At 43.6% G+C, this 144,179-nt stretch overlaps 1 protein-coding gene across 1 annotated transcript; it reads right to left on the minus strand.

Annotated features, from left to right (window-relative positions):
• Positions 1-23,904: 23,904 nt before the first annotated feature.
• LOC142433784 (RNA helicase Mov10l1-like) lies at positions 23,905-102,699 on the minus strand. The gene is made up of 21 exons (XM_075538475.1): positions 102,606-102,699; positions 89,164-89,348; positions 85,161-85,296; positions 83,769-83,881; positions 82,833-83,017; positions 78,185-78,325; positions 75,370-75,564; positions 72,609-72,723; positions 71,151-71,328; positions 70,803-70,873; positions 58,982-59,039; positions 57,928-58,079; positions 56,737-56,883; positions 56,028-56,149; positions 54,501-54,600; positions 39,874-40,038; positions 37,873-38,046; positions 35,670-35,819; positions 31,934-32,041; positions 24,590-24,727; positions 23,905-23,994 (listed from the first exon to the last, which is right to left on the minus strand). Exons 1-21 carry the CDS (start codon positions 102,697-102,699, stop codon positions 23,905-23,907), a joined length of 2,817 nt encoding a protein of 938 aa, XP_075394590.1.
• Positions 102,700-144,179: the final 41,480 nt, after the last annotated feature.

A 144,179-nucleotide genomic window follows, 5' to 3' on the forward strand; every position in this document is an offset into this window, starting at 1 on the left:
CTCAAGAAAAAGAGAGAAAGCTGCACAAATCTGATAATGATCAGAATTTAGAATGTGAGAAATCTGAATCGTGGAAAATTGGAGGTTGTGTAAAATGAAATGGATATCCTGGGCATTAGTGAGCTGAAATGGACTGGTGTGGGCCATTTTGAATCAGAAAATCATATGATTTACTATTACTATTCTGGAAATAGCACAGTCAAGAGGAATGGCATTGCATATATTATAAAAAAGAATATTTAAAAATAAACCTTGAAGTAGAATGCTATCTGTGACAGACTTACAGTTACCCATGTAATGAAAATCTAATCAATACACATACTATTCAAATTTATGCAATGACCAGTATAGCTAGTGATGAAGAAATCGAAGAATTTTATCAACGTTTTTATAGTGAAATTGATCAAACGTCCATTCAAGATGCATGGATAATTATTAGTGATTTGAATGCAAAAAGTTAATGGCACGGTGATACCACCTCTTGAAGTTCATCTTAGTAAAAAACCTCTCCTGCAAACAATTATACAGAAGAATTCTATTTGCTCCCTCTAGGAAGAATAAAGAAAATATTCAACAACTGCATTATGTTTCTTTCTCTTCTATGGTAGTCTTGGGTTGCCATTTATTGGGCACCCTTCAAAGCAAGAATTTGGAACCCAAGTCCAAAGATTTTCTAGGCCATAACCTTGGGGTAGGAGTCTCCTGCTTCTCACACTGGGACGTTGCAGACATAAGTCCAAGGGAGTATTTCACTTCTTTTAATCTACTACCCGAATGTTTAAGTTAAAGTCCAATTTGCTTAATGGGGTTTCCATATCAGATCTTTCTGGTGTGACCTATAAGGGATGTTGTGAACCTCAGAAGGATTTCAGTCTAACTTCCCTGTTGTTTATAGCATTCAGCCTGGGTCACCAAGGACTCCATAGAAACTAGGCCAAACGTACCCATTGGAAACATAATACAGGGTATATATTACTTGGGGGTCTACTTTAATAATATGAAGTATATTTTGCGTTAGTAAGTAACCCCACCTGGTTTAACCGCCTACAGAAGTGAATCCCCTTCTCTGAGACAGACATTTCTTCCCTTCCCCTACCTCTGACATTCAGTTTCCATTAAGAGTCACAGAGCACTATTGTAGAAGTGCTTGTTGATTTGGGGTGATGTTAGGATGATGCTACACACCACGATCTCACACTCTCCATAACATGAGCAACTGACCTCAGCTGAGGTGCGTCCACCCTTGTGCATGTGCTCTTTCAGATGTTCCAATAAAGGGGTGATACCAGGATCAGGAGCATTAAGCAGGCACACCACCTCCTAGCTTGAGAGTCTGCATTAGAGATTACATGACCTGAGAGCAAAAGCCTTTGTTCCTAGGTTGTTCTTCATGACGGGGGCAGACTGCCTCATCTTCCTCCTGCGGAGAGGCTGCTGGGTAAAGCACACCACGCACCTTACAGTCAGCAGCCCGGCTCCTAAGCCACTCACACACCCCGGCTCCTAGGATGGGACTGTACATATAAGAAAGCAAATATGCCCAAGTGTGGGTTTCCCTGAATGCTGAACAAGTCTAACCAAACTCCCTGACTGCGAGTCGATGCAGACTCCTGATAACTGTACCGGGAATGTAGAAAGGAGGGTTTGGTCCTCCTCATCTTGCATTTCCCCAGGGGTCTTCGGTCTGGATTACAGGCAGTCATATCTGAGCCCCAGGCCCACCCTCTGACCAGAGGCCCCAAGGCGAAGGACTCCTGGATGCACCACAACAGAGAAGGAAGCCTGACTCAGAATGGAAGAAGCACAATTTTATTTTGTGCTGGAACAGAGTCACAACCTCACCCTTCCTCCACCAGCGTCAGAGGGACAGACAGCGGGGGACAGCATGCAGAGGCTTAGCCGTCCTTGCTGGACCACAGGTCCCTGAGAAAGCGGGGCGAGTTACTACATGACCCGTACCAGCAGGTAGAGTAGCCTGACCATGGTGACGATGACAATCTGCAGCAGGCTGGAGACAGCAGCAGTCAGGTGACTAGAGGAGGTGCAGGCATGGGTCAGTGCATGGCCTCACTGCTTGCCACCCTGACCCAGTGTGCCTAGCCCCCAGCAAACCCACACAGTCATGTCACTGCCGTTCACAGTGATCTCCTTGTGGACCACCCGAACTAGGCGCTCCACCACTGGGAGGAGGGTCCTGCACGCGAAGTCGGCCTTCAGGCAGGACTGGAAAGGCACGGTCAAGGAGCTGGCTTGCTGTTACGGAGCCACGAGGTTAGCTGGGACTAGTCCCAGGCCCCTCTTCCTGCCCCGCATCCCCCCAGGACCCGGAGTCCAGTAAAAGGATATAACTCAACCTTTTGGCCTCTCAAGGGTGCAGTGAGTTAGGTCACCACTGGGGACCAGGGCCAGCGGGGGACCCTGGGTCTGAGCCACTGCACCATTGGCCACATCCTAGCTCACGGGATCATGGGAAGCACCCCGGCCATCATTCACCGAGCCCTTTTTGCTGCCACCGCTAGTGCCACCTCCATGGCCCTCGCCCTCGGAATCCATGTGCCCTGTTAGTTGTTTCTGCTGCCGCTGCGGCTGCTGCTGCTGCGCAAGGAATGGAGCGACACACCAGGCTCCGCCTCCCAGTGCGCCTGCGCAAACCCACCCCAGGAGCTGTAGAGTATTGAGACTGTTTCCTGCAGCCTAGTCCACCAGGAAGTTGGTGGCTCAGACAGTGGTACTCAAAAGGTAATAGTAGCACCCGTGGGAGAACTTGACCCCGACTTTAGCAAGCTCCGAGTCCGTCCCAGTCCCTCACCCACGGAGTCCTGGAGGAGCTTGGTGTTTGGGCCCAGGGGAGCAGTCTGCAGAAGACACCTACCAGCTGGCGGAGGCTGGGGAAGAGAGGGGGGCTCATGAGGAAACAGATGTAGGTAGACAAGGCTACTTGTGATTGGACTTGCCAGTGTAGTTGAGAGACCTACGGGACCCTAGATGGTGTGATGGGCTGTGTAAGGTCATTTTGGTGCCAGAAAGGAAGAAAAAGGGCAAAGACAGAAAATAGTTTGAGAGTTTTATTTCAGAGTTCCCAGGCGCGGTTCACAGGTCCCTAGTTGGGGCACTAGAAGTCACGCTGTCTGGGCAAGAGGTGGAGAGTTTTATAGCCCGGGTCTTGGGGAGAGAGTAGCTGGGAAATTTTCCATTGCGATTTGGCTATTTGCAAAGCTGGACGAAGCAACAATGTTCATTGCTATCTGCAACCGTTAGCCTCCTGCATCTAGGTTTGGAAGGTCACCCAAAGGAGGGGGAGGCAGAGGCGAAGGGGGAGGCTTGGCCTTTCGCAACCTCCTTGGAGTGTTTTTCACTTGCCCAGGGTATTTTTCCACTTGCTTGCCCCACCAACTCCCGTTTCTACCTAACAGACTGTCCCTTCCCAGAGTGAGGCAGCTGCTGTGGGTAAGCCGCTTGGAGCAAGATAGCTTACTGGCCTAGGATGCTTGCTCACAGCGCAAAGTCGCTGATTGGTCTCTTTAGAAGCCATAGGCAGTTATCAATAGAGCTAAGGGCGCTTGCTGGCCTCTACAGCATGCGACTATAGTGGTCTTGCTGACTCAGAAAAGATGCTGAGCTCTTTGAGCCTGGAAGCCCTGCTAGGACGGTTGAATATATTGAACACTTGTCTCCTTGGTAGGCGTGTTGGTACCCGGAGGAGATTACTGAAGTGCTCCATGTAGGAGGCTTGCTGCCAGAAGGAAGGGCCTCCAGTTCCCTATCGGCAAAACTTGAGTTTCTCCTCGCCATGGGCTCGGGCCTTACCATTGTGATGATGATTGAGCTGCTAAATTGTATGATATGCGAAAAGTAGGTCAAACACATTTTTAAAAAAAGTTTGTGGAGCGGATGGATTAAAAGTAGCATTATAAAAACAAATAATCCAATTCAAATGTAGGTAAAAGGCATGAACACACGGCTCACCAAAAATGACATTCAGGTGGCCAGGAAGCACGGGCAAAAATGAGATAAATCGTGTGACACTCACAAAGATAGCCCAATTACAAACACTCAGACAGACAAATGCCTGGGAGTCTGTGGAGAGACTGAAACTCTTACCCACTGCTGGTAGGCTTGTACGCATGCGTAACTGTTGTGGAAAGTGATATGGCACTGCTGAAAACAACTAAGAATGGAAATCAGAAACCGCCCAGCAATATCTCCACTGGGTATAGACCCCAAAGGAATGAGAGAAACACCACCAACCGGCAGATGTATGCTCTCCCATGTGCATTGCAGCACAGTTCACAATAGCAAGAAGTTGGAAATGGCCTAAATGTCCATCAGTAGACGAATGGATAAAGAAACTCTGGTACAGACACATAATGAGATCCTATGCATCTCTAGAAAACAGCAATGACATCCTGACACACCTCATGACATGGAAACCATTATGCCAAGTGCAGGTAGTTATTCTCTAAAGCCAAATGCTGCAGCGGTCCACTCTTATGAAGATAAAAACCAAGACAAGACAGACTCCTGCTCTCAGGTCGTGTAATATCTCATCCAGACTCCCAAGCAAGGAGGTGCTGTGCCTGTTTAATGCTTACAACCCGTATATCAGCCCCTTGTTGTTAGCTGCGATCCAGTTGGCTCCAACCCATAGTAACCTCAGTACAACAGAGGGAAACTCTGCACTCCTGGGTCATCCTTGTAATTGTTCTTATGCTGGGACCATTGATAACAGCCACGGTGTCACTCCAAATCTTCGAGGGCCTTCCTCCTCCTCACCACCACTGCACTTTACCAAGTATGATGTCCTTCTCCAGGCATTCTTCTCCCCTGACAACATGTTCCATGTATGTGAGACCAAGTCTTGCCTCTAAGGAGCACTCTAGCCTTATACTTTGTCCAAGACAAATCTGTGGGTCCTTTGAGTAGTTCAGGGTACTTCCAATATTCTTCTCCAGCACCACAATAAAAAAAAAAGCATCGATTCTTCTTTGGTCTTTGTTACTCATTGTTCAAGTTTCACATGCATATGATGCAATGGAGATTACCATGGCTTGGGTGAGGCTCACTGTAGTCCTCAAAGTAACATCCTTGCTCTTCAATACTGTAAAGAAGTCTTGTGCAGCAGATTTCCCCTATGCAATACATCTTTTGATCTCTTGACTGCTGCTCCCCTGTGTGGGGGGAGGTCAGATGCTCGCAGGCATCTTCCCTGAAGGCAGTCCCTGCTGGACTGCTGTCTCCCCACACCACAGGGGTGGGGGCCTGCGACCATTAGCTTGGTTCCTGTAGGTGGAGTTCACACCCCACTGATAATGGTCTCTATCAGTTGAGCCAGGGAACAGGCCAAACCGGATCTGTGACATCTAAGGTTAAGCTGCCATCCCAAATCTAGGATCTGCCCATCTTGTCACATGTATACCCCCAATCCCTCCTCTTCCTATTGTGTATATGTCCCTAGACCACTCCCTCTCATTACTTTATTCCCTATAGCACAGCCCCTTCCTGCGTAGTATGTCCTCACCTGTAATTGGGGGACGTGCATGTCCCCAGAGAATATAAAAAGCCTGGGCTAGCATTAATGTTGCTCTCTCCCTCCACACGGACCACCAAGTGGGACTGAGTTAAGCATGCTGCTATGAATCGTGTCTGACTCCACTTATTTCTATATTTCCCTTCTATCTCTCATGCTCTCTATAACTTTACTATAATCTTTACTTATTATCGCTGTACAGTTGCACCTACCGGACCCGTAATGATGTGCTAGGGGCTGGCTTCCCCTGACACCCATGAGCATTGATTGTGGAGGCAACTAAGGCAAGGTGTTTGACAGCTTCAACCTTTTCTCCATTTGTCATGATGCTCCCTATTTTACAAGTGGGAGGATTTGGGTCTTCTGTACATTGAGTCATAATCCATTCTGAAGGCTACAATCCTTGATCTTCATTAGCAAAGGTTTCAATTGCTCTTCACTTTCAGCAACCAAGGTTGTATCATCTTCAAACTGCAGGTTGTTGATAAGCCTTCCTCCAATCCTGGTGCCACTCTTCTTCATATAATTCAGCTTCTCTGATGCTTTGCTCAGCCTATAGATTGAAAAAGTATAATGAGAGGATATAAACATGACACAAAATTTTTCTGAATTTCAACCATGCATTATTCCTTTATTCTGTTTGCACAAGTACCTCTTTCTCCGTGTACAAATTTTTCATGAGCACAACGAACTGTTCTGTAAATCCTGTTCTTTTCAAGGTTATCCACAGTTTATTATGGTCCATTCAATCAAATGCCTTTGCATAGTCAATGAAGCACAAGTAAACATCATTCTGGCATTCTCTACTTGGAGGCAAGATCCATCTGAACTCAGCAATGACTTTGTTCCACTTCCTCTTCTGAACCTGGACTGAACTTCTGGCCATTCCGTGTCAAAGTGCTGCTGCAACTATTGCTGGATGATCATTAGCAACATTTTATTTGCGTGCGATTTCAATGATACCATTCTATAGTTTGAGCATTCGGTTGCTCACTTTTCTTTGGAATGGACATACATAGTGAACCTTTCCAGTCAGTTGGCCTGGTAGCTGTCTTCCAAATTTCTTGGCATAGGCGAGGGAGTGCTTTCAGTGAGTCGACAGCTTTTTGAAACATTTCTGTGGGTATTCCGTGTGTTCCTGTAGCCTTATTTTTGGCTACTGCATGCAGTGAAGTTTTAACTTCGTCCTTCAGCACCATTTGTTCTTTCACATATACTGCCTCCTGACATGGTGGGCTGTCTACTAGTTCTTTCCGGTACAGTGACTGCGTATTCTTTCTGTCTTTCTTGATGCTTCCTGTATCATTCAATATTTTTGCCTGTAGAATATTTCAGATTTTCAATTTGAGGCTTGAATTTTTTTAGTGAGTTCTTTCAGGTTAAGATGTGCTGATCATGTTCTTCCTTGTCGTTTTTTCAATTCTAGGTCCTTGAACACTGCATTCTAATATTTGCCTTTGTCTTCTCAAGATACCCTTTGAAAATTGCTACTCAGCTCCTTGACTTCATCCTATCTTCCATTTGCTTTAGCTACTCTATGATTAATAGCAAGTTTCAGAGTCGCTTCTGACATACCCTTTGATCTTTTCTTTCTGTCTGTCTTTTTAATGTCCTTATGATTTCTTCATTAAGGATAGTCGTGATATCCTCCTACAGGTTATCAGGTCCTCTGTCTTCTGTCATCACATCTGTTCGTGAGATGTTCTCAAAATTCTCGTGCAATAGACTCAAGTTGCATTTTTGCATCTGTGGACTTGGTACATCTTAAAGAACACTTTGACAGGGGATGCCTCACCTCAGCTGGGGTTAGTTTCTCATATTGAGGGGAATGGGAGAAGACCTATCAGTTCCTGCCATGTAACATTGTAACATAATGGTCCTTAGTGAACCTTAATGAAAATTGAAGTTTAGCAGTCGGGGGACAGGGGGAACACATCTTTCACAGAAAAAGGTGATTTCACTTCTGTAGGCAGTTAAACCATAGAGTTCAATGAACCCTTGGTCCGGAAAATGCTTATTATTTGGGCACCCACAGGGAGACTATAACCCGTATTATGTTCCCAATGGATTACCTTTGGCCTAGAATCTATCCAGCCCTTGGTGACCCAGGCTGAATGCAATAGACAACAGGGACTGTGGATTCGGTCATTTTTTGTTTGGTTTTAAACCATTTTTTGGGGGGGGGCGCTTTTACAGCTCTTATAGCATTCCATACATCAGTTGTACCATGCATATTTGTACATATATTGCCATCTTCATTTCCAAAACATTTTTTACTTGAGCCCTCGGTATAAGCTCCTCTTTCCCCCTTCACTCCCCCATGCTCCCACCCTCATGTATCCTTGATGAATTATATATTGTTATTGCTATTTTGTATCTTACACTGTCCATTGTTTCCCTTCACCAACATTTCTGGTATTTTTCCCCTTCTGGGGGGGGGGGGGCTATATGTCCAATCTTGTGATGGGTTACCCCTTTCTCCCCCTTCCCCCTCCATGACTATCCCCCTGCCCTCATGATATTGCTGCTCCAATTACTGTTCCTCAGGGGTTTATCTTTCCTGAATTCCATGTGTTGAGAGCTTTTATCTGTGCCAATGTGTGTTCTCCAGTCTAACCAGATTTGTAAGTTAGAACTGAGTCATGGTAATGGTGGGAAGGAAGCATTCAGGAACTAGAGGGATGATGTGGGAATTTTTGGTGATATATTACACCTTGGTTGAATCATCCCTTCCTTATAACCCCTCTTTTGGGGGGTATTTAACTGTCTACAGATGGCCTTTGGGTCTCCAGTCCAACCACCATCTGTCACATCAATATAGTTGTTTGTTTTGGATATTTTGATACATGATGCCTGATCCCGTCAACCCTTCATGATAGCACAAGCTGGTTTGTTTCTTCCATTTGGGCTTATTTACTTCCCTGCTAGATGGCCACTTGTTTGACTTCAAACCTTTAAGACCCCAGATGCTATATCTTTTGATAGACAGGCACCATCCACTCTCTTCACCACATTTGCTTATGCACCCATTTTGTCTTCAGTGATCGTATAGGCAAGGTGTGGACTCATTCCCTTTAAAGTACACAACATCCCTCCTAGGCCAACACTGAAAGATCAGACATGGAAAGCCCTCCAAGGAAATTGGACATAGGTAGCAGATTGAGGGAACTTTAATACTCCCTTGGGCTTAAGGCTGAAACGCCTTAGTGTGAAAAAGAAGCAGCAGATAACTATGCCAAATTATAGATTTGGAAATCTTTTGGCTCTGATTCAAAAGTCTTATTTTGCAGGTGCCCAGTAAATGGCACCTGAAGACCTACCATAAAGGTAGAAGAGGAAGAAGAAGAACACTAGGAAGAGATAGCGGTGGCAGTACCATGATGCCCTTGCTGAACATTTAAGTTGCTCCCATTTTCTTTTATCCTACTAGAGGGAGGAAATGAGATTCTTGTGCCTAACTGTTTACTCGAGAGGCTATTTAGTAAGATAAACTTCAATAGGCAGGACCACTGAATTAAATAATCACTGTTGCACTTATATTTTTTGCATTTGCATCATCAATAATTATCAATGCATCTAGATTGCAGGTTTGGTCATTTTCAGGCTGAAGACGGTAAATTTCTTCAATATATCTAACACTAGCTGTGCTGGTAGTTGCATAACTTTGAATAATGGCTGTGTTGATAGGATTTCTGTTAGGTGGGTAGATATGATCCTATCGCAGACAGCATTGTATTTCAAGATTAATTTTGAAATTTCCTTTTTAGACAATGAATTCACTAACATTCTTCTTCACTGAGTCACAATGGCCAATACCAGTCCATTTTAGTTCACTAAAGCCTAGAGTATCGGCCTTTAGGTTTCCCTTGTCATTTCCGAGGATTTCCAATATTCCTGTTTTCAGACTTGGCACATTCCAAGTTCAGATCACTAGCAGATGCATGCAGCTCTTTCTCTTTACATTGAGTCATGCCTCATCAGCAAAGGAAGATCCAGGAGGCCTGACTCCCACAAGCTTTACTTCACTTAAGTGACCATGGTTGACTCCACTATGACAAAGCAGTTTCTTCACAGTCACATTTGGAGTGCCCTCCCACCTGAGAGGCCCATCCTATGGTGCCATCTCTGATAAGGTGCTGCTTCCATTCGTTAGGCTGCAGTCCCTGACAACGTTTCGAAGCTTTGTCTCAGTTTTTCAGCAGCCACTTCCTCCATAGTGGAAGTAGCGACCCCTTCTTAGTCTTTGGTTGTTAGTCTGTAAGCTCTGCTGAATCTAGTTCAGCTTGGATGTCCCTGCTGGCCTTTGAAATACCCATGACATAGTTTCTCTCGTCACTACAACACACACGTTACCACAGTACAACAAAATGACAGACAAGTGAATGATTTGGGAAGCATCAAAAGGTGGTTAAAAGAACACGCAGCGTCTCTAGTGCAAAAAGATCTAGTCGACATGCTGCCATTTCAGGAGGCAGCATGTGAGCAATGTCCAATGGCAATGAAGCAAGGAGTTCTAGTGCACTGAGAGCATTAGCAAAAAACAGGCCCCAAGGATGGATGGGGTGCCAATTGAGATGTTTCAACAAGCGATAAAGCCTGGGAAGCACATACTAATCTCTGCCAGGTAATCTGGAAGGCAGGCACTTGACCAGCTGACTGGAAGGGGTCTATGGTTGTACCCGTTCCAAAGAAGGCCTTGTTATCAGATTGTAAAGTCCATTGTGGCAGATGGAGTTAGTTTAGCGTGCAATACCTTATCATTTGATCACCCCATTGACACATCTTACTGATTTATTTTCCTTCCTGGAGGACTGAGATAAGTACTGCTTAACTTCAAGAAGTGCGAATGTAGCCTCTTGGGTTCCAGAGCAGAGAAAAAGTGTTTTCTAGGGCCTGGTGGGAGAGGCCACTGACTCTCTGTCCCCAGAGGCAGATTTATTACCTCCAGGAATCCAGAGGGCAAATTCAGGCGTTTCTGCTCTCCAAAGGATAGGGCCACCTTAGGCCGATTGGATTCCAGGGGACCAGGTTATTGCCTGGCCTGAGAACCATGGCCTGGCCAATCCCCCGTGATTTCCAAAACTTGGGACGCCGACTTTTGCATTCCAAAGGACCGCTGAACACCTGCCATACCACGGTATATTAAGATCAAGCCCTTCTGATTTCAAAGAGACCAGGACGTGGCCTGTTAGGCTCTAAAATCAGGGGCACCCTGCCAGGTCCCAGGTTCTTTGTTATATGCTTAGTGCCTCAATAGGAACATGCCACAGGCTATGAGAGGTCCAGCTGGCTAGTTATGAGAGACAAGAGGGACAGTGGGCGGGGATATTAAGACCAGATGAACCCCTTGACGCGGAAAAGCAGGCTTCTCAGTTTGAGATGGTGGAGCCAACACTTTCCAGAGGTAAGCCTTTCTGATATCTAGTCTGTGGAGAAATATGTCTTGGGGTTCAGAGGGCACAGCCACCAGTTTTCTGAGTAACAGAAGGTCAGATTTCCAGGTGGTACAAACCTGGCCTCCTCAACTCCTGGAGTGTCAGATGGCTTGAGAACCACCTCTTAGGTTCCAGAGAAGGACTCTGATCTCCTGCCTCGTGAATGGCAGAGCCAGGCACTCCCTGGGCACCAGAGAGCACGACCTAACCCCGCTGAGATGCAGAACTTCAGAGCATACCCTAAAGGGTTACAAATGCTCACCTGAATACCAAACAATGGGCTCAAGACCTTGAAATTACCACAGGCTCCATAGTGCCAGAGAGTGGGGTTATCAATTTCCTGAGCAATCTGTTTACTGATCAAATCATCAGAGAAGCTCGATTACATAAAGGAGAATGCAGCATAGGGATTGGAGGAAGACATATTGGCAACCTGTGATATGCAGATCCACCACTTTGCTTACTGAAATTGAGGACTTACTGATGAAGATGAAAGATTGCACCCTTCAGTGTGCCTGAGGACTCAATATCAAGACGACTCAAATCTCAGCACCAGACCAATAGACAACATCATGAGAAATGGAGAAAGGGTTGAAGGTGCGAAGGGTTTTTTCTTGCTTGGATCCAGAATCAATGCTCATGAAAGCAGCTACAAGATCAAATGGTGCATTGCATTAGGTAAGTTTTGTCCTTTGTGTGCGGGCTATTGATGGGGTCTGTTTTCTTATGGTTTGCTTCTCAGTCTCTTGGTGGGTACATGAAATCCATTTACATTAAATGCAGTCTTCTATAGGTAATGAATTTAACTTTGCAGCTTATTTTATTGTTTGCAGTCCTGTAGGTTACATTGGTTCAAATTATTTTCTACGCTGAATTCATTTTGTTTCTGGTATTGCTTTCATCATTTTCCTCGTGGCTGCTTTTTAGTGGTCTTTATGATTTTTCTCTTTTGTATTTTGAGGAGACACTTTTTTGTTAGCCTGTAATTTATGAATTCATCCCCATATTTAAAATAGTCTGTTCTCTCTTGAATTCTACTTGATTCCTGTCCATGCCAAAGTTCCCTAACTACCTTATATACTCCCTCTTTGTACTTTGTAACTGTCTTGTTTATAAATAGATAGACCTGTTTCCTTATTTTCTATCTTGTATGTTTGTTTGTACTGAGTTGCTAACCGCAAGATCAACAATATGACTCCTCTAGTCATTCAGTGGGAGAATTAGCCACTCTGCCTTGGTTCTGTATGTGAACTGAGATTGTCTTATTGTCCATGAGAAATGTTGGTGCTGTATTTAATTGATGGTTGTACAGGTTTCTTTTTTAGCTCTTCTCACCCATTTACTGGTGGTGTGATAGAGAAAATGTTTTGGCAGTTTTCTTTTTATGTATCACAGTTGGTGGCAACTTGGCTAATTTTGGAGGTTGTCTACTAATCAGCTGGTACAGGAGCGGGCAGTTGCCACCCCCTAGTGTTTGGGACTTCAGGAGGCACCTATTTGACTGGGCCATGTGGCACTGTTGCTGTCTCCTATCAAGTGTGACAAGAGAAGGGCAATAAAGAACAAAATAACAGCAAAATGATCCTATAAAATTCAGGCAGGAAAAACAGGGGGCGGGGTGAGGATTTAGGAGGAGGAAACAGTGAGAGTAAAGAAATTAATAGCTAAAAAGAAAGAAAAGGAAGGGAAAATCAGAACAAAAGAGGAAAGAAGATGAGAACAAAATAAGAAACATGTGGTGTGGGAAAGAGACAAGCTAATACTGGTGCACAAGCTCAGTGGAAAGAAAAAACAGAAGGAAGGGGGCAAATCTCAGACATGAGAAGAAAAAGGCATAGAAAATGGAAAAGATGATTAAAATAAAAAATGGAAGTGGTTCAGAACAAGGTCTGGAGGGGAGAAAAGTATGGGGAGCGGGGCACCGTGTGAGTTGGTACCCTGTACCAGGCAAGAAGCTCATGGGGTAGGAGGTAGCGCACGGGATGCTCAGTCATAGACAGGGTTCCTGCTGGCCTTGGCCGCTGTCTGTGACCGGTCCACCTGATCCAGAAGTAGTCCATGTTGGCTCAGGGTCTGGTTGAGGGAAGCCACTTGTTCCTGGAAGGAACTCATGCCCTGAGAGCAGCTAGGAGCCAGGGTGTTCGGCTATGTAGGAGGCCTAGTTTGCACAGGACTAGCTGGCGATCCAGCACTGGCATTCTGCTGGTTTGCTGCGACAGACTTTATGTACCTCCAGATGCAGGTGCATGAGGAGCCAAATCCGTCAGGGCAGAGTAGGGCCTGTGGAGCCCTGACTCCCACTGTACAGATTCACCAGCCACGGGGAGGCAGAAGGTGGAAGCGGCCCATGCTTGCAGTCACCAAGAAGGTGTGGGGAGCAAAGGAAGAGCACACCTTTCTTGCAGCCACCCACCTACCAGTAGCCTCTGTGCTAAGAGGCTGCTGTTCCAGGCAAATGCTGCTGGCAAAACTTCCAAGTGGATGAGCTGTATTAGGCCGGCCAATCATCCACCCCTCCCTAAGTTCCCTGTCTCTACTGCTCAGCGGCATCTCTCCATCAGGATTCAATCCACCTCTCTAGGCTTTCCTCGGAAGCGCAGGGTTCCAGGGCTATGACCCATATCTGTTTCCTTAGGTTTCTCGTGTCTTTGCTGTCGAGAGTCTGGATAAGTGTGTCTGCCTAGTCAGCCATCTTGCTGGAAACCTTCCGCTGTTGCCCTTTAAATGCAGTCTCTTGATTCTGAAATCTTAGTGTTACTTTTCTCAATTTCCATTTGCAGCTTATGGATGGTGTCTCATGTTTCACCTATTTGGTCACTTTGTTCTTGCAGTGTTCTCATGTTGCCTGTGTTTTTCTGGATTTCCCTGCAGCTGTCTCAATCTTTATGCCAGGCTCCTGAAGATTCCCTCAGCATTCTTTTGCATCTTCCTCTGGTGGTTTCACTGCTATCTCTTCCTCAGACATTTTCTGTCTGTGTACTTGGTCACTTGTCTGAGCCACACGGTCTTGATTCTGCGTGTGCCGCCTGTGTCTGTTAGCTCTGAGACGTGGCGGTGGTGGGGTATTTGTATTCAATTGGCAATTGTAGGTGGCTGTGTTCTCAGATACTCACCACTTCTCTCCTTGTGCTTTTAGAATGGAGTGAAATGGTGTGCACAATTCTGTGTGCTGCTGTGTAATGCAGCTGAGGCTGGGCTGGGATGGTGTTGGTTGCCGCATTGTTGATCAGCTTGCACAAGACCAGGTGGTGGGCTTTGCCTAGGTGTGAAGTTACATGAAGAGTAGTTGTGACGGGGCCATATGGGCATGGTTGCTGCCTGCCACCTTGTGGGACAAGAGGGAAAACAGGGAAAAGGAGAGGGGTGGCAAAAAAGAAAAAGAAACAACAGCAGGAACCTAATAAAGAGAAGCAAAAACAAATAGGGAGGAACAAGCAAAGAAGGTAAAAGAAATTGATAACTGAACACAGAAAAGGAAAAGGGAAAAGAAATAATAGCAAAGGCAATAAAGAAAGAAAAGGACAGCAATACAAACTGGAGAGGTGAAAAAGAAGAAAAAGGATCGCAAAGAAGCAGAAGGGAAAGTAAAGAGAGAAGCAGGTTAAAAGAAAATAGGAGAGAAGAAATGTAAGACGGGAGGGAAAGAGAAACAAAAAGAAAGGAGAAAATACACATGGGCAGGGCACCAAGGGAGAAAAGAGTGCGCAGCAGGGCACTCGGTTCAAGGAAATGTCCTTGGTCAGCCAGGGAGGTCACAGACACGAGGCAGGACAACTCAGACTTTCAGACTGATCTGGACTGGGCTAGGATGCTTTCTCGAGATACACTTGCACTTTTATCTAGAGCTCTTTCTTATCCACACACCTGAGTGTCGGTGGATGTTTTTCTCTAGTCCACCTGGACTTAACACCCAGCCTGCTGGTCTGTCTTGTCACCAGGTGTGTCCAGCTTCTCTCCTAGTCCGTATTCAAGTCCTCTGTCCTGTCCTCAGAAGCTCAGGGTCCCAGGAATGTCATCTACATCTATGTCTTCAGCTCTCTCATGGCTCTCAAGTAGATGGTCTGTGGAGAGTTTCCACTGTAGTGGTCTTGGACCACTGCTACTCCTGGTCCTTCCTGAGCCAAGGTTGGCATGGTTCTCAGTCACCTTTTCCCCAGCCTCTTCTCGCCGCCCCACAGGCTTGTTCTGATAAGGTCTCTGCTGCCACTTGGAGGGGGCATCCTGCCCTTCTCCAGGGCCGCCTCTCTCTGCAGCACTTGATCCTCTGCACTCTGGCTGTGAGGACCACACTTTAGTCTGACTCTCCCTCCTTCTCATGCAAAGCCCATAGGCAGTCTGTAGCCATGGCGCCCCAAATGGGCCTCTCACGGTCTTGACCAACACATTTAAAATCTCATCTCACCCACCCGATACTACATTGCCCACCACTCTTCCCCAGGATCTCCACAGCTCCTGGAACCGTGCCTGCCTGGTGCAGGAAAACATTGGACACCCTCAAGACACAAACCCACCAGGGTCTCTCTCCAGGCTGGTCAAATGCCGGCCGCCCTCTTGGCCTGGGTGCTCCCAGCCTGCCATGCCTGAGCCACCTGGCATGCCCATGTGTGCCCTTCCTGAACAGGGGTGGGGATAAGAGGTAGGCAAGCACATCATAACGGAGGAGACTGTACATGGAGTACATTTGGGTCACGAGCTGAGACCTGGCACAGGATGGAGTCTCTGGGGTTTAAGGAGTGTAGGTGCCCTTGAACAGAGTGGCAACACTTGCCTTACAACTTACCAGGAACGCTCTGCCTCCGGCAATGAGAATGGCCTGCAGGGGGTGAGAGAGAACGTGGGTGCACTTGGAGGGAAATGCATTCACAGATGGAAACGGCGTGGAGGAGTCCCATGAAAATAATGAGTGAATGGGAGCACAGAAAAGATACCGAGTGGGGCTGTGGCTCAAGCGCTCCAAGCAAGGTGTGACCCTCGCCAAACACAAAATCACGGGACCTCTAAAAATGAACACTGTCAAAATGTGAGGCTATTGTTTCTTGATGTCCTCCCTGTACGTCTGTGCACAGACGCCACTGCTTCCCACTCTCTAACTCTCCCCGGAAGAAATCTGCACACTCAACTTTGACCATTCATCAGAATGATAGTTCTGGCATCCTCCCAGGAGGCAAAGGGGTCTAGAATGGGCGGGATCAGGTAGCCCAACAAGAGTCTACACTCCAAGAGTGAGCAGGTGCGTTGTCGTGGTGGAAAACAATTCCTTGACACTATTTTCCTAGCTTTTTTTCCTCACCTGTGCAGTTTTGGATTTGCTTAAAAATTCTTCCCGATAAGTTCTGCGTCCGCCACGGAAAGCTATCAAAATAACTTCTTTGAAATCTTAATAACGTGTCTGAGCTGTCATCTCCGCCTTGAGTTGAACTGGTCCAGCAGAGCCCCTTGGAAGCCACTGTGTGCATGGCGCCTGTGTATCATGCACCCCATGAGTCAGAACAGACCGCAGGGTAGTGAGAGAGAACCACATTCAAGCAAGTATATTGCTGAGAGAATTTGTCTCTAGCCATCCACTCATTGCAGAGACATGCTTAAACGTGTGTGATGTGGAAGAGCCCCACCCAGGTCTGAACTGTGCATGAGGTTTTCCGTGGTTACCTCCTCCAATGTGGGCCATTGTTTCCTTCTTGGTTGTCTCTTCTTAGTCCGGAAGCTCTGCTGAAACGTGCCCATGGATCAAGAGGCAGCTGTGCGAGCAGAACAAGGGAGTACTACATGGCTTTACATCAGGAGATGTGTGCGCCAGGGAGGAATCCTCTCAGCATGCAGACTGCGTGCTGAGAAAATCTTCAGGGAAGCTGGATTCTATGAAGACGAATGTGGCATCAGGACTGGAGGAAGGCTTATGGACCACCTGTGATATGCAGATGGCGCTTGCATGCTGACAGTGAGGAGGCCTAGAAGTACTTGCTGATGAAGATCAAGGACTGCAGCCTTCAATATGCATTACAACTCGTTGTAAATGTAAACGAGACCAGAAGCCTTACAACTAGACCAGCAGTTCTCAAGCTGTGGGTCGTGATCCCTTTAGGGGTCCAATGACCCTTTCACAGGGGTTACCCGGTTCACAGCCGTAGCAAAATTACAGTTATGAAGTAGTAATGAAAATAAGTTTATAGTTATGGGGTCACCAGAACATGAGGAATTGTATGAAAGGGTTGAGAACCTTAATTAGGAAGGTTGAGAACCACTGAACTAGACCAATAGGTAACATCAAGATAAATGGAGAAACGGTTGACGTCGTCAAGGATTTGGGCTTGCTTGGCTCCACTATCGATGCTCATGGAAGCAGTGGTCAAAAGATCAAGAGGCGTGTCATATTAGGTAAATCTGCTGCATGAGGCCTCTTTGAATCATTGAAAAGCAAGGATGTTACTTTGAGGAATAAAGTGCACCTGACCCAAGCCATGGCATTTAAAAGAAGCACATCGAATAAAGAAGACCAAAGAAGAACTGGTGTACTTCAATTGTGCTGGAGAAGAATATTCATAGTATCATGGACTGGTAAAAGAAGAAACCCATCTGTCTTGAAGAAGTATGGCCAGAGGGCTCCTTAGAGGCAAGATGGGCAAGACTTATTCTTATACACAACGGACATATTGTCAGAGGAGACTACTCCCTGGAGAAGGACATCATCTTTGGTAGATGGGCAGGGAGGCCACGAATGAGATCGATTGACACAGTGGCTCCAAAATGGGCTCCTCCATAGGAGCAATTGAGGCAGAGAACGAGGCAGTGTTCTGTTCTGTTGGGCGTTGGGTCACTATGCTTCAGAACCAACTTGATAGCACCTAACAACAGCAATGTAGGAACTGCAATTGTACTAACAATCCTTTTTCCCTCCAGACATTGAGGATTTTATTCTTACTGAAAGGATGCCATCTATGGAAAAAAGGGTCCCCATTTCTTTCTTTTTCTTTTCTGTTTTATTGGCACATGATCCACATCATACAATTCAATCGTTCAATCATGGCAAGAAGCATTGTACAATCATCACCACAACCAATTTCAGAACATGTTCTTCCTTTTTCCCCCATGACGAACTCACCTTCAAAATGAGCTGCACAGTCACATTCAGCTCTAGTGTCCCCCCTGCCACATTCACTGTTTACTCTTGAAATCCCCTTGCCCTCCCCATCTCCCTACCCCACCCCACACCCTCCCCACCCTACATTCCCTCCAAATCCTTGCACCCGTTATTATCTCTATGCATCCATTCTTTTTGCGCTTCCTAACATGGTAAACTCAATAGACACAATAAAGAACAAAATGAAATAAAGTGGTAAGGATAAAACAATAGTAATATAAAGATAAAAAAAGACCACAATGAGTAGGAAAGAAAAGACCTCTATCAGTACTTTTAAAAGTCAGGAACAAGCAAGAGATCCTTGTACCTAGAACAAATTCATGTTGGGTCTAGAGCAGTGGGAAGCAGAGGTTTTAAAGTTGTCATCCTGCCCAACCTGGTCCCTATCTTCAAAGACTGGCTCACTGTGGACCTGCCAGTCAGGCCCCAACTCCTGTAGGGCCCCACCCCTCTACCTTCTCAATGCCGCTCTCCTCCTTTCCACCCCACCTTCCATGCCGCACAAACCCCAAACACTCACACCCACACTCACATACTCACTCTGTTGTCCTACCTTGTTGGTTTTATCCTAATTGTGTAGTCATTACCGTTGATGTGACCTCTCGGGTGGATGATTTGGTCTCTGTGTAGTTGACCATTTCTCCAAAGCCTCCTCTGGACACACAGCGGACAGTCGTACATCTCTGGGCAATATAGGCCCAGGGCATTACTTGGAGAGGTGCAGAGCTTCAGGCTCTCTCATTACTGATCTGCCTTGTTTTCAGTCTCCCCTTTGCTTCCTGGGGGAAGACTAATTTTTTTTTTGGGGGGGGTGTTGATTTTTGCAGCTCTCTCGACCTCCGTTGAAGGGCTTAGTTTTACCCTTCTTTACTTGGTATGTGTGATAGTTAAGGTTTATTGTGCCAACATGGCTGATAAATACACGTGGGATTCACTGAAGAACAATTTAATTGACGTGTGGAGGGATAAATGGCTCAGTGAGCCTCGCCCTTCTAGTTCTCTTGTCTCTTGCTCCCTGATGGTCGGACAAAAATGTGGCTACCTTAGATAATTCTCTGCCTCAGTTGGCCAGGCTCACTTCCTGCAAGACATCCCTGAGGAGAAGCCTCATGGACTTGCTCTGATGCAGCCCTGGGTACTGGGAGCCACATGGAGACCTCTGTCAGCGCTGAGATGCTTACACATTCACTGATTCAGCTTTCCTCTGTCATTCAGTGCTATTGTGTGTGCTTTGTGAATTTGAGGAGGGCTTTGTAGATCGGTGTCAGACATATGGGCTAAGGTTCGACTTATGGGCCTGGACTGGACTGGGTTGGAATGCTTTCTTAATGTACACTTACCCTTTATATAAAACTCTCTTAAATACATAGGAGTTTCTGTGGATTTGTGTCTCTAGTCTACCCAGACTAACACAGTATGGCTACAGAAGAGAATGCATTTGGGTGGGATGCACAGGAACTGGATAGGAAAGGGGGCCTCATAAGAAGGGGTGCAGGTTGAGGAAGGGTTTGGTACCAGGAAAGAGAGGAAGGACTGGGGGGAAGTGGGTGGCATTTGGGGGAGAGGTGGAAGACAATGATTAAGGTAGTGCACTGGCCCTAGGTTTACAGCAGGTCTTTGGCTTCCTCTCTTTGTGGCTGGGTTACCGTGATTGGTTTGGTGTGTGTTTGGAATCCCCACCTCTGTGCTGAGCTCCTGTACTTTCTGGCCAGTGGTTGAATTGACCCTTGGGCTGTGTCAGAGCGTGCCGTGTGTGTGTTCCTATAACTCTGAGGATCGGGGTCCCATTTCTGGCAAGAGGCCGATCTCACCAGGCAGAGAAACCTCCTCTAGGGTCATACTGAGCCCTCTGTTTAAGAGCGTGGCCCTGGCACGCCATGCGTTCTAACTGTTCTCCCTCCGCACGGGCCACCATCCAGTGGGCGTGGGTATTGAAGAGGTCCTCAGCTGTTCCCTTGAGCACTTTACAATAGTACGGCCTGGTTAAGATGCACAACCAATGCTCATGGGGCAAGGGTCATTCAGGTCCAGTTCCATTCACTGCTTGTACAGGGACTGAGAGACACGACCCATGGGAGGCTCATCCAGGCTGACACCGGCGACCCAGGACCCCTTTGTATGGGATCTCACACTTCTTTCCCTAAATGCCAGTGTTTGAGACTTAAGAGGTCAATTCAATCGCTCACAGAGCAATGTAATCATGTCCCCGGGAAGGGAAACCTACCATCCCCAACTCCTGGGGATCTCAGAGGGGTCGAGGGCCTGTCCCAGAGGCACCTGACTTCCGTTCCAGGCCGGACTGTCCTGTACACTGTCTTTCAGGGGCACGAGGTCAGAATGTGCACTCTTCCTCAGGATGGTGTCTGCGCAGGCGCCCTGGGGTCCCGGGAATCCTCAGGGGCGGGGCCTCTGAAACCTACTCAAAGCCCGGGTCTTTATGTAGCTGGGCTGGGGGCTGGGCGAGGAAAACAATCACGTGTTCTGGATCTCACGTGGTTTGTATGGATTGGTTTGCGCAGACGCACGGTGGGGTCCACTGGCCGTTGGCTGGCTGAGTTTGCCCACGCACACAGTCGCTTGGCAACAGCAGTGGAGAGGAAGAGAAGGTCCTATGGATTCCCAGGACGAAGGTGGTGACGTTATGGAGGGCAGCGGTAGCGGAAAGGGCCCGGTAGACGGTGGACCGGATGCTCTTGAGGCTGCACCGTTGAGAGACCAACTGCTTAAATTGTATCCTTTTTCTGGGCTGGGTGGCCTGGGGGACATCCGAGGGGTGCGGGGCTGGTCCCAGCCAGCCTTTCGGACCTTAACAGCCCGCCAGCTCCCTTATCGTGCCTTTCCAGTCCTTCGAGCAGGCCGACCTCGTCTGCAGCACCATGATCCTCATGCCTGAGCGCCACAGAAAGGCGGTCCACAAGGACATCAGGGTGAACGGCAGTAACTTGAATATGTGAGTTCATGGGCACAGGGGGGTGGGCGGGCATGGGTGGGGGGAAGCGAGACCCATATCTGTCTCCCGTCCTCTGCCATATAGTTGCGTGACTGCAAAGGATTACAGCCTGATGCAGAGTACCATCAACACCTTGCTCAGCCAGCTCTCTGTGGTGGTTCGCAACTTGCAACGCTACTGGCCCCGTGAGACCAGCCACCGGAAGTCCAACAAAGGCGGCTGAGCCTCTGCATGCGGTCCCGCCACTGTTCTGTCCCACTGAGGTTGGAGAAGGAAGGGTGGGGTTGTAATGGTCTGTCCAGCACAAAATAAAATGGAGATTCTTCTATTCCGAGTCAGGTTCACTTCTCTGTTGCGGTGTATCCAGGGGTTCTCCGAGGTGCGTGGTGTGGTTTTGTGGGGTCCAGGTTTACAACTGCCAGCACCAGCACCATGACAGGCCATATAAAGCCACAGTCTGGGAGAGGCTTAAGCTCTAATTTCAGATTCCTGGACACTGTGGTAATTCTGTCCAAGAAGGCATCACCTGTCCCAGACTGATCAGTAGGGAGCAGCGACCACCACCCCCAATTGACCAGTCAAGAGAATACGCGCGGAACTACTTGCCAACCACCACTGGACAACGCTGATGCCAGAAGGTTTCTCCAATAAGTTTAAAGAACAGCAACATTGGACTGCCCCCCGTCCCTGGACTGCCCCATAAAAGCCCAGGGAACAAAGAACTCGGGGCTGATTCCCTTCTGGATGATACGTCCCGGTGTGCTGGGCAGCGGAGGGAAGGAGGCCCTAGCTCGAGCTAGTCCAATATTAAAACTCCTTTTGCTGCGTTTGCATCTCAACTGGTCGTAATTCTTCCGTGCACCCAAGGTGAGCTCGCCTTCCCTTCTCCAATCTAACATTTGGGGGCTTGTCCGGGATGTGGGAGTGAGAGCACGGGCTCTGCCACGGACGCACGGACCGACCTTGAGGTAGGAGATTTTCAAAAATTCAGTCCAGTTTTATGGGTGGCGCCGTAAATTGGGACCAGAATACTTATGGCCGAGGCGGACGCGCCGGAGAGGTCACTGGTCGGGTTCAGAGTGGGAGACGTCCTCCTGTTCCCCTGGTAAGTTCTGGTTAGAGTCCGGACGGAAACTCCGACAGACTGGGTCTGGTCGGACAGGGAGGCGCTAGGCGCCTCGGGGAGTCTGCAGACACGTGGCCATCTTCTGTGTTCAGTCTGTACTGTTAACTGTTTGTCTGTCCCGCTTTTGTGTCGCTTGTCCTGTCTTTAATCATTTATTTTTCTACAGCTATGGGAAATTCCTCCAGCACCCCATCATCCTTATTAATGGATGATTTCAAGGCAGTAAAATTTCAAGGGCATATAACCTTTCAGTTGAAATTAGAAAAGAGAAACTAATTGTTTTCTGTCATTCAGAGTGGCGGACGTTTGGAGTGGGATGGCCGAGCGAGGAAACCTTTTGTCTACAGATCACCCAGGAAGTGCAAATGTCGTCTTCCAACCCGGACCAGAAGGCCATCCTGACAAAATACCCTATGTCCTGGGGTGGCAAAATTTGGCGTGTAATCCCCCTAAATGAATAAAAATTCAGATCCAGGTCTTGGTCACTAACAAGGTACACCCAAAAGGTTTGCAGGCCGAGACAGAGTCACTGCTTGAAAATGCAGAAAAAAACCTGGCAGACACCTGCCCCTCCCCTGCGCTCCCACTTTCCCTGTCTCCCCTTCCCTCAGACCTCCTCCTCCCAGTTCTCTCCCTCCTCCCCTTCAAATTCCTGTGGGGCCTGCCCCTAGTTCCCAGCAGAGATTTAAACCCCTCCATTTTCAGCCCAGGACCTCATTCCAACCCAGAGCCTCACTCTGCCCAGGCTCTGCTGTTGAGGGCAGTTGGCCTGGTGGTGGGAGATGACGGGGAGGAAGGTCTCCAATATTGGCCTTTCTCTACCTGGGATCAGTATAACTGAAAGTCTCAAAATGCTAGGTTTTCTGAGAACCCTCAGGATCTTATTAACCTCTTAGATTCTGTTCTCTTCACACATCAGCCCACCTGCCATGTAGGGCGAGCACGAGAAACAAAATATGAGCACATGCCACAGGGTCATTTGCCTTGCACGTTTATTGTTCCACAAGGAAGGGGAAACAAGGCAGTGTTCCAAGAACTGAACGCGACAAGCCATAACCTTCCGGCAGTGCCAACGTTTTCGGGTGCTGAAGCACAAAGTTGCTCTTCTCAGGCCCGATGTACACCACGGCCACATCAGGGAGGGGTGGGCTGAGCCACCTCAGCTAGTCACAGCTGTTGGAGGGAAAAGCCAAACAAAGGGCTGAGCTTTGGGGTCACTGAAAGCAGAGCCAGCCTGCTAGCCGATTGTTAAGAGGAACACATTCTGGAGAGGTGACTGGCATTTCTGTTCCTTGAATCCTTCTCTAAATACAGTCCTGTGTTTTAGGGGGGCAACGAAAAGCTGATGGCAGACTCTAGAAGATGTTTTAGGACAGAACTGCTGGAACTGGTCTGAAAGAGAGGATTGATGCCTAGGGATTAGGAAACAGCAGGTCATTGAGAAGGGGGTGGGGGTGGAGAGCTGTAGCTTCCTGAGGCTTCCCTGCCTCCTTGTGCTGGGGCCTGGGCCTGCTTCTCTAGAGCAGGTCAGAGGTGTACACAGAGGAGATGGGGAGGCTGCCACACATCCGGTCTGTGCAAGTGCATGCAAATTGGGGCACACAAATGCTCTGTACAATCACCCTTCCCTTTTCACACATCTCATCAGGAGGTAGAAGTCTGTGAAAAGTCTCTTTCGGGTCTGCTGGTCACAATTCCTGCCTGGCCTTCCTTCAGCAGCACCCACCTTTACAAGCACTGTAGTTCCGGAGGTAAATCGCATCCGATGTAAGCCCCATTTCGAAGACAATATTCCAGTAAAGCATAAAAGCAGGGCTCCTTTTGGCAAATAAAAAGAGAAGAGAAGAGTCAGATGAGGGCTGGTCAAAATCACACAAAAGCACTTGGGTTTGACGCAGAGGTTCCAAATGGATTTGCCCCCCTTTGCAGAAAAAATCTAAATGACTCAGCCCACTCTCCTCCGCTCCACGACAATGAAAACCTTTTATGCTAATAGCTCATCATCCTGGAAAAAGTGTGGGCATCTTCTCTGGCACCCTTCCCCACCCCACTTCTGCCCATCTTTCCTGAGTCCCCAGGGGCTGGAATCCCCTAGTTTGAGAAACATAGGCTTAATGTATGAAAAGATTCTGCATGTGGGCCAATCAGGGAGCAATGAAGGGAGACAGGGACTGTGGGTAGGGCTCAAGCTGTACCCAGGTGGCTGGTGGCCCAGGCAGTTTCCCCAGGAGGGACTTGCTCCTTGTAAACTTTCAATGGGCAAAGGTGACCCACGTCTCAGAAGTCAGGGAAAGCTGACCAGAGTGGGCTTCCCCAGCAGTCCTGACAGGTCACATGATGCTTTTCCCTGGAAACCCTCCCTTTCCCGAGAAAACACAAAGGTACCACTTTTCCACACCCCGGGAAAACTCACTTTGACCAGGATATAAGGGTTTCCGATTACAATCAATAAAGCTTTGCTTCTGGTGATTGCAACATTGAATCTTTTGGAGTTGGCCAAGAACCCCAAAGAAAACGTTGTGTCTTGAGCACAGGCTTCATTTGATCGTACCTAAAAATATAGAGGGTCAATACAGCTGCTTGCCATCAGGGAAAGGGAGTCAGGACACATGGACCTGTTTGGAAATGACACTAATTGCCGTGTCACTTTTGAACAAACCACAGCAGAGACAAAACAATTATCATTATTGCCAATCATGTGTGTATGCACGCAGAGCAAAATGTTCAGAAAGAAATATCATCCAATGTACTAAAAGTGGTTAACTTTTTACTTTACCAGTGCTTAACACTTGATGGTACAGTTATGTATGGGAATTTTTACACTGGTCTGCACTGAGCCTGTGCTGTGAGCTGAATCGAGAGAATGTGAATGCCCTTGGGTGCTTCTATTTTACTTTCTGCCCTTTTAATTTCCACCTGCTTCATAGTGCAGTGACTCCCTTTTTCCTTCGACATTGTGTCCTGTAGAGAGTCACTGAGTTTCCCCTGCGGTGTCCTGGAGAATCTCTGGGGTGCTTGGGAGACACTGTGTCCTTATGATGTTTTCCCATATTTTGAGATGGCCTGTGTACACAGCGAACACAGCGGCCTTTGTTAAGATGAATCCCCAGGAATTGTTTGTGCTTAGCACAATTTTATCACGATGTCATTGTTACACTAGACATGCTATGCACCCTTGCCTCATTTATATATGAAGCTGTATTTTGGGGGAAAATTTGCCTTTGGATCATGAGTCAATTGGCCCCTATTTTCCGTCAGGTTGTCACCAACTGCAGGTCTGCACTGCTGTATGGTAACATATGGCACTGGGACAGGGACCTGATGGGGCTATCAGTCGCCTGGAATTGAAGTAGGGAGTGATGGCTTCCCTAAGGTGAGGGGTTGTGGAGCAGTGACTCCATGGGGAATTCCCAAGGAAAGTTGGGGGCATTTCCCGGACTTATCTACCACATGTTTAAAAAAACACATGAGGATTCTGTTTCTAGAAATAGGATTACTGATTGTTTGGAAGTAATTGGAAAGTTTAATGCCTGGTTTCCAGATGAAGGCACCCTTGATGGGGAGACTTGGGTTAGAACTAAAGAACATTTTGCACAAGGCTTGTGCTTCTCTACATGAATTTGAAATTGATGACGCAAACTTGACAAAGGAAGGACATTCGATTTTGAGTGATTATTTCCTCTGCACCTTTACCACCTATCCCTGGTAGTCATTGATTTTTTGTTTGTTTCCCAGTAATGTTTTTAAGTAATAATCCTTTTGCTTTAAATACTATATCTGATTCTCTGTATGTTGTTAATGCTGTACTTCACCTTAGTACCACTGTAGTGAAAAGGTCCCCAGAGAAGCCTATTTTCCGTTTATTATTATCTTCAATGCTTCCTGCCCCAGCAGCACTGTACTGTTTATCACCCATATGTGAGCCCATTCAGGCCTCCCAAGACCTTTCGCCGCAGGCAAAGCTGCATGTAGCAGATGCTACAACTAAGCTTTTTATAAGCTTCAACATGGCAGAAGAAGAGCATGAAGCTATTCATAATAATGTTGGGAGTCAACATGTGCCCTGGAAGATTCCGTGAAAAGCAGCTAAAGAGATTCTGAGGCACCTGTGCCTTGTAAGTCTGTACAGTTTTTGTGTTTTAGTGTCTGTCTGTCTTGTAACCATCACTTTTCCTCCTACAGGCATGGGATTGACTCAAGGAAAACATCAGCGGGCACCCCTGATCTCCTGCTGGCCCACGGGGCTCTGAAAAAAGGGGGCCGCCTCTTGGGAAGAAAAAGTTAATCGTAGTACCCTGTTACAATTGGCCACTCTGACGGGGGATGGCACTCTGAAGGAACTTTTAGTCTCTCTCTGTTACCTGGTCTGAGTTTTCATTTTAGGTCAGATAAGCCTAACATTCAAACCATCTCATCTACATCACCCTATGATTTGATATTGTGGAGTCAAATACACCAGCCAAGGTGGGACGATGGTCAGCAACTACTCTAGACTTTCCTTACAGCCGAGGAACATGAGCACATTTGCAGCGAGAGCCAGAAAAATGTCTTCAGGAGCAGACTGGAAACCTGAGACTGGCCCCCAGGAGTTGGAATCTGCTGTCCTCTTGCGCCATCCTGAAGGGGCCCCAAACCACCCTCGATGTAGGGAGCACTTCCTTGCCTACCACCGGGCTATCATGAGTGGTCTCTGGGAGGCAGCACGCACCACCATTAATTTTTCCAAAGTAATTAATATAATATAGGGAAAGGATGAGAGATCAGCAATTTATTAAGAGAGGTTGTTTGATGCCTAACGGCTATATCCCAATAGACTCAGAGCTACCAGATAATTGCAAAGTCATTGATGTAGCTTTTGGGTCCCAAGCAGCACTAGCCAGTAAGAAAAGGTTACAGAAACTAGAAGGGTGTGCAGGGGGAAATATTAGAGAATTCTTAGAAATAGCAGAAAAGACTTCTTGGAAAATAGAAACCCCCCAGAAGAGAAGCAAGCCAAAGCAATGGCCTGATTCCTTGCTATGACCACAGGGAGACCAGAACCTCGTCCGGAGCCAACCAGGCACAACGGACAGAATAGGTATAAACGACTAGGCAAGAATCAATGTGCTTATTGCAAACAAGAGGGACACTGGAAGGCCAACTGCCACAAATGACCTCAGCATAGAAATCAGCCCCGTCAGTCAGAGAACTCATTTCAGTCTTAGAATAAAGAGGTCGGAGCACCGCTGGACCCCCAAAGCCCATGATAACCCTGAAAGTTGGGGATGGGCCTGTCACATTACTTGTAGACACGGGGGCAACCCACTCAGCCCACAAGGAAGCAGCAGGCCCCATCAGCAGAAAGAAGACTCCCATTCAAGGGGCAACAGGCAAATTAGAAACTGTCTCTTGGACTATGCTCAAGGGGGTGATCAGCTTTCAATTAGAGCATAACTAACTAGTTGGGTGGGCCAGAAGAAGAAGCCCCCTGGCAGATCTCTCTGACTCATCTCTTGACAGTCACTGAGCCTTCCTCTCATGCCTATGAGGGAAGACTATTGACTGAAGGCCCGGGCATTTCGAGAAGATAACCCTCCTGGGCTTGCAGCTCACAGGTCTCCAGTTGTGGTTCAGCTAAAATCCAGAACAAGCCCAGTGGCAACCTGTCAGTACCCTGTCTCCTTTAAAGAAAAAGAAAGGAATGTACTGACCTCAGAAGGGACTGAAATGAAAAATTAGGAAGAAGATTTGCAGCCATAAGAAGCCATCTGGACGCCCAGTAAAGTGACTGTTAGCCATTGTCCTGGTCATCAAAAAGGAAGCAACCCAGTGGCCCTATTGAAAGTTAGATGAAGCAGCTTGAGCTGCAGCTTTAAGAATGGACCTGGTTCTGGCTACCTGACTGCCTTCACAGCTTACCAGAGAATGGAAAGCGAAAGGCCTGTGAAGCAGCTGCACGCCTATAGTCACCTAGGCTCTAGCAAACTGGCAGGACGAGTCCAATGAGATTATTAGGCCGCCAACTCGCTAAGACAACAGAAGAAGTGGTGACTGCCTGCCAGAGTTGCCTGCAAGTAAACGCTTGACCTGCCGGTGCTCCACACCCTGTCAGGACCAGAGAATGAGGATGCCATGTAGGAAAGCACTTTTACTGAGATTAAACCAGGACCATGGGATTATAGGTATTTGTTAGTCTCTGTAACACTTTGTCAGGTTAAGTGGAAGCATTCCCCAACAAGAAACAAACTGCTCGAGTAGGAGGTAAACGGTATTACATAAGATCGTCCCTAGGTAGAGTGGCCTGACACTATTGGGTTAGACAATGGACCCGGATTTGTTGTTAAAACTATACAAACATGAAGGGAAATTTTAGGCACAATATAGATATTACATCGTGCCTATCAGGCTCAGAGCTCAGGGCAAGTTGAAAGGATGAATCGGACCCTAAAGGAGACTCTGGCTAAATGAATTCTAGAGACCAGTGCTGGGTGAGTGGGTCTCCTGCCTTTAACATTGCTACGTGACCTTGTACCCCATTTAAACCCCACTACCACCTGGTTTGCTTGTACCTCTGGACTCACTCCTTGTCTACGTGTCCCTATTTTCAACCAAAACAAGTACTCAGAGCTGTGCATATTAATTCGTGTAATCACCCAGGTGTACCTATTTAGTGGGACAGAAGGAAGAGATTACCTGAGCATAATTGCTGGAAGCACCCCAACTCACAGAACTGCTCCTACATTAGTGCCCCTTTTAATTGGTCTCACAGTGAGGGGATCCTCAGCCCTAGGTGTCTCTGCCTTTGTTACAAGCCAAAGGTAGCTTTAAAAAAAAATCATCTTATTGAGGGCTTGTACAATTCTTATTACAATACATACATATATACATACATTGTGTCAAGCACATTTGTAGCAATTAGCATTCTCAAAACATGCGCCTTCTTCTTGAGCCCTTAATATCGACTAATTTCCCCCTTCCCTCCCCACTCCCTTAATTCATAAATGAACCCTTCTTAATTCATAAATTAGTATTTTGTCATGTTACACTGTCCGACGTCTCCCCTTGCTCACTTCTCTGTTGTCCATCCCCCAGGGAGGAGGTTATTTGTAGATTCTTGTAATCGGTTTCCCCTATCCACCCCACATTCCCTCCACCCTCCTGGCATCGCCACTCTCACCACTGGTCCTGAAGGGGTCATCTGTCCTGGATTCCCTTTGTTTCCAGCTTCCCTCTGTACAAAGGTACACCCTCTGGTCTAGCCAGATTAAAGGTAGAATTGGGATCATGATAGTGGGGGGGGGGCGGAAGCATTTAAGAACTAGAGGAAAGTTATATGTTTCATCGTTGCCACCCTGCACCCTGACTGGCTGATCTCCTCCCCACAACCCTTCAGTAAGAGGGTGTCCAGTTGGCTACTGATGGGCTTTGAGCCTCTACTCTGTACTCGCCTGCAACACTGAGGCAAACCACTAACGGTGTGTGGCAGAGCAGGGAGCTCCTGAGGGAGTACAAAGGATAGGCTCTGGGGCCAGAACGTGGCACCGCATCGGACCTGACTGGAGGACAAGCCTAGAGTTCAAAAATCAGACCTTGATCTATTTACAGGTTTTTCTTTCTTTTAAAAATGTTTTCTTTTTTCCCCTTTTAATTAATTTGTTCTTTTATGGGTTGTGGGTTTTCTTTTTTGTTGTCATTGCTGTGTTCTCATTCGTTGCCTGTCTTGATATGCCTTGATTTTTGGTGCATATTATTATCTCTATCGATTTATCTAGATAAGATAGGCTGGATGAATAGTCTGGAGGATAAAACAATGGGACCAATGGTTCCGGGGGGACATGGGAGTGGGAGAGGCAGGGGTAAGGAGGTGGTGGTGACCAACCCAGGGACAGGGGAGCAGCAACTGATAGAACATTAGTGGCAAGGAGGGCGTGAGAGGCCTTGTAGGGATTCAGGAAGGGCAATGTAACCGAGAAAAGTTACTGAAACCCAAATGAAGACTGAGCATGACAGTGGGACAAAAGGAAAGTACAAGGAAATATAGGAAAAGACTAGGTGATAAAGGGTATTTATAGAGGTCTAAATAAAGGCATGTATACATGTCCATATAGTTATATAGGATGGTGGCGACATAGATCTACGTGCATGTATTTATAGGTTTAGTATTAAAGCAGCAGATGGGCATTGGGCCTCCATTAAGTACGTACTCAATGCAAGAACACGTTGTTCTATTAAATTGGAATTCCATGATGCTCACCTTCCCAATATGATCGCTGAAGACAAATGTGTGCATAAGCAAATGTGGTGAAGGAAGTTGATGGTGCCTGGTTATCAAAAGATATAGTATCTGGGGTCTTAAAGGCCTGAGGTAAACAAGTGGCCATCCAGCTGAGAATCATCAAAGCCCACATGGAAGAAGCATACCAGTCTATGGATCACGAGGTATAGAAGGGACCAATTATCAGATATCAAAGAACTAAAAATCATATCAGTGGGTGCCCATCTTCCTGATACGATCCCTGAAGACAAACGTGTGCATAAGCAAGTATGGTGAAGAAAGCTAATGGTGCCCTGCTATCAAAAGATATAGCATCTGGGGTCTTAACGTTTCGAAGATAAACAAGCGGCCATCTAGCTCAGAAGCAACAAAGCCCACATGGAAGAAGTACACCAGCCTCTGTGACCATTACCTGTCGAAAGGGCCAGGTATCAAGCATCAAAGAACAAAACATCATATCATTGTAAACAAGGTAGCTTATGCATGGCCCTAAGAGAAGATTGTTGCTTTTATGCAAACAAAACTGGGATTGTTAGGCAGACCCAAGCAGAAGTCAAAGGAGTTAAAGTTTGTGCAGAAGCGAGTCAAACTGAAGCAGAAAACTCAGTAGGCTCCCCCAAACCAGTAAAGAGAGATGAGGAATGTGATAACAAATGTGATATCAAGAATTTGAAATTGTTCCGCATGATAAAGAAGTTTAAAATGTTCTAGGTGATAAGGAAGTTGGAGCTGTTCTGCATGAAAGTGGTCTAGGTTTTCAATAAAAACAGAAGAAGGTAGGATGATCCCAAGCTTGTGTAAAGCTCAGCTGAGCCAAATGTTCCACTTCTGTACCCTGCAGCTTCTTAGAAAAACCACAGCTTCAGCAGGTAGCTGCTTTTGCAGCTCTTCAGCGTTAGCTACAAAATAAAAAGGGGGTATAATAGAAAGTCACTGAGTTCTAACTGAAGGGTAATAGTGACTGTCTGGGGTGCTTGGAGACATTGTCGTTAGAATGTGTTCCCATATTCTGAGATGCACAGTGTACACTAAGAACACAGTTGCCTTTGCTGAGATGAGTCCCAAGGAACTGTGCTTAGAGCAATTTTATCATGATGTTATTATTACACTGTGCGTGCCGTGTACCCTTGCCTCATTATGTATCAAGGTGTACTTTGGAAATAAAATTTGTCTGGATCATTAGTCCACTTGCCACTCTTTCTTCAGGTCTTCACTCCAGCAGGTCCATACCGCTGGAGGGTAACAGTGTCCCTCCTCCTTTCATGTGTTTCCCTGGGTTCCTTTCCCTTACTGTAGTTTTGCATTTTGAATCAGCAAATCATCTCCCACACTTCTGCTCAAGGAGCCTCCGTTAAACGAGTGAGAAAAGACCAGATGGTGTCCCGGGTCACTACTGTTGCGTCAGTTGTGTCTATTTCAATGTCATGAAGGCACAATCAGGAACATGCCGTCGACTTCAAATCCCAGTGTATTTCCACCCCTACTGCGTCCAGGGTTACATACGGTTGAGATGATGATAGCCATATATTCCTGTCCTTGGAACGCCTCGACCGGTCCAACTTTTACATCTGGTAGATCAATGGATTGCAAAAGAATTCTGATTTTCTCCACCTTGAAAAGAGACAAAGCCCAGAGATTACAGATAGCAGTTTACGGAGAGGGTCATTTATTTTTACAAATTACAATGAAGAAAGGAACACTATCAGTTTCCACGTATCTACCACACTTTAACAAATCTAAGATGCCACTAAATGCCACTAAAAAATCTCAATTTCGGGTATGTTGTATTGGGAGGAAAAGGGTCAGTCCATGTGAGGATAGTCATACGTCATGGGAAAATAGCCTCCACCCCACCCACCCCGAAGCCCACCAGAAGAAGAGAGTACATGTATTTTGTTTGGGTAGATGGATGTGTACAGAGAGATGATATGCACACAGAATTCCACCAGAAATTAAAGTAACTCTCTTCATGGGCTTTTATGGATTGGGCTGTGTTCTTCAAAGTTATGTGTCAATTTGGCTGGATCATGATCCTCGCTGATTTGGTAGTGATTTAAGAATTTAATGTAGAAACTATGCAATAAGGCTTCAAACTTGAAAAAGTTGACACATAGCTCACATACCGTACAATTCAAAGGTTTCAGACATTAAAGGATTGTGCAATCATCACCACAATCAATTTTAGAACATTGTCTTCATTCTTTTAGTCATTATTATTAACCCTTCATTTCCTTCCAACCTCTCCCTGCCATAATCCAAAGAACCCCTTAATCTAGTTCCTGTCTCTAGATTTACCTATCCTACACTTCCTATAAAGAAAAACAATACCAAAAAACAACAACAACAACAAATCAAACAAACCATAAAGGTTTTGAAGGTCCCTCACATACTGTGATCTGATATAGCACAGTCACTTCCATAATGAGATCTGTTATGAGCAGCCAATCAATTGAGGGGAGTTTTCTCGGTGGTGTGGTCTGCATCACCTTTTGGGTTACAAGAGTTAGCAGGAGAGACAGGTAAGCAGAGGAGAGACGTTAAGGAGAGGAACGCACTACCATCAAGAAGACATGGAGGCAGACTGCATCCTGTGGACCCTGAGTCTCTGTACTGTGACCTTAGGGGACAATTCAGGGGAGACACATGGAGATCTCTAAGGCATGTTGGGTCCACAGATGTTGAAAGGAAATAAAAAAAAACTTTCCCCAGAGCCAACAGAGAAAGAGAGAGAGAGAGAGAGAGAGAGTGAAGAGAGAGAGAGAGAGAAAGCCTGCCCCTTCTGGCCTCCTACACTGTAAGAATAAATACGTTTGTTGGAGGCACTCACTTGTGTTATTTCTGTAACACAGCACTAGTTGTAAAAAAAAAAAACACGAAAAAACATGGACCCAGATAGATCCAAGCAAAAGAGGCAAATGAGAACTGAAGGCACAGTCTGTGTGCCTTTTTCAGGAGCCGAAGGGAATTGTTGTGAAGAGAAATGCATAGCCAAAGGGCTGTGACAGGAGGGAGGCTCACCTACAGGAGGCTGGGGAAGGAAAAAAGAGGAAAAAGCAGTAGCTGTGGTTCGGATGTTTCCACAGCTGAGGCTGGTCACAGAGGCCCTGGTTTTCTTTTGAACCTAATGGAACTTTTTACTCTACAGTGCTGAAGGCTTATGGGGCAGATTACCAGTTTTACGTTCAACAAGTTGTGCACATGTTATGTCATTCTCAGTTATTGCAATCACCACAGGGTCTTGTTTTCCCGTGACACAACTTTGAACACTAAACACAATCAGACCGTTTATTGCTTAAGTTTTTGTGAAGTAAAGATATGAAACGATGACCTGCACCACCACCGCACTTGTTTCTTCTAGGGAGAAGAGGCGATGAACAGAGCTAAGGAAAACCATAAAGTCCCCTACAATTCATCTAAAGTGTTCAGAAGATATTCAGATAAACCTGAACCCCAATCAGTACCAACAAAAACTGGCCAATCACTATGTAACAGGTGTCTAATCCACTGTGATCTTCCATACATCTCCGAATTTATTCTAATTCAGCAACTTAATCCACCACACGTGCTCTAAGCACACATTAGGTTCTAGGCTCTCTGCTATATGCTGAGTACAGAGTGGATAGTGAGACTGATGTCGATTCCTTAGAGTGTACTTGCGAAGACATATAATGAAATAACAGACAATGAAGCAGCCAAGTGTTAGGACAGAAGTAATAAAGGGTGTTATGGGAGGAACTCAGAAGAAACAGACAACTATGTGGAGACCCAGAGGATCTGTTTCCCCTTCCAAATGTTTGCCTCGTATTCGCCGGACTCGTCTTGTTCTTGGTGCTTGGGACAGACCAGGGACCAAGACAAAGACCCTGGACTTGGGCCGGAGGAGACAGCTGATAATCAAGCTTATAAAAGATGGACTATCCACGTTCTAAGTACGCGGAGACACAATGAAGGAAGAAGGGGGTAAAGTGTGACTCAGGGAAAGGGGCCTGTCAGGGAAGGCATTGCTGCATTGATAATTTAGCAGAGACCTGAATGAAAGGAAGGAGCAAGTCATGCCAAGGAGAAGCAGAGTCCAGCCACCTTCAGTTTCATCGCATGTTTCATGAGGCTCTGCCTCTGCACAAGCCTGCCCCTTGTGGGTCCCTTTAGGGCAGTACTTGTGCCTCTCGTCTGTGCACACCGAGACACATGGTCTGTGACCTGACACATATCAGACATCTATCTTTTAAAGAAAAACAGAATATACAAGCCACTTTTTAAATACAGAGTTGGGTAGGGGAGAGAGTAGTAGATGGAAAGGGAGGAGAGGAGAGGGGAGGGGAGTAGAAGAGGTAGTCCTTTGTAACAAAATTTGTGTAATGGATCACAGCAGAGAACGCCAAGGCCCTGGCTTCACAAAAATTGTTCCGCACAGAAAAGTATCACTCCAAACAGCCATGGATTCCTGGAAATAAAAACATCAGGGCAATGGGCTAAGGCTGTGTGTCTGGCCACCTGTCCCCACAACACTCCAGAAAAGATAACTCCTGATGTTTATGATTTACCAAGTAAGAGCAATGAGGAAGAGGCCTGGGTTGTTCACTCTGAGAAAGGCTGGAAGGAGGAGCAGTATGCTGATCATAGTGAGAGGTGCGAACCGTGTAAGCGATCGTCTTGAACAAGTTCAGACTCAGACACCCGGGAAACCTATACTGGTCCATCTGAAGAAGAAAGATGGGAACCCTTTCCATTGGATACTAGACAGAGCAAATACTCTTGTAGTCCCAAATCTGGCTTAGCAGTATGGTGGGATATGTACTGACAACATGGCGATCAAGAGACCGGACCCCTGCTTGGAGTTCTAGTCCCAACACGAAGAGTTGTGTGATGTCCAGCACACCAAGTTCCTTACTTGGAACTTCGTAATCTCCTTGTTCCTAATAGGAAAACTAAGAACGTGCCCATAGTTAACCATCTGTGGAGTAAAGTAAGATGACACCATTTACGGCCTGAGCACAATGCATGGTACATTCACATGCACTGTCTCAGCACCTGAAGCCCAGGAATGCTGCATGTCCTGTGAGCAAATACAACAGCTACAGGGAGTGAATTCTCCTATGCCAAATACCAGTAGTGTCCCCTTGAAGAGACACTGCTTTACCGTGTAAAACTTTGGCCCCTACTGCATTTTATGGTGGACAGAAGAAACAGAGCTGCAGGGACATCATAAAATGAAGTGCACAGTAAAACAAACCCATACCTGCTTCTGGTAGGGGGTGATCACCCCAATATCCTTCTGTGACAGTCTCCTGGTGGCACCCCTGGTCAGAAGGCCACAGTAACGTGCGACTTGCACGACTTCAGCTATATTGAACCTGGAGGTGCTCCTTCCTTCTCGACTTTCAGTGGCCTAATGCGACAGGGAGTGGGGGGAGACGAGAAGGACACACAAATGTCAGACACTTCCTTTGTCAAAGAGAGTGTTCACTCTGGCCTGTGTGCAAGGATAACGTCTTAAAGAGCGGAGTGCTTGCGAGTTAGTTGAAAGAAAAGAACCATAAATAGAACAGAAGGGCGCCGTATTCTTAGGGAGAGCACGCTGGGCAGGGAAGACCGACCTTCCCGACTAGAGGTGGGAAGTGCTACGCACAAGCAAGGCTGGCCCTACAAGAATACATCCTGCGGAGGACTGACATCAGCAGAGTAGGAAAGGTGGGTGTTCATTGAGGGATCCCTTTATGAAAGGGAGCCTGCTCTGGCATGGAAGGGTAAGGAGGGATTCAAGGGCCAAGGAGTCAGAAGGTAGGAGGGCAGGGTGATAGTGAGGTGGACAAGACAGAATGCGCCGAGGCCTTAAAGGGAATTGAGGAAAGTGAATGAAGGCCGATGCGGCAACAAAGCTCAGAGGGGCCAGGTTGAGGCAAGAGTCGAATGATGACAGTGGAGAGGCAAGCAGGGTCCTTCTGGGTCAGAACATGCAGACAACAAGGAGGCTCTTATAGCAAGCCAATGTGTCCTTCCACACCCGCTCATCCAGGTCTTTCCCTTGCAAATTCGCTCCCTTCCATCCTACCCTTCGCAATATCAACAGCATTTACTCTTCTCTTTCAGGACAGAAAATGTGCCTGCTTTGAAAAACAAAACCCCCAGCCATTCTATTATCCCCATAATAATCATAAATACCTCTGGCATCCAGTCGTCGATGCTGTTCCACACTGCCGCCTACAGGAGAGGGCAGAAGGCCCGGGGAGTTTCTGAAACTGAAACTCTTTATGGGCTCTCCCGCGGATCAGCTGTCGACCCTGAGGTTAGCAGTCCAACATGTAACCACCATGCCACTGGGGCTCCCAATGCAAAGTATCATTGGGCTTCTCAACTCAATTAAAAAAAATTCAATTAATGGTAGCTGGTGAAACTATCAGAATCAAGAGGAAAAGCAAAATGTAGAAGAACCACACATGAATAAACCAAGATGAAGGAGTAAAATGAATGTAGAAAAAGCTGTACGACCCCATTGAGTAATCAATATATTTCTAATTCCTTTCAACCTTACCTTGCTATCCTGCTTTCTAAAGCAAATACCTGTTACAAATTGCAACAGATAAGATTTGCGTGCCTACTACTTCTCAGGTCAGTTTCTAAACCCTGCATATGTATTCAGTAGCCCTGCAAGGCCAGTAGTTCAAAACCACTAACCACCCCATGGGAGAAAGATGAGGCTGTCTGCTCCTGTAAAGATTTCAACTTGGAAATTCTATCTGAGGTTGCTGAAAGTCAGACTCCACTTGAGGGGAGCAGATCTGGTGTGAGATTTCTATCTCGGTCATAATCAGCTGTTTGCCTAAGTTTCCCCTAAAGTTAACAAGCTTCTGGAGGGAAGAAAGATTTCTCTGGGTGTTTTTAATCCCCAACATCTGCCGCATAATAGGAATTTATTAAATGTTTGATTAATAAATCATGCAAAATACACCCACACCTCACTTGATGGCATGTCTTCGTTCCAAAGACCAGGTCGTCAAGGCAAAATGTTGTTGGCCATGTCAGACCCCAAATGGAGAATGACGATCATTACATACCCACCTCAACGCACACTGTTACATAACTGGTAGAACACTGAGAATCATGGTGCGGCCACACTGATACCTAACTGGGACCATCACAGGAAGCCTTCTCCCCCATTGCAGCTCAGGACTCTTACTTCCAGATGCATTTGGAAGGGTGCAAAACAGGAGGGCAGTTTTGTAGTCCGTTGGCCAGTGAGAAATGTCAGATACAAGAGAGTCAACTATCAAAGAGTAGTTGTGTGTACAGTGATGAAACAAAAAAACACAATCCATTTAAAGAAAGGGGTGTGCTAGCTACTACTTTGGAGCTTGGAACCGGAAATAATTGACTCCCCAGTGTGTTATTTTTACGGGTTTATAAAAAGTCATTTGGAAGACTCAAAAAGTAGAAACGCACACCTTCACACCATGAAAAATGAGGGGAAATCCCTTCCTTGGCAATTTCTCCCAACTGAGCAAAGAATTCACGATATGAGGATCTGCACAGATCTTGAGTTCTTTGTGATAAAAGAGCTTAGATGGCAAAGCGAGCAAAGCAGGATGGGATCGGTAGTTGTTCACAAGCTTTGTAACCTGTGAAGAGAGAATAGGACCCGGTTAATCCAGTGACTAATGGACCCCATTCAAGCAACTGGTTTCCTGAACGGGGGTGGGGGTGAGGGTGGTGCAGGGATAAGACCTACGTGGTAAATGCTGAGCCACCATCCCTGAGAAATTTATTTTCTCCTTCTGTGAGCAAATTTCCATGCTCTTTACCTTAGAATCAAGTCGGTTCTGTGGAAAGTGTTCTCATCCCGAGGGACGCCCGGACGCCACAGCAGGGGAAGCTCTGGGCTGCTAACCGCAAGGTCAGTGGCTTTCTGCTCCTCTGACACCTTGTGGAGCATTTGTGACCCTGTGGAGTCCATATGGGTTGCCAACAACTTGCCCGCAGTGGGGTCTCAGCTCTGTACTAAGCTCCTAAAATGACTTACTTAAGAATGTTCAGTTCAGTGGCAATATAAAGAGGGCTGCCGGAAGTGAAGGGAAACGATGAACAGTAAGAGACAAGAGAGACTCTCTGTGAGCCTCTCCTGGGCCTGGGCTGCCACATGTCTGACACAGCTGAAGGGAGACAGAGCTGGGGAGGGACGGCTAAACTGCTCCGTGGAACCAGGAAGCAAGGCCATTGTGAAAAGAATCAAGGCTGAAGGAAGCCGAAGGGGGCATGTTTCATATGCCAGTGATCTGTCCAGCTGTGTGGCACTCTCTTGGTTCACTGCCCCGTGACTCTACTGCCCGGACACGGGACTTCATTGAGGCATTGTCTCAGTTCAGCTGCGGAGGAAGGAGTCCAAGGCTACTAAGGCTGGGGAGGTTATGTAAATGACGACCACTTAGAGCAGAGCGTGCTTATGGGAATTCTCCCTCCATCCTCCACCTGGAGGGAATCCAGTGGGGACTGTACTGAGGGAGTGAATGGTGACAGCCATGATAATGTCAACAACGTGTTGAACAGAGCAATAGGAGAAGGTAAGTTTGCAACAAAGCATTCCCCTCCCATACAAGTAGAGAGGATGCTACCTTATTAAGGACCAATGCTGCAGAGAGGACTCACAGACACTAACTTTCTGGAGATCTTCAAAATGCAGATTTCAGAACCCAGATTCCATCTCAGAAATCTGCTGAAGGCCCAGGAATCTGAATGCTAATAAGCACATCAGGTGATTCTGATACAACTGGTGAGAGAAACACTGACTGAGGTCTTTATGCTTAGTCGATTTTCTTTTCTTTGGGCCAAGTTAAAACAAGTCAGTTGCTATCAAGATGATTCTTTTTCCTGGCAACCTCAGGTGGGCCAGAAGAGAACTGCACTCCATAAAGTTTCCATTGGCGGAATTTTCAGAAATAGGTCACCAGTCCTGTCTCCTGAGGTGCCTCTGGGAAGGCTTGAGTTGCTAATCTCCCAGTTAGAGGCTGAGTGTGTTGAATCCCCTGGTAACTTTCCAGGGGACCCCAATGAAGCAAGGCTCAGCATCCCCATGCCAAAACAGTATGTCCAATATGTGCTTAGGGGAAATTTATCTGGATCAACAGGCTTACATTCCTCGTGGGGTTTCTGTAGTCCTGCTTTATAATGAGTCCTCTTAGGCGAGAGAGATGGAAGGCTATTTCTACTTGATGGCTGAAAATTCTCTTCACACTTGTACTTTTTGCCATTTCAGGAAACATTTGCCATGGCATGTGACGACTTGGGGTGGATGCAGACATAATTCAGTGGAAAGCTAATTCCCTGTTACCAGGCTGACAGACCTGTTCAATTGTGAGCCAAGGAGAGAATCTTTCTGTGTGGCTATTTGCCCTAAGACAATTTCACTTATACATTAATATAAATAGTAAAAGGTGAATATGTTCACTTACTATGAATGGATTGTATGAACCACAATCACTAAATGCATCTTTATCTCTCTGATAGATTGTTTGAGACATCAATCTTTCCAACAGAGAAATATTCAGCCCATAAGCCGAAGCGAGTCTGGATTTGACGACTGGTCCAAGCTGCATGGGGTCTCCAGCAAGCACAATCTATATGTGCACAGGCACGCAAACAAATAACAACAACAAAATGAAGATGTGGGTATTTCTCCCCTCTAAAACATTTTATGTCCACAGAAATAAGATACTTTGTCACCACAGAGAAGCCACAAATCCAAATGTAGCTTGCTTTATGTTTACTAGAGAGGTTTTAAGTACATTCTGCAGAGACAATAGGTTGTCATGGCAGCATTATTAGGAACTTTCCATGAGTTACATCATGAAATCTTCACAACATCCCCTGTCATCTTCAACATCCAGCTGAAGACACTGAAATTCAGATGATCATGGTATTGCCGAGATGATTTAGCTAGGTCACAGGCAGGACTTGAATCTAGTCTGTCAGATTTTAAACTGCTGTTTTCCCTAACATTTACTGTTACTTAACATTTACTGACTGTGCCAGACTCTCAAGACAGACTTCAAGGCTTATCTCAAGCCCATTGTGGTCATATCTGCTGTTGCCCAAAGTAGACATGTCTACGTTGATCTAATATTATTTCTCTTTGAATGATTCTATTTCTCTCTCTCTCTCTCTCTCTCTCTCTCTCTCTCTCTCTCTCTCTCTCTCTCTCTCTCTCACACACACACACACACACACACACACACACTTTCCGTGATCTCTGAAATTCAATGATAATGCTCACATTGAAAAAGCACACAAGACATAAAGACACCAAGGGAAGGAATCATGTAGTTATCACTAAGTTAACAAATCACAGCACTCCAAGCACCAAAGTAACCACCCTGAAAAGCCACATCCCAATCAATAGCCCTTTTCCTCCCCAGTGGTAACCAGCCTCGTTTTCTCCTATGGACTCCTTACGACTGTGAACAGAGCATACGGATGAAATAAAGCATTGCATCCTGTTATGGCTGCCTTGTCTCAGGATGATGTTGACGGGGTTCAACCATGTTGTCAGTGTGCTGCAGTTTATTCCCAGTGCTGTGTTCTACTGGATGGATACGCTGTCCTTTACTTTTCTCTTGACATTAGGTTGTTTTTAAACTTTCACTCTTCCAGACGGAAGTACTACTAATTTGACACCTTGAACATTAATGACAGAAGAACCGATCAGCTGCGGGATGGCATCAAGAACATCTTACATGGAGAAACAAAAGGTTATTAAAAGGCAGGAAAGAAATAAAAGGTCAACGTAGATGTCAGGAGAGACTCTGAGATTTACTCTTACTTGTAGAGCAGCTAAGGCAAATGGAAGCAAGGATGAAGTCAAAGAGCTCAGCAGAAAATGTCAAAAAGCTGCTGGAGAAGACAAAGTAAAGAGGTATAATGGAATATGCAAAAGACCTCGAGTTAGAGAACCGAAAAGGAAAAACACAGTGAGCATATCTTAAACTGAAAGGACTCCAGAAAAAAATCTCAGCTTTCGGCTGCAGTCTTGAAAGTTTCTATGGGCAAAATATTGATTGATGAGGAGGCATCAAAAATGATGGAAAGAAAGAAACGTTCTAAAATTGATTGTGGAGATGACTATTCAACTGATATACATGAGAATAAAACTCTTTTAAGAAAGAAGACGGAAAGCATACAGAGTCACCGTAGCAAAAAGGACTGACCGATATTCAGCCATTTCAGGAGGTGGCATATGAAGAGAGAGGTTCAAGCTGCACTGAAAGCGTTAGACAAAGGCAAGGCTTCAGGGATTGATGGGAGTATCAATGGGAATGTTTCAAAAAGCTGATGCAACATTGGATGCACTTACTCAATTATGCCAGGACCTTTGGAAGACTGTTAGTTACTTGGCCAGTTGACTAGAGAGATCCATGTTTACCAGCATTCTACTCTAAAGAAAGGTGACCCAAAAGAATGTGCAAATTATAGAACACTTTCATTTATATCCCATGCAAGTAATCTTCATGAGACAGTCAGGGTGCAGTACAACACTGATGAGACATACAACTTTCCTCTAGTTCTTTAATGCTTCCTCCTTCACCACTATCATGACCCCAATTCTACCTTAAAAGTCCAGCTAGACAAGAGTATGTCCACTGGTACAGATAAGAGCTCACAACACAGGGAATCCAAGGCAGATAAACCCCTCAAGACCAACAATGGGAGTAGCAATATCAGGAAGGTAAAGGGATGGTGGGGGGACAATGGCAGAACCAATCACAATGATGAACATATAACCCTCTCCCAGGAGGATGGACAACAGAAAAGTTGGTGAAGGGAGATAGTGATCGGTGTAGGACATGCACATTTTTTTTTAATAAAGTATCAAGTGTTCATGAGGGAGGGAGGGAGGGGGAGGGGGAAATAGCTGATACCAAAGGTTCAAGTGGAAAGAAAATGTTTTGAAAGTGACAATGGCAACAGATGGAAAAAATGTGCTTGACACAATGGATGTATGTATGGATTGTGATGAGTTGTGCGAGCCTCTAATAAAATGGATTAAATAATAATAATAATTAAAGAAACAACAACAGTTGCAGCAGTACCCTGATAGAAGGCTGCCAGAAACAGAAGAGGACGTGGAACAAAGGATGCCACTGCTGAAGTCCGAGAATACCAGAAGGATGTCTACTTGTGTTTCATTGACATTTACAGACATTTGACTCTGTGGATCATAGCAAACTATGGGTAGCCTTGAGAAGAACAGGAAACCCACAAGAATTAATTGTGCTCTTGTGAAACCTGTGTGGGTGAACAGAACAAGGGTATACTGCATGGTTTAAAACCAAGGACAGGTGTGCATCAGGGTTGGATCCCATCACCATACTTATTCAATCTGCATATAACTCAGCAAATTGGACTATATAAAGAAGAATGCTGCATCAGGACTGGAGGAAGACTTATTAACAATGTTAGATATGCAGACGACACAACCTTGTTTGCTGAAAAGTGAGGGGGCCTGGAAACACTTGCCGATGAGGACCTAGAACTTCACTAATCAATGTGGAGTAGAAGTAAATGTTAAAAAAACAAACAAATTATTCACAACTAGACCATAGGTATGATCATGATAAATGGGGGAAAGGTTGCAGTTGTCAATGATTTCATCTTGCTTGGATCAACAATCAATGTTCATGGAAGCCAAGGGGAAAAAGCTCAAATGGCACACTGCATCTGGAAAATCTGCTGCACAAGACCTCCTTAATTTTTATTTAAAAAATGAATTTATTAGGAGCTTGTACAGACATTATAACATTAATTACATTAGATCAAGGACAATTGTACAATTGCTGCCACCACCACTTTCTTTCTTCTTGAACTCTCCAAGATCAGTGCCCCTTTATCCCCTTTCTCTCACACCCTCCCACTCTCTAGGACACTTTATTTGTATATTGTATAATATATTATTTACTTTTGCCTCATCTTATACTATCCAATGTATCCATTCCCACAATTCTGTTATTTGTCCGCTTCGAGTGGGATTATACAGTCCTTATTGCTATCAGTCCTCCCTTTTCCCCCCTTCCCTACCTGTTCTCTTTCAGTACCCTCAGGGAAGGAATACTCCCATTACTTTTTCTGCAGGGTTTTTCTAACTTGGCTTTCATGCATCAAATGATCTTAAGCCTACAAATGAAAATATGCAGGTCTAACAAGATTAATGAGGAATGTCCGTCTCATAGAACAAAATGTTCTTGTATTGAGGGAGTACTTAAGTGGAGACCCAATGTCCATCTGCTACCTTACTACTAAACCCATAAAATATGCACAAAGTTCAATTTCCATATCATAATAGAAAAATATTTTTACATATGTACGTGCTTGTATTTAGGCCTCTAAATATGCCTTTGCCTCCTAGTTCTTTCCTCTACTTCCTTTTACTTTCCGCTTGTCCCACTATCATACTCAGCATTCATTTGGGTTTCAGTAATTCCTCTAGGTTGGATATTCCATAATACTCACCTTCCCAACATGATCATTGAAGACAAATGGGTGCATAAGCAAATGTGGTGAAGAAAGCTGATGGTGCCCGGCTATCAAACGATATAGCACCTTGGGTCTTAAGGGCTTGAAGGTAAACAAGCAGCTATCCAGGTAAGAAGCAATAAAGCCCACATGGAAGAAGCACATGATCCCACATGATCAGGAGGTGTTGAAGAGATCAGGTAGCAGACATCAAAGGGCAAAAAACTCATCATGGTGTGCTCACCTTCCCCATACAAACACTGAAGACAAATGTGTGCAAAAGCATGATGGTGCCCGGCGATGAAGAGATATAGTGTTTGGGATCTTAAAGCCTTGAAGGTAAACAAGCAGCCATCTAGCTCAGCAACAAAGTCCACATGGAAGAAGCATACCAGCCTGTGTGATCATGAAGTGTCCAAAGGATCGGGTATCAAGCACCAAAGAATTAAAAAACTATTATCATCGTGAATGAAGGGGAGTGTTGGATGGTATCCAAGGCCCATCTGTAGGCAACTGGACATCCCTTTGCAGAGGGGTTTGGGGGAGTGCAGTGATGAGTCACTTAGGGTGCAGTGTAGCATCGAAACACGCAACTTTCCTCTGGTTCTTAAATGCTTCCTCCCCCCAACCCCCACCACCACTATCATGATCCCAATTCTACCTTACAAACATGGATAGACCAGAGGATGTACACTGGTGCAGATAGGAACTGGAGACACAGGGTATCCAGGACAGATGCACCCCTAAGGACCAGTGGTCACAGTGGCGGTACCTGGAAGGTGGAGGGAAGGTGGGGCAGAAAGGGGGAAACGATTACAAAGATCTACATATAACCTCCTCCTGGGGGATGGACAACAGTAAAGTGGGTGAAGCAAGACGTCGGGCAGTGTAAGATATGACAAATAATAATAATTTATAAATTATGAAGGGTTCATGAGGGAGGGGAAGCGGGGAGGGAGAGGAAAATTAGGAGCTGATGAAAAGCAAATGTCTTGAGAATGATGAGGGCAACAAATGTACAAATGTGCTTGACACAATGGATGTATTTATGGATTGCGATAAGAGCTGTATGAGTCCCTAATAAAATGCTTTAAATAAAAAAACGGAGGTAAAACAGACTTTAACAAAAACTGAGATTAATTTTTTTAATGAGGTAAAACTGAGACCATAATAGTAAAGGGAGGAAATATTAACGAACTAGAAGATAGTTATGTGTTCCATCAGTGCTATACTGCGCCCTGGATATATCAGCCCTTCATTGTCACCTTTCTTAGAGGGACTGTCCTATTATCTTACAGGTGGTTGTTGATGCTATACTTTGTCTATGCTCCTTCACATCAATTTGATTGCATTTTGAGGGTGATGTTCCTGCTCAGAACAACTTGTTCACAGAGAATACTGCAGGCCCTGACTCAGCTCAAGACATGACGTCACCTCCCTAGATGATAGTGCTACAGAGAACAGCCCTATCAGTTTGGGGAGTGTGATTGGCCAAGCCAAGAGGGGAGTGCAACAGGCAAGCAATGGGAACAAAGCCATGAAGTCCCTGAGGAATCCTGGTTGTAGACTTCTGTGTCAGGGGGCCAGCTCTTGGCACCTCACCTAAATTGGTTGGGATATAGTCACAGGATGCCACTCTGAAAGTCTAAAGGAGTAACTCCATCCTTGACAGCAGAAAGAGCAATGGGTTCTTGTAAAAGTGATGCCCCTCAGTCACAAATGTTGAGGACTAACAGGGTTTAAGTGCTATTTGGTAGGCCAACCTGGTCAATGGATCCCTGAAACAAAATGGTGTTGGACTGATGGATTTTAACAGGGCCTGCTCTCTATTTAACAAAGAGATACTCATCTAATCTTGGTAAGGACAAAAGTTAGACTTGGAAATCTATGTATACTCTCTCCATTTTGTTTCCTTTCTCTCTTTCTTTTGGTGTCTATCAATATAAGATAGGCAGGATACACAATCCCAAGGAGACAGCAATGGGACAAATGGTTCTGATTGGCCGTGAGAAAGGAGGAGTCGGGAGAGGAGTTAAGTGGTGAGCCAAAAACGACAGGGACAGGGGAATAACAAGGGATCTAAACTTGGTGGTGAGTTTGATGTGGCATTCCTGTTCCTGTTTGATCAAATGAAATGTGTCTGACAGGAATTACTGAGAGGTCATTCATACTGGAACTGGGGGAACGAAAAAGAGGGAAAAAAAGATAAAATTATATACATTGTATATATATAATATATATGTAGAAATAAACACATATGTGTGTAAAGCTTATCGCATAGGTGTATTTGTACACATACACATGAATGGGGTATGCAAAAAGCCCCACAATTTTTCATGCTTGATAAGCATCTAGTAACTCGATCTGAGTTACTGCACCCAGTGGCATGACCTAGGAATGTTCTCTCTGGTCACAGTGAATTTTTCATAAAAGGAGTTTTCCTGGAGCCTCATGTTTGGTGATTGTCAATTTAAGAGAACAGGGTGTGGCTATGAAAATTTGCTTCCTGTTTGGGAAAAATGCAACAGAAACTGTTGTGATGTTGGAACACAGCATACAAGGACAGCACTATGGGAAAAACTCAAGTGTACATGTACTTTTCTCTCATTTTCCCAAAGATGAAATGTCGATTGATGACAACCCTCTTTCTGGATATCCATCAACTGCCCGAACTGATGAAAATATGGACTCATGGTGCATTTGGAGTTTGCTCTTCCAGGACAGTTTTTTAAGCAAACTTTCTATTTAGAGGATCTAAAAGGATTGTGTGCCATGTGCTATATGAGAGGCCTGATTTGTGGCGGACGGGGACTGGTTTTGCCACCACCACAATGCACCTGTTCATGCAGCTATCTCAGTGCACCAGTTATTGGCAAAAAAAAAACAAAACAAAAAACAGCAGGTTTCTCATGCCCCACGCACGTGACTCACTTGATCACCCTCCATGCAACATCTTTGTGTTTCCGTGAATGAGAGGGACTTGAAAGGGCTATGGCTTGACGACATAAAAGAGGTGAAGAAAAAAATGACGGAGGTGCTGTCAGCCATGCAATCAGATACGTTTGAAAAATATTTCCAAGAATGGAATCACAGATTAGACAAACGTATTAAGTGTAATGAAGGGTATGAAGGGTACTTTAAAGGTCATAAGTGGTTCTGTAAAAAAAATTCAAATGCATAAATTTGAAGAAAAAATTCCACGTCTTGGGGGGTACACCCTAGCATGTAAATAGAAGAAGGAAGCAGACGGACTTTGGCCTCTATATAAACCTTATTTTAGCACAAGAGCGGTTTATTCTATTAATTTTGAAATATATAATGCTCATCTTCCTGGCATGATTGCTGAGGACAAAGCGGATGCATAAGCAAATGTGGTGAAGAGTGCTGATGGTATCAACTATTAAAAGCTATAGTGCTTGGGGTCTTAAAGGCTTGACGTAAAACAAGTGGTCATATAGCAGGGAAGCAACAAAGCCCGCATGGTAGAAGTACATCAGCCTGTGTGATCATGAGGTGTTGGCAGGAATAGGTATAAGAAGTTCAATGTCCTCTTTGTAGTATTGAAAATCTAGGAGGACTAAGAATGCCTAACCCAAACCATGGTACTTTCAACTATCCCATGTGCTTGTGAAAGTTTTCATTCACTTAGGAAAATGAATGAAGGATTGATGCATTTGTGTTATAGTACTGGCAAAGAATATTGAAGGTATCAAGGAATGCCTGAATAAATAAATCTGTTTCAGAAAAAAATAGATGCAGAATACTCTGGGATGGTGAATACTCAAGGAAGGTGAGCTTTTGTCTCAACTGCTTTGGACATGTTCAGTTGAGACCAGGTACAAGAAAAGTACGCCATTGTTGTTAAGTGAAGATGGGCAGTAAAAAAAAAAAAAAGCCTTGCTAAAATAAACTTATAGTACAGTGGCTTCAAGATTTGGAGTAAATATAAAAATGGTGGTGAGCATGGTGTAGGACCTGGCCATCTTTTGTTTTGTTCTGCAAAGTGTCACTATGAGTAAGAACCGAATAGATGGCATCTACCACAAATAAATCAATGATCAATGTCCACAAAGAGATCACTTTAGAAATCGAACGAGGTGTTCTATTAGGCATATTTGCTGCACAACATCTATTCAGCTTTCATGTTTTGAAAATAAAAGTGCCACTTGGTGACTAGAATGTGCATCATAAAAGCCATAGTCATTTCAGTTGTCTAGTATGCGTGCAAATATAGATAATGGAAAAGGAAGACAGAGGCATTCATGCACTTGAACTGTGGTGTTAGCAAAGATATTAAATCTAGTGTGGACTACCAGAAGAAAAACAAGTCTGATTTTGAATAAATGGAAATAGATTGATCCTTAAATTGAGGGTGGCAAGATGTCACATCATTTATGTTACACAATAAAAATAATGAACTGGAGAAATAATTGAAGATGGTGCCCAGTAGAATCACCTAGCCAGCGCTCCTACTGTCAGACCAGAAAATTATGAGGTAAGGTGTTCAATACCAGGAGGCTGGATGCTAAAAAATAGATCCAGTGTGTTAGGCTCTAGTTCAGACCTCCCCCTTTGATTGTCATCCATTAGGTGATTTGTGATCTCACTGAAACACTCTAAGTTCACTGTGTCTGCCTGTGGGCTCTGCAAACCCCTTCCCCAGGTCCAGTACGAAAGGGATCTGCCACCCCTCCTACACCCTAGTCGCACAGTGAGCAGTAATTTCCCTAGACTGCCATCTAAAAGTGGTCATAATCCCAGGTTGGCAGAGTGCTGGCCACAAGATCCCACACTGGAGTGCCCTGCAGTGCTATCTGCCCTGCACCTGCCGTCCAGGACATTGCAAATCCCCCCACTCCCCAAGCCAGGAATGGAGTGACTACATCAGCCATCTGATTCACATCCTTTAAAAAAAATTGCAGCAATTTGTGCATCAATTTGAAGAGCCGCTGGGATATTTATCTGTGACATAATGCAGTTCCACAGATCACACAAGTGGCAATGACAACAGGATAGAAGTAGAGCAAAACAGGAGGGAAGCTAGGTCTCAAGCCAGATCCACTCGGCCCCAAAAATCACTCTACTAAGCTAGTCACCCTTCCCTGGGGGACAGAGATGCACAGTCTAGATACCTGGGCAGCCCACAACCCCAGTATAAAGATAGCTATAAAAAATTGTAAAAATGCTTTTAAGTACAGGCTGTGGTACTTTGTTTTACTTTGAATGTAAGCCTGCAGAATTCTGTCCATTAGCATCCATTAACATAACAAGGAAGCCAGAAAACTAATCTCCACTGCAGAGCCTCAGGTTTGTAACAAGAAAAAAAAAACACAGGTACTTCCCGTCTTGGGCTCCACAGAGTCACTTCGAAAGGCTGAATATTGTGGCCTGACAGCCCAGACCAGATCCATGCCCATGCTGCAGACCTGCCCCAACTGGGCCCGTGGGTACAGTCCCCAGCCTAAGCCCAGAGTCTGAGGAAGCCCCCACCACCGCCGGTCATTGCATTGCTCCAGCACCATGCCTACATAGCAGTCCAACCCACCACCACTTTTGGCTAGAGGTAGACCTCCAAAACACTCTTATCAGTATGAGAGAGAAAGAGTTCACGGTTCCTTGGTCCAGATACAGGGCTCACAGTTCTTCCAAAAGAACACACAAATAGCAACATACCACAAGACCCTCAACAAGAAAACAAGGTAAACAAAACACTACTGCAGAATGAATAACCCTCATAGTAAAAACAGAAGTAGATCTGCTACAAAAAGAAATCTTCAGAACGCTGCTTGGTGTAATGCAGGAGATGAGCGAAGCAACACAGAATAAGGACACAATTATAGAAGAGATGAAGTCCATTATATAGGGGATGAAGTACACCCACAAAAGGGAAAAATACAAGAGCTCATGGGTTAGGTAACAGAAGCAAAAAGCAACATCACAGATCTCACCAACAAACTACAGGAGGAGGAAAATCATACCAGCCATCCCGAGGACAATCAGGCAGACTTCAACAAACAGGAAAGGCAGTCAAACAAGATAATTAGAGAGGAGAGAGAAAATCTGAGATCAATGACAGATGCTATGAAGATGAACAATATTCAAATAATTTGCCTTAATTAGTGAGAATCAGACACTCATACAGGAAGCAGAGAGGATGCTAATTTGAGCTAAACCCCAGGAAGAATTCACCAAGGCATATAATAGTTAAATCCCCCAAGTTCAGGGAGAAAGGGAAAATTTTAGGAGCAGCAAGAGAAAAAAGGTGGTTACATACAATGGTATTCAGGTAAGAATATGCTCAGAGCTAAAAGTAGATGCCATAAAGAGGAGTAGAGAGTGGAGTAACATCTTCTGAAAGCAGAATGAAAAAAACAAAACAAAACACCAGCCTGAGAATCGTCTAACTTGCCAAACAATCTTATCAAGATGGACGACGAAGTAAGAGTCTTCCAAGACAAGAAAAAATTCAAAGAATACGCCATAAGACATCCAACACTATGGATAATAATGCCGATTCACCATGGTCAGAAGATCCGACATTCACCAAGCACAAGCTGGAGACCACTATGTAGCCCAACTCCATCTAGTAGCCAAAGCACTTATAACAATCACCAATACAACAGGGGAAAAAGCAAGAATTTAGGCCCACGCACAAACATAGCACACTGACAAAAAGGGAGATAGGAAAACACCCAACACAAAAGGTATGAGATGATAGCAATAAATGGACAGATCATGGTAATAGCTCTGAATGTCAATGGCCTTAACTCATCCTTTAAAAGACGAATGCTAGCGGGCAGGCTCAAAAAACAACCCATCAATCTGTTGCATGAAAAAGACACACCTTAAGCTCCCAGACAAAAATAGACTAAGACTAAAAGACTGGTGGGAAAATATAGCAAGCAAACAAAAACCTCAAACCAACAGAGGCTGCCATCTTAATCTCTGAAAAAATTGATGTCAAGCTGCAAAACATAAGAGAAAAGGAGAAGTATTACATAATGTTCAAAGGATCAGTAACCAGGAACTAATGAGCACAATAATGTATACTCAACTAACAAGACCCGTGAAATTCATTAATCAAACTATTCAAAAGATGAAAAAAGTAATCACAGCTGCAACAATCATCGTAGGTCTTTAACGTAGTGCTATCAGAGAAAGATGACTGGGAAAGAAGCTCAGCAAGGAGGCAACAGTGCTAAATAATTAGGAAACTGGACCATCTAGACATTTCTAGAGTTTTCCATTCAAATGCATAAAACAAATTCACATTCCTTTCGAGTGCACATGGCTCATGTTTGAAAATTGACCATATGCTGGGGCACAAGTTGAGTCTGAGTAAATTCAAACACATTGAGATTTCTCATCTGTCCCTCTCAGATAATCATGCCACAAAGCTGGAGATCAATAAAAGAATGACCAGAAAAACAAGAGCAAACACGTGTTGGATGAATAACGATCTGTGACACAAATGGGTACTAGCCGAGATTAGAGAGGATTTAGGGCGTTTCTAGAAACTAATGAGAATGCGAATGCAAGCTACCCAAACCAATGGGATATAGCAAAAGCCATTATCAGAGGTAGCATGATAGCAGCCAGTGCATATATAAAAAAGGAAGAGAGATATATGACTGATAAGCTATCACAAAACCAATAGCTACTAGCATAGAGTCAACAGAACCACCCCTCCAAAAGCTAAAGAAAATAAATAGTAAAACTCAGGGCAGTTTGAGTGAGTAAGCAGAAAAGAGACCAAGGCAAAAATCAATGCTGCAAAAATATGGTTCTTTGCAATAATCAGCAGAATCAAAAGATCGCCGGCAAGCCTAATCAATCAGAGACAAACTGACTTGTGGCGTGTTAGTCTGGTCTGAACGCCCCACATCAGGGCAACTAATCTGAACACCCCACAGCAGGGCAAAACAAGAAGGGAACATAGCAGATCAGCAACGGGAGCAAAGCAGAGTCACAAAGCCCCAGAGGAGCCCCCAAAATAGATTTCAGACTAGGAGGGACAGCTCCTGGAATCCCTCCCCCACCCCAAGGACTAGTGGGGAGATAGTCCTAAAGGACTGTGGGCAGACCTGGAATTATGTGCAATTTTGTATTTGTTTCTTTTTTTGCTAGTTATTATTATCCTTTTTACCCTCTTTTTATTCACTGTTTTGTTTTCATTTTGTTTGGTCTCTATTATTGCTGGTTTGCCTACTTTTATAAGATAGGCCAGCCTGGATAGCAAGTTTGAGGAGAAAGAAATGGGAACGGTTCCAGAGGGAGTTGGGGCTAGGAGGAGGTGGGGCAAGGGAGCAGTGAGCAAACCACGCCATAGACATGGGAACAACCAGGGAATTAAAATCAACAGTGAGTAGGACACGGAGATCTAGGGGTGTTGGAGCAACGGCAATCTAGCTGTGAGGAGTTACTAAGAGAACCAAGAAGAGAGAGTGTGCCGGTGGGGTAGGAGGAAGGTAAAAGGAAACAGAGGAAAGCTCTAGGAAGCAAAGCCATGGATAGAGGAATAAGCATAGGTGTGAACATATGTAAACACATGAATTTATAAGGATAGAGGTATTGGTCTAGGTACATATATGTATATGTTGATACACTGAGGTAGGGGACACACTGTGGGCCTCTGCTCACCTCCTGCCTCAATGCAAGAACACTTTGTTCTAACAACCTGGCATTCTGTGATGCTCACCCTCCTGACATTACCACTGAAGACAAAGTGGGCGCACAAGCAAATGTGGTGAAGGAAGTTGATGTTGCCTCGCTACCAAAAGATCCAGCGTCTGGGGTGTGAAAGGCTCGAAGTTAAATGAGCTGCCATCTAGCAGAGAATCAACAAGCTCACATGGATGTAGAACACTAGCCTGTGCAATCATGAGGTGTCCACGGGATCAGGTAACAGATATCGGAAGACCATCAACAAAAACAAATAAACATACAAACCAAAATGTACAGTTATAAGGAAGGGTTTGGAGCAGAGACACCCAAACCTATCTGTAGACAATTAGACATTCCCTCACAGAAGGGTCACAAGGAAGGGATGAGTCAACCAGGGTTCAGTACGGCATTGATGAAACACACGATATTCCTCTGGGTCTTTCAGGCTTCCTCAACCCCCCATCCCGGCCCCTGTAACATGACCCCAGTCTTGCCTTTCACTGCTGGCTAGACCAGATCATGTGCATAGGTACCGGTAAGAGAGAAGAACTCGTGGCACATGGAATCCAGGAAGAGGAATGGGAGCAGGGATATCACAGGGCTTTGAATGTTTGTTTACTCACATCTAACCAATCAGAGCCATCCTATGATGTGCATGTTTGAATAAGCCTTTTAAAGACCGTTTGCGAAGGATGTGGCATGAATGGGTGTCATCTGGTCAAGACCGACTAACAAAAGGAGGAAATCTCATGAAGCCTGACATAGAGTTAATAGCAAAGTGGGTTCGAGATGCATGGGAAGACATTCCAGAAGACATGGTGTGACGTGCCTTCCAGAAATGTAGCATTAGTAATGCTATGGATGGCAGTGAAGACTGCGCTTTGTATGAAAATGACAGCAGTGATGATGATGACGGCGATCTCAGTGAGGACAGTGTCTATGATGACCTCACACCAGCTGAAGCTCTGCATTGGGATACGGATGATGATGAGGAATTCAGTTTTGAAGGATTTTAACTCTTTACATTTTAGCTTCGTTGCTGATTGATTTCAGGGTATAGTACTCTTAAGGTATCATTGTTGACACCTTATTGTTTTTGTTGAACCTATTTTCCACTTACCGTGCTGGTGTACTAATGTTAAATGACTTCTTGTCCTTTTATTTATGTTTTATTTAAAATAAATATTTACATACATTACCCCACCAATGTCTCAATTTTTAGTATTTTTATTTTCATTTGTTTTGATTATTGAAACTCACCAATAGCTTCTATATTTTCCACCCTAGGCTTATATTCAGTCAATCAGTTTTTCTGGTTTCCCAGGTAATAATTAGGTACCTCGGCTTATACTTGATTCAGCTTATATTCCAGTATATACGGTAGGCTGAATGAAAAATGATACATACCAAAACAGGCGTATAATATATGATTCTCTTGATAAGAAATGCTAGCAAATGAATTATTTTTCTTGCTACTTAGCACTATAGGGTGAACAACTGACACGCAGCAACATGAATTAATCTCAAAGGCTTTATGCGGAATGAAGAAAGTTAGATGCAAATTCTGTAAAATTTTTGAGCTTGTTTCGTTGATATTCTGATTAAGAGTCCCAGCTACACTGGCATAGATCACCCTAGTGGTTATCTGAGGTTGGGGAGAGAGAACGGAGTGAGGAACAAACAGGCAGAAAGAGGGAATCTTGGGAGTGATGGAGCAGTTATACATCTTGATATGCGTTGTTTTTGTTTTTACCACAATAAGCATTTGACAAACGTAGTCTGCAAATGTCAGATGTGTGCAAGGACAAAGGTGGGTTTCACTATCAGTGAATAATGTTTTAATAAAAGACCCTAAGCATCAGTAACAATACAATTGAACACAAAGACTTAAAATATAAGTAGAACTTACCTGGCCACTGGAATTTAAAATAAACCCCAGAGGAATAAGGCATTCTGGCTCAAGTGCTTGTCCAGCTTCATCCACAAATACATGTGTAAAATGTCCGGCTCTAGAATCAAATGTTATTTTACAGTTTCATTTTGGAGGAAGCATTGAACTGCCAAATTATTTAGGCCAACCATTGGCTTTTAGGTACTGGTTTCCCACTTTTCAATTTTTCCCTACCGAAATAATGATCAACACTAGAGGAAACATGATAGAAGTAGCAGAGTATATTGGGTATCCCCCCCCCTCAGTTATGCTTTTATATCTGCCAGGTTATTCTGAAAGCAGCTTTTCTTATTAGACATTCAAATGAATTAGGAATTAGTTATCTAAAAGTACATAGGAATTACCTATCCATCCAAAATTCCACTTCCACTTCCATTGAGTACATCCCAACTCCTAGTGTCCCTATGGAAGAGAGATGAGCTGCCCTTGTGGTTTCTAAGGCTTATGTACAATGAGCCTGCAGCACACTTCCATTTTCAAGACAGGGCCAGGGTCAGTGTCCTTGGGAAGTGTCCAGAAATCTGCCACACACCTACAACATGCTGCTTTGCGGTGTGCCCACGTCTCCCACAACACAAGGTGGTGGAGTCCCAGAGGCCACCCCGACACGAGGCACACATGCGGCGAGATGAGGTACTGGACTTTGTGGACACTGCCTTTTGGCAACCCTGTGTCCTGGTGGCAAAGTGGGTTTCCCCTTAAGCTGCCAACCAAAAGATCAGCAGTTTGAAATCGCTAGCTGCTCAGAGGGAGAAAGAAAATTCTTTCTACTTCCATTAATAGTGATGGTCTTAGAAACCCATAGGGGTCACTGTGAGTCAACACCGACTAGATGGCACTATGTTCTCTCTGTGTTTTGTTTTACTTTTGGTGCACTGGCTAATTGAGCTCACTTTACCCTGGTCCCACTTCTCTCCGTCAGTCCACTCACCTCCCTTACAGGCTCTTCAACAGCCCCACCTAATTCGAGATGGATTACAACCACATTTTCTACAAGGCCCTATGTGACAAGCCCATTCTCTCCAGCTTCATCTCATGCTGCTGCTGCCACCTCCCCTTGTTTTTGCTGTCCCCGCCACAATGCCTCTTGGAGTAATCTATCGGGTCATCATCCTCCTGGCCTCAGGACCTTTATACACGCTATTTATGACATCTACTGGGGGCTCGTCTCGCTTTGGCCTTCCCTAAGTTGGGCTCATCTCCTCCTTCAGGTCTCACCTCAGATGTCATTTCCTTAGAGCGAGTCATCCCCTCTCACACTACATAAAGATCTTCCTGTCCTTATCCCAGGTCCTCTTTGCCACATGACCTGGGGATGTTCCATCAAGGGCACACTCTTTAATTAGTGTGTTTGCTCCTTTTAGCCCTCTGACTAGTGTAAGCTTTCAGAGGAGAGATCCCTCCAACAGAGTGATTCACCACTGGTTCCCAGTGCCCCCAGCACTGCCTCGCCCACCTAGGGTGCTTTGCACACAGTTTAAATACCTTAATCTCAACTGGTAGAAAGCTCCTGCAGTGTAGCATGTTGTCAGTATTATCCGGAACTCTGAGGCTTTCTGAAGATCTCCTTTATCTTTATGGTACAGCATAATTACTTCACCGATTGCCTGAGGGAAAAGCTTGTTAATTTTCAAAATTATTAAGCATGCAATTAAATAGACACGCTCCCACAGTTCTAAAAGAATATCTTCCCCAGTTGTCACTCCTGAGAGTTTTCTCCCTCTATTAATATAGATGTTGGCCTGTGCTCCTAGAGATAGATCTCTCCCTAACTCTAGCCATTTAATTTATTTTATAGATGCCTAAACCTCCGGGCAAAAGTGGCAATCTATAAAAATGAATTATTTTATAGGAAACTCAGGAACTTAGCATTTTTATGAGTTACACTTCTAAAGGAATGTCAATAAAAAAGTAATTAAAAAGAGAATCTATTCGGGAGTATTAGGAGAAAGGACCATTTCTAATTTCATAATACTAAGACTGGTGGTAGGGAGACTGGTGGTTTATAGACAAAAACATGAAAATGTAGCGGGCATTGAGGAAGAAAACATGCCTAAAAAGGAGCAAGGAACAGGCAAGAGGAAATTCTGGAAGATTTTCTTTGCATAACTCTCCTTTCTAAAGCTCTCTGGCTCCACCACCCAACAACTTCCTGTCTGATCTCCCATGAGAGGGAGAGCATCCTGGTGCTCACCTTGTCACGTCTGCAGTTGGAGTTCACTTGGACCAGGGTTCCAGGCTTTAACACTTTGGTCTGGTGCAGCTGCAAACACAAGTGCTCTGCTGCACTGTTGGACGGTGCACAGATTAAAATCCGACTGTTTGGCAAATTGTTATGCACCTTTGTCAGAGACATTCAAAAAAGACAATCACTATATCAAGTCGTGGGATCATGAAGTTTGATACCATATTTGCATCAAAATCAATAGAATTAAGCTTTGTTTGTATTCAGCACATTGTTTCAAATAGACAGTGAGATAAATCATTTAACATTTTTCTGTGACTCAGACCACGTGGTGGAAACTGGGACTGTGCCTTCTCAGAAACGGCACAAATAAGAAGAATCACAGGAGAATTCCTTGAGTCGTCGGGAGAATAAACTCATCTTTATGCAGAAACGGCTTCATATTCAGTCATGTGAACCTAGCTCAGCACTAGAAAAGCAAACAGTCAAAGGGTTCTGATCTGAACTATGGAATGGGACCAAAATAATAAATCCACTCCATCTTGATCAGTTAGATCTGAAATATAAAGGATGTCAGAGCGTCTGCAGAATCTTGGCTTTCAATCCAGTACAGGTAACGTTATCCTGTAATCAAATTCTATGACTGATAGTCTTAATTCTATGTCCTCTGAACTGTTGTTGCTATTCGGGACCCTTGAGTAGGATTTGAGCACTCATAGTGAGCCCCTATAACACAGAAAGAAACACTGCCCATGTCCTGAGCCGTCCCCACAATTGCCCTGATGTTTCAGCTCATTGCTGCAGACAGAATTGACCCATCATGTCCAGGGTCTTTTTCTTTTTTGCTGACCCTTTTTGTCCAGGGACTGCTGTGTCCTGAGATCATGTCCAAAGTATGTGAGACCAACTCATGTCATCCTCACTTCTAAGCTCAATACATTCTATTTGTTAATTCAAACCACAACTGGTTAGCTTGAAGTAGCTCAAGCTCTGTACGAAAACTTTGTGATTCCATAGTACAAACTCACAAATTCTGGGTAAACTAAACACAATAAATGACCGGGTCCGTGACTGCTTCACCACACTTTTGAGAGTTCCATTCCACATACTCCCATCATTGCAGACATGGAGAATGTCATACGTAACTACTCACTTAGAACTCAGAAATGTATTACTTTGAGGTCTCATGGTAAGTCATACCTGTAAAATGGCTTCTATTAAGGTAACTGTCTTTCCAGTTCCAGGAGGGCCAAAAAGGATGTACGGGACTGGCCGACATTCACCACTCAGGATCCTTCTAACTGCTAATTTCTGATTTTCATTCAGCAATGGATTGAAAAAATTTTCATCTCCTATTTGAGAGAGCAGATTTCTATTAATGCCATTCAATGATGACACATACAAAGTACAGTTACAACTAAGGCCCAATTTTCAGTAGGAACTATTGATGTAAATCTCATTTTTAACACTGACACTGCAGGGAAACTATTTGGCTCATCAGTAATATAGGGAAGTGAGTTTACCTAGTTTCCCAACCAAAAAAACTAGATTGTGCAGTGTATGTTGCTGTTGTGTTTAGCCAACTCATGGGGACACCATGCACAAGGAAGGCACTGTGATGCTGGTCCTGCACGTTTGCTTGTGGACCAGACCTCTGTGACTCATAATTTCCATTGCCTGATTACAGGAAATAGACTGCCTGTCTTCCTTCTTCACACTCTGGTTTAGTCAAGAAGCTCTGTTGAAACCTTTTCAGCAACATAGCAACACACAAGCCTACCATGACAGGCTGTGGTCATGAGAAGTGCATTGGCTGGGAATCAAAGCTGTTTCTTGCTTAATACCTCTGCCCAAACAGCCAATGGCACCAAAAATTACCATCTTTTAAAATGTCTATGAGAGATTAAAAGATCTTACGGTCATAATTACACCTAATTGCTAACATTTTATAAGAAGCATAAATATGGGGAAAAGCAGTAGAAGAAGCAGCAGCAGCTAAAATAAATACTCTTTGCCAGGGTTCGGTAAAGATAAGATAAACCTGCCTCCATCATCAATTGTTAGGTGAAAACAAAGAAAACCTCTAGATGGAACTTTTTTCTTTCCACCTAAGGGTATTTCTCCAGGCTTGTAGATTCCTGGCTAAAAAAACAGCTGCTAGCTGCTCTGTTAAATCCAGCTTTCCAAACCCCTCATGAGTCTGCTTCCAGAGTTGCTTGCATGTTGGCTGCGACTTCAGCAAAGGTTACAATACCTGGCAAGTCCAAGTTTCTCATTGTCCCGTGTCCTTGATTCATCAGTATTTCTATATTCTATACACAAAATCATGCAGAAAAAGATAAAGAACATTTTTGTACTCAGGCTGGCTTATTTTGGATTTGAATACACGTGGAATAGTCAACTTATTACCTTCCTTTTACAATTTTATTTTATTATATATTTCTTGAGATATACTTCACATATCATGCTATTTACCAATTCAATTATATTAAGATTTGTTCAATCACCACCAAAATCAATTTTTGAACATTTTCTTCTTAAACCCATTGTAGTTAGCTCCCCGTTTTTTTCCCCATCCTCCATGCCATGTCCATAGTAGGTGATAATTACTCCACTGACTATCTCTATAGATCTATATATCTTATATATCCCAATACAAATCTGTATATCCTCATCTTTATTCAGTAGGCCCAGAGGACATAGCCTTTGATTCATGATGCAAACACAGAAAGAAGTTTGATAAATCAGTGATAGGCTGATGTTTCTTTTTTACACTCCCCTTGGAAAAATAAATACAAATGCACTAAATATTATGTTGAAGAAACACCAGAACCCAAACAAGGAAGTCAACTGTTAATTAAATGCATGCTTCTTCCTGCAAGGCTCAGGACTGAGGTTGGTGCTGCTAATGCCTAACTATTTCAGGCTCTGGGCAGAAGGCCCAGCCCATCCACATCACAGGCTCAGGTGAGTTTAGAGTCCCACATTGAACATGACAAGTATTCTTCCAGCCTGTTTTATCTAGGTAGATCTGCAGAGATGAAAATATGCACAAAACAACAAGACATAGGCAAACAAGGCGACAAAAGGAACCAAAACGCCAACAAAAACTAAACAAAAAGACAAAAGTCTGGTGGAGAAAACAATGGGACCGATCGTTCCAGGGGCACGTGTGAGAGGAGGATGTGGAGGAAAGGAGGTGGTGTTGACCAACCCAGTGACAAGGGAACAAGTGCTCAAAATTAACTGGCAAGGAGGGTATAAGAGGACTGATAGGGATTGATCAAGGGCAATGCAACCGAGAGAAATTACTGAAACCCAAATGAAGGCTGAACGTCATAGTGGGACAAAAGGAAAGTAAAATGAAATAGAGGAAAGAACTAGGAGGCAAAGGGCATTTATAGAGGTCTAAATACAGGCATGTCGATCTGTAAATATACTTTTATAGGATGGTGGGGACATAGATCTACGTGCATATATTTATAAGTTTAGTATAAAGGTAGCAGATGGACATTAGACCTCCACTCAAGTACTCCCTCAATGAAAGAACACTTTGTTCTATTAAATTGGCATTCTATGATGCTCACCTTCCCAACAGAATCGCTGAAGACAAATGTGTGCATCAGCAAATCTGGAGAAGAATGCTAATGCTGATGGTGCTTGAAGGTAAACAAGGGGCCATCTAGCTCTGCAGCAACAAAGCCCACATGGAAGAAGCACACAAGCCTGCTTGACCACGAGGTGTCGAAGCGATCAGGTACCAGGCATCAAATATCAAAAAATCATATCATTTTGAAAGAGGAGTGCAGATTGGGGTCCCAAAGCCCATCTGTAGGCAACTGGACACCCCTACAGGAGGGTAACAGGGAGGAGACGAGCCAGTCGGATACAGTGTAGCAATGATGAAACATACAAGGTTCCTCTAGTTCTTAAATGCTTCCTCCCCCCACTCACCCCCGGAATATCATGATCCCAATTCTACCTTTCAAATCCGGCTTGACCAGAACATGTACACTGGTACAGATAGGAACTGGAAACACAGGGAATCCAGGACAGTTGATCCCTTCAGGACCAATGTTGAGAGTGGCAATACCAGGAGGGTGGAGGAAAGGTCGGGTAGAAAGGGGGAACAGATTATAAGGATCTATATATAACCTCCTTCATGGGGAATGGGCAACAGAAAAGAGGGTGAAGGGAGACATCAGATAGTATAAGATATGACATAAATGATAATAACATATGAATAATCAAGGGTTCATGAGGGAGGGGGAACGGGGAGAGAGGGGGAAAATGAGGAGGTAATAACAAGGGAGCAAGTAGAAAGCAAATGTTTTGGGAATGAGGGCAACAAATGTGCTTGACACACAATGGATGGATGTATGGATTGTGATAAGTTGTATGAGCCCCCAGTAAAATGATTTTCAAAAAAAGAAAATGTCAAGTGCTCAAGATATTTACATCTACTTAATTTCTAATGTGGTATAACTTCATGTTCAGGTTGTTTGTGTCTGTTGTATTCTCTGAAGCAGAAATCAACTGTGTGATAAAGTACAGGAATATACGACCTAGATTTACACATGGTGACAGGCAGCCTGGACATTGGAGGAAGGAGAGTTTGGCAGCTAAGAATGTCTTTCATAGGGCTGAGAACTCAAAGGGGAAGAGATTGCATATAACAGGGGTCATGGAAGTATTCTACAAATTCTCTCAGTCTCTGAACAGGTTCCTTATATTCAGCCCTCCCTTATTTAGACCAAAGCACCTTAAATACAGACCAAAAAAAGGACCAACTCTTTGGGACTGGGCACAGCTCTACATATTAAGATCCTCTCTGTTCACCTTCCAGTTACTCCTTGGTGAGGCAGGTTCCTCCTTTCTAAATAGTATGAGATGGCCAAACACATGACACGCCAAACACTGGACAGATGAGACTACCATTGGGTTTCATGACACAGAGAGTGATAGGGGAGGTGGGACCACTTGCCACACATAACAGAGGGGTTTGCAGATTGAGCCAGAAGGGGCTGTGGGAGACAGGCTTGCAGTAACTAGACTGCGGCTGACCCCTGGTTCCTGTGGAGCATTGGATTCATTTGTTTGAATGGTTTCTTGGGTTAGCGGGGGTTGAGAGAGGGGAGGGAGGTGCAGTTTATAGGGGATCTAGCCCTATGGGCACCCTTTCCTTCTGGAAAAAGGAGATGGACTCATGGTTAGGCCTTCTTTGTGTTCTGTGTGTGACTTGAAGAAGTTAGTGTAGTACTTGGAATTTTATGATTCCCATGAAAAGGTTAAATGAATTAAAACAAAGCAGAGCAAAAATATAGCTATATTCCTTGTTCTTGTGACATTCTAGTGGGTCTTCGCTTAATAACCTACCTTAATTTTTTTGTTACTTAGTCATGCCCTCCTCCAAGAAACAATGCTATCATTTGGCTTCTAGAATACTTGGATCTGCATCCAACCAGTATCTTTTACTGGGTCCTCAATTTGGTCTCAATGTCAATGCTGTAGTCCCAAGGTTCAATGCCTGAACCTCTTTATTTCTCCATATGCATTCACTTTCAAGGTGGTATCAACCAATCTCCAGGCTTCAAAAACCAGCAACATGCTGCTGACTTCCCAATTTCTAAATTTACCCTTCTATTCTCAATTTTTCACTTAAAGTACACATGCAGTTTCCATGGGCGAAGGCTGTGGGAGTGTTTTTCCCTACAGATGACGGGCCTGGAAAACCTATGGAGGCGGGAGGCAGTTTGACTCTGTCTTCTAAGGGTGCGCTATGAGTTGGAATCAAGTAGAAGCACAGTGAGTTTGGTTTGGGATTGGAGAAGGGGCCTGAGAATGTACATTTATAACAAATTCCTTTTCTTTAGACACTTTTGCTACTGGAAGATAAATTTTCTGGAGCATGTGTTGCTCTTTACACAAAATGTCTAGCAATTGATTGGAAACTGCTAGAATTGCGTAAAGGCAGCGACACTGTAATAAAGAATAAAGAGATAAAGAACAACAGAAAGACCAGACGTACAGATGATTCAAACACCAGAGTCAGCAGACAAAGACTTTAATGCCTTCAATAACAGACTACAGAAAATAAAATAAAATGGGAAGTGGAGGGCATGGACAATAAACAGAACTGGCATCTATGAAAAATAAAATAAAATCCTGGACTTCAGTATCACAATATCTGCACAGAGATTTTGGAAGAGTGGCAGAAGGTCAGATTGGAAATGAAAGAATACATGGTTGGCATTCACTCAAACTCACTGTCATGGAGTTGATTCTGACTCATACTGACCCTGTAGGAGAGGGTAGAACTGGACCTGTGGGTTTCCAGACTGTAAATCTTTGGAGGACTAGAGAACCTCATCTCTCTCCCACGGACCATGTGGTGGTTTTGAACTGCTGACCTTGCGGTTAGCGTCCCAACAGGTAACCCACTAGACGACCAGTATCAGAAAATCAAAGCCAAAGAAGCAGCTTTTGTTCGACTCTATTTCACGCCATAAAATACCTATTACAGAGTAGAGCTGCTCCATCGAGTTTTCCTGGCTGGGATCTTTACAGAAATTGACCCCCAAGCCTTTCTTCCACAGTATCTCTGAGTTGGGCTCAAACTACCAACTTTTGGTTAATATTTGGGAGCAGTTTGCACAACCCAGGGCGCTCTCTCTCTCTCTCTCTCTCTCTCTCTCTCTCTCTCTCTCTCTCTATTTTATTCTTATATATATATATATATATATATATATATATATATATATATATATATATAAGAAACCTGAAATTTCATCAGCATAAAAACCCAAAAATTCAATTAAAAAATAAGCCCAACACTTGGGTATTTCATTGAAGGGGATATGCAAGTACATGCACAGATGGTCAATAACATTAGTCAGCAGACAAAATCAAACTAGCATACTTTCATCACATACCTATCAGAATGGCAAACTTAAGGGATTGACTCACATACATCAGATATGTGTCCGTTTGGCTAGGTTATGATTCTCAGGATCTTGGCAATTATGTAATGACTTAGTGTGGCATTTATTTAATGGTACATGTTGGCAGGTATGTCATGATGTAGTCATCCTATTACCTGGGATTAAGGTAGAGTGTATTGTGAATCTCACCCTTCTGCCTTACTTAAGACACTACCATTCACAGCATTATCAAAGTCATGTCCTTGCATGAGGCACACATTTTCATCTTAAGAAGGCAACAGAGACAGAAATCTGACTACCACCAAGAAAGAAGAACTGGTAGCAGAGTGAATCCTTTGGGCCAGAGGTCCCTGTGCTGAGGGCTTCCTAGACATAGGCAAGATTAATGCCCCAAACACACAGAGATCGCCAAAGAATTTTGGGCTTACAGATACTGAAAGGACTGGAGGCTACCCCCAGCAGAAAGAGATAAAACCTTCCCTTAGAGCTGGAGGCTCTGACCTTGAACCTCTAACCCCTTATCCTACAAGGGAATACATTTTCTTTTGTAAAAGCCATCCACTTGTGCTATTTCTGTTAGCAGCAATAGCTAACTATTACATTTTAAAATAAAAAAGGCAAACTCACTGCCAGAGTCGATGCCTACCTAGAGTGGCATAGTGGTTACATAGTGGGCTGCTAATTGCAAGGTTAGCAGTTCAAAAGCACCGGCCACTCCTCTGGAGCAATGGGGGGGGGGGAGGCTTTCTACTCTCTTAAAGAGTTACGGCCTTGGAAACTCACGGGGTGGTGGTGGTGTTAGTTCTACCCGGATCTTTAGGGACACTGTTGAGTGACTACAACATAAAACCGTAAAATCCTGTTGCTAAGTTGATGCCAACTCCTAGCCTCCCTTTATAGAGTTTCTGAAGCTGTTTAAATTTATGGACACAAAGAGCTTCATCTTTCTCCCATGGGGAGCTGCTGGATTTGAACCAGCAGTCTTGCATTTAGCATTGGTTACATTTTAGTAAATCTTACGTTAAATCTACTTTGTGGAATATTTCAATCAACTTAAGTTTAACTGAGGTTTGAGATTATTTCTAACTTATCCTTCTAATACTCCGCGTACTATCAGATCTGTTGTATCTAAAATGAGGACTTCACAATCATTATCTATCAAAATATCACTCTCATTTATAAAAATATTTATAATTTTTAAAATATTGAATACAAGGATCTGCATATAACCTCCTCCCTGGAGAACAGACAACAGAAAAGTGGGTGAAAGGAGATGTCGGTCAGTGTAAGATATGACAAAATAATAATTTAGAAATTATCAAGGTTTCATGAGGGAGGGGGGAGTGGGAAGGGAGGGGAGAAAAAGAGCTGATGCCAGGGGCTTAAGTGGAGAGCAAATGTTTTGAGAATGATGAGGACAACGAATGTACAAATGTGCTTTACATAATGGATGTATGTGTGGATTGTGATGGGTTGTAGGAGCCCCCAATGAAGTGATTAAAAAGAAAAATAAAGGGAAAAAAGGAAGACCAAAAAAGTAATAAAATAAAATAAAATATTACCTTAACTAAGGACAGTTCATTCCACTTCGTGCCAACTTGGGGAACCTTTTTTTCTACTTTGCCTGGAAGTAATACTGTGAAAAGAGAAACAGCAAGAGGGAATCTGTGACAGAAAATGATGACGAAGAAAGGCAGCCCTTGGGTTTATGACCATCGCGACAAAAGTCACACGTTTCCTCTTTGGGCCCCTTCTTCGCATTCCGTGCAAGGTTTCCAATTGTGATATGAACACAAGTCCTACATATTTTTTTACATCATTCACTTTTCAATTTATAAGAACAAATAAATGAACTAACCCATTACCTGACGAGGGGGAATGCAAAGTAAAATTTCCTTTTAGAGAGAATGGAGAGCACAAAACTCCTCAATATAAAGTTCTAAACACGTGGACATGCTTCATTTCTAAGATTTGATTCAACACTGTGTATTGGGCTGTATATGTCACGTGAAGTTTTTCTTAAAAGATTCTGGGAACAGTGCCTACATTTATACCAAAATAATACCTTTTGCAACCAAATGCCTGGCCTCTTCAACTGCAAAGTGGCACCGTCTGACTGGAATCCTGCCCCAAAGAAAACAACATAACTGAATCTTTTGCCGAAAACGTCAAGAGTACAAGGTGATAGGAATCAGAGTGCAGAGCCTTGAAGCTCGTCAACAATCCTCTAGGAAATGTGAGAGACTGGAGATCATGTTGCTGGATGCCCGCATGTGAAGGTTTACAATTTATCCCAGGTCTAAGTACAGCACACACTCCCTTTCCTTTGGGAGAACCTTTCTGTTTCAATGTATCAACCAGAAAAGAAGGGCAAAATACTGTCCTATGAATATTGGCCCTTTAGGGATAATTGAAAAGGACTTTTGATAGTGAATTAATTAAAAATCATGGCGAATTTGAAGGTCAATGGAGAATTCTATCATCAAACTTATCATGACAATACAAAACAAACAAACAAACAAAACCCTCTTAAAGGTAAGTGATCAAGAAGATGTGGCAAGGACACCAGAGCTGGGGCACGGCTTCTCCAAACAGAAGACAAAGGCAGGTTTTCTTTAAAATGCACAGGGGCATTTCAGATATAGACTGATCAAGCCGACTTAGAATGCCCAAAGCTCAAAATACATACATAAATATATAGACCACTTCATTCCTGGAATCTAAAAGATTCCCTTTAAATCCCAAACAGAAGATCGGCAATGAGGAGGAAAAAACACGAGCTTTTATGAAATTCATCCAAGGAATTACCTATTAAATATAAATTCTATGTCCGTGGGTTCAAAATTATATGTGTCCTTGGAACTTGAGTTAACTGTAAAAGTCACCTCTTCTTCATGAATCTGAAAAAAAGTCAATGTTCATAAGTTGTACTCCATTTCTTTATCATACTCAGCAGAACACATCACAAAGCCTGCACTATACAGATCTGAGGTAAAAGTTTGTATCTTAGATATCTGCAAAAATAGCCGAAAATTATAAATCATGACACCAACAGATTCTACAAACAGGAGGAAAAAGTCAATGCATGCATTCTTCCCAAAGGTTGTTGAAATTCGATTTATGAGGCCATGCTCTAGCGGAGAATCTAAAATCATGACACCAACGGATTAGACAAACGGGAGGAGTAAGTCAATGCATGCATCCTTCCCAAAGGCTTAGTTGAAATTTGATTTATGAGGCTCTGGAAATTTAAAGGTACATAAGACACAGACGGAATAAATCATTATAATACACGCTATCTGAAAGCCTGTAAATAAAGGTAATTCATTACAAGGCTTCTCATTGCGACTAGATATTCTGGGAAGACTCCAGTTAAAGCTAGATCCAATTTTTGTTTCAGAAGAGAAAACAGAAGCATTCCAAGCAAACAGTAACTAAATAACTAAATAAATAAAGAGATGGAGTGGCTATCCTGGTGACTATACAATTATCAAGTACCTTTTAAGTCAGAAACTAATACAAGACAAAAAAGGAGACAATGATGTGTTCATAAAAGTGTCCATCAATCAAGTAAACACTGTATACACACACATACATATATATGCCTAAAACATGCCCACAAAATATTAATCAAAAATTAATAGATTTGAAGGACAGAAAGATGCTTCTACAACAAAGTAGGATACTTCAATATCCTGATTTCAATGATTGACAGAAAAAAAACCAGCTGGAATAACAGAAAGGTTAGAATGAATGAACCTGAATAATATCATATTCCACCTGAATTCAACAGGTACATATAAAACTCTCCACCACCGAGAGAGCAGAATATACGGTTCTCTTAAGTGCACATGGCATATTACTTAACATAAACCATGTGCCTGTATACGAAACTATGCTCACTAAACCTAAAATAACTGAATCTACACAAAGTATCATTCCCAACCACAGTAGAATAAAAGTAGACATTGAGAACAGGAAAAACGGAAATTCCAGGTGGAGGAAATCATAGGGGGAAATGAGAATTTATTTTGAGGTGCATTTAAGGATTTCATATCTTTCTTCAATAGCCTTCACATTTATAAATGCAATGGTCAGCTCTCTGTCCTTAGTTTACTTGGCCTTTGAGTTAGGTGATCAATCCCTTTGTTCACTTGGCCTCCAGGACCCCATACTCTCCTAGCTTTTCTCTGACCCACTGGTCCCTCCATCTCAGTCTTCTTTGTTGATCTGCTAACATCAATATGCTTGATGCTTAGACTTCTCTTTTCTGTCTACACTCACTCTCGTGGCGATTTCATCCACTCTTGCTGTAAATAGCTTATGTTCACTGTTTCTCATGTATGAGCATATGCTTTTCCTTTTGCCTCTGACCAAGTCCATTTGTCTTTCCGTGGTCTGTCTCACTTGTGTTTAGATCCAATTCCATGTCTACAACTGAGCTCAGTGTTGTGTTAGTTACATAACCTGGTGTCAATTTAAGAGGATTACAAGTGAAGGGGTGGAATCTGGCCTGTCAATCAAGATATAACCAATGAGGTCTCTGAGCGGGCATGCCCTTATCCTGAGAATTCTGGGAACTCCTGTATTTCCTTTCTGAAAGCAGAAGACATTTCTCTCTCTCTGCTCATTCATTCCCTAGGAGACACTGCAGCTGACAAGACACTTGGAACTACACTAGTACCCTGAGCTGGAGAAGCACACGAACCTACCCTTATGGTGCCAGAACCCTGGACCTAGAGAAGCCATATTGGAGACCCGTGCTTTACCACTGGGATGTTTACAATGCCTCTGGTTCTACAAGACTTTCTATCCACTGGCCTGTGAACATCCTGCATTTGGCGCCATTGCATGTGTTTCCTGAGTCTGAAGAGCACTTTATAGATTACTATGGGACATACGGGCCAATCTTGGACTTATGGGCTTGGACTGGACAGGGTTGGGGCGTTTTCTTAATGTACAATTACCCTTTATATAAAACTCTCTTTTATGCACACGAGTCTTTGAATTTTTTTGTCTACTGAACCCAGACTAGCACAAATGTCTATGGAGTCAGTGTCTGTACTCAAACCACTCAGTCCACTTCAATTACTTGGACCAGAATTAATTGGATCAGGATGTATATGGGGTCAGGTTTGAGCATTATTCATCATTGGTAGCAATCTACTTTAGAATCTGACCATTTTAAAATATTTTATTTGTACAACTCTCTTATCACAATCCATACATGCATACATTGTGTCAAATATATTTGTATATCTGTTGCCATCATCATTCTCAAAATTTTGCTTTCTACTTGAGCCCTTGGTATCAGCTCCCCATTTAAGACATGTTACCTAGATAATGGATATTTTTTTCTGTTACATGTCAGTATTTAAATTTTCTTTTTTTTCTATTTGGAAGCCAAAATAAATCACACAAAAATGTGTGTGTGTGTGTGTGTATGTGTTCTGTAAAGGAAAGCTGATCTGTGAGGTTTCTTTTCTTTTCTTTTGACGAGTGAGGTTTTTGTGTTCCACGTAATTTTGTAATCTGCATTGGGGCTACAGGATGGAAACACAGTTGTTCTGTGTACTTTATGCCTAAAAGGGTTAGATGCCTCTCTCCTACTCTCACTGTGTGACTGTGGGATATTCCCTGTCCTCTGAAAAGGAGCAATACTTTTCATTAATAATTCAGGAAGAAGGTATTACAACTGTTCTCTAGACACTGATTTTTCTCCAACTTTCCTAAATTCAAACACACTGATTTATTGTTCTAACTGTGTGTGTCCTTATTTAGATATATTAGTAAAAAAGCTAAAAGTAATCCAAAAAAGAGAATGAAACAATTGTGGCATCTCTTACATGGAACATCACTCAGTATTAAAATGAATGGAATTTTTGAACTACCCAATGAGAAGGAAAAAGAAAGCAAACATCCTAGGATTCTATTTATATAACATTCTAGAAAATGAAAGTTCCTCTCCAGTGACAAAGACAGAAAAGAAAATTTGCGACCGCTTTGGCCGTGGGTGAAGAGAGGGATTTATGAAGCAGTCTAAGGAAACTAGACTGGGGTACTAGTTGTTTGTGGGGATGCTTTCTCAGGTGTACACAAATGCCAAAGTTGATTAAATTGTACATATTAAATATGAACAGTGTATTATACTTTAATTCTACTTTAATACATAAAAAGCATGAATCTGTTTTCAAGCTACCAGTATGCATAAAAATCAGTCAGAATTTTACTTTAAAGCCCTCATTTCATGACAGGAAAATACCAAGAGAACAAGATACCGTATATACTTGTGTATAAGCCGATCGTTTATTTTTCTAATTTTTTTGAGAATGGAGATTTGCCTTTTATAGAACTTTTCACTTAAAATTTTTAAAAATCATTTTATTGGGGACTCATCCAACTCTTAGCACAATCCAAACATAGATCCATTGTCTCAAGCACATTTGTACATATGTTGCCATTATCGTTTTCAATGCATTTTCTCTGTACTTGAGCCCTTGGTATCAGCTCCTCCTAATTTTCCCCTCCCTCCCTAATGAACCCTTGATAATTTATAAATTATTATTTTTTTCATGTCTTGCACTGTCCAAGGTCTCCCTTTACCCCCTTGCCTGTTGTCCATCCCCCTGGGAGGGGGTTATAGAGAGGTCATTGTCATCGGTTCCCCCTTTCTCTCCCCACCTTCCCTTTCCCCTCTTGATATGGCTACTCTCAATATTGGTTCCGAGGAGTTTGTCTTTCCTTTATTTCCTGTGTTTCCAGCTCTTAGCTGTACCATTGTACATGCTCTGGTCTAACCAGATTTGTAAGGAAGAATTAGGGTCATGATAGTGGGGCGGGGGGGGGGGAGCAGTAAAGAACCAGAGGAAAGCTGTATGTTTCGCGGGTGCTACATTGCACCGAGACTGATAAGCCGAGTTTTTAAGCACATATTTTATGCAGTTTTTGTGGTAAAATCAGGTGTCTTGGCTGATATTCGGGTTGGCTTATACACGAGTACGCAGTACCCACCTATTTTGCCCCACACTCTTGTGATTCTCAACCGAAAGAAGAATTAACACGATTTCTTACCTTTTATAACCCACAAGGCAGGAAATAGTTACCTTATCAATAAAAAATTCAAGATCCACTCACCTCATGGACAAAGCCTTTGTTCTCAATTATATTTCCACTGCAACCCCTTTTTCTTAAAATCACGGTATCACCTAGCAGGAAAAAAAGCACCACATGTAAAAGTAGTCACCTGAACATCCTGGTCCTGCACGATAATGCTTAGGAAGAGTGGCATCAGAAACAAGTATGGTTAGCTCAGCTGCTGAAATGTAAATGCGACAGGAAGAAACATGCTGAAATAATTTTAAGCGAAAGTCTAGCCGAAGAGAAGCAAAGGAAGTATTGTGAATGCAGTGTTTCCAGAGGTTAAAAATAATCGATCCTGCTATTCTACCTAATGCGTGAAACGTGACACAATTAGCAAAATACCTGGATACAAAGGAGGTCTATGATCAGGCAATCCTGGGACATCCAAAGTCAAGTGATCGTCTCTCTTTTTAAAAGCAGTGCCACGTATACTGAACTCCTTCATTTCCACTTCCCCAGAAATCTCCTCCAGCCACAGCAAAGTCGAAAATCTCTCTCCATAGTTCAACATGGTCAAACTCTGAAAACACACCACAAGGGGTCGGTGAAAGGAGAATAGCATTTCAGTCATAAACCAAGCATAGGGAGTAGACAGTATTTTGTTTTATTTAACAAAATCATTTTTATTGGGGGCTCGTACAACCCATCATAATCCACACATCCACCCACTGTCTCAGCACAGTTTTATATATGTTGCCATCGTTTTCAAAGCACTTCCTTTCTACTTGAGCCCTTGATATCAGCTCCTCATTCCCACTCCCTCCAATCATGAAACCTTGATAATTTATAAATTGTTATTATTTTTGATATCTTGCACTCTCCGATGTCTCCCTTTACCCCGTCTCTTGTCCATCCCCCTGGGAGGAGGTTATAGGTAAGTCATTGTGATCAGTTCCACCTTTCTCTCCCCATCTTCCCCTTACCCTCCTGGCTACTCTCAATATTGGTCCTGAGGAATTTATCTGTCCTGAACTTCATATGTTTCCAGCTTTTATCTGTACCCATGTACATGCTCTCTCTAGGCAGATTTGTAAGGCAGAATTAGGTTCACGATAGTGGGGGGGGGATAGACATTAAAGAGCCAGAGGAAAGCTGTATGTCTCATCGGTGCTACACTGTACCATGACTGGCCCATCTTCCCCTCACGACCCTTCTGTAAGGGGATGTCCAATAGCTTACAGATGGGCTTTGGGTCTCCAAAATACAAGTCGAGGTAGAAGACTGATTTCTGGTGGGCTGGAGCTAGGGGTAAGGATGGAGATCAGCTGAAAATGACAATCAGGAGGCTTTGGGGGGGTGCTCTAAAATGGGATTGCAATGGGAGGGCACAAGTCTGGAGAGGTTTATTAAAATTCTGAAGTACATCCTCGAAATGGATGGATTTAATGGTATGTAAATTATACCGCAACAAAACTCACATGACTTCTTAGTCTAGCTGGGAAAGACCAAGCCATTAGCACCCAAAGAACAATTAAAGTGAACATTTAGGTACAAGACATCACAGATATTGATGACGCTACCTAGTGCCTTGGCTGGAAATGAAAATAACATGCATCATATTTCAAGGTGTGATTTCACAGGCATATAAAGGACAATAAATTTCTTTTGCCATTTTGGATAACTCATTTTTCTGAAATTCACAGCTGTCCTAAAATTCATCATGATAAAGTTCTAGATCTGGGAAAGGAGACATCCCTACATTTATGGATAAAAAGCAAGAAAGGATGAAGCAGAAAGGAAGAAGCAGTCTAAAAGGAAAAGTGAAATATTCTCACACACAGTCATTGGCACTTTCCCTACCTCTGCAAGAAACGGCTGGAAAGTCAGTAGGTCCATGTTCTGCTCCACACACATCTGGAATTCTTCGGGGATGGGATAGAATGGAAGGGCATTTGCCAGTGTTCTTCTTGAATACCTTTAAGTAAGAAAGAAGTTGTTCAACACAATTATCACTTGTCCATAGTAAGTCTTTTCTGCCAGACATTTTCACTGCAATATCTATTTCACAGTTTAAAATAAAGCATGTTTACTGTTTCACCAAAGAGTAACTGGTACATACTCATGTACTATCAGTTGGTGTGAGTGGTAGCTTTGGGAAAAATATTTACAAGCACATCTTACTTGACATTTGATAACTACATAAAGATAAAAGGCTCTGGTTATGATAGAGAAGGAAAAAATCTTCAAGTCGCCTCATGGAACCATAAGTTTGAAAACAGCTCCTTAAACTGTTAACTAAGTTCTTAAGAGAATGTTTTTAATACTCATAGATGAAGATCAGAAGTTGTAGACGTGCTGTTTACATGTGCAAACAAGACCACACAGCGCAGCTTGCTCTGCTTGGACCCTATTCGCCGAGTTTTCACTTGTTGTTGTTTTGGTTTGTTTGTTTTTAATCTGTCTGCATCTTCCTAGGGCAGGTTTATAATGGTAAACACAAGATTCTGGACCATGCCTCGAAAAGACCATGGAAGGAATGTGTAACATGGCTAAAGCACCACTAGCTACTACGTCCAAGTCTATTACATCAATGGAACTTACAGGGGAAATTTTTAGGAATAGAGGATGGAAAAGGCAAATTTAAAATGATCAGAGGGAGCTCTGAGAAACACCATTTCCAAGATAAAAAGGAATGCTACTCTTTCCTACTTATTCCCTTCATGCTCTCCCTCCTAGTTTTTCTCAGACTGGGAATGAGGGTTTCTCAATTTCCACACATCATAAATTGTCCTCTTCAGCTTGGTTTAGGAATGGAGAGGGACTTGAAATGGCTATCAAGGGTCAGTGGGGAGATTAGCTTCTTCCATTGCAACGTTGAATATGAAAATGGGATCAGGAATCAGTGGGGCAAACACTAGACCCATCACTTAATAACACTGCAAAGGTTTACTTCAACTTTCTGAACAGGCTTACCTGAAAAATGCGGTAAAATGCACAAGACATCAACTACGTTTGGAAGTCTTTTACAGAACATTCACTCACACAACATACAGGATGCATATATGCAAAGCAGTGGGTGCAATATGAATAAGCAAAGGTGAACAAGGAGCGCTACCCTCCACACCCTTGGCTCAATGTTGTAATCCCTGGCACTACTGTGTTGCTCTTTAAAAAACAAACCACCCGATTTTTTTCATGAATCATGTGACATCTTGCAATGCACATGGCTAACTCTGAGTCTCGTAAGAAAGAAGGATGTTCAATAAATATTGAGTTCAATAAAAAAAACTCAATGAATACGTCTTTGGAGGGAGCAAAGAGAGAGACAGGGCTGTCTGGAGCAGGGGGGTTGAAAGATCAGGGTCTAGTCAGGGCAGTAGCATGAGTAGACTGCAATCATGGCTGGATCACTGAAGTCCAGAACCTTGACTTTTCCGCAACCGTGTGGGTTCCTCTGACAAACCAGAATCAGGTGCTTGGGTTCCCAAAGTGTTTGGGCAGGAAGGGGGTCTCTGTGTACATGTGGACTTGTATAGCCTCTCTCCCTCTCAAACCAAAAGACCAAACTCCCTGCCAATGAGTCAATTCCATCTCACAGTCACCATCTAGGACAGGGTAGAACAGCGCCTGTGGGGTTCAAAAACTGTATTTCTTTATAGGTGTAGACTGTCTCATTTTTCTCCTTCCAGGTGATTGGTGGGTTACAATCGCTAACCTTGGGGTTAGTACCTTAGTGTGGTGCCCAGTACTCCACCAGGCCTCCCTCTCTGTTTCTAGGAATGCCAAGTAAAAATCCAGAAGTTACCCAATGTGAGTGTATCCAATACACAGGTATACTCACACTAAATGAGATACAGTCTTCAGGTAGCCTCATTCCCCCACAGGTCGGGCTTTGTTCTCCAATATTGACACCAAACTTAAGGGGGGGGTACCATAAAAGCTTACTTTTCTTTTTATTGGGTAAATTTATTTATTTCACTCTCATATAAAATGGGTAATATACTTTTAAATAACCTTCAAGCGACTATAAGTGACCACTACGTCTGTTCACTAAGAACGAAGCTGCTTTGCTTCTTAGGTACGCAACATTTAATGAGTTCCTGCTTGTGCCAAACACTGTATAAGACGGGATACAAACATGTATGCGAGACCTTTCTTCCCTTAGCAGAGGCTTTGACTGTAGGGTATCAGATACATCTAGAGCTATTCAATGCCAACACTTGTTCAAATCTCACAGTGTGGTGTGACAGGTAGAGCCCCAGGCCCGTTCTAATCTCAGGTGGCTCACACTGCTGGAACAACTGACTGTCAAGACTATCTTAATCTATATTGGTAATGCTCAGATTCCGGGAATGGGGTACATGGCATACATGGACACATCATGATTTATATGCCAATATACAGCAGGGAAAATGGGAACAATAACGGAGAGAAAATCACTACCAACCCCACGTCCCCAACTCCCTAGACCTGGGATGAGTAATAATAAACAGGTACAGGCAGAGAGCCAGTGCCCTCCATGGGACAAATGTTGATTATATGCCAGTTTCTTACTAACAAAAAATAGCTAAGCAACAGAGCACAAATGATTACCCTCGTTGCTAGTTTATTGTTATAGTACCTCCTCTGGCTGTTCTCAAATACAAGCGATTGGTAGAGCCCTACTTGTTGGGGGCTTCCAGAAGTTTCCCAAAAATTTGGTTCTTCAGAATCTATGAGCAACTCCTCGTCACGTACAACTTTGACTTCAATGTACCGTCCAATTACGAAATCATCGCAATAAAACAAAAGGAGATCTTTGTAGTCGCCAGCACAACTTGGAAAATCAAAGGAATAAAAATTTATTTTTAATGACAAATTGAATCAATCCAGTAGAATTTCACTTATAAGCAAAGAAGATAATTCAAGTAATTTATAGATATCACAAGCAACAATTCATCATTTGTTTTACAGGAGGACAAAAGGATTTTCTCAAGTAAGCAATGAATGTCTCTCCATGATAACACTTGGAACTTAATAATAATGGTTTCAGTACCTCCCCCCCAAGTCTAGGTCACAATTTTGCAGCATGGTACACAAATATGCACAATGGCTGACTACGCTGTGCCATTCTTATTGCTTCTACTTTGACTATGAACACGCTGTATATACAATCATATACTTTTCCGTTTCACTTATCTCAAGACATATGTTTTCACGTTGGCATAACTATTTTAAAAAATATCTTTTACATAATGTGCAAATCCACAAGAATCAGGCATCTTATCTTTTTATACTCATCCCAAGTTCTATTGGAACTGTCGGTTCACCAGTCTGCCTTCCCTCCTTGCCTAAAAGCGCCTTGAAAACAAGACCAATGTCCTAAACCTCCGTGTCTCAGGATCTGGCTTTTCATGGATAGACTTGTGGGACACATGACACTAGTTTGCTCTGCTGCACTGTTAGATCTCTGGTTGGAATCTTGTTCCAAATAGCTTATCTTCAGGCTCCCCTCCCTTTCACACTGTGTTAACTCATTCATGTCTCTCAATCACATCTTCTATGCATAGTATCAGTGAGTAAGTGCAACAGCACACTACGCCTGTGATCAAGAACCCACCGCACCATGACATAAACTATGGACCTTTACAAGGCATTGCTCAATCCCAAAGGAGGGCACCAATGTCCCTGTCTCCCATCGTATGCTTCTCTAATCACAGCCTTTATCACATTGCTCCTTAAGGAATTGCTTATCTGTCTCTGGTCTAAATGGTTGGATGACTGGGTGGCTGAATGGCTGGAAGGCTGGCTAGGATGGGAAAAGGATCTCAAAATGAGTCCATCATCAATGAACCACAAGACACATAGCGAAGGGGGAGAAGCTGGGTAGAGAGAAGAATAATTTCAAGAGAAGAAGGGATAAAAGAGATGTGGGAATGTATGTCTGTCTTTGTAAAGTAGGAAAACAAATCTGCTGTGGAGAATGAAGTGAACAGTGGTTTGGAAACATTCTGACCTTACAGTGCTGCAAGTGGGTAAAATTAATACTGGCAAAACACATAAAGGATGATCTATACCACATAATTTTACCACATCACAGTAGTCTGTGAATTATTTTCATCGTATATAGCCTGAAAGTATCACAGATGAAATATAAATATACATTATATATATATATATATCCCCAAAGTAAACTCACTCAAAACTCCTGTAGTCACATACCTTGCATCGCAGGTAACCGAAATGCAGGTTCTTCCACCTGCAGGGAGTAGTCCATAAGCACTCAGGTCAACCTCTACTATCTGAACCCTAGGTACGTTTAGTTTTTGTCTAGTTTCTCCATGCAAGGTACGTCCATCTAATTCAAAAAATTTACATCCATTATTAGCCTAAATATTTTCAACACTGGAATCCGACCCCCCCACCCCGACATGTACTCAGCTATAAAGACTAGCACCATCTAGAGCATTATCTGGTCACTTAGTTTAAAATACCAATGGAAGTAGGAAAAAATGGGGGGGGACTACCAAAAATTCTGTCAAGTTAGAGAGGGAAAAGAAACAATGACAATATGACAATAGCCTGGATTGTGCCTTCACAGCCCTTCCCCAAATTACAATCAGACTTATGAAACTTTAAAAATAAGTAGCAGTAACTCTTGGTATGGGTCAAGGTGAAGCTATCTAAGTCTCCCCTGAAAAAAGGAGGAAATGCAAGCCGGAATATTCAGCTGTTCTAAAATAGGACAAACCACGAAGAACTATAGTAGCTCAGTGTGATCTGGTCCACTGTTGCACCACCCACCACTGAAGCAATGTACACTAAAGATATTCCATTTAAGAAAACCAACTAAGGAAGGCTTACATCAGTGTCTAGGGCTCCAACCACAGCTCAGTTTTAGATTTCATGTTCATGCTTTCCATGCATACTTGGAAAGGGTTCTCTGTTGTTCCCCCCAAACTGCTACCCGTAGCCTGAGGGGCCATTCTTCCTCTGTCACCATGTGGTTCGTAACCATTTCCCTTAGAAAAGTTCTTCTCTTACCAGAACCAGGAGGAGCATGAGATGCCACTGCGTGGCTTTGGTCTTCCTCAGGATTTTGCAATGTGAATTGTTTACTTTTGTCCCAGCCAACAAGTCGGCACTTGATTAAGGTCTGTGGATCATTTCCTTTATTGCTGAAAAATAGGATGCAATCATGAACTTAATATCTCGAATGCAAAGGTAATCAGTTCCCATAAACAGGGATATAAAGCCTAGCCCTCTAAGGAATAAGTAGCAATTTGAAAAACTTTGATGAGGAGAGAGGAAAGGGCACATTTGGGACAAAAAAATTGAAAGGATTTCCATAAATGGAAAAATACATGGGCAAGGTAAACTTATTTGTGTAGAAATCTTTATGGCTTAAAATATCCTTAAAGCAGTTCCACTTGAAGTTTTTTTAGTGTCAAACTTACTCAACCCAGATCTTAATAGTTCTACTTTCTCCTTCTTTTAGGTTTCCAAAATGTGTCATGCTTGAAACTTCCAGATTGCCTTTATTTTCCAGTATAATGGATCCAGTTTTATTCACACACGTGACGGCCCTAGAAGAGTCTCTGGATAAAGCAATAGAACAAATTGTTATGATTTTCATAAAGGCACTCCTATGTATATGCTATTTCCCTTCCTTAGATTTCCACTTTTTTTCTGAACCTTTAAAACCAAGGGACATGTGATAAATGGCTACAAGATTTGGATTTAAGAAACAAAAAGGATCGTACAATCACAAATATTTAGACACAATTTTAAATCTTATGAAAATGTCCACAAGTTATCCGAAGGAACAAAAATAACAACAAGAGACGAAAAAGAAGTTTACATCTCAAAAGAGTTGCTAACGCAAGTCTATAACCTGGTTGAATGTTTCACTGAAAAGAGATTAATAACATTTTCCATGAGATCAGATAATCTCCAATTCTCAGGAGAAATGCAATAGCGCATTTTTGGTGCATTGGGTTAAGCACAGCACTGTTAAGCTCAAGGTTGGTGGTTCGAATCTACCAAGAGCTTCCATGGGAGAAAGGTGAGGCTGTTTGCTTTCATAAAATTTTGCACACTCATCAACTGTATTGTGCAGTTTTACTCTGTTCTATAGGATCACTATGAGTCAGAATCAACTCATACTCAGAATGTTTGAGTTTGGAGAAGTTTATTTATGACTGATTTATAGGCTGAATCCTGGTGGCATAGTGGTTACACAGTGGGCTCTCCAGTCCAGAGGGGGATGAAGAGGTGGAAAGCCAAGAGGGAAGAGGTAAAATACAAAAGCAATTTTAATCTTTCTATATACTAGGCTTCATTAGAAAGGTGAGTTTGGATGCTTAAAAATATGTAAGCCACTAAGTTGAGTTTTTCTCACAAGAAAATGGGACGATTTTGTCTTCCACTCGGACGTTATTGTTCACCTTATGTTATAGACATTAGTGTTCTGAAAAGAATTGATCATATCAATCAGCGCAGAAAAGGCCTTTGATAAAATTCAACAACAATTCTTGATGAAAATGCTTAATAGGAAAAGAAGAGAAATTCTTCAACATAATAAAGGCTGCATATGCAAGACGGATAACCAGTTTCTCCCTTAATGGAAAGAAATTCAAAACATTCCCGACTTAAATGGGAACCAGGCAAAGTTGCCCTTCATCACCACTCTTATTTAATATTGTCCTAGAAGTCTTCACCAGAGTTATAAGACATCAAATTCATCCACAATGGCACGGGAGAAAGAGAACTCTCCTTATTTGCAAATTATATACACCTATATAGAGAAACCCCAAAGAGTACATTTTAAAAGTTGCTGGAACTAATTTAAAGATTTCACAAAATCTGTTGGATTCTTGTGTATTAAAAATGGCACCAAAGAGGAAATTAAAAGAGCAATACCATTTGAAATAACTACTCAAAAGATAAAATAGCTAGGAATAGATATTAGTAAACCTTTCTCGTGAATAAATCCAGGGAAAGAAAAGACACAAAGAAAACCGTTAAATACTTCTACAAGAAATAAACAGAGACTTACACAAATGGGAAGAATATCTTATGTCTTCGATAGGAAGACTTAATATCACTATTACCCAAAGCACTCAATAAATCTCATGCAATTGCAATCCAAATCCTAGCAGGTTTTTCAAAGATATGGACATAGTATTCACCATCTTTATATGGGAATGAAAGACAGCAGGATGAATAAAACACTATGAAAAACAAAAAATCAAGTAGGAGGCCGTTCTCTCCCAGACTTAGAAACCTGTTTTACGGCCAATGTAATCAAAACCATGACACTAGGTACTGGTACGAAAATTGACATGAAGGCCAACTGATTACAACAGAGACACCAAACAGACAACCAAGCAGCTACAGCCACCTGATCTTTGATACAGGGCTAAATCACCTAAGGTGTTTTAGAGATAATCTTTGCACTAAGTGATCTGGAGAAATTGGATATCTACCTGTGAAAGAATGAAGCAGGACCCATTCTTCACAGCATGTAAAAAATGAGCTCAAGATGGTTAAAGCTCTAGAACCATAATGATCACAAATGAAAAAATTGGTAAACACTTAAGGGCCCTAACACAAAGCATATATACAATGCCTTCAAAGTATTAAAGAAAACGACACCGAATGAAAACAACCCACCCTACAGAAGTCAAAATAGAGGCCTGTGTCCTTCTAACAACACAACATTCATATACATCAAAAGAGTAAAGAGTGAACACATAGATTGGGACAAAATATCCGGCAATGATTTGTCAGACAAAGGGTTAACTGGTTAACTCAGAACATCTATCAAAAACTACAAATACGAATAAGAAAAACACAAATAATCCAATAAAATGTACACAAGACACGAGTAAACAATTTACTAAAGATAATATCGACACAGCCAATCCTATGAAGAAATAGTCAGCTTCATAAGCCATAAGAGAAAGACAAAGAATACAACAGTGCGATGCTACCTCTCACCAATTGTCCTTGCAAAATTCAAGAAAACTGGAAAATAAACACTGGAGAAGATGTGAAATGATTGGAAAGCTCATACATTGCTGGTGGAATTGCAGTAATTGTACAACCATTGTGGAAATCTGCATGGCACTTCCTTAAAAAATGCTAACGCAAATACTTTATGATCCTGCAATCTCTCTGCTCTGCGTATTCCCTAAAAAAATAACGAACAAAATATGAAAAGAGATATGCACACTCAGGTTTCTTGAAGTAATTTTTATAATAGCAAAATGATGGAAACACTCAAAAGACCCTCTGTAGAGGAATGGATCAACAAACCCAGGTACATACTCACAGTGGACTATTATGCATCCTTTCCCAAACAATGGTGAGCCTGTCAAACACCTAGTGACAGGAACAGAATCAGAGGACATTATGCTCAGCAAAGTTAGTAAATCCCATAAAGATAAATACTTTCAAAAAACGTATTTCATGGTATTCTGATTATAAATGCTGTTGACATCAATGGATCAGAGCTTTAAAGATGACGATGACATCAGAGGCAGGGAAGAAGTTGGAAGGACAATATGGTCGGGAGAGAGAAAAGGGTGGGAAAAGGAGAGCAATAGAGCAACAATAAAGAAACACATACAAGGAGACTTTAATGGGAGGAAAATCACTGTCGCTGAGACGGGCTAGGCACCACATACGTTTTTCTTCCTATGTATTGTCCACAAAACCAGGGAAAGATTTAAAACTTAAAATACATTTTAAAAAGAAAAATAAAATTATTTTTAAAAGAGAGAGAAAAGGGTCACAGCCTTTAAAACAAACAAACAGATTTCTTACCCATCTGACCTAGACATTAATCTGAGGGGCTATAAAAGGTGGAAAAGTGAAAGCAAAAATGACAAGTTCTTTTTAGACACATAAGCTACTTTCAAAAACGACAACAAAGTGGGCACACTCCGTGAACAGACACTTCACCAAAGAAGATATTCAGGTGACCAACAAACAGCCTGAGGAAATGCTCACAATCAGCCATGAGAAGGATGCAAATCAAGACAACAATGAGATTTCATCTCACCCAGCATTAACAGCAAAGTTGAAACAAATGAAAACAAAAAACCAACCCTGCTGGCTAGGGTGTGAAGAGGCTGGAATGTCCATACCCTGCCGAGTGGACTGTGGAATGGTGCTAATGTGGTAAACAGGATGGTACTTCCGTTAACAGGTAGAAATAAAAATGCCATCTGACCTAGCAATTCCTCTACTTGGTACATATCCTAGAGAAATGAGCTGCGACAAGATTAGGTGTGTGGACACCCATTTTCATTGCAAGGAGTCCTGGTGCCAGAGCGGGTTACAAGTTAGGCTGTTGGCCACAAAGCCATCAGTTCGAAACCACTAGCCTATCTGTGGGAGAAAGAGGAGGGTTTCTACTCCTGTAAAGAAGTGCAGCTGCAGAAACCTACAGGGGCAGCGCAACTCTGTCCTATGTGGGGCCGCTCTGAGTCAGAATTGACTGGATGCCAGTGGAGCTTTGGTTTGCTAGTCATTGCTGCACTACTCCCAATAGTAAAGAGCTGGAATCCACCCAAATCCCCACCTGTTAAACGATGGACAAACTGTGGAACCTTTCCACAATGGAATTCTGTGCAGCCTTCAAGGATAAGGATGAATCTGTGAAACATCTCATAGCAGGAATGTGCCTACAGGACATTATGCTTAGTAAAATAAGTCAATCACAAGAGGAAACACATTGAATGAGTCCACTACAAAGCCAAGAAGACGTTTGCACAATAAAACAAACAAACAAACAAACACCCTTTGGTGCTTTCTATGGGTGGGAAAGAAAGTTACTGGTCACAGTTAACTTGGATCAAGGGAAGGCAATATACACTAAGAAGGAAGTCAGCAAAAATGGAGGAGGCAGGGATGACACTGGTAGGAGAGCAAGAGATAAAAGCAGCAGAGTGAAGTACTGGGAAGTATGCGGTACAGCAGTAACGATGATCCATGTATGGATGGTGATGCAAGGCATTTGACGTATTTAAGCAAGGCTCGTCATTGCTTAGGGGAAATGCTGCACATGGAATAACAGTTTTTTCTTCTACTGAATACCTTTCCACTAGGGTCAGAGCCAGTGCTCTCCAACCATAGCATGACTTCATGTTCTTCACCATCACGACACTGACGACATCGGATTGTTGAGGCATGTATCCATCGGCAATTTCCAGAGAATCCAATGTGAAAAAGATATTATCATCTATGACTCCACTTCTTCCACAGCATCTAGTGATACAGGCCTGTAGACAGAATACATGACAATGGTTATGTAAAAGCATACACCGTTCCTGTGGCTCTAACCTGTCCATCACCCCTCAGCAGAGGTCTCTATTGTGACTGCCATGTTGGCAACACCAGGGGGGCTTTGTAATAAGACCCATGCCCAGACCAGACCCCACCTCAGCCCAATTACATCAGAATCTCTGGGAATGGATCACAGATGAGACACTCTGCCCTACATAGTCCACAAAATGCTAGGAGAGTCGACAGTTCCAGGGGAGAGGGGGAGAGGGGGAGATGTGGTGGTATATTGATGCTCATTTCCCCCTCCTTCCTCGGTCACATTCCCAGCTCATTCCTCCAGCTTCAGCTTTGTGCAAACTGGTTTCCAACTCCCTCTCCCTTCTCTAAGTCAAACCCACATCTTCCTAGCAAGCCCAAATCTGACGATCCACTTCATTTGGTCTTTCCCCACAACTCTCTGACATATAAATTGTGTTTTGCTACCTTTGTTCTCAGAACAGTCCAGTACTTCTCAATGAAATTATACAATTTAGTATTTAATTTTATTTGCTTTCTATTGTTTTAGCTACTTGCTTCCTCTCAGCAGTACAGCTTTGTTCATAAGAAATTAAGCTCATCTTTGGCAAAGAATTGGTTGTCTCCTCTTTTTCTCAAGTCCCCTAGTATATTCAGTAGAATTATTGGAAACTATTTCTAGTGGAAAGTTTTGCAGAAACAAATGACAAGTGTGACACGCCACTGAATTACCTTATCCAGATGTCTGCAGATCATGGGCCTCACTGAGCGTAAGTTCACATTCAATGTCATTGGTTGCAGAGAAAAATCAGCTTCGACCCAGTCACCATAATAAGGTTTAAAACCTGAGTCATGGGGAAAACAAAATTAGTTTCAATTAAAAAAATATTTTATTGTAAATCTGGTGAAGGTTTAAAAAGCAAAGTGCCTTTCTATTCAATAATTCATGTACATTCCGTTTCATGTGACTGATTGCTATCCTGACAGTGTAGCGTCACTGCTCTCTTGCTGTGTGTCCCATCTCCATTTATCCCTGTCTCCTAACCCTGCTGAACTGTCCTTGGGTAAATGCTGCCCTTTTGATCTCAAATGGTTGATTATGCTAACAAGTGCACATTTCACTAGTGTTACTGTTCCCCTTAGAGACCTATTACATGGCTCAAAATAATATGGTAAACTTCTTGTGACTTGTAGAACATATATTATGCCAAACTACATTTCCCACTTTTAGTGCATTTTCCACAGAGGAGTTAGAAGGGGGGAGGCTGTAAAACCATGTGAATCTGAAAGAAAATGGGATGACCACACGCCAACATCCCAGTACCAGAGACCCCTTGGAACATATGTGACCCATTAATTGTACCACTATCTATCATGAAAACACTAAACTGCTGCCAACTATAAGGATTTTGACACATGGCATCTCTTAACAGGGTTTGTGAGGCTGTAATTTTGATAAGAGCAGATATCCATGTCACCTCTCATGGAGAAAAACAAAGCAACAAAACACCATGAATGGAAGGAGGGCTTGAGAGAAACCCTGTGTAAAATGGTAAGCTGTCTTGTGAGAGTGCGTTACTCTGCTTTGTACCGAAACTGCATGGTAGCTTATCAAATTCAAGTAGCTTAAGCAAATGATCACTTTAGGTATGAAGAAGAACTCATACCTTCCAATTTCAAATGTAATTCAACAATGGCTATGCTCCTATGGTAAAATATAAGGCTATTTCCACACCTAATTTGAAGCGTTAACATATTTCTAAGGCAAACATCTTTGTACACGTGTAACCATGTTACGTTACATTAGAAATCCAATACTTACAGGAAAGAAAAAAGATATTAATGACTGCATTCCACACATGTACACACAACACATGATAGTATATATATATATATATATATATATATATTGTTTTTAGTTACATATTTAACTTACAGGATGAATTCCAGAAGTATTGTTTTATATACCTTGTTTTCAACTCTACAGACTCACATGTCAAACACAGAAGTACCACAAACTGAAGGCAAGTACATTGCAGGAGTTATTCTATTATTAAGATTCTCTAAGAAAATGAAGCATGAATTAAGTTGGCCCTTTGAAATAAATACACACATAAATCATACCTTTACAAACAATCTTTGGAGAAAAGTAAGTTGTCTTGTTAATATAGCCACCACCTTTCCTCAGATCGGTAACATGACCAAGTAAAATTTTGATACGATTTTGTGAGGGTCTTTGAGTATCAGGAAAAGCTTCCACCTGTAAGGCAGGGAAACAGTTACCTCAAACATAGTGAGTGTTCAAAAGTGGGAAATGAAATGCTTAAATCATCATTGTTCAAGAATTATTTTAAGTAACAATTTTCAATAATCATATATATTATTTCAGGTGAAAAGACATTCTAGATATGAGACCATGGTAAAAATGCTGCCTGAGATTCTTGTTATTAGACACATCTAAATTTTTAAAAATTGTGTACCCTCTACGTTTAGTGCACTGAGAGTATTAAGATTAAAAAAAATGAAAGCATACTGTCCCCGCCCTTAAGGAATTCACTAGTAACTGGGGATAAAAAATAAAAATACTTCATCCAAAGCAAACTTTGATAATTGTCATAAAAACACATTGCAAGCTGGTTCCTGGGAATTCTCTAGCAGGAGAGAATTTCAGATCGGAAAGGAGAGCCTCATAGAGCACGCGGAATTTGACATTAGCTGTGAATAAGACTCTACTTGGGAAATGGGGATGAGGTGGGAGACAGGGAAGAGAAACACTCACACGTACACACACACACACACGTTAGAAAAATAGGAATAAAAGCCATAGGATTAAAGATTGGAGTACTGGAAGAACAGAAGCATGATATAAAGTTGGAAAAATAAAGTGAATGTGGAGGGGAAGGGCTTTTAGAAGCAAGGAGAGACAGGGTGACCGGTGTGGGATTATACACTGAAAGATATCTAGATCTGACAGATGACATGGGCATTTACCTTTGCTGCAAATGACCATCAATGTCATGGAGTATACGTGGGGTAAAGTTTAGAAAACTTCTCAGATATAACCAACTGCTTTAAGGGAGTGAATTGCTGGGCATAGGGGCCCAGGACCACAGTTTCTGGGGACATCAAGGTCTACTGGCATAACATCATCCACAAAGGCAACATTTCGCATACTACTTTGGTGATTGGTGAGTGGGGTCTCAAAAGCTTATGAGTCAGTATCTAAGGTGCCAATATTGGTCTCACCCTGTGTGGAGGAAAGCAGAATAATAAATATCAAAGACACATGGAAACAACTAGTCCAACAGACAATGAACCATGTGCACATCAGTCTCCACAACCTTGAAACCAGAAGAAATAGTGTCCAGCTACCACAACCAAATGAGTTTAAAAGGATCATCGACAAGCTCCTGGGACAGAGATCAAAGGTGGAATGTAACTGAAAACCATAACACAAAACCAGGGTAAGTGGTTTCAGATAGACTGGTGAAATCTCCAAGATTATAGCCCTTAGTCATCCTTCACATCTGGACATGAACTCACCCTTGTGGCTCAATTGTCAGCCAAGCAACAGAGATGTCTAAAATGGGAATAATGTTACTAGGGAGGAATGTATACCTTAGAAGAAAAGGACAACATTGACCCAAGCACAAAGTTCAGAAGGCAAATAAAGAAGAATGAAAACAGGAAACGCAGGGAAGAGGAATAAATAGTACAGTGAGCAGAGTGCAATGAGTAAGATGAAACAAGATGTGTATGAATTGTTGAATGCAAAATTGATGATCTGCTCGGTAAACCTTCACCCAAATCACAATAGAAAATGAGAAAGGTAAAACAAACATACAAAAAAACCAAGTCAAAGTAGGGTTTAAATCTATCTCTAATATGGAGGTATCATAAAGCCTGTTCACTGGCAATGGGCTAATGTAAAATGTTTGTTTCATTTCATTACACAAATAATACATGTTTATAATGAAAAGTTAAGAAATACTGTCTAATAGAGCTAACATAAGAAAAGGCTTTATTCGAGTAATCTAGGAGTCTACCAGAAGAGCTCAAGGTAGAAACTGAAAAGTACTGTGCCTGAGGAATAAAAGTTAGGATGGAAGGGGAGGGAGATTTTTAAGTTTTCGTGGTGTTTAAAGTATTAATTATTACTGTTATTTCCATATACAACTTCTCAGTTTAAAAGAATAGACATGCAGTAGTAAGTTATCTCAATAACAGTGATGAAGAACTTCTCAAGAATTTAGGAAAAGCATTAGAAAAAGTCCAGTGTATTTGCCATCTACCTATTTAAATACTTTATTGTATAGGAAGAAAATATCAATATGAAAATTCAATATTAAAAAATGAGACAATGGGGTAAGACAAAATATTTTTTGGGAAATAAATTTAGCAAGAGATGTGCAGAACCTAGTCAAAGAAAACTATCACATATTTCAGGAGCATTTAAGGGTAGAGATATGCTTTCATGGGAAAGACTACTGTCAACATATGTGTTTTCCTGAAACAAAAATATTAACTCAATGCCATCTCAACAGAAATTCCAAGCAGCTTTTGAGGTTTTTGGAGAAGGAGACAGGGCATAACAGAATGATTTAAAAAATGCATCTAGAAAAGGATAATTAAAAATAAAAGTTTTAAAGTGAAAGTAAGATATCAAATATTAGAATGTATTTAAATTTACTATTTTGTGTCAATAATGAAAACCTTTTCATCATAGTACCAATGAAAGACAACACAAACAGTAGAATGCAATAGGCATTGTCAATCAATTCAAGTGCTTGTCGATATGTAGTATACTGGGGGCTCCAAAAAACGTAGTAGAAAGAAAATAGATTTTTTTTCCCTTGAACTGTTTAAATCCCTCTCGAATGTATGCCAGAGGTGCTACTGCAACTAATCAGGGAAAATTATGGAATTGGTGGTCTGGGGAAAACTGAGTAGCCACTAGGAGAAATAAAAGATGTGGATCCTTCTCCCGTTATATATTGCCAAATACATTCCAGACAGAAGTGAATAAATAAGAAAGTTTCAGAAGAACACCTAAGCGAATATTTGGGTGGATTATAAAGTAGAATAAGCCTCTCTAAGTAATCTTACTGAACCAAATGTCACTAGGGACAAGATGCACATATTTAAAGCATATAAAAATTCCACTTTATAAAATTAAGTCAAAAGGGTGTCTTGGAGAAAATATATGGAAAGCCTTCCTATAATTTCCCTAACAAATAAATAGTTTAAATGATCCCAACATATAAGTAGCACTGATAAAAAGAAAATTGCTCTATTCCCATTACTTAAAGAAATGCAAGATAAGTTGGCGAGACTTTTTCCCTTCTCAGACTGGCCAACAGTTGAGAGAGAGACTCCATCGTTGTTGACAAAGGCAGATACGCAGTTCTCGAACCCTGGTGCTGAGAATGTAAATCATTACAATGGAGAACAAGGATTATTTGACCACACTCATTAAGATGGTAAATACATGACCGTACAACATTGTAAATTTATTTTTAAAAGATTTCGGTTGTACTCTAAAAGTGGGACAATTTAACCGTATGTCAATTCCAACCATCAACACTTACTGCCATCTAGTCGATTCTGACACATAGCAACTCTATAGGACAGAGTAGAACTTCAGGAGAGAATGAGGTTTCCAACTCCTGTAATCAGTTTGCCACCTCAGAAATCCAAAGAGGTCACTATGAGTCAGTATCAACCGATGGCAGCCGGTTTCCATTTTGGAATGCTGTTTTTAAAAATGCTTAAGATGTCCACATACCCTTTGGCCGAGAGATTTGTTTTATATTATAGAAAAATTGATTTCTCATGTGAACAGAGGAAGTTGAGAGATAAAATTAATTATCATTGCCAATCATACATTTTAGCTGCTATGGGAACATATACACAATCTACATTTTATATCGATAAAAAATAAAGATATGAGAGGAAAACCAATCTCACGATAAGACAAGTAGGACTTCAAATTCCATTCTCCATCAATTATATGAGCGCCCGGTATTATTACAGAGAATGAATGAGTGAATGAATGAATACACAAGAAAAACAAGTCTCAAGTTACCCCAGGACTAAAGACTACCCCCAAATTCACAGAGAGTCTCACTTTCAATGCTTTCAATCCATGGGATATTCCATCTTCTTTCACTATGGCGGTAACTTTTTGTCCAACTTCCAGAAGCGCATTGTCAGTCACGTCATGGACAGTAAAGAAGATCAACTCGTTAATCAAGCCGTACTTCTCATAGAACCCGGTCACAACTCCCTGCACTGCTTTCAACTGAGCGCCATCTGTGAAGTAGTAAATAAAATGCTACATCAATTAATCTCAAAACCCAGTTCCACCTTTCCTGAACAGCACAGAGACGATACACTGCAGGCAATGGAACACTGTGTCTGTTGTCAGAACAGAATCACAGCAACTCTGCTTACCATCTGTGTGACCTGAGCATATTTCTTAACCTCTCGGGTGGACTTTCACCTGTAATACCCGAACAATAACAATGTCTGCCTACAGGCACTGTGGGTTATGTTTTGGACTGCTAATTGAAAAGTGGGTGGTTCAAATCCACAAGGCTCTGCTAAGGAAAAAGTTGAGACTGTCCACTTCTATAAAGATTTACAACCTCAGAAACCTATATAAAGATAGGGTGGTTCTCAGAATCAACTCAATGCCAATGGGCAGTAGGATTGAACCACTCTGCTGAGCTTTCTTCTATAAAGCCAGGATCATATCTGTCTAATAGAGTTGTAATAACTGACACATCATGTAAACACTTTTTAAATGACTGCCTCACACAGGTTAGTGCTTAAATGTTATCATCCGCGTCTTCCTTTACAGAACTCTTAAGCATCCATTACCCAGAGACACCTTGGAAGATAGCTTGGTGAGCCACTCGTGAAAAGCTAGCCTTGAAACCCTACCAAGCACTTCCTCCTTGAACACTTAGGATAACCAAGAGTCAGAATCCACTAGACAGCAACTGACCAGGACAGGCTTACATAACTTTATCGTGATCATCAACAGCGTCTAAAAATTCTAAAACACACCAGAAAAAGCATTGCAAGAGATCTGGGAATTAAGTGTATTCCAGAAGTGCATCTGAGTCACATGGGGGAGATTCCTTCTGAACACAGCTATAAGGGTGTTTCAAATAATTGAGAGGTACCCAACCAGGCAAGGAGCCATGGGGGTATTGTTGGATAGACGTTGGACTGCTAACCGTGGGGTTTCCAGTTCAAGCCCATCACCTGTTCCACAGGAGAAACATGAGGCTACTTATTCCCATTAAAAAATTATAATCTCAGGAGCCCTATCTAGGGTCACGAGGAGTTGGATTAGCCTTGATGGCAGTGGTTTTGGGGACAAAACCACATACTTCAGCAAAACAAAATTCTAATCTGTAGAATGTTTTGTACAACATTAATTTTTGTACAGGGGTCTGAATAAAGTCCCTCAATTAAAAAATCTAACAAATTAAGGAATTTATCTAAGACCTGTGTTTCTGCAAAGAATTACTATATTCATTTAAGTAACCATGTGGCTTGTTTTATATGTTATTATATCAGCCCAGTCATCTCTAAGTTCACAGTAAAATGATTAAAAACCAATGGGACAAATCTTTTTAAATTCCTTCTTTAGAACATGCAAAAACTGAGTTATAACAATTTATAACCTCTGGATGGAATTAGCTGATGTAAATACTTCCTTGAAAAACATACTTGGATTAGTATAGTATTTAATAAAATTTTACAAGGATCAAATAAGCCTATCACTCCCAGGAAATAATGAATATCAATTTGATCAGACCAATATAAGTTATTTCTGTTTAAGGGAGATATTTTGTTAAATAGGTATTATTTTTAACGTAATTTTAATAGGTAAGAAATAAGACTAAACTGGACTCCAATAAAGGAAGATAAACAATAAAGTTTGAATAAAAAACTATGATGATTTTGGCAAACTTCACTGTGAATTATATTTTACAACACATTAGTGAATTTATAAAAAATGCTGATAGCCTAGTGGTCTTAAAAGTGAGTTGACATGGAAAAATAATACTAATTTATAAATTATCAAGGGTTCATGAGGGCAGGAGTGTGGGGACAGAGGGGAAAAATGAGGAGCTGATACCAAGAACTCAAGTAGAAAGCAAATGTTTTGAGAACGATGATGGCAACAAAGGTACAAATGTTCTTGAAGCAATGAGTGGATGTATCGATTGATAAGAGTTGTACGAACCCCCAATAAAATGATTTTTTAAGTGAGTTAATAAATATTGATTATACTTAAACTATATGGATTCTCTTTTGCCACATAAAAAAGTATATTCAAGAAGGCTTCAACACGTTGTTGGGAAACTATTCCATGAAATGTTAACTCCATTTTTCCAACAACCTTTTGAAGCCTCTGCTGTCGGGCTTCCTATGAGTTCCTGATGCTTTCAGTTAAGCAGTGGGGGTCATGGTCATATCCACTGACTCTGTGAGGGTGAAAGAAGAGGCTGTTCACTTCCATGAAGATTTACAGCCTCAAAAACCCCAGAAAAAGGGTTACTGAGTCAGAATTGACTTGAGGACAGGGGGTGAAATGAAATAAGTTTGTTGGCTTTTTCTCACACATAAACTTTTATAACAAATATGTAATAAATACTCCCCAAAGTGATATTAACAGATTGGATAGAGTTAATGTATTTTTTACATCTTTCTTTTTTATTCTGTTTGTTCAGCTAATTTATGAAATGACCATGGCTACTTTGCTTGTCAAATATCAAAGAAGTAAGTTTCTCATTATTAAAATAAAAATTATCTTAAAGTACTGAGTTTAAAAGTTATTAATTTTATAACACCTTAGCCGCTTTGGACAGGACCACAAGCTGGGTCTGTCTGTGACTTTAAGCCATGTCCCACGGGCAGCATGGCATTGTCAGGGCCACCCAAACCCTAACCCTGCTCTTAGCCTTCCCTTGAGGCTCAGGAACCAAGCAGGGCGTGTCCTTGAGGAAGGATCTCTGGACGGAGGCTTCAAGGGTAACTTTGGAGAGCCCTGGCTGGTGATGCCATTCCTGTTGTAGGTGGTTCCTCTGGCTGCAGAAGTAACTCAGAATCCTGGCCACCCAGAACAGCATGGTCACATTGTCAGAGGTCCGGACTATGACCAAACGAGGCCAGGCGTGACTCCTGTTTCAGGCACAGCCTCTGACTGCCTTCGAGCTGTAATGAGGTCGCAGGAGCAGCTCAGGGAGCCCACGCCTGCTTCTCCATGGACCATGTGCGCTCTCTCATGTTCTCTGGCAACAGTGATGAAGCCCAAGATGCTGGCCAAGAGAGGAGTGGGCCTGTGGCTCCGTGTTCCTCAGAGGGAACCCTGTCCCCACCCGCCCAAGGCCCTTCAACCAATGGTGCCATAGTGCACCACGCAAAAACCGCAAAGAATCCATTACCAGCCAGGCAACCAAGTTCAAGTTCAGGGCTCCTTCCTGGGTGAGAGAAGAGAACGGGTGTACAGCTGGCTTCAGGAAGATGCTTCCTATAAAAAGCCCTTGTGTGCATCTTAGAAGGTTACGGGGCTCATCTGGGCGATTCTCTAAACTTGTTTTTCAGAATGAAAAAAACCCACAAAAAACAGAGGCTACTTCCTTAATTTAACACAAATGCAAGAACACATTACCAAGCAATCTCTCTACTGGGTTTATAAGCTAAAGTAATCGCCAATACAACAGGAACAGACATATGCATACCTACATTTATTGCAAAAATTACCATAATAGCAAAATCATGGAAACAACCCAAAACACAAACTATACAGGAATGAATTAACAGGCTCTGGCACATTCATACTCTGGAATATTAAGCATCAATTTTAAAGTGACAACTTTCTTAAACACGACCAGGCATGGACAACACTAAAGAACATTATGCTTATCAAGCACAGTCAATCTTACAAAGATAAATGATTGATATCACCATCCTTTTAAGGGAAACCAAAGAAGAAATGTGGTCTATACACCAATAGACAATCTCCCTGATTATTACAAGGAGGCCAGGGATTGGAGAAGGAATAGGGAAGGGGTGGGGACACACACACACACACACACACACACAGAACTCCATCACAACCACAGAGAGCTCAATAGGATGTTGTTGATATCTTTTCTTCAGATGGGCTGTGTAAACATATATAGAACGTTTCCTTAAACAACAACCAAATAATCCCTTCAGATTCCTTATCCCTCAAATCCAAACAGTGGTTTAAGAAACAAGAGGAAACTTATGCAATGGCCTGGGGGATTTTAGTGACAAACAAGTTCATCTGAAACTAATAAACAAGAAAACCCAGATACCAACCACGTACAGTAATAAGCCCATCATCGTCCAGTTAAGAAAACAGAAGAGGGGCTGCCCATCAAGGCCCACAGACAGCACTCATGGCATCTTAGAGTAAGTTTAGCTACAAAGTCTGAGCAAGCCTTGCACCAGAACAAACCAAGAAGAACAACTGTCTGTCCATGAAAATTTTAATAAAACCTATTGCAGGCACAAACCACATTTACCCTTAATTATTAATGAATTATACCTTCACTGTCCCGATTTGGAGGGTGGGTAACATGGCCTGTCCTAGCTTAGAGGAAGGCAAGTAAGCATTGCATAGGCCCTTCTCATCTCTGCCAGCTGGGCTCAAAAAGTGTGTTCCTGTGGAAAGTCGGTGCCATTCCCGGCCACATTTGGTTAACAGAGGGCAAGAACCCTCCTTTGCATGACTTACCTAACGCTACCAGGTCTTGCGATATAGCTATAGGGTAGGCACAAATTAACCCCGTGGGTAAAGGAGAAAAAATACACGTATAAGACAGGATGGATGATACAGGTACAGACTCAAAAAATAACCTTTGTTTCCTAAATACAGGAAACTTTTTCCTTTTCGTTTTTAAAAAGTAAAATACAACATTCCAATAACCAGTGATGTATTAACTGTAGGATATTACTGCTTACCGTTCCGTTATGACTAATAATGGATCATAATGACATCCATAATGAAGGTGTAGCCTGGAGCCAAAGGCTCCATTGAGTTTCTAAGGCTGCGTAAGTGTTTCCTTAAGCACCTTGCCCTATCTTTCTCAATTGGAACAGCAAGTGAGTTTGAACCGTGTACCTGTCGGTCAGCAACCCCAAGGTTCACCCACTCTAACCACCAGCGCTTCTGTAGGCAACCGTAAACAAAAGGTACACATGTCTTTATTAAATTGAATGCTTAATGCTAAATTTGAACGATCCTTTTCCTTAATTAATGTCATAATATAGTTTAGACATGATTTATGTCCCTCTTATTCTAGAAAGCTGTGTCTGCTTTGCTTATTTCTGTTCCATAGTTTTCCATAAGTAAAAAAAAAAATCCCTTCAATTACTTCAATTATGAGGCTGCTAAAATGATCCGGGGGGGGGGGGAGGGCTGCAAAATCAGATGTCTACACCTCATTTTGAATTATGGGATATGATAGAAACATTTTAAATTACCAGTAGGGCATTAAGTAGCTTTTTTTTCTGGATATAGGGTGATAGGCAAAAGAAGTTTGGGGACCTAGATCCATCTGGATGTAATTCCAATATTTAACCAGGAAAAGGCATATAGGAAATGACTTTGACAAAAGGAAGTTTTGTATTCCTAAAGGAAAGAGCCTATTTCACTACCCCTTACAAATACTTATGCTGTGATAATATTCAAGAGATTAATCATCAGTTCATGTGTGCCTGTCCACAGAAAGACTGACAGGGTAAGCCAAGAACCAAAAGCTATCACAGAAAGCCACTGAACACACGGACCAGAAGAGGCCAAGGTTTCAGCAGACTGCTTGCATTCCCAAGATTTCCCAACAACACCTGCTGGGAGAGCATGTCTGAACAGAGCGCTCCATCCTGGATTCACTAGGGAATTCACTGGTGGAGAAGCAGTCACCTCCAGAGTCTGGCAGCAAAGAGGTTAGCATTTTGGATGCAGAGCCTGACTGCCTAGGTGATCATTTCAGGTTGATTTCACACCGGTGCAAAGGACAGCCCCTGACTACTCAGAGCCTCCTTCTACCTCACCCCTCACCTACCCTCCCCACATGCCTACCACTCGTGTTCTTTGTGGTTGGGGTTTTGGGGTGCCATAAAGTCTATTCCACACAGAGACCCCGTCTCCCTTAAATGGAGCAGGTATCCAGGCCTCTCTCCCTCGGAGACGCTGGGGGATGTCCAAGCGCCAACTTTCTGGTAAGAAGCCTAGATTTCCATCACGGTGCCACCCGGCTCCTGGCCTGCCATAATGATCACAGCTCCGAAGCAAGACAGACCCTGGGCTCAGAGCCTGGCACACACAACACAGCAATGCTGTTCAGAGCAGCGACCATCCACTCAAGGAAGCCTCTTCCCATTTTAAAGGCCACGTGACAACTAAATGCACACCTTCCCAAGCCCCAACTCAGCACCCGGGTGGGTGGCTTTGGCACAGTATTTTAGGTTACAAAGTTGAGCGAATGGAAACTGCATTATGCCCTTCTATGCCGCCATGTTTGCCCATCGTCCGTGTGGCTTGAAAAGATCTTTCAGAAGTGATATCACTCTGACCCTAACACCAGGGCGACCGAAGACTACCAGTATTTTCAAAGGGGATCTGTTCCACTTTCCTGAGACACCAGCACAGGATGGCAAGATGCCAACACCCTGGCCATTTAATACAGAACCGTTGCTTAGGGACTCTGTGAAGGTAAGCCATCTCACACCAGGGTCAGCGGAACACCTCTCTCTCTCTCTCTCTCTCTCTCTCTCTCTCTCTCTCTCTCTCTCTCTCTCTCTCTCTCTCTCTCTCTCTCTCTCTCTCTCTCTCCCACCCCCCAGTCCGCTCCAGAAGCCTGGGACCTGAGTAGGTTGTGCCCCTTGGGGAAAACGTCAGAAAGATCAAGCTGTTGATGCCACTCCTGCAGAAAGATGTGCCCTCTCATCCAGTAGCTCATTGTTCTGGCCACCCAGCCCAGCTTGATCACATGGTTTATGGCTTAAAAAGCCACCACGCGAGACCAAGCCAGATTCCCCTCTCAGTCTTGGCCCCTCTCTACCTCTCAGCAGCCCTGAGGCCACAGGAGTGTCTCAGGGAGCACACTGCAGTTTCTCGTTGGGTTTTGTGAGGTTCTCCAGGTGCTGTGGCATCAGCAACAAAGATAAAGGTGGGAGGGGTGCATTTATACCTGTGGTCCTCAGCGGGAGCCCTGTCCGCTCTCCCCAGGCCCTTCATCCAATGGTGGCACTGTGCACCAAGCAGACTCCACGACAAACCAGAAAACCATGTTGTGAGTTCCTCCCATCCATGGGGGATGGGGTGAGGAGAGAGGGGGAAAGTGTTAGGGGAGAGGGAACAATTGGCCTCAAGAATATGTTTCCAGTAAGAAGACCCTATGTGGGTGCATGTTAGAAGCTTCAGGAGCTTCTCTGGGGCTTCTTTTAAAAGCCATTGTTAAAATTAATCGTTAAAATTAAAATCCAACCATCTCATTCCTTCCTAAGTACTACTATACTTTATTTTGAAAGTCCTTAACAATTGTCTTATTCTAGAATCTGTGACATTTATTTCTGCTTTTTAAATATATTACATAGGTTAAAAGCCCGTGCATCACTTAGACACACTGGGAGTAGAGGTGCTGGAAACATCAAAAGGGGGGTGCACAGCTGATAACAAAAATTTATCCTGGATTGTAATAATAATAATTTCCAGGGGAGCACTGAGTAATTTTTGTTCTTAAAACAATTTTTAAGTATGTTAGGCAAGTTAAATTTGGGGACCTTCGCCCTACACCTGGAAGTACACATACTGGCAGAATAACCTTTCGGAGTGTTAACAGAAATAGCCTCCTTTGGTACCACTCATGAATATTATCCATCTCCTGTCTGGCACATTACTGAATCAATGACAGTGATATACATTTACATCACTACACTCCAAGGCATTAAACTTGGGGCTCGTTTGTCCTTATTAAACATCCATACCCACAGAGAGCCTGACAATATTAGGCAAAACAAACAGGTACAATAGAAAACCACTTACCACAAGGACCAGAAGAGGACAACCTTTGAGAAGACTGCTCTGTTCCCAAAATTTCCCAACAACAGCTGCCTGCCCCTCTGCTGGGAGAGCACTGCTGAACAGAGAGCTCCATCCTGGATTCACTTGGGGATCATGGGTGGAGAAGCCATCACATGAACAGTCTCGGGGGCAAAGAGCACAGCATGTTGGCCGGTGAGCCTTACAGCCTGGGTGTACTTTGCTTGGCTACACACTAGCTGTGTGACTTGGCCCTCCCTCTTTAAGGTCTCCTTCTTAACGCCCTCTCCCACCATCCCGTCCCTGTTGTTTATTGTTGTTGGGGTTGCTAGCTGACAGAGTCTAGTCCTCGCTTGCAGTGAGCCCAGATGACAGAGTGGATGGACCTGCCCCATCGGCTTTCCAAGACTGTCATCTGTATGGGAGCAGATGGCCGGACCTATCTCTCGTGGAGCCATGGGGGGATGTTGAAATGCCAGCCTTTAGGTAAGAAGCCCAACCTTGTATCCTTGTGCGCCCAGGGCCCCTCGTCTGGATGAGGATCAACTCTGAAGGAAGTCCCTGGGCCCAGAGGCCCACAGACAAGCTCTCAGCACCCAGTGCTGTTCAGAGCAGGGACCATGCACCCAAGTAACTCTCATCACGTTAGAAAGGGCCTGTGCCACATTAGTGCACATCTGCTGAAGTCCCACCTGAACACCAGCAGGGCGTCTATGGTGTAGGACTTTAGGTTACACAAACGAGCTAGTGAAACCTCTCGTAGCTAAGGAGGATCTTTCAGAATTGGCCTCACACTGACCCTCAAACCAGGCAACCAAAGATGATAAAAATTGTGAGTATGGATCTGGTCCTCTTTCCCAAGTCGAGCAGTACAAAATAGCGGTGCCGCCCTGGGGCCTTCCGTGCTACCACTGCAGTAACATTGGACAGGATCACTGCTTGGGGACTCTGTGACTGTGAGCCATCCCCCACTGGAAGGATGGTGCCACCAGCACTCACCGAACCCACTAAATCCAGCCTGCCCTGAACACTGGGGCCCTGGGTGATGTGCCCTTTGGGGAAGGTTCTCGAGGACAGAGGCCTAGAGGGTACCTAGGGAGAGGCCTGCTGATGATGCTGAGCTGGCAGGAAGGCGTTTCCTCTCCTCCAGAAGTAGCTCAGAGCTCCCGTCACTCAGTGCAGCATGGCCGCATGGTCCGGGGACCAGATGGCCACTACTAGAGACCAGGAAGGTGTCCTGACTCAGACACAGCCTCTGTCTGCCTCCCAGTCTCCTCCTGGAAACAGGTGCTGCTCAAGCAGCCCATGTCTGCTTCTCCTTGGATTCTGTGTGGCTCTGACAGGTGTTGTGGCTACGGTGACAGTGGTGACAAAGTTGATGACCGTCCCCGGAAGAGAACACAGGAGCCACGTGGTTCTCAGCCAGAGTCCCCTCCCCCAGGCCCTTCAGCCAGTGGTGGTGGTGTACTACATGTGTCCACTACTAAAACTCTCCCCTGAGTTAGACAACCAAGTTTAGGGTTACTCCCACAGTGGTGAGGGGAAGCAGGGAGAAGGGAGCCACAGTGGATTCAGGAAAATGCTTTCAGGAAGAAGCCCCTTGTGTGAACCTTCAAGGCTCCAGGTTCTCCTCTGGGGCTTCTTCCAAGCCCTGAATGTGGGACCGGAACCTTCCCTGAGGCCAGAGTAGGAGTCAGCCTTGGCTTCCAGGTGTCCAGACACCAAACCTCTAGCTTCAGGGTTCTTGCTGTCCGGACATCCTCCTCTCCAGCACAGAGAGTTTAAGAGCAAGGGCTACCCCACATTTTGGGTAAAAGTCAAGGGTCACATGCACGATGACCTCAAAAGACAGGCTGGATTTAGATCTGCTTGGAAGCTCGGACGTACAAGGCTTTTAGAACAACAGTACTCCGTGGAGAAATCTGACTGGAGTTCAAACACACTGGTTCCATTATTCGTGCCCATAAACGTAAACAAAACAAAATTATACAAACCACTACCCGCTGATCATAGTGCTCACCAAACATAATTAGAGCAAACGGCCATTCAAGTGTTTGCTCTGAAACGCGTGTTCAAATTGTCTACTTATAAAAGCCATTTAGGATTTTGGTCCACAGCCAAACACAAAAACAAAAGCATGTAATGCATGGTCTGGTTCGTGCACATGTTCAGTCTAACAAGGAAGTGGTTCACAACAAATCCCAAACGTGGACAGCAAGCATCAAGGTACACCCAACACATGTGAGCACTGTGGTCCTCCTGCAACAGGGAGTTACACCAGGAGCCGCTCGCCAAATTATTTTATTAATAATCCAAAGAAAAATTTTAAGCAAGCATAACAACTAAGACCCACGCAATTGCCAGAAAGCAAAGCACTAAACAAAGTTAACTTCTCTATGTGAGGCTCCTGCTAAACTTCATTTTACAGAAAACCTGAGCGCTAACCATGCACAGTAAACAAAAACACAAACAATAATCCCTCATGCCCCATATAAACCCAGAGAACAAAGGGGATGGTCTCAAGGATCCCAGCAAACGTTTGCAGCATCCCAGAATTAGTTTCGCTGCGCAGTTCCAGCAAGCCCAACAGTGGGGTCCATTTAAGTATAAACTCTCCTTACAACCTATTAACAGAGCCCAGCCTATTCTAGGCAAACCCCACCACTCCCCCCAGTTTACTGAATAGTTTTAAATTTTCTGTCAAACTTCAGGGATGGGGGTCGGTAAAGCCCTGAGACCCCTAGCATCAGGGAAGTACCGCACATCTCAACCAACTACCTTCTTTTTGAACAAACCATTTGTATTCCTTTTTAAAATGCAAAATCCATCATTTTAATAAACAATGATATTAAGCTAACTGCAAGATATCCCAGGGACTCAAAGATATAGCATGCTAAAGATTACATTAACTATACTCAAACAATGAATACTAAGACAACTACAATACAATTAAATCATATGAGTAAGTTCTTCAAAATCAAATGTCCCCCGACATCTTCAACAAACCCCATTAGGTCCTCCACTGCTGTGGACTCCATTCCAACTAATATCAAACCTATAAGGTCCTCTCCCATGCTTCGGACTTGTCATCAAGAGAGACGAGGCCCTGGAAAAGCACGTCCTGATCTGCCAAGTCGGGGGGCAGCAAGAGAGAGGAAGGCCTTGGACAAGATAGACTGACACAGGGACAGCAACAGTGAGCTCAACCAGAGGAGCACTGGGAGGGTGGTGCAGGATGGGGCAGTGGTAATTCCGGCTGTACACAGGGTTGCTATGTGCCTGAACCAACCTGAAGGCACCTAGCAAAAACAGGCCAGAGTACGGAGTTCTATAGGTTGTCCGAGGCTGTGAGCGTTTCCATTGGCAGATGCCTTGTCTTTCTCAATGGGGACAGCTGGTGAGATTCAACTGTGCACCTTTTAAGCAACCCCAAGCTTCACCCATTAGAACCACCAGGTCTTATTTAAAGAACCTTACGCAAAAGGTACATATGGCATTACTAAGACTAAGTGAGAAAGCTACAATTGAACAATCCTTTCCTTAATTAATGTTCTACTTTATTTAAAAAATCCTTATAATACTTGCCTTATTCTAGAATTATGTATCTGTGATGTTTCATTATCATTTAAAAATATTCTTCATAGGCTACAAAATCCTTAAAACACATTACTCCCTGGGGGCAGAGTGCTGGAATACTCTGGGGAGGGGGACTGTAAGTCCACATGCCTCCATCTTGTCCTGGCTTATGGGTTATAGTACATAAGTTCTTCTTTGCTAGTGGGGCTCTGAGTGAGCTTATTTTCTGAACAAGTTGTGGTAAGCTGAGTGAGTTTGGAGAACTGTGTATTAAACCCACGAGTACCTAATTCTGCTCAAAGGAAGCCTGGAGACCATGCACATTGAAGAAGACATTGACTGAAAGATTTTATTATGCAGTCCTAATTCTCATGGGAAGAAGCTTACTCAGTGCCCCATAGGGACACTGGCAGGAGCTCTAGTGCTGGAGAGGTTACATGTTGAGCTGTTACTTCACGTGGTGGCATCAGTTTGCACTCACCAGTTTCTCTGCACGACAAAGGCTTGGCTTTCCACTCCCATAAACAGCAACCCACAGGGGCATTTCAACCCTGACCTACAGGGTCCTTATGAGTCATACTCCACATGAGGGCAGTAAGCTTGATTTGCTTGGGGGCTTTATGAATACGCATGCTGCTAAACTTCAAGACAACACACTTTAGGCCCATTTGTACTAATTGGAGCTTCCTGCCCACTAAAGGACTAAAAACAAAATCCAAAAACAATTAGTAATGGCAGGAAACCCAGGAACCATAAGAGGGCAACATTTTTGCAGATTGTTTCCATTCCCCTGATTTCCCAACACCTGCCTATGACCCCCTGCTGGGAGAACACAGCTGAACAGAGAGCTCCATCCTGGATTCTCTAGGGGAATTCACTGGTGGAGAAGCAGTCACCTCCAGAGTCAGGGAGCAAAGATGATCAACTTGGACGATGGGGGTGATGGTCTGGGTTTGAATTCAGCTTGGCACACACCAGCTGTGTGGCATGCCCACGCCTCCTCGGAAGCTCTACTCCTCATCCGGTTCACTCGTGTTCATTGCTTTTGGGTTTTTAGATGGCATAGTGTTTATTGCTATCCTCCTGTTCCCCCCCCCCCCACATACACACACCCTGCATGTGTGACCAAGTAGAACTTCCTTTAAGGCTGCCTGGCAATTTTGGGGAGTAAACAGCCAGGACTTCCTCCCATGGAGCCGCTGGGAGATGTCGAAGCTCCAATCGTTTCAGACACCTAGCCTTTAGTCACGGTGTCACCAGGGCCTGGCGTTAGGATGAAGGTGCCGAACCAATAACCGGGCCCAGAACCGGCACAAAGAAAGAAGCCCCCAATACTCAGTAGACAACAATGCTGTTCAGAACAGGGACCTTCCACCTGCGCCATTCTCCTGACGTTTTAAAGGCCACGCGCCAGCTATCAATGCGCTTTTCCCAAGCCCCAACTGAGCACCCGCCTCAGCGGTTTTGCACGGGACGTTTGGTTACAGAGATGAGTGGGTTAAACCAGCATTGTGGTCTTCTCTGCCACACGCTTGCCAATCGCCCATGTTGCTCGAAAAGATCGTTCATAAGAGATATCACACTGACCCTAAAACCAGGGCGACAGAAGACTACCAGTATTACCAAAGGTTATCTGGTCCCATTTCCTGAGACACCAGACGCCCCTCCCCCTATCCCCTCCCCCCCAACATCCCCCGAACCCCAGACACGGTGTGGCCACTTTGCTCAGCCCCATTACTGGAGGACACTGTGATTGTGAGCACTCTCCCACAGGGGCCAAGGGAACCCCATCACACTCCTCCCTCCTGGTCTCACGCCCCTCACCCCAGCCAGTCCCTGAGGCCTGGAACCCGAGCTTGCCCGCTAGGGAAGGCCGCAGGGCAGTGGCTTCGTGGTACCTTCAGAGAACCCTTCATGGCGCCGCCATCCCTGTACTAGGGCGTTCCCTCGCCTCCAGATGTAGCTCAGAGTCCAGGCCGCCAAGCGCAGCATGGTCTCCCGTCCTCAGGGCCCGAGCGGCCACCCCTGGACACCAGGCAGAAGTCCCCTCTCAGTCTCAGGCTCTGCCTGGCGGCTACTCGAGGTCCCAGGACCGGCTCAGGAAGCCCAGTCCCGCTTCCTGGAGGATCTGTGAGGTGCTGTGGCTTCGACGAGAACAGGAAGGGAGAAACGCACTCGCCTATGTTCCCAGTAGAAGCCCCTCCCCCTAGGACTTTCAGCCAATGGGGGCGCAGTGTGCAAAATATCCACCAATAAGACTCTGCCACAGACTCAGCCAATCAAATCCGCTGCTCCTCCCGCCTGTTGTGCAAACTGCTTTGGCAACAAGTGACCAATTCTCTACAATTAGTATCTTTTATATCCTTTTGTGTGCTTTGGTGAGAGTTACAGGGACATGGATAGAAGAGTATATTTAGAAATTTCAATTCACTATCAGAAATTATCAGGAAAGCTCCCACCAAGACAGAAAACAATCTGGTTTCCCTTTTACAGACTAGAGCAAATATCTGGTTAAATTTGATGACGCATGCGCTAGAAACCAAGAGACATAAACCAGTCCAGCATATACTCATTTCAGAGACAAAACACTTCAGGGAGAGTGCAGATCTGACCTGTGCGCTTATGAGACTGAATTTGACAGGGGCAGAACGTGTTCTCTTTCTCTCACAGAGGGGCTGGTCCTTGCAAACTGCTGACCTGGTGTTTAGCTGCACAACACATAACTCCACTACGCATGAGGACTGCTTAAAATCTCTTACAAATGCTTAAAACTCAATAAGAACACAACTCAAGAGCTGAAACCAAGGGCTCAAGTAGAAAGAAAATGTTTTGAAAAGGATGATGGCAACATATGTATAAATGTGCTTGATACAATTGATGTATGTGTGGATTATTATCAGAGCTGTAAGAACCTCCAATAAAATCATTTATTAAAAGGAAAAATATACAAAAGAAAACAAAACAATAACAAAATATAAAAATATATATAAAGAGAGAAAAAAAGAACACAACTGAATTATTAAACTTCAAATCGCCTGTTCATTTTTTTCTCATGCAAATGAGGTCATTGAAGACACCAGTTGCCCAGAGCAATATCTTGGGTCCTCTCTTTTTAAAAATTTTTTGGGGGCTTTTATGCCTCTTATCACAATCCATCCACATATCCATTGTGTCTAGCACATCTGTACATATGCTGCCATTATCTTTTACAAAATTTTTTTTTCTATTTTAGCCCTTGGATAATTTATAACTTTTTCCATGGCTTACACCGACTGCTGTCTCATTTCATCTGCTTTTCTGATGTTCGTCTCTCTGGGATGGGGACCATACGTCGATCATAGTGATCAATTCCCCCTTACTCCTCCTCCACCTCTCCCAACCCTTACCCTCCTAGTATCTTCGCTCCCCTTAATGGTCCTGAGGGGCGTACCTGTTCTGGATTCTCTGTGTTGTGAGTTCTCTGTACTAGTATACTTGTTCTGGTCTAGCCAGATTTGTAAGATAGAATTGGGGTCCTGGAAGGGAGGATTAAAGAACCGGAGGAAGTTTATGGCATGTTTCTTTGGTGCTATACTGTACTTTGGCTCGTCTTTTCCTTGTGGCCGTTCTGACAGGAGGTGTCTAATTGACTGCTGATGGGCTTTGGTTCTCCACTCTGCCCTACCCCTTATTCCAATTGATGTGCTTTTCGTTTGTTTTGTTTGGTCTTTGATGCCTGATATCTGATCCCATTGACACCACGTGATCACACAGGCTGGTGTGCTTCTGCCATGTGGACTTTGTTGCTTCTCAGCTACATGGCCGCTTGTTTATCTTCAAGCCTTTAAGTCCTCAGACACTATATCTTTTGAGAGCCTGGCACCATGAGCTTTGTTTACCACATTGGCTTATGCATCCACTTTGCCTTCGGCAATCGTGTCAGGGAAGGTGAACATTACAGAGTGTCGTCTTATTAGAAAGAATTGTTCTTGCATCGAGGGAGTACTTGAGTGGAGGCCCAATGTCCATTTGCTACCATAATACTTTATAAATAAATATATGTGCACATCGCTATTCCCCTGTCATTGTATGTGAGTATATATTCATATATACATCCCTGTATTTAGACTTCTATAACTGTCCTATGCCTCCCAATTCTTTCCTCTATTTCCTTTCACTTTCCTCCCTTCCCACTATCACGTTCGGCCTTCATTTGGGTTTTGGTAATTCCTGTAGGCTACATTTCCTTTGATTGAGAATCCCTGACCCCTAGAATCCTATGCCCTCCTTGCCATCAATTTTAGATCACTTTTTCTTTCCTTGTCCTTGCGTTTGTTGGCACCCCCCTCCTTTTTCCCCATCTCTCCCTCTCCCGTGTACCTCCTGGAACTGTCAGTCCCATTGCTCTCTCCTTTGGATTGTTCATCGTCCCTATCTTGTCCAGAGAGACATACATACACAACAACACACGCAAAAACAAAGCAGAGCAAAACATAACAAAAAAGAAAACAAAAATAAATCCACAACAGACAATGCAACAGAACAAACAAAAAAATAAATAAAGGAAAAGAAAACCCAACAGCAAAGCTTGTTTTAAAACAAGCAACCATCTAAATGAGGTGTCAACTAAGCTCAGAAAGGAGTACGCTGATTCCTCGTGATCCAAAATGGTAAATAATATAATCCTAGATTAGAGTAGGGAACTGTATTAGAGCGGACATTCTGAACACCCTGTTTGCAAAAGCCTAAGGATGGTCCAAATCTGTTTGCAGAGTTCACAGTGACATTAAGGCTCATCTGAATCCCCTTGGACTCCGGAGGTGGGTATTCCTGCCCTTACAGTGCATCAAAATGTAAATTTATTTAGATATTTTTAGGTTCAATTTTAGGAACCTTTATCTTTCCTTTTGACTAATTTAGAAATTGTTACCCTTTATTATTGCTTTTTATTTTCTTTTAAACTGAAGGTTGTCTGTGTTTTATTTTATTGTTGTTGTTCGATTTTTATTTGGTTTTATTTTCTCCATATGAAATTTATGACAGGTAATCTATAGATCACCTATCTATAGATATCTAACTAGATTAATAGTTTGTTAGGGTTGTGGAATGGGAGGCTGCAGGAATAACAGTAATAACAATGAGTAAAAAAGAACAATAAACAGTGTTTTGAATTGTGGTGATTTTTGTACCAATCTGTTTACTGGATGACGTCATATTATATTCCCCAAATTTTCTATTGGATTAAAAATTTAAATGTTTATAAATGGAATAGAATGATCATGCTATAAATAGAACCATATGTGTGTGGATCAGCGATGGGACAGACCTGGTATTTAAAATCATAACCATGCTCCTAAATGAAGTCTCGTGTGCATAGGTGTGCACATGTGTGTGGATAGGAGAGAGAGAGAGACAGTCAGAGAAGAGACAGAGAAGAGCAGGGAGGTGTAAATGCAGAACTGAGTCCTTGTGAACCTTGATATTTCCCCTGAAAGTGATTGTGATTTTCACACAAAAGGTCAGGTTTTGTCTGCTGCGTTGTCTTCCTGGTGTCATCTGTGTAGTCCAGAATTCACAGCTTCAGGACAATCTGATATTGGTCTAAGCACTGTCACACCAACCACCCGGAAGGTAGATGAAAACTTTAAAAAAAAAACAAAAGCACTCTGCCCTCCACCCCTCCAAACCGGATGTGCTTTTTACTCAGCAGATACCAGGGGAGACACAGGGGTAGTTTATACCTGGAAAAATTGCTGTGAGTGAGGACGCTGAAAAAGTCAGCATAGAAATGGTCATCCCTAAACTGTGGTTGCTGTCACCCACAGAACGCTGTGGGGAAATCCAATTAAATAATGTGGTGAACCAATTTTCCCAAATCTTTCATTAAAATTGGAGCTGGTTTCATTTTTTCAGTTTGCCGTGTCCTCTGAGCCCACAATCTCTTTAGCTTCGATCCAGGTCTCTGCTGCCCAAAGAGCATGGTCATGTGAAGTCTAGTTCCTCACCTTCCAAGAGGTGTGCGCTTACACTTCACTCTGTGAGCGGGAGAGTGGAGAGGCAGGCTAAAATCTCTCGCACTTCAAATCCCCTGGGTGGGTGGGATGATTTTGTTTCACATAGGCTTCTTGGGGGGGTCTCCCTTCTAGTGCCTCGAGGACTGGGGGAGAGAGATCTAGAGGACAGGATTTTAAATAAGAAATTTAAAATTAGAGGGGAGGGGAGAAAGAATGAGTGTGAGAATGAATCAGCTCAGAAACTCCTAAAATGAGTTCTGTTAAGAGTCTACAATGAGGATCTAGGTCAGGAAAGGCATGAGTCCCATCCTCTGGGTTCAGAAAGGAGGAGAATACAATGCCTCACCCACACAAGGCTGATTTCTTGGAGGGGAATGTCAGACAGGCCTCCAGTCTACAAACTTCTGTCCTTCTGACACTAATCACCACCAGCAACACTCCTTTTCTCCTAGTTTGGGAACCTAGTGCAAGAATCACAATCAGCCCAAAGATAATATTCATATTTATGGGGCTTCATTGGGGAAGTTAAGAGTTTAGGATAAGTCAGTATCTTTAAGCATTAAGGATATGTCTCTATTCTACACAATACTTCTCCTCAGCAGGCATCCAAGACTGTCTCTGGTCGCTAACCTCTCAACCACATGGTCCCTTGGTTTCTGACTTCTTTCGTGAGCCAGAAACACCTGCTACTGCTCTGCCTCACCATCTAGGGGTCTCTGATCTTATTCCTTTAGCTCTTCTGTTCTGTGTGCTTCAGGTCTCTGAGTGGCATAAACTCGGCTACCCATGCCACTTCACGCAGGGATCTGGGAACAATGTGATCTTGAGTGGGTTTTCCTTGATGATCCCCAGAGTTCTCCATGTTTCAGGTTTTGAAATGGTTGTCTAGGGTAAGCTGGGAGGCAATGAAATCTGGTCAATTTCCTCTGTCCCATCCTATCATTGGATGGAAGTTAAAGACACATGGGCAAAAATCGATATTTAGAAATGCCAATTCACCTCAGGGAACTAGCTGAAAGATTCTATCAAGATAGAAAAAAAGACACGCGTAATAAGTACAGACTGGAGGAAAGAAAGTATCTGAGGAAATCCATTGGCTTAAGAAACGTTACAGAGACCAAAATAAATGGCATCCACTCACAGCGCCCCACATACAGAGTAGAACTGCCCCTGTGTGTTTCTGAGAGTGCAAACGTTACAGAAACAAAAATAGTCCTGTGTCCCTTCCAGAGCAGCTGGTGTGTTCAAACTTCTTGGCACGTGGTTAGGAGCCCAATGCGTAAAACATTCCACAAGACTTCTTAAGTTCTAATAAGAACTCTGAGTTCTGAATTAGAATACAATGCAATCATTAGATAGTCAAGCAAGCTGTTCCCCTTTTCCATGCATATGAGATACATGGAAAGACCATAGGGTCTGATATCAGAAAGAGTAATGACCAGAGTACTGAAAACTTGTCTTAAAACAGTCATTTAACTGAGGTGTCAACTAGGAATGAAAGAAAGAAGCACACCAGCCCTGTGTACTCCAAAGGCGGTGAATAATAAAATCCAAGATCAGAGGAGGGAGTAATATGAGAGTTTAAATTCTGACTAACCGGTGTGCATAGGCTTATAGATGATAGGGAAAGCCCAAAATCCATTCGCAGAGTTCAGGTGGGTGTTACACCTCCGTTGAGCTCCCCATGATCATTGGCCATGGGTGTGAACAGCATTGCCCTTAGAACAGGTACAGCAGTAAGTGATTTAATGTAGATAATATAAAGTTAACTCGGACATTATTTGTTTTCCCCTTTGGCCAATTTTTAAATTGTCCTCACTTTGATTATTCTCTCTCTCTCTCTCTCTCTCTCTCTCTCTCTCTCTCTCTCTCTCTCTCTCTCTCTCTCTCTCTCTGTCTCTCTCAGATTGAGGTGTATTTGGTTTTCATTTTGTAAGTGTAAGTGTAGGTGCTATGTCCTCAGTAATTTTCCTTCCCAGAGCCACCAGGTTAAGCATTGCGGCTGCCGGGTGCACATGCCACAAAAGCGTACTGGAGTGATGTTCCCTAGCTTTTCATCCCCCAAGTCAGCCATCATGGTTTGCGGCGTTATAAACCAGAGCTTGAGTAGTGTTAGGACCAAGAGACGTTGAGTGATAGCTGACTCCTGTAGCTGACTTATACTAAAGCTTCCTTTTCAAACAGGTCTCTTTGGGCCTGATTGACTTGGAAACCAGGTACAACAATAAAAATGAGTAGAAAAATGAAGAAAACATTCTACAATTTATAGTGTTGATTACTGTTACTAGTTTCCTAATTCATTCAGACCATTGAATTCTATGGGATTGCTAGATTTCTGGAGTGATTTACCTCGACTCTTCCTCCAAATACTCAAAGGATTTATGAGGCCGAAGTCCTTTTTTTAAATTCCAGTAACTTGTGTAAGGGAAAGGAAGTTTCAGGTATTACAATCTCCAAAAGTCCATGCTATTTGTGGAAAGTATAACAGTCCACACAGGGACCATGAGGGAGCTTGCGACTGAGGATGGCCATTTCAGGATAGAATGAAGAAACACATGAAAAGAACACAGGAACAGGAAGGCCGAAACCAAGCTAGTAGAACTCAAAGCTGGAATTTGCCAGAGGCCAAGAGAATGCCGGCCATAGAGGGCCCCGCAGGTGCTCAGGCACCAGCTCTAGGAAATCTCCCACCCTCTGCTTACAGAGAATACAAGAAAGAGAGCCTCCTGCCCTCAGCCGGTGCACTTAGCCCCTCCTGTCCCCACTGCCTGGGGAGGCATGATGGAGGGTATTGGCCGAACTTATTGGCTGAGGTTAGGCACACCTGTGTGGTGTCACATTGCTCACTGGTACCCAGCTGGGATTTTCCCATTAGGTGTCTAAATAGTGTGCCTGATTGCTTTCTAACCCCTTTATTGTGGCATGGGTAGCTGATTTTCATTTAGTGTAGGCATTCCGTGGAACCCCACCCCCCCTGTATTTATCCCTATTAAAACAACCTGTCAGAATGGGAATTTATGTCAATAAAATTGTTAAAAGAATAATAAAGTAAAACTATGGCATGGATTATGTATTCCTTATTCTCAAAGCAATATCATTGCTATTTAAAAGTTTCAAGTGATTTTTACAACAAATATGCCCAATTCAAAGTGTTACTTGATTTCTATTTTTTCCTAACCCTTTTATTGGCATATAATTCAAATATCATGCAATTCAATCAAATCAGAAAGAGTTGAATGCTCATCACCAAAATCAGTTTTAGAACCTTTCCTTCATTCTTGTACTCATTGTTATTAACGCCCCATTTCTCCCAACCTCCCAAGCCATACCCCTTCAGAGTTAGTAATCAAGTTACTGTCTCTAGAGATTTCCTTGTCCTCGGTTTCACATACTGAAAATTATGAAGGTCGAACATGATATTGGGACAGGAGGAAAGTAAAAAAATTAGAGGAAAGAGCTAGGAGGCAAACAACTTGTGTAGAGGCGTTAGCATAGGCATGTCCATATGTAAATATATTACTATATAATGCTAGAAATACATTCTATGCACATATATTTATAGGTTAAGTATTAAGGTAGCAACTGGACATTGGGCCTCTACTCAAATTCTCCCTCAATGCAAGAAAAATTTGTTCTAATAGCCTGGCCTTCTGTGATGTTTACCTTCCTGACATGATCATTGAAAACAAAATGGGAATGTAAGTTAATGTGAAGAAATCTGATGGTGCCCAACTGTTACAAGATTTAGTGTTTTGGGTCTTAAAGTTTTGACATTAAACAAATGGCCATCTATCAGGGAAGCATCAAGGCCTATATAGAATTAGCACACCAATCCACATGATCACAAGGTGTTCATGGTAGCAGGCATCAGAAAACCAAAACAAGCAACCATTTTGAGGCAAATGAGGGGGGTCTGAATGGAGACCCACCCAAAGCTCATCTTTATATAATTAAACATTCTATCACGGAAGGCTCACTAGGAAGAGATGAGTCAGACAGGGCGCAGTATAGCACCAATGAAGCACACAACATTCCTTTTGTTCTTTAATGCTTCCTCCCTGGCACTATCAGGACCCTAGTTACTCAGGTTACAAAGCTGACTGGACTGGAGCATGTTCACTGCTTCAGAAAAGCACACTCCGCATCCAACAAACAGCATCCAGGACAGATAAATCCTCAGGACCAATATTGAGAGTGGCAATACCATGAGGGTAAGGGCAAGGTGAGGGGGAGACGGGGGAAATAGGGGAAACTGATCACAATGATTGACATACACCCCTCCCCCTCAGGGGCATGAACAACAGACAATGGGTGAAGGAGACAGCGGAAGGTCTAAAGTATGAAAATAAAAATAAATTATGAATCATCGAGGGTTCATGAGGGTAGGAGTGTCTGGGAGGAAAGAGAAATAAATAATTGCTGATACCAAGGACTCAGGTGGGAAAAAAAAGTTTTGGAAATGATGATGATGACAACATATGTAGAGATGTGCTTGATACAATTGATGTATGGATCATTATACAAGCTGTAAGAACCTCCACTAACATGATTTATTCAAAACAATCTGAGAGGAATAACAAAGTAAAACAGATAAAATCCTTAATAAAAAAGAAGGCAGAATATACTCAAGGCTTGAAGAAATTTAGATAGGTCACAAGGGAGATCAAATGATAGAGTGCTGTCTTTTAACCTAAGTGCATCAGCAATTGTTGGTGAGTCAGAAAATGGCAAGGGCAGAAGAAGTGGTAAGTGGAAGGAAACTGGCAGGAACCTTAAACTCAAGAGGGGAGACAGGCTTCCACACACTCCTCCCCAGGACAAAGGAAGGTGGAGGGCAGACTTTAATAAACCTTCTTATTAATGGGAGACCAGAGATACTGGAGATAATAGACTGGTCAGGGGAAGAAAGACGGGATGTTTACACAACCCAGACATTGATTGATTATACTTGAGTTGTGGGTCTGAGACAAGAGCACAGGGTACTGGGGTGATAGTATGCCTGAATATGCAGACCTGAAAGAAGGAGGGACAATAGCAGAGGACCCACCAGAAGGCCAGTCTCCGGGATTAAGTACACCCTTAGGCAATATAAGCTCTAGCATTACCTTTTCCTGGGCCTGTTAAACTAGATAAGGCCCCTTTGGACTTCTTTCCCAAAGTATCCCCCTTCCAATAAACTCATGTTTTCTGTTCAAACCTTTTCTCTCTTGTGTGATTTTTTTCCCCTCACCTGAAATCTTTCTTGTGAGCGTGACAGGAACCGAGGAGTAGAGAGGCACGAAAATCAGTTCCCCTCTGGTAGTGGATATAACTCACTTTCCAATGGAGGCGGCATTTTAGAAAGTCTATTCACAACCCCGATGCATGGTCAGAGGGCATTCATTGACTTGTGTCGCTACTTCACTTCTTTAAAAAAAAAACAAAACAAACTGATAGAGCTTGAAAATATTTCAAAAGGGAGAAGAAATGATCATGTAGTACATTGTAACCTGTCTGCCACAATCGTCTTCGCAATGCCCTCTGTCTCATCACAGGGTTCTTCACATCCATCAACTCTGGTTAGAGGGGATTCACCAGAGGCTAAATCCTTCGAGGGAACCTGCAGATGAACTTGGGATATCCATATCCTTCTGACAGCTGGGTGTTCACAATTGAAAGTCTGATGTCATTCCCTCCTTCATATTTGAAGTTCATTATTTGCAATCTTTAGATCACACATGCTGGTGAGCTTCTTCCATTTGAACTTAGTCAAAGTTTCCCAGAGCTGCTTGTTTGCAGACAAACCCTTAAGACCCCCAGACGCTATTATGCCTGTTGTTTTGGCATGACTTAATCAAAAAGTGGTATGGCAGCAAATTGAATGGTTTCCCTTTCTCTTCTTGGAGGAGTGACCCCAGCTCAGATGAGATCTCCTCTACTGAGGTGATTTTTAAAAATCATTTTATAGGGCGCTCTTAGAGATATTATAACAATTCATAATTCGATTAGATCAAGCATAATTGTACAATTACTGCCACCATCAGTTTCAAAAATTTTCTTTATTCTTGGACTCTCTGATATCAGCTCCTCTTCCTTTATCCTCTCCCTCCCTCACCCTACCCCTCAGGAATGCTTATTAGTATTATCTGTCATATCTTACACCATCCATGTACAATTCTGTTATCTGCTTCCCTCGAGTGGGGTTATACAGTCATGATTGCTATCAGTTTCCCATTCCCTCCCTCCTCTACCCTCAGGGAATCATTACTCCTATTACTGTTTCTACCCTCAGGGAATCATTACTCCCATTACTGTTTCTACCCTCAGGCAATCATTACTCTCTACCCTCAGGGAATCATTACTCCCATTACTGTTTCTCTCCCCTCAGGGAATCATTACTCCCATTACTGTTTCTCTCCCCTCAAGGAGTCATTACTCCCATTACTATTTCTCTCCCCTCAGGGAATCATTACTCCCATTACTGTTTCTACCCTCAGGGAATCATTACTCCCATTCCTGTTTCTGAATGATCTATCTATCCTGTGTCAAACGATCTTAATGATATAAGTGAACATATGCAGGTCTAACAAGATTAAAGAGGTGAAACTAAGAGAGTAGTAAACATTAAATCATGAGAGGCCAGGTATGTGTTCCATCAGTGCTATACAGCACCCTGAATATATCATCCCTTATGTGAAGGACTGTCCAATTATCTTAAAGGTGGGTTTGGGGTCTCCACTTTGTCTACACTCCTCAACCTCATTTTGATTGCTTGTTCTCAAACTTCTGATACCTATTCCCATCGACACCTCCTGCTCACACAGGTTGGTGTGCTTCTTCCATGTAGGTGTGGTTGCCCCCCTGCTAGAGGTCCGCTTGTTTAATTTCAAGTTTTTAAGACCCCAGATACCATGTAGTTTATCAACTGAGGTGATTTTTAAGGTATCTACCTGAGGGGGGTGACTGTATGGTTCATAGACACCAGACAGGCTTTCTATTGCTTTAGAAGTTGACATGACTCAAGAGCAGAGGCCTGCCTACGTCTTGGTGGTTTTCCTTATAAAAGAGGGCTCATCTGTTATTTGTCCTTTTGCCAGTGGCTAACTTCACTCAGCATGATGTTTTCCAGGTCCTTCCATGTCATGAGATTTTTCATGATTTCTTCTTATTATTATTTTTCTTTTAAGGATGCATTTAATTTCATGTGTGTACCATCTTTTCTTTATCCAGTCTTCTGCTGTGGAGGACGTCAGCTGCTTTCAGTTTCTTGTCTGGGGAAGTGTGCTGCAATAAACACGGGGGAGCATACATCTGTTGGTGTTCTGTCTCTTATTTCTTTAGGAAATAGGCCCAATAACAGAATTGCAGACGGTATGGGGTTTCCATCCCAGCTGTTTTAGGTAGCGCTATGTCACTTTCCATATGGTTATATGTATTTACAAGTCCACCAACAGTGCATATATGTTCCAATTTATCCACACCCACTCCAGAATTTGTTGTTTTCTGGTTTTTTTTTTCCAGGTGGGCTATCATTATGGGCATAAGGTGGGATCTCATCACAGTTTTATTTTGCATCTCTGGTATGCCTAGTGATTGGGGGCATATTTTATGTGTTTGCTAGCCTTTGGTGTGTCATGTTTAGTGAACCATCTCCCGTGTCTTTTTCCCACTTCTTAATGCGGCCATCTGTTACTTTCTTATTGAGCTAGTATAGAGTTCAGGAGATTTTGGTAATTACCTTCCTGTCTGTTGTGTCATTGCTAAATTTTTTTTTCCAGTCTGCGTGCTCCCATTTTACTGTTGTGATGAACTCTTTTGATATACATAAATGATGTATCTTTAGCAAACCCCAGTCATTTATCTTGTCTTCCACTATGTGTACTTCCTTTATTGTACTTGATAATCTCTATATAACCTGCAATAGGACCCTTCATTTTGTTACATCATTACCATTCATGATCCTAATAGCTCTGGGGTTTGCATTTAGTTCTTTAATCCATCTGAAGCTAATTTTTTTACATGTGTATGGGGAGCGATATGGGTCCTGTTTCACTCTTCTGCATACAGACATCCAACCTTTCTAACACCATTTGTGGAAGAGGCTGTGCTTATCCCATTGGAAAGTTTGTGGTCTTTTGATAAAGATAAGTTGCCTGTAGGTGGAATATTTCTTCCTGTGTTTTCTGTTCTGTTCCTTTGGTCTATGGCCATTGTACCAGTACCAGGATGTTTTGACTCCTGTGGTTATGTATGTAGGTTTTTTAAAATCTGGTAGTGTGAGGCCTCCTACATCATTCTTCTTTTTAAGCAATTCTTTGTTCATCTTGTATCTCTTCCCTCTCCATATGAAGTTGAAAATTCACTTTTCCATTTCTTTAAAAAGTATATTTGGATTGGAATTGCACTGTGTCCCCATTTTTGACTTGTTGCTACCTTACACCAAGCCCTTTCTGAGACATTCCCCCCACTCTTTGCAGTGCAGAAGTGAGAGTACACCATGTCTGGACAACCCTGCCTAGGCGACAGCTGGATCCTGTGGGTGTTTATTTAGTTTACCTTTTGTGAAAGAGGGTTACCTTTGGTGCTCAACAAGGCCCTTAACCCAACTTCCACCAGGGATGGATATGCAGCTCCTGCCATTCTGCAGGTCTTCAGTTCCTCAGTATTCTTACCTAAGTACTGCCGAGCCTTGAACGCTTCCCTCTTCGGATCTGGCTGTAGTAGCTTCTAGATAATAGGTTTCTCTTCCTTCAAATATTAGGGACACAAAAAAGAGGCATCATGGCAAGTCCCTCTTTTCTGGGTTCTCCTGGTGACATGGCGGTGGCTATCCTGGGCCCCTTCCCATCTGCAGACTCAGCTATATGTCTCTCAGACCCACACCTACTTTCCTGAGACCTTCAACAAAGGTGTGGAGTGTGGGGCCCCTGCTTGATAGCACTCAGGACCAGCCGGGGGATGGGGGTTATTCCCTTAGTGTCCTGGCAGGGACTGGACTGCTCCTTCTGTTGGCCTGACTCTGACTCCCTCCCCTCAGCGGAAGACACAGTTCCTCAGACTCCTAAGATGTAAGTCCATAAATGGCACATCCAGAGAGCCTGCTTCAGGTTACCAGGACTGAGGGCAGGGCTGGGGTGGTGTGAAGCACTGAGTGAAGACTGGGGGAGGAGGGTGGTGCTGAATAGAGTTTAGCCTCTATCTGTGGCAGAGCTCCTGTCTGTCCTCCGTTAGCCAGAGAGACCCGCCTCCTCGCTCTGCTGAGCCGATTCTGGGAGACTCAGGTCGCTGCACATCTTCAGACAGTTGGTGCAAGTTGGAAACCTCATCTTCAGGGACCCAGCCTAGGGTTTCCCTGGACTGAGCACAAGGGCAGCACTGGGAGGAGGGTAGTGGCTAGGGGAAGGTAAGAGTTAGGAGATGTTCCTGGGACACAGGTAGGGCGTTGGTGAAGTTGGAGTTTCTCTGGGAGAGAAGGGTACAAGACCCATCTGAGCTCAGGGTCCTCACCTTATCCTCTGAATGTACCTGGGCACCTCAACGGAAGCCACACCTCCTGAAACCCCTCAAGGTGCCAGCCAGCAAACTCCACATCTAGGGACCCTGCCTGGGACTTCCAAAAGCTAACAGCAGAGACAGGAATGCAGGAGTGACAGCATGCAGGAGAGACAGCATGCAGGAGTGAGTGGTGATTCAGAGGAAGGGAGGGCGACAGAGGAGACCAGAAAGGGAGGTACATCCTACGGGGGGGGGGGCTCACCTTGGCCTATTTATACCTAGACACCTCCCGTGGCTGATTCAATTGTGGGATCCCCCATTGATACTGCACCTCCTCAAGATGCCCACTGTGCAAGTCAGGAAACACCACATCCCAGAGCTCTGAGAGGCTTTCCAGGGCCAACAGCAGAGGGAGGGCCAGGTGGGGGCCCAGAGAGCCTGGGGTGGGGAGGTTTGGTAAGGGAAGGAGGAGGGTGTGCCCGCGAGGCACTATCTGCCTTTAAAAACGATAAAGCCGGAGGTTAAATCATTTGTCCTAGCTCACAGAGCTTTATATTGAACAGAGCTGGGATGAGCATTCAGGAACTTTCCAAATCAAAAGTCCACTTACAAAGCCCTGGATGCTGACTTGCCATTCATGAGAAGTTCCCTGGAATCTCCCACTCAGTGAATTAAAAATTATGCTCACACTTTCTAGTGTGGGGCAAAATCCCATGTCTGTGCAATACTTTTAGAACGTTCCCTTGTGCTGAGGACGGAGGTGGATGTTCTCATGGCCCTTTTGGCTCACGGGAGGGGTGAAGGGACTTGCGTTTCCAATGTCACACGGGCAGTCTGTCTCCTGAGCATGTGCCCCAGACACTTCTGCATGCAGCCTCCTTTTACAATGGAGAAATGGCAATCCCTGCACCTGCCAGTGTTCAGCAGGCTTGGGGTTCATTGAGTTGATTCATTTATGCCAGCAGAAAAAGGTGTTGCCCTGTGCTTGCATATCAGATAATTTGTCTCACAGACCATGAACTGCTCAGTGGCTGCAAGCATAGCCATTGTTCTGGCCCAAAAAGCAGTAGGAAGAAACCCAGCCAAGTTTGCTGATTTGTGAAAGAGCATGTGAAAAGAGAGAAAGTACTTTCCTCCTGACACTCTTGTTCCCTAAGACTCGCCACGTGACTGGGTAAGCACCAAGAGGCATCACGGTAACTAACAATGGTCTCAGACCCTGGAGACCACACCTGAGGTCAAGTTCCAAACAGTGGCCCAAACCACCTGGGATACTTCTGATTCAGAACTGTGAGGGCCGGTGCCAGGACAGGTAGCCGATATGACTTCCCTTGGGTGAGTAAGCGCTCCAAGTCTGTGCCCTGGGTTGTGCTATTCAGATAACTCGACATCATAGCACGTTCTGGTTCGAGAACAATCAGCACTACCACACCAACCACCAGGAAGGCAGGTGAATACTTCAAACCTACTGTGGCTCCCCCAAATGTGATGAGCTGTTTTGCTCCGTAGAAAAGTGGGGAAACATGGGAATGATTCATACCTGGATTCCTGGGGGAAATAGCTCTGCATATGATCCCAGGGGAGAAGTGACTCTTTCTGCCCACAGAGGAAATAGCCTGTGCAACGGAGACCTGGAAGGCAATTCCCCCTCTATCTGGACCCCCGCAGGCTCTGGTACCACCTCTAGGAGCTGTGAAGTGCAGGGCTCAAATGCATGCTATTGGAAGAGGCAGAACTACGCCTCTGAATCCAGGGAGTAAATGGCCCTGTTTCCAGGTCTTAGGAGATGCTAGCTAGGCCCTCTGAATGTGAGGAGACCTGAACCCTCCTCTGGAGCCCAGAAAGTGGTTACTCAGCCTTTGACAACTGGATGGCTGTTGTCTAGCACTCTGCAAGCAATATGGCCTTCTCCTTGACATTTGACCATATGGAGGGCTTGTGCCCGTTGTCTGGTAATCAGGTAGGTGTTTTCCCCACACTCTGGAACCTTTGGGTGTGTATTGTCTAGTCCTGAATATCAGATGACCTGGACCCTGAGATCTGGTACGCAGGGAGGCAGGGGCTTCACCATTTACAATCAAGGAGGTCAGAAGCCTGCTCCAGAACCCATGATGTCATCCTGGAGCCACCTGACACTCCAGAAGTTGATGGTCATTCCTGCTAACGCTCTGAAGGACATGTTGGTGCCACTTGGAAATCCGACCATCTGTTTCTCAGGAAACGGGTGTTTGTGCCCTCTGAAAACCAACAGGCTTTTCTCCACATGCGTGATATCAGAAAAACTTGTTTCCAGGCTGCTATTCCTCAGGAAAAGCATATCCCAGCCCTCTGAAGCTGAGGAGGCCGGCTCAATTGGAGGACAAGTGGGCTCAGCCCTTCCCTGTGTTCATCAGCACAGTGGTGGCCTTTTGAAGTGCCTCCTTTCTAACTGAGGAGGCTGAGGCCCTGCCTCTTGGAGGACAAGAGGGCTTAGGCCTGCCCTGTGTTCCTCAACACAGTTATTGCCCTGCCCTTTCTGCCTCTTGGCGGTCTGGTGGGCTTAGCTCCTCCCACTGTTTCTGAAGGAAGCAGTGGTCTTGCCTCTCATCTCTCTATGCAGCCCAGTGTCTCTCTAATCTCCTGGAAGCCTGTGGAATCTTCCCATAGAGTCACCAACCCTACAAACCAGGACCTGGGACCTGGGCACGGGTGCCCTTGATTGTAGAGTCCAAGAGACCAAGTACCCACTTCCTCATGAAAGAGAATTCATGCCACTCTACTGTAGTTGGCATTGAGGTGAGTCCTCCCTTTGGGACCCTAGGAGCAGTATTCCTGAGTGCTGGAAACCACTGGGGTCTGGCCTGCCCCTTTGCTCATACAGGCAGTCACCTGGCCCTCTGGAAGCCAAGAGGCCTTATTCAGCCCCAGTCCTTGGGCATGAAAAGGGCCAGGATCTGCCCAGGATTTCTGAAGGCCATATTTCTGCATATGGACCCATGGAAGGCAGTGATCAATGCTCTGTAACACAGGGGGCAATGACCTCTGATACCAGGACCTAGGGGGCTCTAGTCATCTCCATCTGGAATCCAGGTGGAGATCATGTTACCCCCACTTGTAGATATGAAAACCCTGATCCAGGCCTCTGGTACTGGAGGAGGCTTTAGCGTCCTCACTGCGTTTGGGGAGGTGCTGGTTCTGCCCCCTTTGTCTTAGGAAGTGGAAACCTGCCCCTTAGACCCAGGGGATTCTGAACCCTCCCAGGAGCCCAGTGGGAGACATCCTGCTGTGTAGCACTCTGGAATGCTTTTGCCCTGCCCTAGTGACCCCAGGAGGCAAAAGCCATAGCTTTATCTTATAAGAAGTGGTGACCCTGACGCTTGGACCTAGAGCTCACAAACCCTACTCTGGACAGAGAGGGTGGTCACTCCATCTCGTGGTACCTCATCTCAGAGTGACCCCAGCATCTGGAACCCAGGGTGCTGGATCCCTCTTATGATGCCCAGGAGGGCCAGGAGCATTATCCTAGCTCTTTGGAGCAGGAAAGCTGAAGGCCTTGGGCCACAAATCTGGTTCTCAGATTATTCCTCTGAACTCTGGGTGGAGTTTCATGAGCGACACACTGGCTGTAGGGTAGCCGGGGTAAGAGCAGCCTGTCAAGTTACCCAAAAGGGGGCTGGAGCTGAGAGGGGGTTGGGAAGAGTTGGAACCTCAGGGGGATGTGATGAGACAGTTCTCAGCAGGTACAGGGAGCCTCCTAGGCCCTTGCAAATGTGCCCCTCTGTTCCCCAGAACAGGTGACTGTGTCCTCTGAAACGAGGAGACAATGTCACCACATCCTGGAAATCAGAAAGGCTTGAGTCAGCTCCTTCTTCTTCATGGGACGGGGAACCCCACCCACTGAAACTGAGGAGGCATTGACCCTGGCCCAGTAGGAGGAGGGTTCAGTCCTGCCCCATTTTCCTCAACATAGTGGTTTTCCCTGCTAAGGAGGTTGCTGGGCCACCGCCCTTTTTGAGACAGGTGGCCTTAGCTCCACCTCCCATTCCTCTGAGAATTAATAGGCCTGCCCTCTTGAAACAAGGATGTTGCGACCCGATTTGGGGCTCTGTGATGTTGTTCTTATGTTCCTCCAGTCCCTCTGACCCATAGCGACCCTATTCACCACAGAAAGAATCACACTGCCCAGTCCCTCGGGACTGTCCATCAATGTTGCCAGGGCCTTCTTTATTCCACTGCCCTCCCATTCGCCCAGCATGATGTCCTTCTCTGGGGATTTGTCTCTCCTGGCAACATGACAGCATAAAACCATAAGAATTCTAGCCCCCCCTTGCCTCTGAGGAACACTATGGCAGTACTTTTGCCAAAACAGATTTGCTTGTTTTTTTTCGCAGTCCATGGTCCCTTCGATATTCTTCTCCAGCACACTTCAAATGCATATATTCTACTTTGGTGTTCTTTATCCAATGGCTAACTTTCACATGCATATGAGGTATTTGCAATTACCATGGCTTGGGCCAGGTTCACCTTAGTCCTGCAAGGAGCATCCTTGCTTTCAAATACTCTGACGAGGTCCCGTGCAGGACTTTACCTAAGCAACCTGCCGCTTAAGCTGTGGGGCTGCTGCTCCACAAGCATCTATTGTGGGTCTCAGCACCACGGAACCCTGGACAGCGCCAACCTTTTCTCAACTGTCAGCATCTTGTCTATTGGCCTCATTCTGAGGATTTGGCTCTTCTGGAAATTGAGTCCTCATGCTCACTGAAGCGTGCAGTCCTTCATCTTCATCAGCAAGTTCTCCTCACTTTCAGCAAGAAAGGTTGTGGATCTGCATAGCTACCACAGGTTGTCAATAAGCCTTCTTCCAATCCTTATGACGCATTCTTCTTCATATCATCCAGCTTCTCTGTACCAGAGGTTCTTTATCCAATCTTCAATTCATGGGCATTTGGGGTGCTTCCAGTTTCTTGCTTTTGCGAACATGATTTTGTGCGATACACATTGGGGAGCGTGCGTCTTACTCCTTTGGGGTATATGCACAGTGCTGATACTGCTGGGTGGTTTCTGGTTTCTAGTCCCAGTTGTTTTAAGTAGTACCATATCCCTTTCCACATGCCTATGCACCCAGCCCTGTTACCAGTGCGTGAAAAAGCCATCTCAAAGTAAATCATTCAGGTTTTTCCCTCTACCTCAGGAGAGTCTGTTTGTGCTGGCACCCAAAGGAAGATTGAGGGCTTGGCTTCCGGATCTTCTGCAAACCAATGCCTTGAGGTGGGCGGGGAAGTTCTTGTAGGAAACAATCACGTGATCTAGGCCTCACTGGGCTTTGTTTGCACAGGCGCACTGGTGGCCCCACCCACCGCTGGGGGGCGGAGCCTACTGAGCCCCACTTTCTCTCTACATTGGCTGCTGCAATACAGCAGAAGAGAAGGACAAGGCCGAATGGACTCTGAGGGCGGGGGCCATGGCGGTGGCAGCGAAGAGGGCTTAATGGATGATGGCCAGAGTGATGACAGTGGCCCCATTAGCAGGGAAGCAGCTGAGGTGGAGGGTGCAGCTGATGGCGATGAGGCTCAGGCCCATGGTTCCCTGCCCGCCCCGATGCCCAGTGGTGAAGGCGCTTTTGACGCAGCACCCTCCAGAGGCCAACCGCTTGAGCTGTATCCTTTCTCCAGGCTGGTTGACCAGGGGCAGTGGAAAGGGGGGGGAGTTGTGGAGGGATGAGGGGAGCTGAAGGTCAAAACCAGACTCTTGACCCCTTAAAAGTCCGCCAGATCCCTGACCGTGCCTTACCTGTCCTTCCTGGAGGCTGACATCATGCGCAGGAACCTCCTTCCCGTGGCCTAGCGTCTTGGAGGGCCAGTCCACAAGGAGATCACGGTGAATGACAGCAACCTGACGATGTAAGTTTGCTAGGGGCCAGGGCCGGAGTGCTGGGTAGGGGTGGCGGGTGCAAAGGTCGGGCCTGTGCGGCCCTTGACCCCTATCCCCTCCCCTTTAGTCGCCTGACTTCAGATGACTCGAGCCTGCTGCAAATTGCCATCGACACCATGGTCACCCAGTTCTACCTGCTGATATGGGCAATGCAGCACTACAGGCCCCGCTTTCCCCCGGAACCTGCGGCCTTGCAAGGATGGCTGATCCTTTGGGTGCTGTCTCCTGCTGTTCTGTCGCTCTGACGCTGGAGGAGAAAGGGTAGGGTCATATCAATTTGTCACAGCACAAAATAAACTGAGATTCTTCTATTCTGAGTCAAGGTCTCTTCTCTGTTGCAGCACATCCAAGGGTCCCTGCCCTGGGCCTTAGGGGAAGGGGAGGGCCTGGGGCTCAGATATGCAGACAGGTAGGCCGAACCAAAGACTAATAGAGAACGGCAAAACGAAGACAATTCTCATGTGTGCCCCTCCATTCAGCATTCCCTGTACATTCAAAATATATTTGCATCAACACCCATTCAGGGAGTTTTTGTGCTTGTTTAACAATCAGGGAAACTCACCCTTAGGAATGTTTGATTTCTAAGATCCACAGTCTCATCCTAGGAGCCCAGGTGTCAGCGTGGCTTAGGAAACGGGCTGCTGACCACAAGGTGGTTGGCGTGAACCAAGCAGCCTCTCCTCCAGAGGAAGCTGAGCCTGCCTACCCAGGTCATGATGAGCAGCCTAGGGACAGATCCACTCTGTCAGACAGGGTCCCTAGGAGGCCCTAGGATGCGGAACTACTCATGCCTGTTAAGTAAGGGACTGTTGACCACAAGGCCGATGCTTTGTGGCCCTGTGATGTTTAATAGGCCCGGAAACCCACAGGGGAAAGTTCAGTTCTGTTCCCTAGAGACCTTAGATTCAGAATGGAATCTGTTGGCACTGAAGGATTCCTGGTGGCTCTGTTGGGTCAGCAGGGAGCTGCTCAATATAAGGTAGACAGTTTCAACCTGGCAGATGCTTTCCGTGAAGAGCTGAAGCTATTCGGATCCAATAGCCACCCTACATGATGAATGCAGCCCTGTCAGTCTTACGGGAGCAGACCCCCTCCCCCACCAGGAAGTGCTGCATGGATAGGGTGGCTGTGACTGGGAAGTGGCTGGGCAGCAGTGGGTTTGAACGTGGCAGCACCAAGCACTCCAAAGGACAAAGATGAGGCTGTCTGCTCCCCTGCTGAAACACTGCCCAGGGAAGCCACGGGAACACTTCTCTATCCTATAAAGTCACTGAGATTCGCATTGGATGCGATGGCCTTGGTTTGGGTACAGCTTAGATCAAGGGGTTACATACATAGTAGTGATATAGTAACACAGCTTGTTTTAGACCAGAACACTCAGATTTTCATATCACTTTGGGCCTACTTAACATTAGACTTCCCCTCTTTCTGAAAATTCTTCAAAGTCAGGTGATGAAGCTTATCACTTGATATTCATTATAATGATTTTATAAGTTTTCAGGTTCTAGTATTTTCTATATTGTTTTATATGAAGGTCTTTCTCTGTTTCGTTGTTCCCTCTTCTTGGTTAGTTTCTTGTGTTTTGTATGACTTTCTGTTTATGAAATCCAGGATAGGTGAAACTATAGAGACAGTAACTGTATTAATAAGAATTACTTAGGAACACAGAAGGGGAGGTGGGTTCAAGAGGAATGGGGAGCTAACTAGGAGAATGAGAAAAACGAGAATGTTCTGAAATTTTGATGATAATTATACAAGTCTTATTAATATGCTCAAACGGTTAAATTGTATGATGTGCAAACTACATGATAATGAATCTTGTTTAAAAAGCAGTTTGTGAAATATATTCATTAAACATGCATCATTAAAAGACATAATCCCATTAAAAAGCAGAATGCATAAACATACATTTCACCAAAAATGACAATCAAATGGCCTAGAAACACAGGAAAAATTGTGTTAATCACCAGTCATGTGGGAAATCCAGATCAAACTCACAATGAGATAAATAACTCACACTCACAATAGCCCACTTACACAAAAACTAGAAAATACTGGGTAGGTTGTAGAGAGACTGGAACCCTTATACACTGCTGTGAGTTTGTACACGTGTGCAGCTATTGTGTAAAGCAATATGATACTACTTAAAACAACTGGTACTAGAAACCTGAAACCACCCAGCTTATCTACACTATGCATATACTCCAAAGGAGTAGTAATCACAACATCACTATTATAAATGTATGTTCTCCGATGTTTATCACACAAAATTATGTTTACAACAGCAAGAAGCTAGAAAGAACCCTAATGCCCATCAGTTGAAGAATGGATAAAGAAACGCTGGTAACAGGCACATAATGGAATCCTATACACCTATCAAAAGCAACAATGGCATCATGAAGCACCTCATGACATGGAAGGAACTGGAAACCAGTATGCAGAGTGAGGTCCGTCATTCACAAAAGTCCAAATGCTGTATCTGTCCACTCCTATAAATACAACATCCAAGACAAAGACAGGCTGCTGCTCTCAGGTCATGTAATCTCTAATCCAGTCCCCCAAGCTAGGAGGTGGTGTGCCTCCTTATGGCTCATGATCCCTATATCACCCTCTTGTTGTTGTTGCTGTAGTTGTTAAGTGCCGTCAACCTGGTTCCAACCCAAGTGACTGTAAGCACAACAGAGGGAAACACTGCAGTCTTGCACCAACCTCACAATTTTTCTTATGTCTGTGCCTACTGATTAAAGCCACTGTGTCACTCCTTCTCCTCAAGGGCCTTCCTTTTTCATCATCAAGTATGATGTCCTTCTCCAGGCACTAGTCTCCCCTGACAACATGCCCAACGCATGTTAAGACCTGGTCTTGCCATCATTGTCTCTAAGGAGCACTCTGGCCATAGACTGCTTCCAATGAAGCTCTTTAAAGAACTTCATCTCCATGAACAGGACATACAGCTTTTCTGTAACCCATTTTCTATTGACATTGAAAATGTGGATACAATTTACCAAATGGAACTGACTGAACTGCGGAATTGTGACTCTCTGAAAGACACATTCAAGTGAAGCAGTCTTCCTAATTCCTATGTATCTCTCCCTTCTGAGACATATCCTAATCTCAGGAACCATGTCCTCAAAATGGCAACCATCTTTGGGAGCACTTACGTCTGTGAACAGACTTTTTCCAGAATGAAACATCTGAAACCTCCAACCAGATCTAGACTGACTGATGCACACTTGCATCGCTTGTTATGACTAGCAGTGACAAATATGGAACTTGACATTGACCATCTCATTAGCAAAATGCAGGCCCATAGTTCACAATGAAATACTGGTAAGTTTGTTGATTTAACTTTACTTGTTCTTCATTTTAAATATTTTATTTTTTTCTTGCTTTGGTTTTTTTACTTCAAAATAAGATATGTGTAATGTACATAGGAATGTGTTCATAGTTTTGTTTTTTAAACTATAGCCTGGCCCTCAACGGTCTGAGGGACAGTGAAGAACTGGCCCCCTGTTTAAAAAGTTTGAGGACACCTAGCCCAAGCCCTTCAAATTACCACACGCTCCATAGTCCTAGAGAGTGGGTTTATCAATTTCCTGAACAAACTGTGTACTGATCCAATCATTAGAGAAGCTGGATAATAAAGACAATATAGCATACAGATGGGAGGAAAGCTTTTAAACAACCTGTGCTATGCAGATCGGCAACCTTGCTTGCTGAAAGTGAGGAGGGCTTGCTGATGAAGATGAAGAATTGCACGCTTCCGTGTGTATGAAGACTCAGTGTGAAGAATACACAACTCCTCAGAACCAGACCAAGAACAACATGCTGAGAGTGGAGAAAATGGTGACACTATCCAAGGTTTTGTCGTGCTGGGATCCACAAACGATGTTCGTGGAGCAGCAGCCCACAGATCAAACTATGCATTGCATTGGGTAAAGTTCCTGCATGGGACCTCCTCAGAGGCTGTTTTTTTTTTAAGATCTATTTTTCTGTTAAAGAGCAGCTCACTTAAGGTTTTTTTAGAGTTGCTGATCAGTGCGACATAAATACCATGGTCGTGTGATGAAGTACAGTCACACACACACACACACACACACACACACACACACACACACACATCCAAAGGACTGAACATTGAAAACAAGGCTGTTTAAATTTTAAGGTTGGATCAAACTTGGTATTCAGCATTATACATTCTAAAGTGTGTCAAATTATTTTTGAAAGAACATGATAGGAATTTCCAGTATTATTATTTGAGTTCTGGCTTGTCTTGCAACCACTTTCAGCAATTACAAAACATATGGAGAACAGATACTGTGCTTTTATAGATAGCCAATTTGGTCTCCTTATAATAAATTTCACCTTTGCTCTTCTCTTTCACTCTGTTGTCTATACTCTCCTACATTGGTGTTTATGTAGCAGCTCAGAGTATTTAAAAATCATTTTATTGGGTTCTCTTACAGCTCTTATCACAATCCATATATTCATCCATTTTGTCAAGCACATTTCTACTATGTTGCCATCATCATTTTCAAAACATGTTCTTTCTACTTGAGCCCTTGGTATCAGCTCATTTTCTCCCTCCCTCACCCATCCTCCATCATGAAACCTTGATAATTTATCAATTATTTTTTCTTGTCTTACACTGACCGCTGTCTCCCTTCACCTAATTTTTTGTTGCCCATTCCCCTGGGAGGTGGTTATATGTAGATCATGGTGATCGGTTCCCCCTTTTCCCCAAAACTTCCCCTTACCCTCCTTGTATTGCTACTTTCATTGTTGGTCCTGAGGAGTTTATCAGTCCTGGATTCCCTGTGTTGTGAGTTCTTATCTGTACCCATGTACGTACTCTGGTCTAGCCAGATTTGTATGGTAGCATTGGGTTCATGATAGCTGCAGGGGGAAGCATGAAAGAACTGGAGGATAGTTGTATGTTTCATTGGTGCTATACTGCTCCCTGATTGGCTCATCTCTTCCTTGTGACCCTTCTGTACAGGGATGTGCAATTGTCTACATATGGGCTTTAGGTCTTACCTGCACTAACACACAAGCATAAGAACTAAAGTAAGGAATAACAGATATCATTTCCACAATGAAAAACAACACATTTAAATAGAGGGAACATAGTAGATAATCAATATTAGAATGGAGAAACTATTGAGTCAATCATACAAAATAACAAATTATCTGGAATTTGGAAAGAAAATCATAAGCACAATATAAACATACACAAACAATTTTCAAAGAAAAGTTGAAACCTCCACAAAAAAATGAAAAGGAAAATCCTATAAACCCATTAAACAGTGTAATAAGAACAACAACAAAACAAAAACATAGAAATTATTCACAGGAAAGTCATGAATTTTATCATAGACAACAAAACTAATAAGAACATGAAAAAATCCAAAATGACAGTGATAAAACTATACCTGTAAATAACTGCACTGAATGTAAATGTATTTTATTCACCAGTTAAGAGACAAAGGCTAAGAGAATTGATAAGGATGGACAATACTTTAATAAGCTGCTTACAAGAAAGACACCATAAACAAAAAGACAAATATAACAAGCTAATAATAGGTTTTTATATCCAGGTTGACTGGAGAAACAAATTCATAGACACTCATATGTATATATGAAAGAGCTTTATATACAAGAGGAACTGAATATTGAGAAAACATCCTAGCGTATTCCAGATCAAATCCATAAGTCCAATAGTAGCTCATATATCCAATACCAATCTATAAATTCCTCTTGAGACTCACACAACACATGCAATGACGCCAAATGCAGGAAGCTCATAGGCCATTGGGTGAAATTCTGTGGATCAAGTGGCGGTGGAAGGATCTCAGCTCTGGCAGGGGTCTCTATATGTCTCCCTCAGCTTCAGGGCTCTAGCATAGTTACATGTGTCTTGTCCACAGGAATGTCTCCCAGGGATTGTGTATGTGTGTGCTACCTCCAGCGAGTTATTTTCTACTTAGTGCCTCCAAATGAGGTCATCAATCTGAGACCTGATTGACAGGCTAAACACTACCCCTTCACTCTTAAGTCTCAAATGGGCAACAGAGTATGTAACTACCAGTTTTCAAAAGACAGATGGAGTAGGGATATTAGTATGGGGGAAAAATAGACATCAAACTAAAAGGTATTGTGAGATAAAAAGAATGCCATTATTAATCATGAAAGATTCAATTGAATAAGAAATTGTAACATATACATATGCAACCAATGAAAAACATTCAAAATACATGAATGAAAATCTAATAGGAATGAAGAGAGAAGTAGAACATAATATAATATTATCAGATTTTACATGTTACTCTTGAGCAAAGTATGACCAACCAGAAGGAAATTTAACAAAGATACAACAGAACTAAAAGTGATATAATCAGTCCACTTATTCACTTAAACATATAGAGAACACTTCAGTCAACATGGGATAAGTGAAGAAATAAGGAGCACAATAAAAAATTTCCTTGAATTAAATAAGAACAACAATACAACATACCAAAATCTTCAGGACAGACACTACCAAAGGAGTAGTCAGAGGGCGGTTTACAGCAAAAGCTGCAAGCACAAAAAGGAAGAAGAAATTAAATAACATAGACATCTACTACAGCGATTTGAATCAGATCAGCTAACTATCAGACACGAGCAGAATAATAAACATTAGAGCAGAAATAAATGAAGCAGAAAAAATCATCATGACTATAAGGTGGTTCTTTGAGAGGGTTAACAAAAATGATAAACCACGGGCACTATACAAATAAAATGAAGAGAAAAAACAATTATTATGAATAAGAAATGAAATGGGTGGCATAACAGAACCCATTGAAATAAAAAAAAACACACTATAACAATATTTTGAATTCCAACAAATTTTAGAATTTAGAAGAAATTGATTGATTTCTTTAAACACATCACCCACCTAGCTAAGCAGAGACTGTTGTGGAAAATCTGGACAGGCCTTATATAAAACAAGTAGAAATAGCTCTGGTCACTTGAACACTCTCAACATCAAAAGGTCCAGGACCCGAAGGTTTTCTGGGCAATTCTACTGAAAGAGGGGTTACTCAGGCTTTCTGACCCACTTTCCTAGTTGTGGGCAGGAGGGGATGGGGAGCTTCGAGGGTGTCAAGAGGCGGTTGGGAACACTAGATGGGACTCTGGTACAGAACAGTGAGTGTAGATGCTGGCTGTTCCAGTGCACTTTAGAATTAACCCCTTTTAAATTGTGAGATAATCCCATGTGTATAGTTTGTGGTTGAAACCGAAATTGGTTTTTTTGGCAGGCCCCAAATTGTAGTTCTTTCAATATGCTGCAAATTGGCTTAGACTTAACCTTGGTTTGATAGCAGAGTTAAGGCACACAAGAAAACCCATAGTCCTCCTGGTCGCGTGGAAGACTCAGTCTCCAGAAGGCCAGCCCTTAACTGCCCTGTCTGCTGAACTATGTGGGCATCTCTAGTTGCATTCCACTCCCACTGATCGCAGGAGCACTCCAAGACTGGAACCACAGCGACCGAAAGTAACTTCCCTTTAACAGGAATCACACCAAGTCTTTCTGTCCATAATCAATTCTCACAAGGAACTCGAGGCAAGCGGCCCCTGAACCTTTTTGCCAGCTCTGCTGTGACTCCTAGAGCCTCCTCCATACAAATTGCATGCCCAGAGGAGAAGAAGGAGGAGGGCACAGAGGAAGTGCCTTCAGTCCAGGCTTAGAAGAGGCCCATGAGACTCTTACAGCTCCCTGGCAAGAACTTGCCTAACTGAAGGGGAGCATGAGAAATACACCAAGAAACGTATGCCGTGTCTGCCACCTGAAGACCTGGAGCAGGCAGCCATGGTGGCTAGTGTGTTACCCAAATCACCAGCTCAGCAGTTCAAATCCACCTGCCACTCCTCAGGAGAAAGATGACGCTATCTACTCCAGTAAAGAGTTACAGTCTCAGAAACCAAGTTACCGTCTCAGAAACCCACGGGGTCAGTTCTACTCTGTCCGATAGGGTCCCTATGTGTTGGATTTCACTGGATGCCGGTGAGCTTTGCTGGAATCTGAGCCGTTTCCTTCCTTGTGACAGGTCTGTTTACACTGCAGGAATCACCTTGAACTAGGGCAAGGTCTCTCTAACCCTCCTGTGCTTACCCCACCGCAGAAGGTGGAGAAGCTTTGGGAAATGCCAGTTATTGACGTCTAAGTTTGACATGTTTTTTTTTTCACTCAGTAATAAGGTCCGTGCAGTGACACCGAACTTCCCTCACTACTCCACCTTTGTCAAACGGTGGGACCCCAGAGGGGTACGAGGGGCCCATCGAGAGGCACCTGACCCTGGTCGCAGACCAAGCGTTCGCGGAACAGTCTTCGAGTGTCGCACAGCCTGATCATGCCCTCTTCCTCTGGAAGGTCTGTTTGCGCAGGCGCACTGGGGCTCCTGGACCTGAGGGGCGGTGTTTCCAGAACTTCCTGGAACCTTGTGTCTTCTCGGTGGTGGCATGGGCTGTGGGCGGGGCGAGTCCTATAGGATACAGTCACGTGGTCTCACTGGGCTTTGCGCAGGCGCACCACTGGCCCCGCCCATCGCTGGGGGGCGGAGCCTGTTGAGTGAAGCTTCTCTCCTCATAAGAGGCGGTGGCTGCAGCTGAAGAGACGAAGGACTGGCTGAATGGATTCTGAGGGACAGCGCACAGGCCAGGGCCATGGCGGAGACCTTGGCGGTGGCAGCGAGGAGGGCTCGGTGGACGATTGTTACCTTGCTGACTGCGGCCCCATGAGCGCCAAGGCCGCTGAGGCGGTGGGTGCGGCTGATGGTAAGGCGGCCCAGGCCCAGGGGCCCCCGCCCGCCCCGGCGTCCTGTGGTGATGGCGCTCCTGTCACAGATCCCTCAGGAGACCAGGAGTTTCAGTAGTATCCTTTCTCCTGTCACAGCAGCGTGGCGGTGGGGAGGAGGGACAAAGGGAGTGGGGCTGGTCACAGGCAGCCGTTTGACCCCTTAACAGCCCACCAGCTCCCTGACCTTGCCAATACTCTCCTTCCTGGAGACCTACTTGGTGTGCAGGATCCTTCACAGAGTGACTGAGACATTCGAAGGGGCGGTCCACAAGGAGATCGCAGTGAATGACAGCAACCTGATCATGTGAAGAAATGCCGGGGTGTCTGTCAGGGCGGGGTGCGGGGTGGGAGCTACCGGTGAGCCATGAACTGACCCCTGTCTCCTTCTGTGTAGTCACCTGAGGGCCGTCGACCCTTTCCTGCTCAAGGTCGCCGCCACGCTCTTGCTGGGCCGCCTCTACCTGTTGTTCCAGGAGTTGCTGCGCTTTTGGCGCCACTTATTCCGCAAACTGAATCACTCTCAACGCTAGGACGACTGAGTTTTGGCTGCTCTCACCTGCCCGCGTGCCTGCGTTCTTTCCCTCAGAGGTTGTGGGAGGAGGGACTAGGGGGTCAATGGCCCTGCAGAAATTAAAGTTGGTTTTCTTCTAATCAGAGTGTGGGTCTCTTCTCTGCCGCGCCCCCTCTGGGGGTCCCTGCCCTGGGCCTGGGGTGAGGGGACGGGCCTCGGGCTCAGATATGCCAGCGGGTAAGTCGGACCGAAGGCGGCCGGGGAAATGGAAGAGGAAACGATAACACCCATTTGTGCCCCTCCACTCAGCATTCCCTGGAGAGTCGCGATGAGACGACAGAATCCCAGTCAGGGAGTTTGGTTGGGTGTGGTCAGCAATCAGAGAAACTCCTCCTTGGGAATATTTATTATATCTTAAGTCAAATCCTAGGGGCCCGGGTGTGGGAGTGGCTTAGGAGCCAGGCTGCTGACCGAAAGGTGCGTGGTGTGGTTTACCCAGCACCTAATCCGCGGGAGGAAGACGAGGCTCCCTGCCCCCCTAATGATGAACAAACAGAACAGCCTAGGAACCCTAGTCAGGCTTCTGCCTTCAGGTCATGTAATTTTCAATGCAGTCTCCCAAACTAGGAGGTGGTGTGCCTGCTTAATGCTCATGATCCCGGTATCGCCCCTGTATTGGAACATCTTGAAGAGCACATGCGCAGGGGAGGACGCACCGCAACTGCGGTCAGTTGCTCAGATTAGAGGGAGTGCGAGAACACTAATCAGTTCATGCTGTGCAGCACCGTCCAAATCAACAAATACATTGACAATAGTGCTCTGTGATTTTTAATGGAAATCGAACTTCTGAGGTGGGGGAAGGGAAGAGATGTCTGTCTCAGAGAGAGGGAATCTTCTATACCGAGTCTGGGTCCCTTCTCTGCACAAAATACAACGGAAGTTATTTTATTCCGAGTCCAGGTCTCTGCCACGACTCCTCTGGGGGTATCCCTGCCCTGGCGCTCTGGTGAGAGGGCCGACCTTGGGCTCAGATATGCAGGCTTGTAAGCCTGTCAGAAGACGGCTTGGGAAATGAAAGAAGATGACAATATCGATTTGCGCCCCTCCTTTCAGCATTCCCTGAAGGCGCTCCATGAGTCGGCATGGACTTGCAGGCCGGGAGTTTGCCTGGGCTTGGTCAGCAATCAGGGAAACCCACCTGCGAATATTTACTTTATTGGATCCACAGTCCCATCCTAGGAGCCTGGGTGTCGGAGTGGCTTAGGAGTCGGGCTGCTGACCGCAAGGTGGGTGGTGTGGTTTACCCAGCAGCCTATCTGCGGGAGGAAATTGAGGCTGCCTGCCTCCATCAGGATGAACAGCCTAGAAACCCCACAAGGACAGTACCCTCTGTCAAATAGGGTCCCTCAGAGGTCCTGGGACATGGGAATACTCAATGGCCATGACCATATAAAAATATGCTGTGATTTTTAAATGCCTCTTGACACCTGCTTGAGAAATGTTAATATTTATATTTAGACTCTCTGACAGGTAGGAGAGGGGGTAATGTGTAAACTGAATAGAGTTTTTGGTAAAAGATGTTTAGACCCAGGAATAGGGAGCCCTGGTGGCATAGCAAGTTACAAGTAGGCTGCTAACCGCAAGGTCACCTGTTAAAACCCACCAGCTTCCCTGTGAGGGAAAAAGAAAACTTTTTTATCCCTTAAAGATTTACAGTCTAGGAAACTCACAGAGACAATTCTCCCCTGTCCTATAAGGGTGCTATGACTTGAAGTCAACTCTATGGCAATGAGATCAGGGAAGTTTTGAGACCCCTGAATAAGGAAAAAAGTGATCCTCAGATTGACACAAGCAAATTTAGGGCTGAATACAACCCAGTGCCAAGACCTCCGAGAGTCTTGGTTATAAAGGATGACAGTGAGTCTCCAGCCTGTTCAAGAAAGAAAACGCTTCTTTGTTGGGAGAGTCCATTCTTGTGCACCCTCAGCTTGCTGTTGAAGTAACCCAGGGACTGGCAAGTTCCAGTCTACTTCAGCTTGTCATTTCTAGGACCACTGCCACAGAAGTTTAGCCTATAAAGTGAGTACTCTTTCTGAGATGACTTCCTAAATTCTTAACGTTGGCAAAGGCTAAAAAAAGAAAAAGGGGTGGAGCAAGACCATTTTGAAGGTACTTGTACATGTGAGTTGCATGCATGATCAATTCTGGCGAAATCATCGGAGGTGGGGACAACAGGAGTAGACAGCCACAAAATGACATGCAGTTTCCAAAAGTAAACGTTAAGCACATTCCACCAATCACCCAGGGTGAATCCACTAATAATTTTATTTGGTGTTATCTTTATTTTCTTTTTCTCCAGTCTAGGCACAGCGGGGGGGGGGGGTTGTTGAGAACTCTACAAAGACCTGTGTTACTCAAAATAGTAGCAGTTTTAGTCATTATTAATGGTGGCATCTGTCATCTTGTAGATACACACACCTTATGACTTTCCAGATGAATTCTTGATGGACAGCATATGCTTAGCCCTCCAACTGGCCAAGAATACTTTCATAGACTTCTCCCATTTGATTCTTTGATTGCCTGTTCATCCATCAATATTTACTGCCAATGACTTCAAAATCAAACAGAAATCCGTGAGAGGCAATGGAGCAGTTCCTCAAACATTTGCACATACAAAGACCCCATGACTCAGCAATTATACTCTGAGGTGTATGCCCCTAAGCAGTGGTTCTCAACCTTCCTAAGGCCACGACCCTTTCAAACAGTTCCTCATGTTGTGATGACCCCTAACCATAAAATTATTTTCATTACTAATTCAGAACTGTCATTTTGCTACTGTTTTGAATAGCAATGTAAATATCTGATATGCAGAATGTATTTACATTGTTACAAATCGAACATAATTAAAGCACAGTGATTATTCACAAAACAATATGTAATTATATATTGTGAAATATTTATTTCTAAATACACAAAAAATAAAATTTTGTCTTGAACCATGGTGTATCATAGGTGAAAGTCTTCATGCCAGGTACCCTTAGTTGGGCATATCTCCATGTGGGCGGACACACCTGGAGACAGATAGAGGAGCCGTGTCTCGGTTCCCTAAGACCATTGGATATATGTGTTTTCCGATGGTCTTAGGCAACCCCTGTAAAAGAGTCATTCGATACTCCCAAAGGGGTCTCGACCCACAGGATGAGAACCACTACCCAAAAGTAGAGATTCAAGGAGATATGTGTACACCAGTGTTTACTGCAGCCTTTTCCGCTGTAGATAGAAGCAACTCAATTGTCTATCAACAGATGAATGGATAAACAAATGTCGTGTATCCCATACAGTGGAATATTTTTTGAGCATAACGAAAAATGAAGTTCTGGCACATGGTACAACCTGAACGAACCTTGAAAACATTATGCTAAGTGAATTATTTCAGACAAAGAGGAGAAATACTGTATGATCCCACATCTATGACTTGTCTAGAACAGAGCAATGTGTAGATACAAAGACTGAGTCCTAGTGACCAGGGGTTAAGGTATAGAAAGCTAATGCATTAATAATAGTGAATTTCAGTATAGGGACATAAAATGAAAATGAAGATATACAAAGAGGCTTTCACAACAGTGATGATACAGCTTTATTAACAATATTCAGGTACTGGGGAATGGGGGCTAATGCCCACCAACAAGAAAACTGATATGCAAGTGGATGTTTAACCATATAATGAAATAATTTCAACTCCACATTATAGAGTTGATTACTAAGTACTGCCACACAGACTAATGTAAAAAATGCACACAGAATACACATGGAGAAGTCTGGGTGGATGGCACCAATCCTAACTAATAAGTGGACACATGCCCCTCCCCCAGAAAATTTTATTTCAAAGGATGGCTTTGAATTTGCAGCCCCGGGAGAGGGACATATCTGATCAGAGCACATAGAGGTAGATGAAGGGAAAGGAGGAGAGAGTGGAGCACATCCTGGCCCACCAGGCCTTGAGGATGATGTTCCCAATTAGAGCAGCCAGTCCACAGAGAGAACCACATGGCCGGTCCCAATATGAGACATGACACCCCTCACTGACCCATAGCCCTCTGTGGGACAACACCAGAGAAACAGTGTGGGAATTGCACCCGACCTGATCTCACCACCCTGAGGCAAAACACTAAGGGGGTGCAACAGAACAGCAATGGAATTGAGTGGCGAGGTCCCCAGGAAATGCTGAAGGTGGACTTTGAGGCCAGGGCTTGGTGCCCCAACAGACTGGACTGGAAAACACTGCTAAAGGCCAACAAACAATCCTTGAACTAACTACAAGCTTTTCTTTCTTGTTGATTTTTTGTCATTTTTTTTGTTGTTGTTATTTTGTTGTGTATTGTTGATGGGTTTTGATCTGTCTTGTTTTTGTGCATGTTATTATCTCCGCAGGTCTGTCTAAATAAAATACGCTGTATGAACAATCAGGAAGAGAAGACAATAGGACCGACACTTCCGGCTGGGACATGGGAGAGGAGGAGGTGGGGGGAGAGGTAGTGGTGTTAACAAACCCAGGGACAGGGAACAGCAAGTGATGCAAATCGGTGATGAGGAGGGTGTGGGAGGCCTGGTAGGGCAGAATCAAGGGTAATGTATTCAAGAACAATTGCTGAAACCCTGGTAGGGACTGAGCATGATAGTGGGACAGGAAGAAAGTCAAGGGAAATATAGGAAAGAGCTGGGAGGCAAAGGACATTTATAGAGGTGTAGATAAAGACAGTACATATACAAATATATTTATATATGAGGATAGGGAAATAGATCTATGCGCATATATTTATAGGTTTAGTATTAAGGAAGCAGAAGGATATTGGGCCTCCACTCAAGTCCTCCCTCAATGCAAGAATACTTTCTTCTATTAAATTGGCATTCTATGGTGCTCACCTTCGTGACACACCCCTGAAGACAAAGCAGGTGAATAAGCAAATGTGCTGAAGAAAGCTGATGGTGCACAGCTATCAAAAGATATAGTGTCTGGGGTCTTAAGGGCTTGAAGATAAACACACAACCATCTAGCTGAGAAGCAACAAAGCCCACATGGAAGAAGCACAGCAGTCTGTGTGATCATGAGTTGCCGAAGGGATCAGTTATCAGGAATCAAAGAATAAAAAAATCATATCATTGCGTGCTCACCTCCACGATACAACCACTGAAGACAAATGGGTGCATAAGCAAATGTGGCGAAGAAAGCTAATGGTGACTGGCTAACAAAAATATAGCGTCTGGGGTCTTAAAGGCTTGAATGTAAACAAGCGGCCGTCTAGCTCAGAAACAACAAAGTCCACATGGAAGAATAACACCAGCTGGTGTGATCATGAGGTGTGGAAGGGATCAGGAATCAGGCTTCTTCAGAACAAAAAATCTTATCATAGTGAATTAGGGGGGAGTGGGAAGTGGAAACCCAAAGCACATTTGTAGGCCAGTGGACATCCCCTTACAGAAGATTCTCGGGGAAGAGACGAGCCAATCAGGGTTCAATGTAGCAACGATGAAAAATACAACTTTCCTCTACTTCCTAAATGCTCCCCACAGCCCGCCCACCACTATAATGATGCCAATTCTACCTTACAAATCTGGCTAGACCAGAGGATGTACACTGGTACAGATAGGAACTGGAAACACAGGGAATTTAAGGCAGATTATCCCTTCAGGAACAGTGGTGTGAGTGGTGATACTGGGAGAGTAGAGGGAGAGTGGGCTGGAAAGAGGGATGGACAACAGAAAAGTGGGTGAAGGGAGACATCAGACAGGGCAAGATTTGACAAAATAATAATTTATAAATTATCACGGGCTCATGAGGGAGCAGGGAGCGAGGAGGGAGGGGGAAAATGAGGACCTGATGTCAGGGGCTTAAGTGGAGAGCAAATGTTTTGAGAATGATGAGGGCAATGAAAGTATAAATGTGCATTACACAGTTGATATATGTATGGATTGTGATACGAGTTGTATGAGTCACTAATAAAACGACTTATAAATGATAAAAATACGCAGCATTTTCCAATTCTATGGTGAAATTACTCCCACCAGGAAATATGTGAAGCCCCCTTGGAATACCATTGAAAGCAGACTGGAAAAGATATGTGCACAGTCCATTCTCCCTAGCTGGCAAGAGCTGGTTCCAGGGCGCCATGAATACAACCATCTTACCAATAGCTAAATTTTAAACATTTCCATCACCCTATATTTTTGTTTCTTGTAAGCTTTAACAACATCCTCAAACATATCAAAGATCACAGAGACTGCCCAGGAGCAGGTCACCTTCTATCTTGCTATGCTTTCTGTGACTATAATTCACAGTCAACTTGAGAAGAACAAAAACACTTTTGCTAATGCTCCATTTCAACAAAACCATACCCTGTCAAATTTATACATGTTCAGATTTTTATCACTGTAGTGTTTTCCTGTTCATGGAGCCTATAAAAACCTAATTGTACTAAATATATTTTTAATTGCAGCTGCTATACTAAGAACATTTTAAAATCATTTTATTAGGGGCTCATATAACTTATCACAACCCATTCATACATCAATTGTTTAAAGCGCATTTGTACATTTATTGCCTTCATAAACCCTTCATAGTTTATAAATTATTATTTTGTCATAACTTGCCCTTGTACAGCACTTCCATAATCTAATGGAGAATTAAACATGATTGAAAGCCCATAGACACTCATCATTTTATTGAATTACTAATGAATGCTTGTCATTTGTATGTACACAGCCAGGTTCTGAGCATGCAATCTTAAACAGAAGATACAGAGGTCCAGCCCAAGCATGGAACTCAGTCATATAAATCACGAAAAAGTGTAGCATCAGAAAAAGAAAAGGATCAAGCAACTCACCGAGAATAACTACATATGACCAATAATATATACATATGTGAGGGAAAGTGATCCACGAAATGAAAAAAATAAAGAGCATCCTTGAAATAGTCTGCATTTAAGCTAATGATAAATATATCTTATATCCATTAAGGTTCATTGATTTTATAACCTGACTGGAGGACGAAAACATGTTGTGCAAGATAAACTTCATTACGAAAGGCGCCACCCCTAAGGCCAAACAAATGGTCAGAAAACACTTCTGAAAATGGTGCCAGAGAATGACTTGAGGGAACAGCTGAACACACGGAACAGTGAGCTATAGCAGGAATTAGCAACAGTGAGAAGCTATTCGTAGCATTGGAGCTGGAGAGGCCCTGCACGGTGTGTGCGATCAAGAAGGTTTCCATTTATACAAACACCATGCAACAGATTAGAACTGCCAATAACAGTCTTTAGGTTGTACTCTTTACAGGAACATATCACTGCATATTTTCCCACACGATTGTGGGGCGAGATTGAACCTCTAGCTTTTTCACTTTGGATGAACATGTAAACATTGCAAAACCACAGATCCTACATATGATGAGTATGCAGTGTTTGCATGGTATATTGGCGAAATCTGCTGCACGAGAACTGTTTAATGTGTGGAAGAGCAAGGACCTTCCTTTGAAAACGAAGGTGCTTCTGACACATGAAATTTTCAATGACTTCATATGTGTATGACAGTTAGATAATGAAAAATGAAGGCCCAAGGAAATTGATGCATTTAATTTTGATGTTGATGAAGAATATTGTGTATATACTGGACTGCCAGAACAACACACACACACACACACACACACATCTGTCTTGGAAGAAATGCAGCCAGAATGCTTCTTAGAAGCAAGGATGGAAAGATTTGTCGCAAGTACTTCCGACAGGTCATTACAGGAGAGCAATCATTGGAAATTGATATCCCTGGTAAAATGGAGGGTCAGCAGAAGAGAGGAAGACTGTCAATGGGATGGATTGACGGAGTGGCTGCAACAATAGGCTCAGTTTTGAGGATGGCACTGGATTCGGCAGCGTTCTGCTCTGTGGTCCACAGGGTCCCTGTGAGTCAGAACTGACTTGACTACACCTATTAACAAGAACAGTGGCATATACTCATATGGGTAATTTAGATGATACCATATAGTTATGTTTTAGAGTGGCAATAGAATCATCCTCAGTATTTATCAGTAATGATAACTTAGCGTTCTACTCATAGTAATGGTGATTATTTCCTAGCGAATGTACATGTGTGTGTGTTTGGGGGGGTGTAAGTAGCATGGCCACCCACTCCGAGGACTGCAGCACCACAGCAATTGTGACCTTAATAGTGTGGTGTGTATTGCAACAATCAAGAAGAGTTCTAAGTCAATGCCAGGGCTTTATTTAGTTGGGTCCTGAGTTCTGCTATGTTTCATTCTGATGGGCGTGGGGTGATGCCATGTCAGGGGTGGATGCCACACCAGCTCAAGCTAGCAGCAACAACTTGAAAATGAGCAAAAATATCCTGACTCTAGCAAACCTTTCTCCCCTTTGTGAGAATTGCTTTCATTGACCGTGGGATAGGAAAATTAGATAACTACATGTATTACAACGGTGTCCAAATCAAGAAGGAACATTTTTTGAGTGAGCAAGAAAAATATCTGCCTATACTTTGTGACCACCACTCGCGTGTGTCAGTGTGTCTTACTGTGATGGCTTGCATGTTGCTATGATGCTGCAAGCTATACCACCAGTATTTCAAACACTCTCAGAGTCGCTCTAAATTAAGTGGGAATAGAAAAAAAAGAGAACAAGCTGTCCACTTCTGACGTGTTAGCCACAGGAAGCCTCATGGATAGCAGTGGAATATGATCTGATGTTGTGCCAGAAGATGAGCACTTCAGGTTGGATCGTCTGCTATTAAGTCTACTCTGACCCATAACCCTATGTAGGGTTTCCAGGACTATGAAACTTTATGGGGGCATACAGTTTCATCTTGTCCTTCTCGTAGTGCCTGGTGGACTTGAACTGCTGACCTTGTAGTCTGCTAAGTGCCTAACCCATAGGCACTCAACAGTACAGTAGCTGTAACTTGGGCTCAAATATAACAATTGTGACTATTCTGCAGGACGGAAGTGTTTCATTCTGCTTCACACAGAATCACTATGAGTTAGAAGGGACTCAATGGCAGCTAGCAGCAAGAGTGACATACTTTTGAACTATATTTTGGCTGATGAGAGGAATTTTCTGCTTCCTATTTTATTTTACACCACTTCTTCATAGTTGAACTTGATTAGTATGTAACACACAGGTGAGTTGGATAGTCATGTGCAAGTTCCAATTCTCTGGTCCTGCAGTGGACACTCGACTACTAGGCAAAATGTCAGTGGTTTGAACCCACCAGCTGCTCAAGGGCAAACAGACCTGGCCATTGGCTTCCATGTCAATTGCAGCCTTGGAAACCTCTGGACAGCTCTGCTCTGCCCAGAGGGTGCCTCTCAGTTGGAGTCAATTCAATGACAGTGGGTTTTGTTTTGAGAACTGAATCATACTAAACAATATTTTCCATTTTAAATGTCTGATATCCACCCCCCCAAGCTCACTTCTGCAGTGTTCATCTATAATTTGTGAAAGCTCTTTGACGGAAGCCTGATGTGGGGGATACTTTGAAGTTGGAACATACTTTGTGAATGTTAAACATCTAGCTTTTTCTGTCAATGTAGATCACAAGATTGTGGATTATTGCTGATTGGCCACCATAATTATGCACTCCACCCATTTCTGAATGCCTGTGCTGATGCTAGGAGGTAAGGGGTATAGAGATGATTGAGAACGGTTCCTACCTGAGAGTTGCTAACAGCCTAGTAAGGAGAAAAAGCCATGCACATAAACAAGACTGCTGGAATCAGAGGATGACAGCCTCCAGTCTGTGCTTTGCTCATAATGGCATGACCCTGAACTTCATATGTACAAATTCATGCATGTGCCAAGTAAGAGTTTTAGATGGCACAAAGTTGAAAATGACCACTCTTTGACATTTACCATAAAGATATCTGATCCATGAGTTCAGGGGCGGTCCTATTTCTTTCACTGTTATTTCTTTAGTAAATCCCATGGAGACTCGCATGGAATGTTCATTGAATGAGTGAATGGTCAGAGATCATGCTAGAAGACAGAGTTAGGAGGATTCATTCTTGGAGTAGATGAACTCTTGCTTGAATTAGTGAAGACTTCATGGAAAATATAACAATTGAAGTGAACTTTAGAAATGTATTACATTTTCACAGGTGAAAATGGAATGGGGTGGGGTGAAGGCATTTTGTGTTCAAGGGAAGCTGTGTAGTATGGGAAAGAATATAGGCCCTTGGGTCAGATGATTTGAGTTCAATTCCAGTCTTCTGTCATTTATTGGCAGTATGTCCTTGGGAAATACACTTGCACTCTTCAAAGACTCACTTTCCTCGTGTATGAAATTGGGGTGAAGATATTAATCCCTAGACTGAGTTATAAAGATTATGTAAGATGGCAGCACAAGATATGTGGCACAGCCCCTAACACAATACTCAAAATTATGAATCTGATTGAATCAGAAAAGTCAAAGAAGCATGGATTTGGAAAATATAGATGTGTCTAAGGATTGGTGGACACCCTTGCATAGCACAGGTACAGTTGTGAAAGAAGTTGTGTAAAGACAACAGTGTGATTAAGGGTAAGAAAGTGTCCTTAAGAGTATGTATGTATGTATGTATATGTGTGTCTGTGTGTATATACACATATACATATACACACACCCTTTTAAAAAGAGAGACCTTTAAAGGAATTTCAAGGTCTCAAGGTCTGTGACCTTCCCAGAAGCCAAGATTCACAATATTATTGTTTTTATTGGAAAAAAACCTGATGATAGAGTTTTCACCAAAATCAATAAAAATAGCTCCTGTATCTGAAAGGAAAGCCAATAAGATAAGCTGTGTGTGTTTGTGCATGTGTACATGTGTTTGTGTGTATGTGTGTGTAGCTTTATCCCCATAAGAGCAAGGGTATAATACCCAGTCAGAACTTGTCTTACTGCAGTGAAGAAAAATAACATAGCACCTATGAATAGTGAATTCGGAGTGAGAGGCTGGAGAGGGAGAGGCCAGAGCTGACTCCAAGGTTTGGGTAGGAAAGAAGGGCGGGGTTATTAACAACCATCAAGTTGTCTTCAGGAACTTTTACTTTAGTTTTGCCTTGACCTATTTGCCTTAGACACTTTGAGCTGTTATAGACGTTGATCTGGCAGTAGCCACTGGTGGATGAATTTGCTGGGGGAGATTACTTTTAGGGTTCATTTGCATAAAGGCCCTATTAGGAGGTGAGTGAGTTGCTTACTGCCACTTCATGATCCACTTGTTGTGTCCTTGATATGCTTTCAAATAGTAATAGTTAACTAATAGGAAAGTGTGGGACTGCTCACCACAAATTTGCTGATTCAAACGCACCAGCCGCTCCTCAAGAGACAGATGAGGTTATCTGCCTTGAAAACCACATGAATGGTTGCTTTGTCTCACAATTGGCTTGCTGGTAATGTTTTTTTAGGGGGGGTGGGAGTGTGGCATTTACTGAGTAACTACTATGTGCCAGGTATTAATCTTCCTGCTTTATGTGAATGATCTCAATTATTCTCAACAGTGTGCCTGTACAGTAGGCTCTATTCTTCTCCCCATTTTCAATAAAAACATGTTTATTGTGGAGCTATGACATCTCCTATCACAATCCATCCATTGTGTCAAGCACATTTGTACATATGTTGCCATCATCATTCTCAAAGCATTTTCTTTCTACTTGAGCCCTTGGTATCAGCTCCTCACTTTTCCTCCTCCCTCCCCTGCCCTGCCTTCCTCATGAAACCTTGATAAGTTCTAGGTTATTGTTTTCACATATTACATAATCCTCTGTCACCCTTAACCCACTTTTCTCCTAGTCATCCTCCTGGGAGGAGGTTATATGTTGATTCTTATAATAGATTCCGTCTCCACCACCCCTTCTCCTTATCCTCCTGCTATCTCTACTCTCATTGTTGGCTCAGAGGGCGTTATCTATCCGGGATTCCCTGTGCTTGGGGCTGTTATCTGTAGCAGTGTGCATGTTCTTTTCTAATATGATTTGTAAGTTAGAATTGTGGTCATGATAGTGGGGGTGAGGAAGCATTCAAGAATTAGAGGCAAGTTGTATGTTTCATTTGTGCTATACTGCACCCTGACTGACTCATCTCTTCCTGGTGACCCTTCTGTAAAGGGATGTCCAATTGTCTAAAAATGTACTTTGGGTCTCCAATTCACTCCCCACACACCCACCCATTCACATTGGTATGATTTTGTTCTAGGTTTTAGAAGCCTGATACCTGATCCCATCAACACCTCATGATCATAAAGGCTGGCGTGCTTCTTCCATGTGGGGTTTGTTGCTTCTCAGCTAGATGGCCGCTTGTTTATCTTCCAGCCTTTAAGACCCCACACACTATATCTTTTGATAACCGGGCACCATAAGCTTTCTTCACCACATTTGCTTATCTACCCATTTATAGTTCATCGATCATCTAGGGAAGATGAGCATCACAGAATGCGGGATTATTAGAAGAAAGTGTTCTTGTGTTGAGGGAGTACTTGAGTCAAGGCCCAATGTCCATCTACTGCCTTAATTCTTAACATATAGCTATAAGTATATATATATATATATATATATATATATATATATATATATATATATATATATATATTTCCCTCTCATTATATATAAATATATTTACATATGAACATGCCTGTATTTAGACCTCTATAAATGTCCTTTCCCTCCTGGTTCTTTCCTCTATTTCCTTTTCCTTTTGTATTGTCCTA

Source organism: Tenrec ecaudatus, chromosome X (genome assembly GCF_050624435.1).
Source record: "Tenrec ecaudatus isolate mTenEca1 chromosome X, mTenEca1.hap1, whole genome shotgun sequence".
Taxonomy (NCBI): domain Eukaryota; kingdom Metazoa; phylum Chordata; class Mammalia; order Afrosoricida; family Tenrecidae; genus Tenrec; species Tenrec ecaudatus.

Bases quoted from the DNA above. Each gene is read 5' to 3' on its own strand.
- LOC142433784 (XM_075538475.1), bottom strand. From the start codon at position 102,699: ATGCTGCGCTTGGCGGCCTGGACTCTGAGCTACATCTGGAGGCGAGGG. The intron at 59,040-70,802 runs GTGAGTGGATCT...TTTTGTGTATAG, and splicing joins ACAAAGGCTTTGTCCATGAG to AATATAGAAATACTGATGAA. The intron at 56,884-57,927 runs GTATGACTTACC...TCTCTGACAAAG, and splicing joins TAATAGAAGCCATTTTACAG to GTGCATAACAATTTGCCAAA.